We start from the raw sequence: 144,179 nt of genomic DNA on the forward strand, positions 1-144,179 counted from the left end.
TGGCACTAGCTAGCATGGCCATGGGTGTGTGGATGCTCGTGACAGATGACCTTTTACAAGACTCCTTGCCAAAAAGGTAAACATAATACTGTAAAGAATCAATTATTTGAGGTTCTCAAACAAAACTTCTTTCACAATTACATTGGTCCCAACTTTACTTAACATTGGACAAACGGTTAGCCCTAATAACATTTAAACATTATTTAGATACCAATCCATTTGGATGGTACTAAACCATATATCAATTATTAAAATTGAGGGCCCATTGGTATAGGTTTCAAATGTCATAGTCCACCAACTATACTTCCCTTTTAGATCTGGATTCAACATAGTATCTGTCCAAAAGCCTTAGAATTCATCTTAACCCATAGGCTAAAAAGAAAACAGATTCAGAAACCAAGTACTACATTCTTACTTTCTTAACAGTCTTAAATAAACCAATAGTGACAACTTTATTGAATCTCATGATCTTTAAGTAAGCCACTTGTCACTCTACACAAAATCCATTGGGATGACCTTTTACAAGACTCCTTAAACATGATACTGTAAAGAATTAATTATTTGAGGTTCTCAAACAAAACTTCTTTCACAATTACATTGGTCCCAGCTTTACTTAACATTGGACAAATGGTTAACCCTAAGAACATTTATACATTATCTAGATACCAATCCATTTGGATGGTACTAAACCATATATCAATTATTGAAATTGAGGACCCATTGGTATAGGTTTCAAATTCCTAACACTTAAGAATTTTGATGCATCCATTAATAGTGTATGTAGTGTCCCATATCAAGGTAGACCATTCATCAAGATAATGTATCTAGATCATCATAAGCATAGACCTAGGGCTCTTTTCTTAACTGCTAGATCATTGCAAGCCTTGCTGGCTCCTCTGAGCCCATGGTTGCATTTTATTAGTATTTGTTACAAGCTTTTATGGAAGCTCTATGACAGGAACTATCTAAAACTCACATTGAGCCTTACAAGCCTTTGGTGGGATCTAGATTAAAAAATCAAGGCCTTAACAAATCCATCTTTGTGAAATACTGAATCTATTGCTAGATTGTAGAATATCATTCATGGCTTTCTCTTTGCTCTACCTCTACAAAAGAACAATAGGGCTTCCCAGAACTGTACACAACCAAAATACCTTGGACTTGAGAGAAAGGTAAGGGTGGAAATTTTGTCAAGTACATCCTCATAGCCAATTCTCAATGTCCATCAAGCTTACTCACGTGCCAGGATAATGTATCTGGCTCTTGTTCCTTTAGCTGCTAGGCTTATAGGACCAATAAAATCTATGCCCCATTTCTCAAAAGGTTGATCGGTTAATATTCATATTAGGGGCATCATATCCGCTTTATGTGGGATTTTCACTCTTTGGCAAGGATCGCATTGCTTGATAAACTCAACTGCATCTTCAAAGAGATTTGGCCTCTAGAGGCCTGCCTGTAACACCTTACGTGCCATAAAGTAAGCACAGCGAGGTGACCACCTACTATCTTGGAATGTGCTTCTTCGAGCACGTCTACATATTGGTGTTTGCACACACACCTACGCATGATGCCATCCTTGCCCATGCGGTAGAGTTGGCCTGCAATTAGTTAGTACGGCGCTGCATCTTTAATGAGTTTGCAGGCTTTGTCCCTCTTGAGGGTTTTATCCATAGGTAACTCGTTTGCCAAGTTGTGGCCTATTTCAGATGCCCATTCTAGAATTATATCAATGAGAAAAAAGGGAGCATCTGGGAGGTCATCCTTGACTCCCCTTGGAGCTTCTCTGTTGGGAATCCTCGAGAGGTGGTCAACTAGGATGTGGGTCTTTCCTTTACGCACCGCAACTGTGAAGTCAAACACTAGAATGATTAGCATCCACCTTGTTATGCATTCTATCATTATATAGGGCTTGTTAACCAAGTATAGTAGTGTTTGATGGTCAACAAAAAATATGAACTTGTTGGCTAGCAAGTAATGCCTAAACTTCTTAACTACATAACCCATGGCTAGACCTTCCCTCTCTGTTGTAGTGTAATTAACCTTGGCATCGTATAATTGCCAATTGGCAAAGTACACGGGGTAGTCCAGTTGTATCCCTTGGTTGGGCTAACATGCATCTGATGGAAAAGTTTGAGGCATCTATGTGGATGTGGAATATTAGGTTCCAGCCCGAGGCCCGCAATACCGATGCTGTAGCTAGAGCTAGCTTGAGGGCTTTGAAGGATCTCCGACATTCCTTAGTCCACTCAAAGACTACTAACAACTTGTACAATGGCCGGGCTACATCTGCATAGAACATGATGAATCTTCGATAGGAACCCGTATGGCCTGTAAGCCATTGCACTCCCTTAGCATTCCTGGGGGGGCAACTCTAGAATGATATTGATCTTATTGTAATCTGTGGAGATGCCATTCTTGGACAATATGTGACCAAGAATCACACCGTGTTTGACCCAAAATTGACACTTGAGAAGATTTAGGGATATCTGGTACAACCTACACCTCTCAAGGACTAGCTTCAGGTATTTCAGATGATCATCCCATCTCAAATTCATGCACAATTCATCCAAGAAGACTTCTATGAAGTCCCATAGGTACTCCTTTAAGGCGGTGATCATCAGCCATTGAAATGTTGTAGATGCATTGGTGAGTCCAAATATCATCACTTTGGCTGCACACACACCCCACTTGGTTGCAAAGGTAGTTTTATGTTGATCTTTCGGGGCAATGGATACCTGATTGTACCCCAAAAACCCATCTAGGAAGCTGTAACCCTCCTTACCGGCTACTCTTTCTAGAACATCCTCCGTGAAAGGCAAGGGGTAGTGGTGGTGCCTTGTGGCAGCATTGACCTTTTTCAAGTCTACACATACTCGAATCTTTCCATTCTTCTTCAGGACTATCATAATGGGTGACACCCAATCTGTATGCTCTATCCCATAGATGAATCCCACATCTATGAGTTTTTGGATCTCCTCCCTCACACTAAGTGCATATTTGGGATTTGTAGGATAGAGACGATGTCGCACTGGCCTGATGTCATCAATCGTGGGTATAGTGTGCTACATGACTTCAGTGGGTACACACTTCATGTCTGTGTACTTCCAGGCCATGCAATCTTTGTATTCTCAAAGGAGGGCATTTAAGGCATGATCCTTGTAGTTGGGTGTGAGGTCATTTGCTATGTTTATCGATTGTGGCTCCGCCCCTTCTAGTGCCAGGTTCACTTCCTTTGGGCCGTCGTATCCTTGAAAGGACCCTTTTTCCTGGGTTCTCTTAGCCTGTTGCGGTATAAGATTTTGTGGTCCTCTATTGTGTAGGCCTTATAATGAGAAGGTACCTATTACAGGCCCTCCTTTTCTTCATCCTCCTTCTCCTCCTTTTGGGTGGCTTCCCCCTTGCCCCTGGTGGAAGCCTTCTGGCTTTTGGAACTTCAGAGCTTCAGACTTGAAGGGGGCTCTCCCATGGCACTCATGGAGCCAACTAGAGAGGTAATTCTACTTAGTCGAGATCCCTAATTGGAGGAAAAGTCATGGTGAGCAGTAGTGGCACCCACATATGTTAGCCAATGGAGGTCCGATTTGACCCTCACTGCCCCTTGCTCACCTCGCGAGATTTGCCTGATCTTGAGGTGCAATTTGTACTTGGTTGTATCCGCTGAACCCATCCAAGAAGCTATACACTTCAGATCCCACTACCCTTTCAGTCAATGGCAGGGGATAATGATCTCTGATTATTGATACATTGACGTTCTTGAGATTCACACATATTTTGAGCTTCCTGTTTTTCTTAGGAACAATCACAATTGGTGACACCCAATCAGTATGCTCGATCTCATAAATGAAACCGGCATCCAGTAATTTTTCTAGTTCTTCATAGACATGGGTGCCATATTTGGGATTTGTCTTGTAAGGCCCGCATACCTTTGGTTTGGATCCTTCCCTTATTGGTATGGTATGTACTGCAACTTCTAGGGAAATCCCTTTCATTTCTTTGTAGAACCAAGCCATGCAATCTCTATATTCCATCAGCAATGCTTTCAATTCTTTTTTTTCTTCTAGAGTGAGCTGTTCGGCCGATGTATACAAGCTTTTCTTCTTCTCTGTCCAAGGCAAGATTCAATTTCCTTGTCTTGGCTGGTCCTTCATAAACTGGGGTATCCTCAATATTCTCTGTTTCTTTGAGCTCTGACTCGGTGACTGGACTAGGCATTGATATTGTTGCTTCCCCTCTGGTGTAATCTTTGAAGTAATCGAGAACTTCCCTTAGGCCTTGATGGCACTTTGAGGTGCTTGCTTGGCTGCTAGCTCCATTGGAAGATATTTGGTCTAATTCCCCTGTGTTCCCTTGTTCTTCTTTTTTGTTACTAGTCACCATTTCACTCTTCATTCTCACATTGGGTTTGAACTTTCTAAGCTTTTTGCTTTGTGAGACCAGTGATGGATTTTCAATAGGAGTCGCATTCCCAAGGAGTGGTTCTTTGGTCATACAAACACCTTCAAGGCCTTTAGGATCCCATTTAAAATTTGGGGACTCCGGTGCTTTTATGGGCTTAGTTAAGTACAATTCTACCACTCTAGTTTGCATTCTTTCAAATTTGTTGAAGTGATCTATCTTGGCCTTTTGGCACTGTACACCTTCCTTCTTTTTCCTGGATCGGTTGCTATTGGATAGTGTTGGAATTCTATGGCCATGAGTGCCTGTAGGATTGCCAAGTCATTGTCAAATACTTGGCCCTCCAAGGTTGCATTATTAGCTTCTGTTTCCATATCCCAATCTATGTCAGCACCATAGCCTTTTATTATGGACTCTTCAGGGTCACTGTCCCACTCGACGCTTGTCATCAAGACTGTCATTTCCACTACTTCTAATTCATCAACCTAGATTGGTGCTTCTAGTTGTATCATTTGGGCATCCACATCTGGCAACATTAGATGTGTTGTTTTACAATTATCTATTGTAGCCAATGTTTGTATCCAATTATTGATGTCACTTTGTGTATCCCCTTCTATGGGCTTTAGTACATTGGTAGGTATAGGGGATGCATGACTGGTGGCTATAGTGGAAGAAGTGTCTTCAACATTTCTAGGAATAGTGGGTTCGATTTCCCCTGTTCCTAGATTTATCTTAACAACGGTTTCTCTAATTTGGATAGTGATTCTATCGGTGCCCCAATCATGGAGTACCAATGCTTCCTTAAGCCATGTTCTTCCCAATAATATCTGGTATGATGTGGCTCCCTTGGGAAGATCCAAGATAGTAAACTGGAGCGTGAACCTTACTCCAGGAATTTTTGTTGACACATTGTCAATGATACCCAATGGCTTCATTTTCGTGTGATCAGCAGCTAGGCGGATGTTAAATGTGGCCTTCAGCATTGGAGGTAGGTCCCATTCTTCATATAGCTCTCTTGCCAGAATGTTTACTCTAGCTCCACCGTCTACTATTGCCGAGTATTGACCAAAGGCTTTATGCTGCAGTGGCATGGTTACATTTTTTATGTCATCCCTAGCATCGAATTTTACTAAAACTACTATTTCCTCTTCTTCAGGTGGGGGGAAGTATTGTGAAGATTCGATCCATTCCTTGAAACTCTCCCACATTGTAGGGCAATTTCTTAGTAGGGTCCTAATTGGCATCGTACAAGGAGGCTTATCAAGCTTTCTAGTGCGGTGCCATCCAATTGGGGATGTTTTACATGTTGCTCTATTACCCATTGGCAATTGTTGGTATCAATCAATGTGTCAATGCTGGGTGCTAATGGTGCTCTGACCTCTGCTTTTGCCATCCTGTCTGCCTCAAATGTTTCTTGCTCTTGTTGTACCCATTGCTTCAAGGTGTGGTAACACACCTTTTCAGTTTCAACATGGGGTATACTTCCTTGGCTCCTTGGGTGGCACTTTCTATGGATGTGCTAGGCATGGTCTCACTGTGTTGTGGGATTGGCATGGCTTGTTTTGCCAGAGGGCTCTTTGATTTTTGAGTAGAAAGGAGTTTTTTTCGTGCCGCTTCTTTCTGTTGTCTGGTACTGAACAAGACTGGCTGTGATGCCACACTTTGTATTGCCACACTATGATTTTCCACACTTATCGTCCCCAGGGGTACATCAGGTTTTTTTTTTGTGGTTGGTTGAGGCTTTGTTCTTAGTGGGCAATGCATGCAAGCATGCCCAACTTCCCTGCACACAGGTTGGAATGTAATGGGGTTACCCTTGTGTGGGCATTCTGCTATGCAGTGGTTTTCTCCACAACCAAAACACCTGATGGGTGTTCGATATGTGGTGGGCCTTACTTGATTAGCAAACACCAGGATGAGTTCTTCAACACCATCCATGTAGTACATAGGGTATTCTATTTCATACTCATAGTGAGGTTCCAACTCTTTAGGTTGGAGTTGTTGCATCGGAACTACTGGAGCAAGACTGGGAGCCCATGGGTATTGCAAGGGATTGGGATTCCTCATTGGTTGAAGCACTTGTGTTCTCATTGGGAGTGGGTTGAGACGTGGCAATTGTGCATTAGGTGCCAGTGCCACACTTGTCTGTACACTGGGATTGGCAGCTGTTGGTATTGTTGGGGCCGAGGTTGTGCTACCCTCATATTGTAGAAAGAAGTATATACATCATGCCCTGCAACATTGCAAATGGGACATCATAACCATGGGGGCTGAGCCACTTCTTGTGGGTTTAGTCTATTCCTTAAGATTGGGCATTCATTGGTTGTATGGTTGGCCATACAGTGTGGGCACCAAACATTTTCTCTCCATGGGTTCTGTGGTGGCTAAGAGACATGCAACTTTTGCTCGATGGCTTGTATCATTTCATCTTTTACTATTAGGGCCATGGCTTCCACTTTGTCCTCAGTGGTGCAATCTTTGTTGGAAGTTCTTCCCTTCTTTGAAGATTTCTTGTCACGTTGACTTGATTTATAGCCATCATTGTCACTGTTAGAATCGGTCATATTGTCCTCAATGTCAATTGCAACTTCATGAGCATTGCTAAAATGTGCATAGCTACTGACTTTTTTCATGTCCTTGCGAATGGATTTTTTATGGCTAGAGATGAACCATGCTACTTGTCGTGTCTGGACGGGGATCACACTTTGCTATTATTCTTTTCATTCTTCCTAAGTATGTTCTGACCTTTTCTTTCTTGTGCATATCTATATTGCCTATTTGTAATGTGGGGTCATCTTGTAGCCTTTCTGTTTGGAATCTTCTTCTGAACTACTCAAATAGCAGTGCCCATGTGGCTCTTTCCTCTACAAGAAGGTCGAGGTACCATTCCAAAGCCTCATCGGTTAGGACCATCGGGAACTAGGAGGCTTTGGTTTCATTTGATTGATCGCCTCTAGCACAAACCTCCAGCACAACATGCTGCATCGAAGAGTTAAAGGAACCTGGTGGGATCCCCTCGTCCATTATATGCTGGCATTTCCAATTTACCAAAGTGTCATCTGCCATTGTTGTTGTGGTTGCGGTTGCATTGTTCTTCAAGGGGATCTATAGGGTGCAGATTATCATTACCTATTTCATCTTCAACTGTTAGGTCCTCCGTGCCACTTGTCGATGGTGAGAGGTTGAATTCTTGAAGAGTTTCGAGGGCCGAAGAAAGCTCACGAAAGTATGCAGGTGCTAGTCTTCATCCATATCTGAGGTGCATACACAATGCTTAATTGTATCCTTTAAGTGAGTGCCTTTGATGTTGAAATTCATAATTGATTTTGACCTTTGTAGCTCGATAATGGCAAAAAATATGCAATCAACGAGCCAAAATCAGTGCCTATGTAACCACGACTACTGAGATTGAAAACAATGGTAAAAAGACTTGAAAATTATTGTTTGAGATTGGATGTTGCGTTAGTGAATCTTGGTGTCAGACTAGGTGCAATTTGGTCTTCAAACGGCCAAGATACGGGCTCCCAAAGGAGGAGTCAAAATTGTTAGGGGGGTTAGAGATGCGTTAGTGTAGTAGGGACCGTCATGTTAAAAATGTGCCTAGGATTGCTCCACGTGAGTGGAAAAATGTGCTGGTGCAGCCAGAGTGTCAATCGGAGGTCACGGTGGAATCTTATGCGAAGTAGTGCAAAAAAGGGGCCCACATGGGGGCACAAATTGACAAGTGTTATGGATGTCTAAATGATGTGGGATTGGCTGGAAAAAGTTCCCATAGATCAATGGTTCCGTGTGTGAATTTGTGGTTTCAATCTGGGTGTCATGACTCAATTTTATAGCCTAGAATGTATTAGGCTAGGTTGATTGAAATGTATTAATTAGAAGGTAGGCTTAAATGGCTAAGGCCATATTGATAATGTATTGGATATGTTAATTGATTAATATAAATGGGGCACTCACACATGTAGGTCCTAGGATAGGAATGGGTAGGAATGCATGGGTATGCATTAAAAAATGGTAGGCATAAAGTGTCATAGACTAAGGGTAGAATAATGGGGTATGCCCAAGGGATGGATCCCAAGAGGCATGAGAGTTTGTGACCTCTCATATGCATGGAGTGTGTGCATGAGGAATTATGCATTCATATGTGGTATGGTGGGATTGCAAGAGCATCTAGCAGTTGTCAATAGAAAAAGTACACTCACGTGGGCACTCCTTCCACCCCATTTGGAGGGCCAATGCTTCTCAATTTATGCATCATTCTTCCACACATGTGCATCCTCCAACCAGTTCGTGACAAGTGGTATCAGAGCAAGGATCCTCTGATTGTGTGGGTCTGTCATGCGGAAGATGCCAAAGATACTAACATCAGCACAACATCAATGCACAAAGAAATTTACCAGGGGGCTCTCTAATTCTCCATTTTCTCTCCATGGACTTTGGTGATAAGAGAAGTGATTAATGAAAAAAAAGAAACAACAGAGATAAACGGCAACATTGACTAAGGATATGGCAGCCAAATTTGTCTCCTTCTCCCAAAAACTCGACGAGGGTCCATAGAATTTTGTTTGTGCTGGCCACCCCCGAAATCTATGCTGCCACCTCTACCACCATGGGGGTAAAGGAGGGAGGGCATGGTGCGCCACCCAACACAGGTGCCAGTAAGTCTACCCTCCCCTCTTAAATTAGGGGAGGCTAAGGCTTGTAAAAGGCCATCGTGCTCTACTGCGTGGTGCCACGATTCATGCCTCGAGCCACATCGGTGCCTTAGTAGGCCGCCACGCATAGGCAACTGTAGCCACGTGGCCCCTGCCACCGTCAATCCCTACTGCAAGCTCGCCAACCGCTGCCTCTATGCCTCTGTCGTGCCTGTAGCCTTGCAGACGTCAGTCTCGCCTGTGCCAGTTCTCTAGTAGCCATGTCAGCCTTGCTAGCAACTACCACGTGTTGCCTTGCCAGCCACCTCTGCCACCACCGTCATCATCATTAAGAACCCCCCCCTCGTATTTCAAAAATCACCCCCCCCTCTCCTTAGTTCCCTCTTGGTTTTTTGTTATTTTCCCCCCTTCTCTTGTATTTCAAAAAAAAAGACCCCTCCCTCCTCTAAGTACCCCTTTCTCTCTTTCCCCCCCTCTTAGTAGAGAAGGGAGAACACTAGTTAGGAAGTAACATGGAAGAAGCGTGTTCACTTCATAATTAAAAAGGGGAAGAAACACTACAAAATATTGGAAATAAAAAGAGACAAACATAAGACAAGATTAGGTTTTAGTTTCAAGGACAATGAGATGTCCCATGTAGGGATTAGATCATGATAGCTTGATAGGGAGACAAATTTGGATCAAATGATCAACAAGGATAATAATAGTAGAAATGAAAGATTAGTGGTAGCGGCGGTGGAAACATGATGATGAATCCTAGGAACAATGGACTTAACAAGTAATGTATCAATATGGAGGAGTAGACATTGAATGGGTTAGGAAGGTGGTAAATGAACTTGGAGTAGTTGGAGGAAATTGGAACGAAGTAGTAGATGCATGTAGGATAATAATATATTTGGAGGAAGACATAATGCATTTGCATGTAGGATAATGAAGTAGTAGATGCATTTGCATGTAGGATCATACAGTAGAAATAGGAAAAACTCAAGAATTGAGCATGTGCACAATTATTACCTTGGAAATGTACACAATGGTATCGTATAGAGATGTTGGGCAAACCGGATCCTTTGGAAGGCATCCATGGTGCCTGAGAGAACTAGATATGGTTAAGTTATTCTCTTAGGTTGGGCTGATGAGCCAAGATAGTACTTGAGCTCTTCCCAAGCAAGAGGGTGTTAGAAGACATATTAGGAAAATTAGTAGATGGTAGCTTCCTTTGCTAAGTATAGCAAGTGGGAACCTATACATGGCCATAGGTCTTGCGACCTTAATTTAGACTAGGGTAGTTGAGTAGTATCTAGGATATCGAAAATAGTGATTCATTTGGAATGATCACTAGAAGAGTCCATAGTCCTACCTAGGTGTTGTATATGTAAGCGCTTAGCAAGGTCTAGTGACCTTAGGTCTGGTGACCTTAGAGAGATCTCAAGTAATTGGTAAGTCATGATGCATGATTATGGGTGGATCCACAATTAGACCTGGTGGTCTAGAATGAGTACTTAAGCAAGATCTGGTGATCTTGATCTTGTAAGCTAGGCCTATCTTGTAAGTTTTGGGTCAGATCAACCTAAAACTAATGGTTCCAAACTGGTCACTTGGAACTTGGACCAATGCATGCATATGAGAGATAGATTAGGAAATCATATCTTATTGGAAAGGAAAAGTAGAACGGAAATGGATTCCTACTAACCCTAATGGATAAAGTCGAATTAGTCTTTGTAGGAATGTCTAAAGCAAAGGAGTACATGGACAACACAACATGAAAGATAAGTACTATGTCTTTCTTATTGATTTATTTGGGAATTTGATTTAAAGGAACATACTAATGTTGGACTTGTTTGGCAGGAGTACTAGACAAGAAGATGAAACATTGAAGATGTTGTATAGAAGTTTATGCAGGAACCTAATGAGTGTTAAAGTCCATGAAGGCAAAGAAGAGTACCTAGTAGATGAGCACATCTATGTCCCAAGCAAGAGGGCATGTCACGACTCAATTTTATAGCCTAGAATGTATTAGGCTAGGTTTATTGAAATGCATTAATTAGAAGGTAGGCTTAAATGGCTAAGGCCATATTGATAATGTATTGGATATGCTAATTGATTAATATAAATGGAGCACTCACACATGTAGGTTGTAGGATAGGAATGGGTAGGAATGCATGGGTATGTATTAATAAATGGTAGGCATAAAGTGTCATAGGCTAAGGGTAGAATAATGGGCTATGCCCAAGGGATGGATCCCAAGAGGCATGAGAGGTTGTGACCTCTCATATGCATGGAGTGTGTGCATGAGGCATTATGCATTCATATGTGGGGGATTGCAAGAGCATCTAGTAGTTGTCAATAGCAAAATTACACTCACGTGGGCACTCCTTCCACCCCATTTGGAGGGCCAATGCTTCTCAATTTATGCACCATTCTTCAAATAGGGCGACGAGTTGACATGTGCCAAGTCAGTGGGATAGAGCTAAAGCGACGAGTTGTGGGGATAGTGAGCTAAGGTGATGGGTCATCAGGATAGGAATTGTCTGGGAACACGCCATGTCACCACCTCCCTTCTGATGATTCTTGGTTGTTCTCCCAAGTTTTGTTCTAGGTTGGTGTTCATGGGGGGGTGGTTAAGGTCCTAAACTACCTACCACAAACAAAAAAATCACAAAACAATAACTTTTGGCACACAAACCAGTGGTTTCTACACGTTGGATTGTCAAGCACCCAAAACCACTTTGAAATTCCATTACAATCTTCATTTTCAAGTGTTTTTAGTTGTATTGGACACTACAACCAGCTTAGCAATCATTATAGCTATCTCCTCGTATAAACAAACATAAAAAAACAAGCTCAAATGTATGGCAATGGCTTTATGGACAGAAAATTGAAAAGTGAGTTTTTCTACTCTAAAATCACTCTTTCTTCACTAGTTTCCGCTTCTAATCCACTCATGATCTCCACTAATCAGGCCTAAGGACATGTGCAATGGGTTGTTGAGGGGAAGAAGCTAAACAAACGCAAAAGCAAACCTCGTATCTCCCCGGCAACGGTGCCAAAGATGTGTTGTCTATCGGAGACACATGTGTCATGGGGATGCTAGAAGTGTGCCAACAACGAAGCTTCTCACTCTCGTGCTACTCCTTGTGGGAGCATTGCGTAGTCAACTTAACTTTTGATACATGTCACCTTTTGAAGGGAGGGCCAATCCTATTCCTTATATCATCCTCTCTCTTTTGTTACACTTACTTGGGTCCATATGGTGCCAAGGCATATACTGATTCTCTCAACCTTCTCTCTATCTTCAAATGGCTCTTGTGTTATCCATATATGGGATCCAAATGGCTCTTGTGTTATCCTTGCCAATTGGGGTTATCTCGATGACCACTTCAAAACTGAGCCATTTGGGGCTCAAAACCCATAGGTTTTGGATGGGCCAGATCCGTTAGCATGCTCAATGGATGTTAACATTAGTGAGTTACACTAGTGGAAAGAATCTCTTTCGAGAAAGAGATCAAAAGCCTAAAGGTTATTCTATGAATTCCAGTTTTGTGTTCTGATCTTATGATGTCATGCTTAACTCCAACAAAGAGAAGTCTTTATTGTGGTTTGAGAAATATTTAGGAAATACTAGAAGAAAGCAATTATTTGTTTGATTTTTAGTATAAGGTAGTCTCTATCCATAATGTGTTTCAATAGTGAGAAGACTTTGCTTTCAGACTTCTTGAAATGTAAGTAGTCGGAACTATTGGTGAACAAATGGAAACTAAAGTAAACAAGAGAAGGGTTTTCTTTAAGACATTTTATATCTTTCTATATCAATGAGATAGATTAGTGGAAAGAAGTTCTTTTAAGACTTTTGATCTCTCCATATCGTCCTCTCCTGTCTGCACTCCTAGAGGCAATGCTGAACTAACTCAATTGATGTGTGGGATCAAGGACAAGTAGGGTCAGCCCTGAACTTGGATCTCCAGAGGTTCACTGCAATCCCTCCATGCATAGAAAGCCAAGAGAAGAGAGTGATCTTTCTATTCCTGAGGGATCTTTCTATTCTTGAGGGATTTCTAGAGCCTCCTCCAAAAAAATTTCTCCACCTCAGCAAAAATCCAAAACCTATCCCAATGAGGAGCTTTGGAGGGCCTCCAACCTCTACTGCTAGTCTGAAATCTCCTTAGCACTTCTGACTATGTAGTGAAAGAAGGGGATGCTCTTCTCTCGGTGCCCTTCATCAATGTATTCCCACTCCCTTGGGTCCCATTGCAAGCACCTAATGGGGGAACCACAATATAACCAGAGTCTCCAAGACCCAAGTGTCAGGAGAACAGGGTTAGGATCAAGATACCACTGTGATTCCTTGCCCCACTCCATGTAACTTGCAATCCTAACAGGCTAGAAGGAAACATCCAAAAGACTATCATATGAAGATCTAAGAAGTCTGCCTCCCAACTAAACATCGAAGACAAGGGTCTCCTCAAGTGCATCCCACAAGGGTCTCCTCAAGTGCATCTTGTAAAGGAATACCCATCCCCGTAAAGCTCCCGATCAAGTGGACTCTGTGATAGGCATGTCATCTATATCTATCCACTCTGTTGGTATGGTTTCATCCATCTACTGCATCCTGATGTACTCCCTCTGAGGTGGCCAACCAATAAGAGTCTCTAATCGTCTGGAAGCTTCCTAAAAGCCTTTCATGCACGTACTGTGGAAGCAGTTCCCCTCTCCCATCTAGACCACTGCATATAATGTGACACTCCTAGTGATCTGCCATGCTCATCTAATATATAGAGTCATTCCACATGAGTGGCTACCTGTCTATTTCTTTGTGAGAGGAGGGTGGAACTCTCCAAAGAGTGCCTCTGAAGCTCTCAAGTTGAGAGATACAACCTCTAGATCTGCACCAACATGAGCAGATGAATTAGGCAGTAGCCAATAATACTTGGTTCACAACCACTACTCTGGATGTAAGGTCGTCTGGCAGAACTCCAAAAAATGAGTTTCCTCTTGATGCTCTCCAACACGGGAGCAAATTGCTATGCTAGAGAGATGCCCACCCCAACCTGGCATCCTAGGTACCGGATGGAAACACCCCTTTGAATCCAAGTGAATCCTATGTCATTCCCCTAGTCTAGAGTGTCCTCATCACTAATCCAAAAGCCATTGGATTTGTTCCAATTAATATGAGCCCCTGCTACCGTGTAAAACAAATCCAAGGCTATCCTAAACGAGGTGAGTGTTTGTGGTGTGGCATCCAAAAACACAGCTGTGTCATCTGCCAACTCACTATCCTAGAGCTTATCCTCCTGCCTCAACGGAAGCCTCACCCTTATAATATCAGCTTGAGCTCTAAGGTGATAGCTCATAGCTTCGGCCACAAATAAAAAGAGAAAGGGAGCTAAAGGGCATCCCTGACAGACCGATCTAGTAATCTGATACCTTTCTCCCCTAACTCCACCAATAAGAACTTGGCTATGGGATGATCTGTAGAGAGCTGGCACCCCTCTAATCCATGCATCTGTGAATCCAAAGTGAACGAGGGTACCCTCTAAAAAGCCCCAGTCTACTTTGTCATTATCCTTCCCAAAGTCCAGGAGTAGAATGGCAAGCCTATGGCCATTATGCATGGCCCAGTCAGAAGCCTCCCAAAATGAGAAGATGTTATCGAAGATGTTGCTGCCATGCACAAATCCTGTCTGTGTCTCATGTATAAGATCTAGAAGAAAGGGCTGCAAACGTAGGCTGATTGCTTTTGCTAAAATTTTGTACAAAGTACCTAGCAAATTGATCGGTCTCCACTGAGACACTAAATTCATGCACCCCCTTTTAGGATAAGATGAAAGAGGCCCTCCGTAAGTGAGTCTAGCATCTCACCTGAGTCCCAAAAGCCCTGCGGGGCTAAGGTAATGTGGTCCCCAATCTGATCCCAATATGAAATAAAAAGAAGGGGGTAAGCCCATTTGAGCCAGGGCACTCACCCTTGTGAAGGGCAGATAGAGCAGTCCTGAACTCTATGTTAGTGAAGGGTGCATCATGTGAGACTATCACATCTCCAATCACCAATAGGTAAGTGCTGCCAAATAGCAACTCAAGCATCATCTCTGGCTTGTGTGTCTGGATCTGTTGTAAGAAGGGAGGCATAGAAATCTGTGGCTACCTGCAAGATGGCATCTGGATGTGTCTGTAAAACTCCATTTGAGTGAACAAGCTGTGAAATGCTCTCCTTACTATGTTTGGGGCTAAGAGTAGAGAATAATTGTTTGTAGACTCTACCTCCCATTTGAGTCCAAAATGACTCTCTGGCATGAAAGGCATACTTTGCTGCTGAAGCCCTTACTGCAGCAAGGCACTCCGGAAGCCAAGCATCTGTAGGCCTCTTCTACTCTTCCCTGTGAAGGGTAGCCAACTACTGGCAGAGACCTATAGCTTGCCTGAGGATCTCGGCTCTCCTGATACGAGCAATTGAATGATAAAAGTCACTAATATTTGAGAGGGCTAGAGCTACATCTGACGCGGAAAGCTGCCCACCGTGCATGTGAGATACCCGTCCCGCAATCCTGCCTCTATGAGGCCCTCCTCTGCGTAGAAGGCATCTAGAATCTTGATACTGGTAGAGTGACTCCTCACATGAGGATCTGAAACCAACAAAAAAATTGGAATATGATCTGAAGTGGACACCCCATGTGTAATGCATACTGTCCCACCTCTGTCTAGAGCCCAATCATCCATATAAAAACTGTCAATCCGTGCATGGATAGGCATCTGCAATCTTCTGTTCGACTAAGATGGATGGCGTGAATCAATTTGGGTTACGCTCAATGTCTTGGTCAGCATGGCCCTTAGTTTTAGTGAATTACATCCCACTATGGCTGAAAATAAAGAAGGGACACCTCATACTTTCCCTCCTTGAGCCAAGAAAGTAAAGCGTGAAGGATATGGATGTGTACATGGCACCATTGATAGAGGAGCTCCAAACCCTATGGAGAGGCATACATGTCTTTGATCTTTGTAGAGCTCCAAGTCATACCAATGACATTTTGACTAGGGGAATTTGATATGGACCATGCATGACTTTCCAGGATATGGGGAATGCTCATATACGTGATTGTAGATTTGGCATGGTATTAAGTGCATATGATTTTTGGCTAATGACCTTTTTATGCATGTAGGTCTTCAAAAAAATGGGTACCACGCTCGTTCTATTTGTGATGATCATTTTGAGGCACGACACTCCACTCCAGACATCTTTGATACCTCCCGTGTGACTATCTGTGTGTGAAGGGATCATTGGTCCTAAACTACCTCCTTTGAAGGCAAGTGATTGTCAAAAGGCTTGGATAGCAAATGGAGACCAAGTACGAAAAGCCATTCAAACTTTCATGCGCTTCGTTATTGCGGCGGTCGGTTATAGACTAATCATATTTTGGATCCCATGCATATCTTTAAGAATGTGAGGGCTTCCATTTAGAAAAATTTGGTTGGTGACAAAGATACATGGGGAGCTATAGACTAATCATATTGTGGTCAGTTATAGAATAATCATATTTTGGATCCCATGCATATCTTCAAGAATGTGGGGGCTTCCATTTAGACAAATTTGGTTGGTGAAAAAGACACATGAGAAGACTTAAGGGAAATGGAAAGGATATTTGAATCGTAGCCCCAAACACGTGGTCTTAGAGTTGTTCTCCCGAATGCACCATGGACCTTTTTCCAAGAGATATGAGCCAATGGTTAAGGATATCTCTTTCTAGACAGTGATGAGACACATGCATTGCTTGAAAGGGAAATAAGATTAATGGTCTCAAGTCCCATGATTACCACAAGTACTTACAGATATGCTACATATTTCAAATCAACATTAATGATTGAATGCTCTTAGGATTGTGGTACATTACTATAACTACGATAGTGCATTGCCATAACTCATGTATTGCTTGGATAGTTTATACTCCCGATTAGCGTGAAAGGATGCTTATTAGAAGATGTAGAAAAGCTATCCACAAGATTAGTGGCATTATGAGGCATGCTTACTATCACATTATCTCATGTTCTGTTTGGTTTTAAATAAGTAGCAAACTTTGAATCTTATATAGGCATGTGAAATAGATGGATGTCTTGGAAAGAGATTCCTTATTACTGAGCATCGAGGAGACTAGGATGGACTCCATTGAAATTGTGTCCTTGCTTGATAAACACTTTCCCTCAAGCATTATGACAACTCAGGTACACTTTCCTGTACACTTAATACAGGAGGTAAGAACTGTTTACAATCATTGGATGTTTTTCGTCCAATAGTTTATGAAAACGAACACTTTATGAAATCAAAAAGCAAGACCTGAGAGAAGCATGGCAAAGGGTTGGCTTGTGTGATCTCTCTTGGGATCAATGTGGTTCACCCAAGAATGCCATCCATATGACGATAATACATTGTAATTTTTAAAATAAAAAGAAAAATAATTAAAACAATGAGATGAATTATTTTGTAGTAATTGTGTTCGTGATTAACTAAAGCAAATCAAAAAGTAAGAAACGTACGTGTAGATCACATCCTTGTGTAAACTCTTGCTCTTGCTCAACTACATGCTCTCCATTATCTTCGGTTTCACAAGAGCTTATTGTAGCCAAGTTCAGTCCTCCGCATGATGAAATTTGAGTAAGGAAAGGATACATTATGGCCTTGGGTTGTGTCAGTCTAGTCTATCCAAGACTCTAAATCTTCTTCTCAGTTACTCTTTGTGTTTTGACCCCTTCATATATTTGAATCCACTTTTGAATGTCATTACTATTGAGGATACCAAACTTGTTGGTTTACTCTCCCATCTCTTCACCGATCTTTCTTTGAATCTCTTTACCTTGAGCAACCTTGGCAATGTTACGATCATGATCCTTACTAGACCAAGCACGTGGTGTATTAGGATCCATAGACGCAAGAAACTCAATGATTATATGCCAATGACTCTATGGAGTCATGGCTAGCTTAAAAAAGACAACTAAGCAAGCACCTCTGATACCAATCTCCTTTCCTCTCTGTTTGGTTATTGTGGAATCGTACGTAATAGCTTAGAAGTTGAATTTACATTTGAATTTTTTAATGTAAAATAGTTTAGAACTATCTACAATGGTCCCATGCTACAATCAAGAAAGATGGTATTTGTTGCCATAGACTCCACCAAACTTTAAACCAATGAAAATGATATACTTTTATTCTTGAACAATGTGAAAAAGGTTCAATTAGGGAGTCGAGTCTTAGGTAGCATAGACCTTGATGATATAGGTGAGTTGCGCATAGAACTACAGATGGACTTATCTAGCATGATGGACTTGGGTGAAGATGCAACCTTGGATATAAATGCTACTATTTGACTTTTTTGTCATCGAGAGGGCTTCTTATCCTTAACCCTTTCACTTTCATACTTACATTATGTCAATTTGTATATTAAGTTCATCATGAATATATAATCCCAAACTAGGTGTACATGTTCTTATATTTTTTAATCTTTAAAATGATGAAACTTACTGGTCTAAATGATTTTGGATCATATTGTAAACTACTCACTATAATTTTCATCGTGGAATGCCAGCATTAGTATAGGTGTCAAGTACATCTATCGTCGATATCTTAAATGTCAAAGTTAGTATGGGTATTAGTAGTACCTGGAACGTCTTTGACATACATAACGACACCCATACCGACATTTTGCACATGCAAATCCGACTGACAATATGCCAATTGTCATGCAAAAAACATTCTAAGCCCCACAAAAAGTCTGACAAATAAGCATCGAAAATAGACTCCTATGTAGTAGTGTGTCTTGTATTTTGTTGTACGATTGAAACTTTTTTTTTTTTTTTTTTGGACACCATTGAAACAAAATGTCATAGTTTTACATACAAAGATAAAAGATGTTTTGAGATTTCAAACTACCATAGATAATGCGAATTTATATTATATACAAGGATATGCTTGCAGCATATCCAACTCATAATATGCAAACCTCCCCATCCTTGATCTCTATAAAACATTTTGGAGATACCAATCCAACTACATACTGATATCTACTATCAATGTCTCTTATATCTCAATGCTGGTCCCAATCATTACCATACAATCAGTTAACGCTATCATCATTGTTGCTTTCATAGTCATTGTGGTCATATTTTTTGTTTTAACAATTTATTCAACACAAACAACTTGAGCTATATATGTCATTTTGGGGGTTCATCTCCCCTCCCCCCCCCAAAAAAAAAAAAACTAACTAGTATACTAGCAATTTACGAACAAGCTTGTGGAATATAGAGAGTCAAATCCAGGTAAATATATTGACTTCATGTAGCTAAAATATTCTAGGAACTGCATGAGTGTTGCATGATATTTTGTCTATTCTTTGAGTTGAAATGCTTGTGGTCTGTCACCCTAGGAATCCAGGTAAATTTGAAGTCAAATGAATATTAATTTGAGCTCGTAGACATTTAATGTATGTTTTCATGACAATGAACTATACACTTTCAAGTTTAAAGTGCTTAATTTTTGAATAGGTTGCACAACATAACATGTTGATATCAATATTGGCATCAATGTTTGGTAATTATTTACTTACAAAGATAAATCTGAGCACTGAAAAAGAGGCTACAGAAATAAACAGGGTAATTAATAAGATTATGAGCCTTACAGAAAGCAGAGTGTAAGAAGTAATAAAAAAAACCACTGATGTAGCCAGACTCTGCCAAATCTTCCACTGAGCAAATGCTGACTCCTGTATGCATGAGTTTAAAAAAGTCAGTGCTGAACAAGATAGCATGAATACAATGATTAGGACAAGGTGAACTGTATGTTCTGATGAAACCATTTTCTGAAAAAACAACACCCATATCATGTGGTGCTAAGGCATCTTGAGAGTCTTGTCTTTATGAAATATTGCTGAATTTCAATGTGATACCCTGCATCAATCTTGATATAGCATGCATTCCATAAAAACAACTTAAATTGAAAATTTGTTCACAGCATATTGTGGAATTTCGACAAAGACTTGCTAAAAATCATTCCCAAGCGATGCACAGTGCAAATTTTGTGAGGGAAACGAGGGGAGTGGAACGTTAGGAGACAGAGAGAGAGAGACACAAGAAGTGTGGGTGTGTAAAAAAGTGTTGAGCCACACCACAAACTCAAAGGTTTTATTAGGATTAGGGATTCACCCTATGACTGTCTTAAGACAGTCATAGGGGTCATAACTTTTAAAGGGTGGCAATGTGCCTTTACCCCAACAACCTCCCACCTAAAGGCCAATGTGCCTAAAGGGGAGAAAAGAATAAAAATTACAGCAATATACAGTTACCGTATACAAGACCATAAAATAAGAATGGTCTCATCCTAATCCCATGATGCGGCGACAATGTGCAAACCGCTCTGTAGGCAAGCTCTTAGTGAGCAAATCTGTAGGATTATCATCAATATGCACCTTCACAAGCTCAAGCCGCTTGTCTTCCAGTACCTCCCTCATGAAATGGTATTTCACATCTACGTGCTTGGTCTTCTGATGAAAGACCGGATTCTTTGCCAACATGATAGCACTCTGACTATCACAATGCAAAACTGGCATATCTCCTGTAATGCGCAAATCTCCCACCAGCCGAGTAAGCCATATTGCTTCCTTGCAAGCCTCAGTGGCTGCAACATATTCAGCTTCAGTGGTTGACAGTGCAATGCATTTCTGCAACCGAGACACCCATGATATAGCACCTCCTGCAAATGTGAAAATATAACCGGTAGTAGACTTCCGGTTATCTGCATTCCTTGCATAGTCTGAATCTGTAAAACCATGCACCAATGCATCCTGCCTACCATAGCATATGCACGAGTCTTTGGTACCCTTGAGATACCTCAAGACGCCTTTCACTGCTTCCCAGTGCCGCTTGCCTGGATTTGCCATATACCTGCTGATGACTCCCACCGCAAAAGCAATATCTGGACGAGTGGCAACCATGGCATACATCAAAGAACCAACTGCAGATGCATACAGAACCTTGGCCATCTCAGCCTTATCATCATCTGATCTGGGGCTGTCCTTACTACTGAGTTTTAAACGAGGAGGCAACGGGGTACTAATTGACTTCCCCCCCTCCATGTTAAATCTCTGCAGTACCTTGCCAATGTACTCTTCCTGTGACAGAAACAAAAGTCCCTTAGACCTGTCACGAGTAATCCGCATACCTAGTATGTGATTTGCATCACCCAAGTCTTTCATGTCAAAAGACTTATGTAGTTGCTTCTTCAAAGCAATGATCTCCTGCTGAGATTTGCTGGCAATCAGCATGTCATCCACATATAGAATGAGTAGCATCAAACTGCCATCCTTTGCCCGTTTGGTGTACAAGCAATGATCGGTCTCACACCTATGATACCCTTGGGACTGCATGAAGGCATCAAACTTCTTGTACCATTCCCTTGGCGCCTGCTTGAGTCCATACAAGCTCCTCTTGAGCTTACACACAAGCTGCTCTTTCCCTTTAACAGCATATCCCTCTGGCTGACTCATGTAGATCTCATCATGGAGATCTCCGTGAAGAAAAGCAGTCTTCACATCCATCTGACATAAATCCATGTCCTCATGAGCAACAAGAGCTAACACTGCTCTCAAAGTAGTCATCTTGACTACAGGGGAAAAGATCTCATCAAAGTCAATGCCCTTCTCCTGCTTAAATCCCTTGGCAACCAATCTGGCCTTATACCTCGGCAAAGCATTTGAATCCACTTTGACTTTGTAAACCCACTTGCATGGCAAAACCTTTCTGCCTGCAGGTAGCTGCACCAAGTCCCATGTATCATTTTGAAGTAGGGAGTCCATTTCTGATTGCATGGCTTTCTCCCACTTCCTTTTCTCTGTTCTTCCCATAGCTTCCCTGAAGCTGGAAGGCTCACCACAATCTGTCAGCATGATAAAATCAGCCACATTATTGGCTCCTGGAACAAACTTGTCAGGAGGCCGTTGTACACGGGTGCTCCTCCTAACAAAATGCTCCGTATGAGGCTGCTGTCTAGCCTGTTCATCATGCATGATGGGTGGCTGTACCACCATATTTGTCTGTCCTACAGCGCCATTTGCTGGCATATCCAGTGGTGCATCATTGGCAAAATTATCTGGCTGATTTTCAGCCTGTATACCCTCTTGAACAGGGTTATTTACAGCAGCCTGCTGCTGCATATTAATGGGCATTCTTTGCTGTCCGACATCATCATATACAACCCTCTTGTATTCCACAGGTTGCACGGGTTCTCTGTGTACACAATCCTCTTTAAAGATGACGTCATTGCTGCGTATAATCTTCCGTTTGACGGGATCCCATAACCTGTACCCCATTTCACCTTCGTCACCGTAACCCATGAAGATGCATCTGAAAGACTTTGGCTCCAGTTTGGTGCGCAGTTCTTTGCGTACATGAGCAAAGCACTCGCAGCCAAACACACGTAAGTGCTTATATGAAGGTGGCTTGCTAGACCACACCTCCTCTGGCACTTTCAATTCCAAAGCCTTGTTCGGCGACCTGTTAATTAGGTAAACTGCTGTTTGCACGGCTTCTGCCCAAAAGCCATGGGGCAATGCAGCATAAGACAACATACATCGAACTTTCTCCTGAATAGTTCGATTCATCCGCTCACTCACACCATTTTGAGATGCATTATGAGGGGCTGTGAGTTCCTGTTTAATGCCCTTAGCTTCGCATAACTGTACAAAAGCATGTGACACATACTCACCCCCATTATCGGATCTGAGGCATTTCAGCCTATGTCCTGTCCGATTCTCAACCTGAGCGACAAACTTCTTGAAAGCATCTAAGGCATCGCTCTTATGCTTCAAGAAATAGACCCACACTTTGCGTGTGGCATCATCAATAAAAGTAATAAAATACTTTGCACCCCCTAGTGATAGCTGTGGCATCTCACACAAATCAGTGTGCACTAGATCAAGCGGTGCTCTATTCTGGGGAGTTCTCCTCTTATGAGGAGTCATAGAATGCTTGCCAAATATGCAATGATCACAAGTAGGCAAATCTGAAAATGAAAGAGACGGCAGATAACCCAAACGTGACAGTTCTTGCATTCCTTTAACGGACATGTGTCCCAACCGGCTATGCCACAATGAAACCTTCGGCAGCTCGGTTATGGCAACAACATGATTACCTACACTGGAAACATAAAGAGGATACAAGGTATCACTCTTATAACCCTCAGCCACTACAACCTGGCCATCAGTAATCACCCATTTGGAATCCCCAAATGTGGTGTGGTAACCACTGTCATCCAATAAGCCAGTGCTAATCAGATTTTTCTTGATTTGCGGCACATGGCGAACACCATTAAGCATAAATATGCGTCCATCAGGGAATACTATCTGTATACTGCCAATCCCTGCAATCTGACATGCATAGTTGTTCCCAAGGTGAACAACTCCATGAGTACCTGTGTAGGAAGTAAACCACTCCCTATGAGGCGTAACATGAAAAGAAGCACCTGAATCCAAGAGCCAGGTGTGCATGTCATGGCCATCAACAACCAATGTATGTGCAATTACAGCAGAAGAACATAATACATCATGTCTGTCACTGTCACTGTCCTCTGCTGCAACATTCACTGCATCCAAGTCATTTGCCTTGGCCTTGCCTTTGCCTTTGCTTCCACTGCCTGCATCCTTTGTCTCAGCCTTCTTGGCTTTCTGATCCCGTATAAACTTGAAGCACTTAGACTTCACATGTCCCTTCTTGCCACAGTAAAAGCATTCAATATCCTTTTTGCCACGAGACTGACTGCGGGATTTGGACTTGCTAGCAGATCTCCCCTTCTGCTGAGTCCTACCTCTTTCCTGTACCTGCAAAGCATTGGAAGACTTGCTGCCCATATTATTCTTCCTGCTCATCTCCTCCATAAGGAGAGAGCTCTCCACATCAGCATACATAAGAGTGACATTTGAATTTGACAGAGTGGTCTTGAAAGTGTCCCAACTCTCAGGGAGGGTACACAACAAGAAGGTAGCCTTGAACTCCTCATCAAGGTTCAATCCCTGTGCAATAAGCTGTGTAAAGATGGCATTGAACTCACTCAAGTGTGAGGTCATAGCTGTACCTTCCTTCATCCGAAGGTCAACAAGCTTCTTCAACCAATAAACCTTACTGGCTGAGCTCTTTTGGGCATACAGCTCTTCTAGCCTCTGCCATAGGCCATAAGAGGTCTTTTCTGCCTGAACATTGAACACAAGAGAATCACTGAGAGTAAGCATGATAGCTGCCCTTGCGGACAAATCAAGCTCCTCCCACTCATCATCTGCCATCCCAGATGGCTTGACACCCTTCACCCTTATGGGCTTAGAAATCTTCTTTAGCAGAAGTACATTCAAACACTGTTCTGCCCATAATGCATAATTGTGTGCCCCTTCCAATTTCTTTATGTTCAGTATTGAGGATTCACTTCCCCCTGATGCCATATCAGACAAGGAAAGTGCCTGACTCCCTGTAAGTCAAAAAAATGACTAAATAAAATTCTGATTTCTCAGAAAACCTGCTCTATCAAGAGCCAGGAGCACTCACAATAGTGCTGTTTTTTACTGTCAAAAAATCTGCAGCAAAACAGAAAATTTTCCCTCCAGTCACTGTACCTTCTGACACACTGTACCGTGCTCAAATAGGCATAAAACAGTAACTACAGAATGCTGCAGCTGTTCCACAAGTGCTTTACAAGTGCATCATCATCTGACGAAACACAAAACACTGATGTCCTGATCACTTCTCCCACCTCAGATGAGGTATTGCACTGATTTTATATGCATAAACCACTTGTCATACACTGTTTTGTCCACTGAAAAAGGCTCCAAACACCTCAGCCTGTCACAAAACCTGCAACAAAGTATGGGACAAATCCCAAACAATCACCCTTCTGCCAAGGGGATAAAAGGCATCTGAAGTTCTCAAACAGTAACTCAAGTGCTCACAAGCAAAATCTGGGCAAAAGCCCCTTGATTTGACACCTGTACCAAGTGAAAAACACCTCAACACTGAGGTAGCATACAAAATACAGCGCTCTCCTGGCACTTTCACCTGACAAAGTAATGCATAAATTGCCTGTGTGCACAGTGGCAACACAGATCCCAACGTACAAACACCGAAAAGAAGATCTTTTGAGCACTGTCAACGATGGACAGTTAGGGACCGAGTAAACTCGATGCGCCCTGGCCAAGCGTGGCTCAACTGAGATTTTCTAAGTGCTGTACACAAAATGTGACCTGCAAAGAAATGTCACTGATATACTGCGGAAAACAAGACCAATGTGGGCACCCTGGCTCCACACTGCCTCAAGGCATACACTGCATACACTTCCAGGCAAAAGCCCTATGAAATTGTCACCCGAAAACTGAGATTTGCACTCAGCAAAAGCATAAAAGCCCTCTGCAAAAACAAGGCATCTGACCTTCCCGAAAAAATAACTGTGCAACCACCACACACTGTGGCACTAGTCACCTCAAGCACGAGGGACACGAGTGTACTTGATGTACCTCAAACACACAATTTTAGAACTGTAAAAAAAATTCCGGGAATGCATCAAGAAAAAACCTCGTTGTACTTCTGTACCTGCGTGTACTTGCAAGTACCACGCAAAAGAGCAGAGTGCTCTCTCTTTTCCTTCTTCCCCAAAAAAAAATCTGTGTGCCTGCTGTACCTGCAAGTACCTGCTGTGCCTGCACAGTGTACTTGCTGTACCCTGTACTGGCGAGGGCACGGATCCCCAAAATTTTTTTTCGAAATTTCTAGCTGAGGGTACAGCCGGTACGGCTGTACCTTGTACTTGCACGCGTCCTCGCCCGCTGATGGAGGTCGGCTGCCTGTGTGCAGCCGGCTGCTGCTGGTCACACAGCCCAGCAGCTAACAGCTGCACGGCCGGCTGTACCTGTCGCGGCGTCCGTACAGCCGGTACGGCTGGCTGTCGCGGCGTCCGTACAGCCGGTACGGCTGGCTGCCTGGCTGGCTGCGGCCGCCTTGTAGCTGGTAGCAGCTAGCAGCAGCTAGCTGCTGCTGCAGCTATAGCTGCTCGCGCAAATGCTGCGCGCAGCTGCTCCTGCGCGCGCTGGCTGCGGCCTGCTCGCGCGCTGCTACCCTGCTCGCTGCTGCCACGCCCTGCTCGCTGCTGAGGGCACGAGGCCCGAGGGGAGAGGGAGGGGTAGACCGGAGTGAGAGGGAGAGGAAGGCTCTGATACCACTTGTGAGGGAAACGAGGGGAGTGGAACGTTAGGAGACACTTTCCCACAAGCATGAAGAAAGATACTCCATGAGCGAGTCTTTGGGCTTCAAACAGATACCTAGAGGGCAGACCGCGAGGTACTTTGGATGCCCAGTGGGAATAGACATCTCAGTTGAGAAACACATTGCCCTTGTTCTAGAGAGTGTTGCAAGATCCTCTACTGGAGCTTCATCAAACTTTCCTTGGCAAGAAGAGCTTTGGCGGTTAACCAGGTTGTCTAGTAGGAAAATCATAAATGGTATTCAAAGTTCTGAAGTTCAAAATATATCACCTTTCAAACCACAAAAAACAAACGTATTGACAAGCTCTGCTTGAGTGTGCAACAAAATGTAGTGCACTATAATCTGCTTGTCAAAGAGACTTACAGCATTAGTTGGATAAAGTATGCCCAGTAAAGCACTGATCTGTGTATTGAAAGCTGCATCCCCTAACCCCCAAATCATAGCCAAACCAAAAAGGTTCAAATAGCCTGGCACATTGCTTTCATAGCTGTTGCAACAAAAGCACAACCAATGTCAGGCCAATTGCTGCAGAGACGTACCATTTTTCAGAACACAATGGTACAGATACTTATATGGTGGAGACCTTTAAAATTAGAGAAGGCTTCAGTACCTTTGTTTAGAAATCAATTGCACAAGTGCAAGTAATTGTGCAGCTGCTCCAACAAAAATTATTATTGAAATTGATAAAATTCCACTTGAAAACCGACCAGCTAACAGTGAAAACTGTATGATAACAGGAAAGATATAATTAGCATCATGTTACGAGCAACGCCATACTTGAAAAGAAACACTCATTATTCAATCATAAGAAATGCTCATTATTGAAAGATATAGTTAGCCATCATGTTACAAGCAACGTCATAATTGACAAGAACACTCATTACTAAATCATTACATAAGTTCTATAGGCAAATGCCCAATTTTCTCTCTATTATGAAATAATCAGAGTGGTTAACTCAATCATGAATGGTAACAAAATCAAGGAAGAGATCCCCATTAATTTTGTCAATACAAAAAAGCCAATGTAAGCCTTTTTGCAAGTCCAAAATCAGGCACATAATGCAAATGAAGAATGTGATTTCCATCCCAATCAAGAAACAACAAGTACTACAGAAAACAGCAGACTAGGCTACATCATTTGTCACCTGAATAGCTTGTTAGGGGGTGATGACAAGATTTCTATGGAGTGTTCAACATTTTGAATACTCCCGAAGCACCCCATGTAGAAATTCATGAGAAGTCGGCATGGGGTGCTTCGGGAAGTGCAAGATGGTTTACAGTGAAGCAGATCGGTTTGTTAAGGCCTTACGTGGGCTGAGCAGGTCTTGGGCAAACAAATTTTGCTTGTACTTTAGGTCTTAAATTTGGACAAACAGCACAGCTTGAAATCCATGCATATGTGACGTCCAAACCATGCATCATCCAAGATTCTTCAAATTACTATTCTAACATTATGCTACACATAGTGGTCAATTGGCACCCTATGTATTATTATTTTTTAAACCTTCATAATCTTCTACAAGCAGATCATTGTTACCGTAAGTCAGATATCTATACTTAGCAGCTTGCAAGACCATAAATGGGTTTTTTGCCTTGATCCTTTCCTCATGACTAGAATTAAAAACTTGAACTTCCCTTCATAGCCTTAAGTAAAAGTTCCCTCGATATCAAGTCACAACTTTGACCATGATGAACGGGGAACAGGAAGCTCCAAACGCATTTTGTTCACATTAATTTAACACTGATGATGGAGAAGCTTCAGAGCAAGCTCTATAAGCTCCTTTAACTCAAGCCCCTTCTCCCTCGCATGACCTGCAATCTTTTAGTTTAGGTCACCCAAGACTAGGTTACTTCATGTACTTTCAATATGAACCGTAAGGATATCATCTAAACAACATGCATAAAAAAACCATGAATCCCAAACACAATTCCATGAAAAGGTCTCAGACATTGACATACCCTCGTAGGATTTGGGCCTTGCCTAGCTGGAGACTACAAAGATTGGCACTAGAGTCATCTAGTATGCCTAGAGTAATATAGACACCATAAGTCATCTAGATGACTAGCGGATAGATGGCCTAGTATGCACATATATCGAAATGGTTTGCTAGTCAAGTTATCCAAATGGATTGACTTCCCCCTTTTCAATATAGTTTGGATGTCCCGTCCCCCTTGAGAGATCAATTGTGTCATACAATTGGATCTACTCCAGCTCTATATGTCCCGGACTTGGGAGGGGAAGTAGGAATTCCCCATCAAGATCCAATTCTATCACGATCACTTCCTAAGAGTATCAGGGGATGGAGTGATTCTCAGACCCCAGTGCCTGGAGGCTCACTTGCATTGAAGATTTCCATTGGGCAGCACGGGTCTCGTCCCAACACCTGAGGATCGAGATAGGGAGAGCCACAGACACCTAGAGAGCAAAAGATTTGCATGCTATGCACGTTGGAGGAGGTGGAGATAGAGGAGCACTTCTTATGTACATGCCCACTCTACTAAGGGAATCAAGGACGATACCACTGCCTTTTTTAGAAGGGTTTTGGTTTCTCGGCTGATCCACTTTCATGATTAGGTTTGCATTGGTCTCTACTAGATCAAGGTGCAATGACACAAACAGGCCATGCTGAGACAAATCAAACAGTACAAAGTGACGGTTGACACAGCCCGAACACAACGGCATGTCCCAGACGTCTATTTGTTTGTGTCAAGCCCAAGACATAGTGGAGTGGAGGAGGGAGGAGCAAATGATATGAGGGCAAAATGGATTAGTGGAAAGAGATGATATGGAGTTGTGTGGAGAGAGAGACACTGAGACCACACACAAGACAGAGGTTGACCAGAGCACGTACGATGGAGGTCCATCCTATATTGGCTCTACTCAGAGGGGGTTGTCAAAGCCTAGGCATCACTCTTGATATGGCCCACCGAATACAGATCATAGAGGCCACGTCCCTCCACTGCAACAGAGACGAACCAACAAGGACGGATACGAGATATCCTCATATCACCAAGATCATAGTTTATAGTTGACATCTCCTACTCTCTCGGGATTTTGGATATTTGTGTTTTTTGTTTTTAGTATTTTTAGTTTTGAGTCATAGTTCTTGAGTTTTTTAATATAGCACTTAGCAAGGGCGGTAGGGGACTCTCGCCTCAGCCCATAGTGTCTTGTATGAGTTAGTTTTTCTAAATTTATCTTGTCTCACAGACCTGTGATGTCTCCCAAAGATGTTAATCTCTCTCTCTCTCTCTCTCTCTCTCTCTTTCTCTTACACACACACAAAACACACACACAAAATTTAGCTCATGAGTAAGAGAAGCTTGGAACGAGGGCAAATGAACTGTCTATAGAGATGGCAAATCACTTATCAGAGACTTCAAGCCTAATCCCAAAGACACAGTCGTAATAACAATCTTTATTTATTTATTTACTTCGTCTGTGCCAAGTAGCAGAAATTAGGATGCCATGTAATACTCTTGGAGGGGCTTCATGCCCTCCTACAGAGATGCTATATGCACTCCCATGTGAAGCTCTTATGTAATTGCTACTTTTTTGGTCCCATAGATCAATTTCCTCTTCTATGGACATTAATATACCTCTCTCTCTCTCTCTCTCTCTCTCTCTCTCTGTGTGACAAAGAGACACTACAACAAATCAGATAGCAACAAATCAGATAGCAGTAGGAGGGGACAATGCCACAAGCTACTAAGGTAGACCGAGCACAGAGAAAGGTCACAGATTACTATGCAATTGAGTCAACTCCAGGACATAGTGGGGTGAAGGAGGAGGAGCTAGCTGATATGAGGATAGATGGATCAGTAGAGAGAGCCGACATGACGTTCTAGTGAAATCCCACTTCGTAAAAGATAGCAAAGACACTTTCATTTTCTCTCCCTCTCTCAACAGATACACTAGGGCCCAGAACAATCGTCGGGTTGGACCCCCCCGAAGGTTTTTATTCATCAGAGAGAAAATACAGTACATGAGTTCAGCATGGAAGCAGTTCATACCAAATCCAAACGTGAATGAATCGTTACATGAGCTCTTAGGCTCTCTTTCTTGGCAACAAGCCACTTGTCAAACTCTACATTACTTTCCTAATTACATGCCACTAAGGGCAACTCTGGAGTCTTCGAAGCACTTGGTCACGCGAACCACCTCCTAGACTCTTGTTAGGCTCCATTGTGCTTAGGAAAATAACTCTTCCTAGTACCTGCAACAATTAATTAAAGCGCACCACCATGGTACCCATTAATTGTTAGCGCTTTGCATGCAAATAACACACTGTGGACTAATTCTAGTCACGGTGGGTGTCCCCACTGAACACATGTGCACACATAACAAATATAAAAATATATATATTTATTCTCTGGTTGACCGAAGTCAACGCTCTTGATCATAATTAAGGAGCTTTGACCAAGGGTCGAGACACCTTAATTATAGTCAAGTCTCTCCAACAGAAGTTGGCACAACTCTCCAATCAAAGTTGGCACATCTTGGTTAACCGTAGTTAACCTTCTTGGTATAAACCAAGTCTCCCCAACCGAAGTCAGGCTTACTTGGCCAGAGTCAAGTATCTTTGACCGTAGTCAATTCTTTGACCATTAAAAGAACTCTTTGACCATAATTAACACATATGAAAACTCTTTAATTATGATCAGATAAATGGTCAACTATACTTTGACTTAGGATATTTACATTGTGGTGACATCCCCTCGGCTTCTATTCAGTTGACCTCAACTGAAAAGCTTCCTTGTAAACATCCAAAAGTTGTGGATGATCGGACAACATGTCTTCATCCATCCACTTAGCATCCAATGCCGTATAATTCTTGAATTTTACAAGATACCTGTAAAACTCCTTGCCTTGAGGGCCTTTGCGTACAGTATGGTACACAATCTGCTTTGGCTGAAGGACCTCCTCCAGCTCATCCACTTCTGGTGGATCCTCTGATATTGCTTCTGTAGGCTCTGGCCCCTGAAATTTCTTTAGAAGGCTCACATGGAATGCATTGTGAATCCTCCAATGCTCTGGCAATGCTAACCTGTATGCAACCTCATTTATTCTTTCTGTAACCCTGAAAGGGCCATAGTACCTCGGAGATAACTTTGCATACACTTTCTGTTTGCCTTTGAACTTACGGAGCCTAGCTTTCTCGAACTTTAAAAGTACCCAATCCCCTTCCTTGAGATCTAACTATCTCCTATGCTTATCTACAGCTCTTTTATGTTTCTCTTGAGACCTTTCAATTGCTGTCCGGACCTGGCTGTAAGCTGTCTGGAGGTCTCTCACAAACTGATCAGCGTGTGAGAGACCTCCAGATCAACTTGTAAGGTGGGAGAATCACCTTTCCAAAGATGACCTCAAAGAGGGCTTTCCCTGTAGAGCTGTGTACTGTGAAGCTCGACTTCTACCGCCGACACTGCCTCCAGATCTCACAGGAGGGCTTCATCACACCTCTGGGTTACACACAGCTTCATCTACCACATGCGCTCCGGATCTCCCTCGGTCAGTTTAGGGTCTTGTCACACCGATTACGGATCGAGAGCGGACGCGCAAAGGGTATCCCACGAGAGGACCGCCTTTGCCCACTTTGCAACTTGCAGGAGATCGAGTCGGAGGAGCACTTTGCTTTCAGATGTCCTATCTATTATGCCATTCGAGGCCGGTACCACTGCCTCTTCCGCGACGGATTCGGCTCCCTCCCACACATGCTGCAGTTCCCGGATCAGCGATGCCTAGCCGCTTTCTTACATGAGATGACTCGCCACCGAGATACCTCTCTCCGAGCACGGCGACACGAACAGCGCACACAGCGTGAGGACACCCAGCGGCCTATCACTGACTTCTTCTAGTCACAAGATACCTCTTCTCAGTCTAGCCGACGACGCGGACGTGAGCGAGAGCCAGAGCCAAAGCCACGACAGCTGCGCCATCGAATAGACTCACACATCCAGGTCCATGACATCTCGTCTCTGCTCTCTGCCTGCCCCACCGGGGTTACCGTTGCCCTCATCCACAGGGCCACCCGCCGCCCTCGACGACCGAGCTCGACTAGGCCGCGTGACGTCAGAGGCCAATCATCTATCGCAGGGTTTTTTCCAACCTCCCATTTGACGGCCCCTCTATGATTGGTCTCTGACAATCACCACCTGCACATGTATACTGTATCTCCCCCCTCTGCCCCATTTTTGGTGCCCCCCCCTTCTTTTTTGTATCATCTGGAGGTAGACACATATTTTTTGTATCAGGACTAGACACACAGTCATAACCTCTTTTTTGTTGAAACGGTTGGCTGGCCCGCCGTTTTGAGACCACCACCATTATGCTCATTGTATCAGTTATCTTTAGTCTCATAGACCTTCACGGTCTCCCGAAGACTTTAATAAACTTTCTTTCTTTCTTTCTTTCTACCAACGGTAGGTACTTTTCCCAGTCTGAACCTCGGTCACCCACGTAGCATTTCAGCATATCCAATGCTGTAGAATTTGCTACTTCACTTTGACCATCTGTCTGGGGATGAAAAGAAGAAGAAAAATTCAGATTCATCCCCATATTATCAAATAAATCTCTCCAGAAAAGACTGGTCATTATGGGATCTCGATCACTGACAATGGACTTTGGCATACCATGATGCTTAAAGATCTGTGCCATGAAAAGCTTAGCCATATGATCTGCCTTTATGGTTTTGCGAACCGGAATGAAATGAGCTTGCTTGCTGAATCTATCAATGATAATCCAAATCCCATCATTCCCTGACTTTGATCTTGGCAAATCAAAAATGAAGTCCATTGTAATACTTTCCCACGGTGCTTGAGGCACGGGAAGAGGCATAAGTAGGCCAAGTGCCTTCCGTCTATCATACTTCACTTTCTGACACGTAAGGCATTCAGTAACAAACTGATGTATATCTTTCCGCATCCCTGGCCAAAAGAAATACCTCTCTAGTGCTAGAGTTGTTGCTGTAATTCCTCTATGTCCAGCATAGGGAGGTGCATGGCATTTCTCCAAAATCTTTTTCCTCATCTCCTGGGTGATGCATAGGCAGTCATCTTTCATTAAATAGCCATCTTTCAGGGAATAGTGACTGGTGGACTGCCCCTCTTGCATTTGCTGTAAAATCTCGCCAAAATCTGCATCATTAGCATATTGCTCCCTCATGCCTTCCAGGTCCTGATGATAAGCAATAGTCACATTGTTGACCTGGGGTCTTTGGGACACGGCATCTACCACTCTGTTCCGAATTCCTAGGGTATGGACAATCTGAAAATGATACATTGACAGCATATTTGCCCATTTCATATGCTTCTCGAAAAGTTTTGTCTGAGTTAGAAAATATCTCAGACTTTGGTGATCTATTTTAACAGTAAAATCTGCACCCAAAAGATAGTGCTTCCATGTGTTTACAACATGAACTACAGCCAATAATTCTTTTTCATAGATTCCCAGATATCTTTCAGCATCACGCAATCTTCAGCTCTCGTATGCTAGTACATGTCCATTCTGATGTAATGCAGCCCCAACACACTCTCCACAAGCATCGCAATCAACATCAAAAGGTTGATAAAGATCCGGGACTACAAGAATAGGTTCTGTAGTTAACTTCTCATTGAGTGTATTGAATGCTTTCTTCTATGATATTCCCCATGTAAAGGCTGCATTTTTCTTAGTAAGGTCATGTAATGGAGCTGCGATATCAGCAAAATGCCTGATGAATCTCCTATAGTAGAGGCAAAGTCCTAAAAAACTACGGACTTCATGCACAGTTTTCAACTCAGGCCATTCTTGGATGGCTCGGATCTTTGCAAGATCCATCTGTATCCCATTCTTGGATATTATATGCCCCAGATAATGGATCTCTTCCAAAAAGAATTCACTTTTCTTGCTATTGGCAAAAAGCTGATGATTTCGAAGTTCTTGAAATACCAAAGCAAGATGTTCTCTGTGCTCTTCTTCTGTCTTTGAAAAGACTAGGATATCATCAAAGAAAGTACCCATGAAATGCATGTACTTTCGAAAGATGCGATCCATCATTCTATAGAATGTGGCTCGAGCATTTGTCAACCCAAAAGGCATCACTAAGTATTCATACAATCCGAATGTAGTGCGAAAAGCTGTCTTATGCACATCTTGTGGTTGTATTCTGACTTGATGATAGCCACTCTTCAAGTCTATCCTGCTGAAAACTGTTGCTCCTCTGAGCTGGTCAAGCACATTGTCTATGCATGGTATCGGAAATCTATTTTTGATGGTCATCTTATTCAATGCACATTCGAAAAGAACCATCTTTCGTCTGTACTAGAAGTACTGGTGAGCAAAAAGAAGATGAACTGGGCTGAATCAACCCTTTGGACAGCAAATCTTGTACCTGAGCCATAATCTCCTCTCTCTCAGTCGCATTGACTCTATAAGGTGGTCTATTTGGTGGCTCACTACAATGCATTAACTCTATCTGATGATCTTCTGGTCCCTCTGGGGTTAACTCCCCTAGCAAAGCATCGGAAAAGCAATCTTTAATGTTTACAAGAAACTGAAATTTATCTTTGTCTGCATCATTCATTTCAGCATGCATATCATTCTCTTTTTCTTTTACAAAAACCATGTAGGCGAAAATTGCAGACTTTATTGCTTTACCAGATGTAACATCAGATACAATGGGGATAGTTTCCCCTTTATTCCTGGCAACTAAACGCTGGTTTTTCCCCCTATGGATAGAACTCAGCACCCTCTCAGGGTATTCTATTGTTACTTCCTTTTGATGGAGCCACAGTGTACCAAGTACAACATCATGCTGCTTGAGAGGAGAGATTAAGAAGTCCTCCTGATCTACATAGATCTGCACATGGACATGAAGCTTTCCAATCAAAGGAGTAACTTGCACTGGATTTCCTTGGAACATTTGATCAGCATCAAGAGCTTTGCCTAACTCTTCAGTTTTTACCCCTAATCTCAGGGCTAAATCTTCAGATATAAAATTGTCAGTAGACCCTCGATCAAATAGGATTAATGCTTGCTGATCTCTTATCTTTCCCCATGATAGTAAAATCTCTTTTTCCTTTGGGTCTGAGGCACTACCCAAAACATCTGGGACTGCTCCCACCATTGGCCTCGGTGATACTTGTGGCTTTTTCTGCTCCTTAGAACCCAAAGGCTTCTCAGGGCACTGGGCAGCCATATGCCCCTCTTTCCCACATCTAAAGCACTTCCCATCTCTGCGGAATTCAGCTATCTGTTCAGGAGTGAATGGGGATTTGCCTTTATATGACTTTGAAAACTGAGTACCCCTCGGCTTTTGAGGCTAAAACCCTTTCTTTTCAACGTTGGAATACTCTTTCTTTTCTGATTTTGAAAAATCAATTTTCTTCCTTTCAGCACCTCCTGCATGCAAGGATAGTACTGTGGATGGATCTTGTAATGGCACAAGACTAGCTACTGAAGTTGAATGCATAAGGTCTTGAATGTTCTTAGCCCCCAAAGCATTCACTACTGCCAGAATTCTTGGACTGAGACCTGCTCTGTACTTTGTCATTTGGGTTCTTTTGGAGATCGTTTTGAAAGGTGCAACTTGCAAATAAGCATCCCAAAACTTTTAGTTCTACACATCCACTGTATCTCCTGCATCCATATGCAAACTGTCCCAATCTTGAAGAACATGATCTCTAAACTGTTTAGGCATAAACTGCTCGTAGAAGGCTTTCTTGAAGTCCTTCCACCTCTTTGGGGCTGACCCATCTGTGGTCTGTGCACTCCACCATGCACTAGTTGTCGCTGTCTGGAGGTAATTTTTCTCTTTGAAAAGCAAAGGCAGTGTGCATCAGTTGCATACACAGTGTGTGTGAGAAACTTGTAGATCTCAGACGAGTTGTAAGAAAATGGCCCAATCACCTATCCAGTGGGATTCACAAGATAGGGATACACATCCAAGACAGAGAAGTGTGCAGCAAAATCAGCAAGAATTTGAGCAGATGGTATGCACCCGTATGCAAGAGATGGAAAATCTCAAAAGGGATCCAAGAGCTCGGCATTTGTTTCAAGCAGAAAATATGCCTAATGCAGCTTATGATGTGCCAATGCCAGAGGCACACTCTCGTGTACAGGCCGAGAGAGAGGGATTTCATAGGGGACGGTCTCATAGCAGGAAGAGATCGAGGCACCATCACCGATCTCCAAGTCCTTCACCGTCTACCTCGAGCTCAACTTTTGTATCTTCTTCTTTATCAGTTAAACCATCCAGGAAAAGAAGGAAACACAAGAAGTCTAGGAACAGCAATGGAGGTAAATCTGTCAAGTTTATGACCTATAATGGACAATATGGTCATACAGACAAAGCATTGCAGATCATCAAGCAGTTTGATGCTGCATTCGATACAGAAAAGTTTTCAGAATCCTCCAAGTTAAGAATGGTTAGTCTTGCATTCACAATCTATGCCAGTACCGGGCTGTCAACTCAAGGCATATACCCACAAAGTTGCCAAGGCATCAACAACTATATTGCCCCTTTTCGGGCTGCTACAAAAAGCACTGAGTATGCATCTGATTCCCTTTTTCTGAGCACAAGGCATGCATTCCTTTACTTGTGCAAATCTCTGAATTTCTCTGATTTCTGCTTTTTCTGACAGTAAATACTCTCTCAGATAGGTGAAAACTGCTAGCAGAAACAGTCTCTGCAACTGTCTTTTTTTTTTGGGGGGCAGTAACCAGATGGGTAACTACTGGTTACTCTAACCAGACTGACTGGTTCTGGTTTGGTTAGTCTGCAACTAGACTAACTGGACTGGTCACAGTCTGGTTGGGTCAACTAACTGGACCTCTAACCAGTCCACTGACCAAGGTTAGGTTGGCTTAACCTCATTAGGTTGGCTTAACCTCAAGTCTGCCACATCAGCCACCTGTCTTTTTGCCACATCAGCATATGACACGTTACTGCCACGTGTCAGTGCCACATCAGCATCCGAGCTGGCTGCCACGTGTGCTGCCACATCAGCTCCCCTTAAGGCCTGGATGCCATGTCAGCATCTGAACTGTACACTGCCACCTCAGCATCCACTCAGGCCTGCAATTGTCTGCCACATCAGCAAGCTCTAGCTATATGCCACATCATCCCGCATGTGTGGACCCCTAGCCATGTCACACGTCTGCAAGAGCCACGTCAGCCTAAGGTTCAGACCTTGGCTTGCTGGGCAGCGTCGTGCGTCGTGTCTTCTAGAGACCTCCGTCACAGGACCTTCTGTTAGCACTCAGCGTCGCCAGCCCAACCACCGTCAAGCAATGGAACTGCGCCATGATCTGCTTGCGTGTCATGTCAAAACACGTGAAGGGGTCGGTTATCCTTTCTAGCCCTCCGCCCAAGGCGCCAAGCAATTATCTGCTCAAGCATCTCTGTCGCACATGGACTCCAATTGATTCGCCTTCATCAAACACATCGTCACGCAACACAAATATTTAGTGATTGCACTAAACAGACGCTCGAGGTGGAGCACGCAGGCTCGAGTCTAGAGATAGCTAGCAGATAGGAGAAGTACCTTGTGGTAAGATCAGAGGACTACACCATTAGTGGGACTCTGAATCTATCTCTTTTGTATTGTGTCCATAGTTTCGGACGGAAATATATTATTTTGGTGGTTTCTCTATCTGGCTGGTTCATTGTCTATTGATGAGCCTGCACATCTATTTTATGCACATAGATTAAGAAGTTTGTGATTCCACATCCCACACCACACTGTGTGAGCTGAGCATTACTATCAGTCTTCCACTGTGAGTACCCTCTGTTGGGTAATTTCTAACAAGGGGTTAGCTTCAGTAAAACGGGGGGGGGAAGAGGAATATTTGCAGGCAGCAAGACAAGATGCAGACCCTGGCAGCCGCTAAGTCATCCTCCATGCCAAAGGGCCCAGCCAACATTGACACCCCACAAAACCAGATCGATTGTACACACAGATCGTAAGCAGCAGTGACAGCCCTCATGTTGTTTAGCCCCTTCTTGCAATCATAGAAGTCAATGTAAGCCTACTTGATATGCAAGACACATATTTTCACTACAGCAAGAGCCTGCAGGGTTCAAAATATGCCTGCAAAAAGTGGAGAAAAACATGGAAGAGACATAATATAGGTAGAAAAGAAGGGGTCTACAAAGTGATCCAAGAATGCATTTCCTACCCAACCCCTGAAGGGTATGGAAATGAAGATAAAAAGAAAATCAAGGAAGATGCAAAGAGAAGAAAGAAAGCTTTCCGTGTTAGGATGGCGGGCATCCCAAAGGATGACTGGTACCGTGAAGTATGCTTCCACACATGCCTTACAAATCTAAAGGAAGCCATACCACAGGTAACATGGAACTCTACTCAGACAGCAATCTTTTATGAGGTTGGTAGGCATGCAATTCTTACTTTTAAATCAGGAAAAATGGAAAAAATAAGTTTCACAAACAAGCCAAGGAATTGGGAGGTACAAAGATCTGGATATCAGATGATCTTATTCAAGCTCTACTGATGCAGAAGCCAATGAGCTGCAGAAACAAAAGAAGGGAGATGGGCTATCTAGAGGGATGAAGAGCAATCATCACAGAGTTTAAAGTTAAACCTATTTTGCCTAAAGACAATTTGTCTAAACTGATGTATGTTTCTAGAATATGTTAGAAAACAGTGGTGGAGGTTGCTTGCTACAGCAAAAATTCCCTGCAGCGGAAGATTAAGGAAAACAGTTGCCCAGAAACCACACAGTGCTTATTCAAATCTCACTCGTTTCCTTTATGTGTACGCAAGACTCAAGTGAATGTATAACGATAGACACAGACTTAGATCCTCGAACAGTGCAATAGTAGAGTGGAACAGTAGATCATGTATTATAGGTTGCTTCAAATAAATGGACAGAACTCACCATCTAGCAGCCGAGGTGCTGCCTAGATGTGGACCCCTGACCCACTCAAACCTTCCTCCTAGCACCTTCAGTTTCTGTCAGCCGGCGTGCTCTCCTAGAGCTTCAATGGGTTGTGTAGTGATGCGCTTCTCGATGGTCCTTGCTCCTATAAGAGATTACAAAGATATGGTGTCGTAGGCATAAAGTCAACCTTATGGTTGACCAGTAGTACTTGGGTACTATATATACCAAATACTTGTATTGTTTCATTTGAACATTTCTATTGGAGCTTTCTTGTGTGTGCACTCTTGCTCACTTGTGTTCACAACCTGTCTCCACTTTGTTCTTACATTTGGTATCAGAGCGCTTCCGTCTCTAGAACCCATTCTCGCGCTTGCTTCCAGACACCCACAAGCTTGGTGCTCCAGTGCGCATTCTTGGTTTTCACATTCAGGTCTCCACCTTTCGTTTGAGGTAGCTCCAACAGTCCAACGGCTGTTTTTTGACCTTTTGAGGTCCGATTTTGACGTTTTTCGAAATTTCGGAGCTGCCGCATACAAACAAATCTGTCCCGCACCATTTCAGGCGGGGAAAAAAAAATTGTTTTTTTTCCGTTCGTACGGATCTGTCCGTACAATTACGCGACAATACTGCGAGTCCATACGACTTGTCGGAACCTGATTTCGAGCCCGTACGACTTGTTAGAAGGTGATTCGAGCAGTTTTCGACTGCTTTTGGGCATTTTTTCTCAGATCTGGACCTTTTTCAGCTCCAGCCTCTCCCGGGTGTGTTTTAGTAGCTCCAGGCTCTTCTCTACACGTGTATTGTGTTCAGAAGTACTCTCGACAGCTTCATTCAGCTCCAAACAACTCCTTTGTCATCTCCAGCTTGCCCACATAGTCAGTGGACTGTTTTGCAGGTGTTTCGGGCCAAGGTGCACTTTCAGTAAGGGTTTTGAGCTGTATATTTCGCTTCGGGACTGTTTTTGCAGCCCATACTCTTGCACTCTCAGGTGCATTTGTAGATACTCTGCATTGTTGGGCGCATTTGCAGTTACTTTACAATTGTGGATGCTTTTGAGCTCTGTTGGATGCATTGAGCACTCGTGGGTGCGCTCTTTCAGATTTGGGTTGTGCATTTTCAGTTTGGGATTGCACTTCAAATTGCAGCAGAGTGTAGTGATTGGTTTATGCCATTTTTGCAGTGATTGCATTGTGCAATCAATGGCATTTTAGAGCAGCCAGTCGTACTTTGCATTTGCAGCCAGTATTAGTTTGGGACTTGCAGGCACATTTGCAGCCAGTTGCACTTTTGGGACTTGCAGTTCTTTTTGCCGGTACATTTGCAGCTTGTGGGTATCCCATTTTGCATCATGTCGACTCTTTCACACAGTTTTGGCAATTTGTCCGACTATGCCTTGTGGTCATTCATGCTTAAGAACATCTTGGTTGGTAAGGGCTTGTGGGATATTGTTAGTGGGGATGAGGTGAGGCCAGCAGGCTCATCTACATCCAGCACAGCTTCTTCGGGTCAAACTACAGGCAGACAGCAGACTGCTACAGTCCCTCCTGCTAGTCCCATAGCATCGACGGAGGAGCAAAAGAAGTTTGACCACGGTAGTGCCCAAGCGATGTTTTTTATTGCCACAAATGTGAAGAGGCATATTATGACGACTATCAAGTCGTGCAAGGATTCAAAGGCAGCATGTATCATGTTAAGAATGAGGCAAGAGCCATTGCCTTGACAAAATCAGCTCAATGATCTCGAGATGCAGGAAGGCCAGGCCATCACTGATCATATTGCCACGATCACTGATCTACGTGATCAACTCGCAAGTATTGATGAGGAAATAGAAGACAAGAAGCTCATCTCTATTACTCTCAATAGCTTAACGCCCTCATATGGCACATTCGACACTTCATTGACCATTGTTCTCAGGGCAGCCCCACTCTCGTTCGATGAGTTAGTTGGGCTTTTGTTGCAAGAAGAGGAGAGATGCTCAAATTTTGCCAAAGCCTCTCGTCAGAGTGAGCAAGTGCTTGCCATGGGTGGAAAAGGCAAATTTCAGAAAAAGTTTGAGCCAAAACACAGCCATATGACTCAGCCCAAGGAGGGGAATGCAAGCAGTTCAAGCAAAAATCAGAAAAAGGGCAAATGCAATTATTGCAAGAAGTCAGGGCATTACATCGTAGAGTGTCAGAAAAGGATTGCCAATGAAAAGAAGAGGCAAAGGGACAGCTCTAGCAGTAATTTTGTTGCCCCCATTGAAACTCGTGCTTCAAATGCACATGGTGAAGCTCATCTTGCCCAAGGTGATAGAGATTTTGTGTTTGCTGCATTTAATGAGAAGACGGATGCCAATGAGCTTGCCCAAGGTGATAGAGATTTTGTGTTTGCTGCATTTAATGAGAAGACGGATGCCAGGGGGGATTTGAATGCTGAAAATCAATCAGGGGATGCTTCCCTTGTTGCAAGTGATACATAGTATATCGATAGTGGTGCTACTAAGCACATGACTCCTTGCCAGGAGTGGTTTGAGAGCATCACACCTGTTCATGGCAGACAGGTTACGTGTGCCAATGATGCTTCTCAAGACATCATCGGAGTTGAGCACATTCCTATTCAACTTGATAATGGGAAAGTTAAGTATATCCGAGATGTTTGGTATGTTCCAGATTTGAGGCAAAATCTGATTTCAGTTTCAAACATTGCCCATGATCAACATATGTTGGTCGAATTTCAGGATAACCAATGCAGGATCAAGGATCCAAAGAAAGGGTATGAGGTTGTAGCAACAGGCACATATGACAGAGGCTTATACAAGCTTGATGCTCAGCCTTATGATCAAAAGATATTGGTTGTAGCAAACACTTCCCAAGCTGATTTATGGCATGCCAGGTTTGGACATGTCCATCACAGGGCATTGTCCTACTTGTACAACAATAATATGACTCAGGGAATGCCAAAATTACAGCATCCAGCAAATGAAGTGTGTGAGGGGTGTGCACTCGGCAAATTGCATCGCTTGCCATTCAGTAAACAAGGCAAGAATTGGGTCAAGGCAACCAGAGTGTTGCAGATAGTGCATAGAGATGTATGTGGCCCCATGACTATTCCCACGCATAGAGGAGCAAGGTACTTTGTGACCTTTATAGATGACTTCTCCAAGTTCACACGGCTTTTTCTCATGAAGGAAAAATCTGAGGTGTTCTATTGGTTTCAGGAATTCAAAGCTATGGCTGAGAATCAAACCAATTCTAGAATTGGAACACTCAACTCAGATAGAGGGGGAGAGTACATGTCACATGCATTCCAGGGAGAGTACATGTCACATGCATTCCAGGGATTTTTGAAGCAGCATGGGATTAAACATCACTTTACATGCCCTTACACACCACAACAGAATCCACTCCCTGAGAGGAAGAATTGTACTCTCATGGAAATGACGAGATGCATGCTGAAATTCAAGAGAGTCGGCTTTTTGGGGAGAAGCAATTGTGACAGCCACTTATATTCAGAACAAATGCCCTACCAAAGCTTTGGTTGATGTGACTCCATTTGAGGCTTTGTATGGCTTTAAGCCAAAGGTTAGTCATTTCAGAATTTTTGGCTCAATGGCATATGCTTTGGTTCCAGATGCACATCAGACAAAGCTTGATGACAAGAGTGTCAAATGCATTTTCGTGGGGTATAGCACTGAAAGCAAGGGATTTAGGCTTTATAATCCCACTACCAGGAAGGTAATAATCAGCAGAGATGTTCTCTTTGCTGAGAATGAGTGCATGCAGCCCACTAGTACAGACTTGCCACCATACGATGACACCTCTTTGGACATCATCCAGTTTGAGGATGATGAGACGGAGTCTCCTGATGCTTCCCCTTCTACTTCTCATAGTTCAGATGGCTTGCCACATGTTGAGGATGGCTCTCCCTCAAATGTTTCAGATTTGCAGCCAATTAATGAGAATAGATAGCCTCATGTTTGAAGGCATTAGCAACGTCGTGAGGCCACTAAAGATATTGATGCAGCTCCGAGTGGTACAGCAGAGAAATCTATTCCACGTTGGGCAAGGTTGACCATTCAAGATGCTAAGGATCAGCCTACTTTGGGGAAAACCAGGGCCAGCACTCAGTAAAATCAGAAAAAGGTCAATTTTGCTTTGATGACCTCAGTGATGGAAACTGAAAATGAGCCTCAGAGCTTCAAGGATGCTCAGCATAATCCGGCATGGCAGAAAGCTCGGCATAATCCGGCATGGCAGAAAGCTATGGAAGCTAATATTAAATCCATTGAGAAGAATGCCACATGGGACTTGGTTGATGCGCCCATTGGGAAAAATGTGGTTGGCACGAAATGGATTTATAAGGTGAAATACCATTCAGATGGCACAGTTGAGAAATACAAAGCCCATTTGGTTGCCAAGGGGTATGCACAAGAGGAGGGGATAGATTATGAGGAGACATTTGCTCCAATGGCCAAGATGACCACCATTCATTCCGTCATCTCTCTTGCTGCGTTTTACGGTTGGTTAGTGTACCAGATGGATGTCAAGACCGCTTTCCTCAATGGAGATCTTAAAGAGGAAGTCTATGTACATCAGCCCCAAGGTTTTGAGGTGAAGGGACAAGAGCATAAGGTATGCAAGCTCAGGAAGGCTCTATATGGGCTGAAGCAAGCACCTCGTGCGTGGTATCAGAAGATACATCAGTTTTTGCTGTCCTAGGGCTTCGTAAACACTCATAAAAAGCCAAATCTGTATGTTCTGCAGCAAAAATCAGAATTGGTCATGTTGGTACTATATGTGGATGACATCATACTCACTGGCAATGATTTGCAGCAAATTACAGCAGTGCAGTCCGCATTATGTCACAACTTTGACATGACAGATTTGGGCCTATTGCATTATTGTCTTGGCATTGAGTTTTGGCACACCCATGATGGGATTTCTATGTCACAGACAAAGTATTCGAAGGGGTTGTTGCAGAAATTTAAAATGGAGAACTGTAAGCCTGTGGCTACTCCATTAGAAAAGGGACTTAGGCTGAGTAAGCATGATACTGCTGAAAAGTTTAATGGCACTTTGTACAGGCAGTTGGTTGGCAGTTTGATATATCTATGCTCCACACAGCCTGATATTGCCTACGCCACAGGGCTTTTGAGCCAGTTCATGCATTGTCCCACGATCACACATTGGAATACAGCAAAGAGGGTTCTCAGATATGTCCATGGCACTCTCTCTCTTGGCTTGCATTATGCTTCAGATTGTGATCTAAAGCTGAGTGGTTTCACCGACTCAAATTGGTCAGGGGACATTGACGACAAATGGTCCACTACTGGCTATTGCTTCTCATTGGGTTCAACCTGTATCTCATGGCTCAGTAAGAAGCAAGAGCGAGTCTCTCTTTCCTCCAGTGAAGCAGAGTACAAAGCTGCAAATTCAGCCACTACGGAGTTAATGTGGTTAAGGAAGCTTTTGCATGACTTGCATCATGCACAAGATGGCGAAGCAAACTCTATCTTCTGTGACAGCCAGAGTTGCATTGCCATAGCCAACAATCCTGTCTTTCATGCTCGCATGAAACACATTGAAAATCATTATCATTGTGTATGGGATTGTATTTATGATGGCTTCATTGATCTCATCTATTGTCCATCTGAGGACAATGTGGCGGATATCTTCACCAAAGCCCTGTCAACAAATCTTTTGTTACGACATCGACATGGCTTGGGGATCAAAGACATTCTCACAATGTCAAGGGGGGATGTGAAGTGATTCACAATGACATTGTTTTCATGTACTCCCATAGGTTGCATATCCATCTAGATGAATTTGTGCAACCATGGTACTTTAGGTACTGCAGGGTACACTTGAGATGTTTCCAAGGTACTTTCAGCCATATCTTTGAGGGGGGATTTGTAAGAGATTACAAAGATATGGTGTTGTAGGCATAAAGTCAACCCACTTGGGTACTATATATACCAAGTACTTGTATTGTTTCATTTGAACATTTCTATTGGAGCTTTCTTGTGTGTGCACTCTTGCTCACTTGTGTTCACAACCTGTCTCCACTTTGTTCCTACAGCTTCTTCTCTTCCTGATGAAGACCTGTAGGCTGAATGCTCCACAAATATTTTAGATCCTGTAAATCTTCTGTGCAGGGTACTGCTCTTCACCCTGTAGGTGATCTGCAGGCTGTACTGCCTGGGTTGTGGTGATTCCTGGCCTCTCTGTTGTATGCACTATAGATAAATAGGGCCCAGGGCTAGGGCCCCTTTATAGGGCTGGAGACCCCCAGAAACAGCCAACCTGTTTCTGCTCATATGGCCTGCCTGACTGCCATGTGGCAGCTGTACATTGCTGAACCCTTTTCTGGCACTGCCCTAGCCTACTGTAGCAGCCCGACCTGATGCTGGCTTCTGTGCAGACATCTGCGGCTGTCTGCAGGTGCAACAAAGGCTTTGTCGTTGGAGCTGTCATACTCCTCTCTCTAGCTTCTTCCCGCAAGAGTAGAGGCACTAGCTCCTCGAAAGTAAACAGTGCCAACTTACAATCATGGTTGTTACAAACCCTTTATAACTCCTGGGGAGCATGCTAATCAAAATCCTGGCTATCCAAGCCGAATCCATCTCTTGACCAAATGCTGACAATTGATCCCTCACCACTTTCATTTTAGTGACGTGATCTTCTACCATATCCCCCTCATCCGCATGTTGTAGAATTCCGTCTCTAGGTCGAGGATTCTAGCTACGTTTATCATCTCGTACATGTCCTTTAGCGTGGTCCATGCGAAAAACGCTACGCTAGTTGAATGTTAGGGAAGATTGAGTCTGCAATCGTGCTAATGATTATGGTCAAGGCCTCTGCATCATTGGCAGCGTTTTTGATATCCTGATACCTTAGCTCCATTCCCGTCGCAATCTCCCAACCATCGAGTGACTCCAAATCTTCATCTTCCAAAGAGGGTATTTTGTTCCATCAAGCTTACCCATTTTCCCAAAGCTTGGGATGGGCAATGTAAACTAGCCATAAACAAGGATGTAAAGGGATAGTACACCTACTTAAATCTTGATCACCCTCCTCGCAAAGGTACCTATTCTTTAGACATAGGAGGCGATTTCTACAACCTTGAACTGAGATCTCCTTCCAAAGGTTCTCTTTCGAGCTTCCAACACTTGTGATTCTTCCTCGAGGCTTTGATACCATGTGAGAAAACATGTGGAGGTTGCTTGCTATAGCCAGCATTCCCCGTAGCCGAAGGTTAAGTAAAATATTACACAGAAACCACACAGTGCTAATTCAAATCTCACTCCTTTTCTTAATATTACACAAGTGAATTTGGCAAGATAGACACAAACTTAGATTCTTGAATAGTGCAACAATAGAGTAGAACAATGTATTATAGTTTGCTCCACATAAATGGAAAAACCGAAAGGGTGTGCTCAATGTGCAACTGTCACGAGGGCGTGAATTCTAGTGCATGCATGTAGCCTGTTTGAAGGCAAGGCACAAGGATGTTGGTGTGCAAAGGTACCTTGGGGGTGCACGAGGCGTGGACCCATGGCATTAAATGTCTTTCATATAGTTGAAAGGGGTCAAAAGGGCATAAATGGGCCCTATAGGCCCAATGTTGGGCCTTGGTACCCTTTAGGGAGCTGCTGCATGCAAGGGACGTGCCCGTTTCGGAGACTTCTCAGAGGCAATGCGGCTTCGAAGCTGGAGGCGGGATCTACATATACTATGACGATCTTCAAGCCTCTTCTTTTTGTCGGAGTCCTCGCGACTCATTCCCTGTGTCACACAGCTGTGTTAGGGTCGTTAGTCGAGTCAGTAAAAGATTGTAGAAGGCAACAAGCCCCGTCGGGATGCGCCTGTAGTAATAGGTATTTGAGATCAATACAATTACGAAATTTTCAACTCTCTCTTCTACATTTTGTTGTTTTCAATATTCCGAATTATCTAAAGCACTCTAAGTTCACGTATGTAACAATTATTGCAATCATATCTCGTCTCTGTGTTACAAACTCAAATATCCATCAGTGGTATCAGAGCAGGTTGATAGAGAAAACTTGTGAGCTCTAATTGTACATGCATGCAAGTTTGTTCTGAATGTCGAGAAGGTCTTCCTCTTCTAGAATCAAAGTACTTGAGTTTCCACCATCGTGTAGGAAGCCACAAAGTAGAGGTCGACATAGGAGGAATTCTATTGATGTTTTGGCCGAAGCCTGCTTTAGAGCAATAATTGAGTATTGAGGTCTTTGCATGTCAAAGAGATGGATCCTGTCAAGAAAGAGAAGGTCAAAAATTCTCTCGTCAAGTTTACAGGTCAGAATTTTTCATCATGGCAGCTAGCAACACGACTATGTTTGATGCAGAAAGGCTTATGGAGTCTGGTCGACGGATCTGAGAAAAAGCTAGAGGCAAAGCGAGAACTTATTGCTTGGAATCAGAAGAGTAACAAAGCCATTGGGTTCATTGGTAGAGCGCTTGGACCAGACTATTTCCATCATATAGATGTAAAGAAGACAGCAACCGAGAATTGGAGAATCCTGGAGACACTATTCGGCATGCGCATGAAACATTCAAAGGCTATACGGAAGCAAGAATTGTTTGATTTGAAGATGGACGATAATGAGAATCTAGGGTCATTCCTAAATCGAGTGCAATCTCTTCTCAGACATTTACATGACCTAGGATCTGGTGTGGAAGCTAAGGACAAGAAGGCTATTCTAATGATATCATTACCATTGAAGTTCAGTGAGACAACGACTTGATGACAGCGCGGATTACCTCGATTGTGTAGCTCTACTGCTAAGCGAAGAAAAGAGAGATGATCTACTGCAGCCTTTCAGTGACACAGCATATACAATGAAAGAGAAAAAAAAACAAACCAAGAAGAAGGTCTATGGACATTGTGGCAAGATAGGACATGATGAGGAAGGTTGGCGGAAGCAAAAGGAGCAAAAAGCTTGCGACTCTAAAACAAAGGCACTTTCAACTTCATCCCCCGAGAACCATGCAGATTTTGTGTCATTTTCTGATCAAGATTGGGCATTTTGATACGTATTCAGTTCACTTGTTTTGCACTAGTTATTGAGTTCAACTCTTAGGTGTTTATAGTGTTCTTGTGTCTGACTAAAAATGCTCTTAAGGTTTTGATTACCGGTTCTGAGCATTTACTGTCCAGTTGAAAGATGTTTGAAGATTTGTGTCGGTTCGTTTCCGGGGTTATGTTAGAGTTTGATCTTCACGGGAGGAGACTTCAACATTGGTGATGACTTGGCTGCATCTTGTTGGACCTACAACGTTGTGTTGAGGTGGCCATGATGTGGTGGCCACGTGTGTTCATCACATGTGGATTCTTCCCTTGGTGATTGGTCCATGAAAGAGGTCTTCATTGCCATTGGATAATCAACATGGAGTGGCTGGCTGCTGCATGCAAGGGACATGCCCATTGCGGAGACTTCTCAGAGGTGGCGCAGTATCGAAGCTGGAGGCGGGATCTACATATACTATGACGATCTTTGAGCCTCTTCCTTTTGTCGGAGTCCTCGCGACTCATTCCCTGTGTCACACAGCTGTGTTAGGGTCGTTAGTCGAGTCAGTAAAAGATTGTAGAAGACAAGAAGCCCCGTCGGGATGTGTCTGTAGTAATAGGTCTTTTGAGATCAATACAATTACGAAATTTTCAACTATCTCTTCTACATTCTATTGTTTTCAATATTCTGAATTATCTAAAGCACTCTGAGTTCACGTTTGTAACAATTATTGCAATCATATCTCGTCTCTGTGTTACAAACTCAAATATCCATCACAGCTTGCAGGGTGTGCATTAGCTCATGAATGAGCTCCGGGCTGGTGAAGAGATCACACAGGCCTTATTGTGATTGCTATTTGCTATGAGTTGTGTTGGAGAGGCCTAATTGGCAGGGTGATCCACGGTGGATGCTTGCAGTTCAAGTTTCTACTTTTGGGGTTGTGGGCAGATCATGTATGCCCTCACCGGGTTTTCCAGTGAATCAGTGGACACGTGTGGCAGTCTGGGGAGTCGTGTGACCCCGAATGGGCAGCTAGCAACAGCTCCCAAGTTTTATGCAAGTGTTTGTACCGCAATGGATGCCTATTGTCATTGGGGTGTGAGAGCAAGACCCAGCAGGGCTAATGTTTGGGATATTGATGCTTACTGAGAGTGGGAAGAGCACTGAATGCAAGTGAGATTGAACTTGTTGTGTGATCTATTTGCTGGACTCTCCAATTAATAAAGAAATACCGAAAGGGGCACCAAGGGTTTGGGGTGAATCCGTGTCCTCCTTATTGAGCAAGAGCACTTTAGATCCCCAATCTGTGTTTGAGTTACTTGCTGAATATTCTTGTGTGAAGCCTTTGGCTGGTTAGTTGCCTTTACCGCACTCTTGTTGACCTTGAGGCTGGTTTCAGCAACCATCTGGCAGCTAAGGTGCCGCCTAGATGTGGACCCCTGACCATCAAAACTGTCATCTACCTCGGCCTGGCACCTTCAATCTCTGTGAACCTGCATGCTTTACTAGAGCTTCAGTGGGCTGTAAAGTGGTGTGCTTCTGAATACTCCTTGCTGCTTCTCTTCCTCAGAAAGACCTGCAGGCTGAGTGCTCCACCAATATTTTAGATCCTGTAAAACTTCTGTGCAGTGTACCGCTCTTCACCCTCTGGGTGATCTGCAGGATGTACTGCCTGAATCTTGGTGATTTCTGGCCTCGCTGCTGCCCTGTTAGACAGTCAGAAGTGTAGGCAGAATAAATACAGCTCAGGGCTAGGGCCCCTTTTATAGCCCCCAGAAACAGCTGACCCAGTCAGCAGACCGGCCCAACGAGTTTACTGACCTGTTTCTGCTCGATATGGCCAACCTGACTGCCACATGTCAATGCCCCGACCTGATGCTGTCTTCTGCGCAGACTGCTGCTGCTGTCTGTAGACCTGTCTACAGTTGCCTATAAGGCCTGCTTTCATGCAGCCTTTGCCACTGGCCATGGGCCTTATACCTGCTTCATCTGTGGGCCCTTCTGCCCACCATCTAAAACTTGTACTGCCCTCCAACAGCAGCCTATGCTTGCTGCCCAACATGGCAGCCTGCATGCTGCTCATGTGGCAGCCCTGCTCTCTTTCTTAAGCAAATCAGCAAAGGGGAAGCTAAGATGTTGGAATGGAAAGATGTGGTTAAAAAGGGCACAACAGCCCCAAAGAAAGAATTTATCTCTGAAGCACTTGAGGAGATAAAGAGAAGGACCAGCAAGCCTAGTAAGGGGCCTACCAATGGGAGACACTCCAATGGCAGATGCCAAGATATTGTTCACTAAAATGAGGGTTAATCTCACTTGTGAGACAGCCTGGACAGTGGGCAAACCTGAGGCACCTACAAAGCCATTAGCACGAGAGAGACTCTGAAGTTCCGGACAACCATGGACAGGAAGACCCTCATGAGCACGAGAGAGACTCAGGAACCAGAATCTATATGGATGACGACCTCACTCTCCTACAACAGAAGCACCGAAGGGAAGGCATGGTACAAGTAATGGCAGCAAGAGAAGCAGGGAAATGGGCTGCATATAGGGATGGTAAGGTGATCATCCAAGAGAAAGGACACAAGGAGGACAAGGAAGAGAAGGAAAAGGGAGAATTATGACGGTGTCGAGCCCATGGGATGAATGTACACACTGAATTGAAGATAGCAGTGTGGAATTGTAATGGCACACTATGGTTGGATCCAAGAGACACACGGTGATAGAGACATGATCTTTTACACCAAGACACACGAGAGCCCAGAGAGAGGGCTGCCCAGAGTAACAGGATACACATGGGAATCAGCTCATAGGAGGGAGGCCTTGAGACCACTCATATCTAGAGGAGCATGCATGACACATGTGGATACGATTTCAGCTAGATGCCTGATCTATCTTTATTGCGGCATGCAACTTCCCTCTAAACACGTCATCCTTTGCACGAGAGGTCACTACGGATAGACACAGCCCATATGAGATGATCCATGATGACGTCACAGAGTTCTCCAAACAGGCAGACACCCTCCTACTGGACGACTTCAATGCACGGACAAGAAATAGACAGGCAGACACCCTCCTACTAGGCAACTTCAATGCACGGACAGGAAATAGATAGGTGGGCTTGCTTGGCTTCACAGATGACAGAGATCCCCATATAGTCCCAGAGCTAGATGCAGCTGAGCTCGGGATACTAAGGCACTCTATAGATGCCCCATAGGTGACAGGATATGGACGACATCTACTTGAGCTAGGGGCAGTCCACGACTTGATCATCTATAATGGTCTTCAAAGATGGTCATCATTTGGAAGACTCACTTGCTTCCCGCATGGCGGCGGGTCTAATACAGTGCACTACCTACTAGACCACTAGACTTTGCCTCACGGATACACGACTTCGTCATAGCGCCCCCCCCCTCCCCCCTCTGAGCTGACCACTCGTACCTGGCCTTCCATATCTCTGCCACCATGCCAGCCATGGGGAGAGCTCCCCCTGCGCCTACAAGTATCCAAGTCCACTTTGACCGGGCCCTCGCCCCAATGTACGTGAGCTTTCGGCCCTACTTGGGGATGATATAGACCTCACCCGCACTTTGGACACTCGTGTCTCAATGGTAAAAGACGCTGCCACCAAATCCTTTCCCATGACCCGATCCATGTGGGTCTTAGTTGGGAAGATGCCTCAAAACCCTTGGTTCGACGACGAGTGCAGAGAGGCGAGAGCCCACCTCACACGGGAGCGAGCCTTGGGTCATCTGACGTCATTTGAGGCATAGAGGATCTTTCGACGATTGACACACGGGAAGAGGCGGGCCTTTCTCACACACAAGAAGGATGAGATTGTCTAGTCTTTTCGAGGAGGAGACCCGACCACTCGATGGAGGTTCCTATCGGAGAGGAAGCCACCTATTCCCATCACTGACCCAAATGTGTGGCACACGTATGCATGTTCCCTCTATGATGCCCACATGCACACACCGTCGGACATGTCCTCTATGCCACCACGTGTCACTTGTTCACCACACGGAATGTACGGGCTGCACTATGTTGATTACACAATCAGAGAGCACAGGATCATGATGGCCTACAAATTGAGCACTTTGCACATGGACAGAAGGTGTTAGCTCTGTCCTAGTGTTAGAAATCACGGTACAACGGAAGCAAAAGAGATGAATACTTGCTGGAAAACAACTCAACAAAAGTGCAGCAACAAAGAAACAAAGGAGATGGCAAAACTGAACAAGTTCTTCCTTCTAGAATGAAGGACAAAAGGCTGCAAGAGGAGCAGCTACAAAGGGCAGCAGTTGCCGCAATCTTCTTCCACCAACGGTGGGCTAGACAAGTCGCCTTCTCCCTACTAAGTGCGTGCTGCTGGATCAGCTTCAGTGCTGAGAGGCTGAAGGCTTGAGTGCCATATGATAGTGAGGGGGAAGGGGGCTTTATATAATAGAGGGGAGAGGCCACAAAGGGGTGGTGGATTGACCACTGACCATTGACCTTGGCCACCGACCACCGACCTTCGTGAAAACATCAGCAAGGTTGTCAACGGTGGGGACGTACATCAGCTCAACAATGCCATCGATGATGAGCTCTCAAACAAAATGGTAGTGAACCTCGATGTGCTTGGTTCTGGCGCGTGAAACACCTGATTCTTCGCAATCGCCATGCAACTCTAGTTGTCACACAAGATCACGGTCGCCTCGTCTGTGTCTGGTCTAGATCCTCCAAGATCCATCTAAGCCATAAAGATTCGCATGCTGCGGTGCATGCAGCCCTGTACTCCACCTCCGTCGATGAGAGGGCAACGGAAGGTTGCTTCTTGCTAAGCCATGAGATAGCTCCTAAAGAAAGCACAAAACAATAGCCTGTGGGGGATCTCCAAGTGTCGAAGTCCCCGGCTCAGTCGGAATCACAGAAACCCCCAAGGTCCAAGCCTGAGGTATAGGTAATGCCATAGGTACTAGTACCCTGTAGGTACCATGGTACTCTTAATCCTACTCTCAAGTGTGCCTCCCTGGGTTTGGCAGAGAACTTGCATAAGACTCCAACGGAGAAAGAGATGTCGAGCTGAGTGTTGGTTAGGTACAGAAGACTCCCTACCAACCGCCGGTAACGTCCAGCATCCACCAATGTTGATGAATCATGGATGCTGAATTTCAGGCAATCTCCATCAGTGTAGCTGCAGGCTTGCAGTTCTCCATCTGGAACCTCCTAAGCAGCTCATGACAATATTTCGCCTGACAAATGAAAATACTGTCACTGCTTTGCCGTACCTCAATACCAAGGAAGTAGTGGAGCAGCCCCAAGTCTGACATCTCGAACTTTGTCATAAGCAGCTTCTTGACTTGGGCTATTCTGTCCTTGTGATTCCCTGTGAGCACGAGATCATCCACATACAAAATGATAACCAGCATCATCCCTCCCTCAATGAAGAAGTAGAGGTTGGGATCAGAAGGACTCCTCTCGAGCCCAATCCTGTCAAAGAACTCATCTATCCGCTAATACCATGCTCTGGGGGCCTGTTTCAGCCCGTATAGTGCCTTCCTCAATCTGCAGACCTGTGATGTGGACCCTGGAACATGAAACCCTGGGGGTTGCTCAACATAAACCTCCTCCTCCATGGTCCCATTAAGGAACATAGATTTGCCATCCACTTGAAAGATGGACCAACTGTGATGTGCAGCCAAAGCTATGACTGTCTGGATCGATGTCATCTGAGCAGTTGGGGCATAGGTCTCATCAAGGCCAAGACCCTCTGACTAAGCATATCCCTTCACCACCAATTTCACCACCAATCTAGCTTTGTATTTGTCCAAGCTCCCATTGGACTTGAACTTCTGCCTATAGACCCAATTGGTTCCGATGACCTTTCTCTTGCGAGGTCGATCCACCAAGTCCCATGTGTGGTTCTTCTGGATGGCGTCCATCTTTGTCTGCATGGCCACCTGCCACTCTGGGATGTCCTTGGCCTCCTCAAAGGACGTGGGTTCTGTGACCTGAGTCACCCAACGCACAATGAGCAGATGAAGCCGACGCATGCTGCTGGGACCTCTGAAGGCCAGAACTGCTCTCAGGTATATCTGTCACTCGGGACTCCTGTAAAGTCCTGAGATACCACTTTGGGAGTTTCCTCGCTGGCTAAGGATCCTCTTAAGTGGGTATTGGAGCTGGTTGCTCCTCCTCCTCGTCTTTGGCTTCTGGGGCCTCCTCGGGGACCTCCTCAATGACAACTTTCGATGGGGGAGGGGGAAGGGCTCTGAATTCCTGATCATCATCAATAGTCTCTGGCAGTGTCTCCTCAAACACCACATCTCGGCTGACAATGATTTGCTTCTTCTTGGGGTCAAAGAGTCTGTATGCCTTAGACTCTTCACTGTAGCCAACAAAGATGCACTGCTGGCTTTGGGATCAAGCTTCTTCCGTTCATCCTTGTGTACATGAACATTGGCGTTAGAACCAAAAATCCGTTAGTGAGAGATTGTTGGTTTCTTACCATAGTATGCCTCGTATGGAGTCGTGTGTTGCATAGCCTTTGTCTTCGTCCGGTTGAGAATATGAATTGCGGGAGACCTAGTTCTACCGCGATCACTTCTAGAGAGTATCAAAGGAGGGATTCATCATCAGACCCCAGTATCTCGAGGACAGAGGAGTCTCATATGCATTGAGGATCGCCATTGGACAGATGCAGGTTTCATCCCATCAGTTGAGGATTGAGACACGGAGAGCAGCACGTATACCCAGAGAGCAGCGGATCTAAATGCTATGCACACTGGGAGTGATTGAGACAGAGGAGCATTTTCTCTGCGCCTACCTAGCCTACTATGAGATCAAGGGAAGATACCACTACCTCTATCACGATGGGAGCGGCTTCGGCCCACTATCACGGTTGATCCACTTCCATGACGAGGTCTGCATTGGGCTCTATCTGCTTGATATGTGCCACTACAGTTTAGCATAGCACTTAGCAAGGGCCTTAGCAAGCCCTTTGCTCCAGCCCACAGTGGCTTGTATGAGTTACACTTGGATTGTACTCTCTCTCTCTCTCTCTCTCTCTCTCTCTCTGTCTCTCTCTCTGGCTTGACCTCTCCACTAGCTTCCAGATGATCATCATAGTGCTGCCAACCCCCATCTTCTCTATCGCTCAAAGATTTCTCTTGTGTATTGATATCTTTATCATTATGGAATTTTGTGTATTCGTCATGAGTATTGATGCCCACTTAGAACCTTCACCCTTTCAGCTCATTGTATCAAGTTATTTTAGTCTCATAGACCCTTGAGACTTTCGAAGACTTTCAATAATCTCTCTCTCTCTCTCTCTCTCTCTCTCTCTCTCTGTGCGCGCGCGTGTGTGCGTGCGCTCTCTCTCTCTTGCTCCCCACTTCTGCTCACTTCTCCCGGTCTCTAATTCACCCTTCATCTCCTTCAGCCCATCATTTGTTTGCTTTTGTTGCCAGTCTGCTCCAGCCTCTTTCCACTCCTCTCACTCAGCTTTCCACACCAGCCCGCTACCTAGCTCTTTAGAGGCAAGCTGCCTCACTCAAGCTGCTCCAGATTGTTCGTATCATGAGCAGAGAAACATGAGCTGCTCCATTAGGTCCTCATCACCACTCGTCTCCATAGGCAAGAAGAATCGGCACTTTACAGTGGGATAAGTAAAACAAAGAATCACGTCGACAAAGGCTCCACACCAATACAAAGTTTTGTAGCTAAACATGTCAACATTTTCATACTCCTAGCATTTGAAGTCCTTTCTTAATAAAAGACTTCAATTTCTCTGCTTGGGAATTGATGTAGCAACTATATGATACTGTTAATTTCAGTCAACAAACACACTGTACCAATCTGAAGCATTCTGAATGTAAGCTTCGACTCAAACATTTTGCAATAAATAGTAAATAGGATCAAGCAATGGACAGCATATGCTTCACTCATTGATATTCATTAACTGACATAATGCCATCTTCTTGTAAATAATTTCACTCTACCCCTGAAACTACCCATAACACTATTGACTCTAGATAAACATGATAACCTAACCATCCATAACCATAACTTGAGTAGACTAAGGAAAGCCTGCTTACGCCAGCATCTGCAGCACCAAATGCTGCCATCACGCCACCAATTAGCGAAACGCCAAGAGCTGGTGTGACAATATATTCAGTGAAGTCCCCCCTGCACTGATCTCATGTCAAAAGCTGTGAAATTCCCCATTCTCCATATGATGGAAAATCGTAACCTTGAAATTCAGGAAAAAGTTTTTTGTTTATGATAAATCTCAATTGCCAGCATAAGCTTTCACCCGTCCTCATGCACATACCATATGAAAGCCTGCTGGAGACCAGTGTACACAAGTAGAGGCAAAAGTAGAAGCATTTTTTTATCCAGCACAAGGCCAAAAGTAGCATTCACAAAGCCCGCCAGACCTGGTGCTTTGGTTGGGACGTGACTGACTTTGGAGGGATCTGTTTGCAAACTCAAGAAGCAGGCAATGCCAGTGCCAAGTGACATGCATCCTAAAAATACTAGAAACAGGGGCCAAGTTGATGATAAAGTTTCTCCGGAAGTAGCGTTACCACCCTGATACCAAAGTTTTGGGATAAACAACATGAATGAAAGCAGGGTGCACCAAAGTTTTTGGAAAAACAAACAATGTGAATAAAAGCTTACAGCTGTAATGCCTGAATGCTTATTTATGGTTGAAAATAGAGAATTTGAAGGATACAACGGCAGCTTCACGCATCAGCCTTCATGCATATGTGAAACATGTGTGACATAAATTTTCAAATAGCAAATGTCAACTAGAGAATAGAAAGTGTTTACAAACAAAACCATGTCCAGGGCTACCACACCTTCCCAATTTGTAATATGACCAGGGAAATCAAGTTTCCAACAACCTGCAGCATTAGAAAACACTAGAAATATTACATATACCTTTGCAAAACAAGAATGTTCTAAATTAGAAGTTTCAGATTTAGTGAGCGTCATTGATAAGAGAAGAACCCACAACCACATTTTACAAACTAGGAGTATAATCTTAATTCTGCAGTAGAACCACAAAGCTTCTGCTGACATTCTATTTTGTGCTAGGCAGTGGTTCTCAACCCTTTCAAGGCATATGTTTTACTTAATGATACAAAAGGTCCCTACTTTTTGGAGCAGATAAACCATTCCACTTCTGGACCTTGCAGACCAGGTACAAAACAAAGAAACCTTCTGTATGATGTTCGGTGAAAATCTTAACTGCTGTGGCTCTTTGTCTAAACCACCATGCAATTGACAGCTAGTGAAGCATTTTGACAGGTGAAAATTTCATGCAAAAGTCCAATATGTTCTTATGTGAATCCTATAATTTTCAGCTGTATCTGATCATAACTGTAACAATAGGGTGGGGATGGATTTAGAGAATGAGATAGATAGCAGAGAAGACAGGAAAGTACGGAGAAAGGAAGAGGATGAGAAGGGGGAGAGGTAGAGAGCAGGGACATAGAGAAGGGTCGCCACCAGGGAGTGTTTGAGGAGTCAGTTCAGCCCAGGAGAGACATTACGAGTGTAATTCTATTGACTAAGTGTGCTTATCTAGTACCACTTTTTCAATGGACCAAGAAACCCACCCCTACCCAAAGAAAATGTTGCCCTTAAAAATTACAAGTGCGCAGATATGAAACAAATCAACATCAGCCTGGTAATACGTGCGTCCCCGTGTCATACTCTCTTGCTGCCAGGAGTTGTAGTATCTTGGCAAGCCCCTCCAATCGATGAGGAGCTCTGTGTGATACTTGTTTTCAAGGACCCTGTCCCTAAAATCCATTATCTCCTTTGCGATGTACAAGATCTCTCCATTATCTGCTTTGGGATGTACAAGATCTCTCCATCTCCACCAATATGTCAAAGCTCTAATACAACTATTAGTCCAGACCCACGTTTGGTTTTAGCAAGAGAGCATAAATTGTACTTCACACCCTAGACCGGGTGGCAGCTCCTACTGGTATCCTCTTTCAAGGAAGTACCCCTATGGTCAACAAGTGTGCACCTCTCGCTCTCCAAATTTCAAAATCTTGTTCTCATCGGCATACTCTTTTATCTCCCATGACCACCCTATAAACTCTCTTTGGCTAGTGGTAAAAAGACGTCTATTTGCTCTATCATCCTTTGATTGGCAATTTTGGTATCGACATATACAGCTAAGGGAAACTGAACTTTACAGCCACACATTCAAATCCAAAAACTATGTGTATCAAAAATACAAGTGTCATCGATGCATTTCTACACTCCTTGGACTCATGCCAACAGTGACCTGTAAATTAGGCAGTTTCCTCAATTGCATTCTCTTGTGGAAGCCCATCGTGCTTAAATATAGCAACCTGAGATTTTAGAAACCCATATTTTGTGGACATGCAAAATCAGTCCCAAGAACATGCACAAGCTACAAGTAAAAAAATGAGCAAAAACAACTCTTTCAATGTGGAGAGAAAGGTCCCATCAGGACATAATGAGGTTAAAGATAAGCAACATAGAAAGCTGAGCATAGCTAGTAAAAGTAGCAGCTGAACTCGTCTTACAATGTAGTAACATTTACAAACCATTGGCCAAAAGGGCCCTCCATTTTTCCTTTTGCGCTTGTGTCACTGCACCCCTGCACTTGGGTGCAATGTGACACACTGGCTACTTCAACAAAGTGCAAATAGTTCTTATTTTAGGATATTTTGTCGTGTCCAAGGACACTCAGGCACGAGCTACATAGGTCAGTCTCTCAGCCTTAGGTCAAATCAGACAGTTAGTCCTTGTTCACTAGTACCCACAGCCCAAAAGGCTGCACATCAAGGGCTGAGCCAACAAGGGAGAATGGGCTGGGGAAGGGCTGCCTTTATAGGCTTCCCTGTACCCCCCCTATGCTGCCTTTTATGGGGCAAAGGGCCCACCCAGCCAGCCCAAACCAGCCAACTAGAAGTCGGCCAGTTTGGGGCTGGTTGGCTCAGCTCACAGCCACCTATATAAAGGGGGGGCTGCAGCCCTCTTTCCTCACTCAGTCCTTGACTTTAGCCACTCCTGCAGCTCCCTACCAGCCCCTTGTGCAGCCCCTGAACACCTCCAGATCTGGCCCTAATCAGACTCAGTCCCGTGGCCCTCGGTTCAGCCTTTCTTGAAGGTGTCTACGCAGCACAACAATTGGGTATTTCGGACCAGCAAACGGAATAAGGTTTGGGTACTGTTTCATCAGTTCTTTGAAGTTCTCTTTTGCAGTTTGCACAGCTCACTTCTCAGCTCTATCTCTCAATCATATCTCAGCTCTCTCTCAGCTTCTATTGCTCTCAGCTTTCAGTCTCACAGACACAGTAATCCTGCATTCCGGTGGACAGCACAAGCCTCTTCCTTGCCTTGCAAAAGTGTCCTACATCGTTAGTGTGGACAGTGTCAAGGTCTCGGTATTGGTTGGAGTTTCCTCTTAGGTTGTTGGGTCTGCAATACGTGTGCACAGTGTACTCTTTAGAAGTGTGTTTCCGTGCTCTCTCGAGAATGTTATTTGTATCTTTCAGTTCTCCAAGTATTAAAGCAAATTCTCCCCTGATTGGGGGAGGGGGCCCTCAATGGGTACAGGGACTGAATCGGTTGTCGTCTCTATTCTCTCTCTACCCTCATCTCCTTTCTCTCTCTATGGTGCATAACTCTAATTCCTCGCTAAAGGTTTATGCTGTGATTACACGATCAGATAAGCGTTGCATGTTACATTGGTATCAGAGCTTCGGTCTGTATCCAGCTTGACTACCGCAAGTGTATGGTTGTGTTGAGATCCAGAAAGGACACACAATCAAGCGCCATGGAAGGTTCGGGGAAAGATGTCAAATTTGAAGACTATGAAGAAGAGAAAGACAACCAAGAAGAAACACTTCCACCTAGTACTCAAGAGATGATGGAGAATCTTCTGGCCCATAATCGAATCCTCCTACGCAAGTTGAAGCAACTTGAAGAAAGCAGAAGACAGCTCGACTAGACAAGATGTCTTAAAGAAAGAGAGGCAGAAAAAACTCTTGAAGACCGAGGAACCACAGATTTTGAAAAACTGCTCTTATTGATGCGTGATGAATGCAAAAATGAAGAGGCACTGCAACGCGCAGAGCTCGCCCAGGCAGAGAGGCAACTAAAACTAGACCGACACGCGATGCTTCTCCAGCACAAACAAATGTTACAACTATGCATGCCAGTGTGAGCGTGGTAGCAGTCACCGCCACAAGTTCGTCATCGACAAAAGTCACCCCGCTCACCCGATCCACACCAAATTTTGTTAAGTATGATGGTAAGTGTGACCACTCTGCTATCCTTCAGTTTATTCATCAATTCGTCGCTCACTTTCCGTTAGTGCAAATTCAAGATGAGCAAGACAAAGTCCACCTAGTAGTCCCTTTGTTGGGCGACATTTGTTACTGATCTCAAAGCTCATTTTCTACTGCCGCAATATATGCTTAACCTGGAGGATGAGTTTTCTCATCTCTCCCAAAATGGGTTGCCTAAGTTCTCTTACAGTAACAAGGTCATCACACTGCCGCAACAATCAGGCGTGTCTGAAATCAGTAAGTTGAACCAATTCATTAGGGGATTGGACACTAACATTTGTTTTCCTGTCCAGAACTTCGACCCGCCCGATTACGAGCGGGCGCCAACTCTCGCCCAGAATCAAGAAATGATGCTAAACGGGGAAAAGCACAAGCAGGTCCAGAAGGATTCCAAAGCCCCGCAGCAATCAACCAACCCAGCAGATAAAGATCAGAAGAAGGATAACTAGTACTAAAAGAAAGACGGCCAGCATCTTCTGGTCAGAAGGAGTCCAAGCCCAAGATGACTCCAAATGAGAAGGCTAAAACGGGCATTACGGGAGGCTATCTGGGTTCAACAAAAGGAAATTTTAAAATCTTTCTTTTGCATATTTTTAACAAATAGAAGGGTACCATTTATAGGGGATATTCACACATTAAGCATGTTAGCCCTTGGGTCAAGCGAACATGAGGGTCGAATTGCAGTCACCCCACCACATTGCTGGGCACAACAAGAAGGATTGTCGTAAGTGACTTGCCGAAAAGGCTGCGAAAGCACCCCTTCTACCGTCGTCACTGCATTGACTCCAACCCCGCCACTAGCCTCAACTACAAATGCAGTCTTGCCCTGCTTTGAACGCCGTTCCCTCGGTGGTCTTTCAAGGTAAGAAGGTGAAACCGGCCTTCAACAAACTAAAGGGCAGTAATCTTCATCTACTCAAACACAAACCTCATATAGCCACAATGCAAGCTTCAACCACTTAACAATACTCAAAAATAAACTTCAACAATAACAAAGGGGAGGCTAGAATGCCCCTGCTCAGTGAAAACAGTACTCGATGCACCCACTGGCCCCAAATACCTTGGCGCCCCTTACGGTATTTATTTAATGCTTTTTAATGGAAATGCTTTACACCAGGGGTTCACCCCTGCATTGTTCCTCTCTGCAAATCCTCTATCTGTCTTCAAGGCATCAAATCCAGGTGCAACACTAGAATACCGACCGGCAAAGGCATCCACTTTTGATCTAACCCAACTGAGAGGCATTCAGGCATCCAAACCACTGGCAAACTGAGCTAAAGGCAGCCTCAAGGCTATCACATGCATCCACACTATCCTTAGGCCTACCACAGGAACACCCTTGCCTCTGGGTGCTTGCTAGAACCTATAGGAGTCCTGAAAGGACTGCAAACAACACGCATGCACTACAAAAAGCTGCAAATCAAGAAAGAACAAGAAAAACAGAACCTAGAACTAATTCCTGCTATCTATGGCAGAGGGGTGAGCTCCTTCATCGCACCTATCCTCTGTCCAGGCTCCCCGCAGGGTGCAGGTGACTTCCAGCAATCAAGATAAGAGAGTAATGAAGATAGAGAGCGGAGGGTGAGCTGGAAAGAGCTGAAGAGGATCTCAAGTCTGCAGATCTGCCCCAAAGCCTCAGCACCGAAATCTGGCCTTCAATCCTCGCTTCAACCAGCCTCAGCAACCTCCTAGGGAACTGTGTCCCTGTCCGTACAAGGCTGTTCAGTCTGTACGGCTGTACGGCCTGTTTTCAACACCAGAATCTGCCTCGAGGGATGTGCCACAGCTGTACAGCTGTCTTGGGAAATGCGCTAGCAGCCGAGGCTGCTTCTAGAGCTTGCAGAAGCTGGGGGGAGAGTCAGAGCAGCAAAAAGCAACGAAAATAGCCACAGGGAGCTTCTGCTAGACATCCAAAACCTCCAGAAGAGTGAGGGGAGAGAGATGGAAGTGGGGGAAGGGCATGCATACACATGCATGACAAATGGCACTTCTTTCTTGTCATTTGCCCCTTCATTAAAGTCCTAACCCCCATACCAAGGACAACGTTGGTTGTCCTTGGGCCCAATCTTTAGACCCCTCTTTAAAGCCTTTGCCTTGCCCCTAGGACCTAGTGGTGCACCTAGACTTTACCCCTAGGAACTTCTAGGAAGTGTGCACTTCCTCTAGCCAGTCCCTCACAACCAAACCATTACTACACTTAACCATGGTTAACACCTAGTTAAGTGTGGGTTCAGTTACAAGATACTTTACATCACTTTTCACATCCCCGTGACAAAAGGAGGGCTACCTCTCAAACCAAAAGAAGGCTCTTGTTTGAGCATATGGCACAGCTAAAGGGCATCAGCTCATTGTCATGTTTGATATGAGAAGTTCAAAAGATGCCATCTCTCCTCAGCTTGCAAAGATAGTGGGGTGCACTTTGGTGCCTCACGAGCTTGCAGTGGATGGTTCACACCTAGGTTGCACACACACATCACGCATAAGGCCATACGATTTACTTTTTCAGTTCAGAAGGCTGTTTTTACCTCGGACTTTATACTGACATCTTTAATGGGATGCGACATGATCCTTGGAATTCAGAGGTTCTGTGAGAGCATGTACCGACTCCGGGTTGGCGGCAAGATACCTTCATGATTGTGGAAAGTTTGCCTGAGCCAACTGTAATCCGCGGTGATCGGAGCATACCAAGGATTCCTTAATATCTCATATCCAAGCAAGCCATGCCGTCTGCAAGGGTGCAGTGTGTGCACTTGTTTATGTCCATTGCCAGATCAATTTAGTTCAAGCCGCTCCTCTGATGGGGCAAGCAATGGTTGATGTACTCCAAGAGTTCCACGACATTATGCTCCGGGATGATCTGCCACCCCAGCTACCTCCATCCAGACCGGAAGACCATCGCATCGATATTGATTCCGGAATCCACACCTCGGAGTAAGTTTCCTTACCAACATTCCAAGTCTATGGAGGGGGAGTTAGAGCAACAGTTGTCTCAGTTACTGCGCGCAGGGTTTATAAGACTGTCATCTTCGCCATTCGCTGCGCCTATTTTTTGTGTGGAGAAGAAGGATAAGTCAGCACAATTATGTGTTAACTACAAAGCACTCAACAAACTTACAGTAACAAATTTCCTATGCCCCGCATCAAGTATATCTTGGAAAGACTCAACCGTGCAAAGTATTTCTCAATAATCGATCTCAAGAGTGGCTACCATGAAGTCCAGATTTTTAAAGTTCATATTCCAAAATAAGCTTTCCGAAAAGAGCAAGCTCATTACGAGTTCGTAGTCATGCGATTTGGTCTGAAGAATGCACCACCCACTTTCAACAAGATGATGTCTCGGGTATTTGCGAATTATATTGGAAAGTGCATGTTCATTTTTCTAGATGATATCCTTATCTTTTCCGCTATGATAGAGCAGCATATTCAAGATGTGTGAAGTGCCCTACAGTTATTGCGCGATAATCAACTATGTCTCAATGCAAAAAAAAGTGAGTTTGGGCTAATGGAAATCCAGTATCTGGGCTACATCATTAGTGCTCAAGGTATTCGATTAGATTCAGAGAAGATTCAAGCTATAACCAGTTGGACTGTCCCAACAACAGCTCAAGAGATCAGGTCCTTTGTGGGCTTATGTCAAGCCTATAGCTCGCATATGGATGGGTTCTTGACATACACAGCCCCTCTTATAGATTTACCAAAGGGGGGTAAAGACACGCAGACAAAAGATTCAAGTTATTGGCACAGCTTTTGAAAGTCTTCCATGATTTGCAACGGTTGGCTACAACAGCCCCGTCATGAAGATCGCATCTTGGGATGATCCATTTCTGATAATCATAGATGCAAGCAATGTAGCCATCGGGGCAGTTTTACAACAAGAGGATAGGCCAGTGGCATGCTATAGCAGCAAGCTTAACGATGCCAAAAAAATTTATTCAGTTTATGATAGACTTACTCGTCGTCATTCACGCATTAAAGCATTGGAAGCCTTTCTTCTACAGATGGACTTTCACAATCAAAACAGATTACCAAGCCCTTAAGTGGCTTTAGACAATGCCTAGCTCACAATGGAGTTATTGGCAACAACGGTGGAGCCAAATATTCCAGCAGTTTGGGGGAATGATTGAGTACGTTGCCGGAAAAAATAACCCTGTAGCCGATGCTCTAAGTTGGAAAGATTCAATCCAGACCATTAAGAAGGCCACTGTGCTCGAAATTCAAGGAAAATATCTTGATAGTATGAAGGCACAATACGCGGATTCAATAGAGTTTGACACATAGTTCCAGTTAGCCACGACTCTTGCTCCAAGCCATTACTCATTAGAGGACAGTTGACTTTTCTATAAGAAAAGGTTGTGTGTGCTTAAAGACAAACGACAGTTACTTCTTCATGATGCCCACGATGCCCTTACACGTGGTCATAAAGGTATCAATGGCACTTTGGAAGAAGTTAGAGCGCTATTTCTATTGGCCAAAGATGCAGAAGGATGTGTATGGCTATGTTCAGAACTGTCAGATATGCCAAAAGGTCAAGGCTTCCCACAACAAGGCGGCTAGCTTATATTATGCCATTGCCAATACCAGACGGCCCTTTCCAGGACATAAGCATGGACTTCATGGGACCACTTCCAGCATCCGCAGGTACGCGTAATACTCAGTGCCTTACTATTATTTATCGTTTTAGTAAATTTTGTATGCTTATTTCCTGCAAGCAGACGGCCAGCGCTGAAGACGTAGCTCGTTTGTTCATACAGTATTGGTATCCCATTAGAGGGTTTCCAACGACCATCACATCCGACAAAAGATCCAAATTCATGTCCAATTTTTTACGAGCCCTGTTTGATAATTTTGGTACCAAGCTACAGATGTCTAACGCGTTCCATCCGCAATCGAATGGAGGGACGAAAAAGTACGATGGTATGGCGTTTGATATCATATTGTCATGATGCTCATGGAAAGTGGAAGCAGTTTCTTCCGCTTGTCCAGACCATTGTGAACGATTCCTATTCTTCGAGCATTGGTCGCACACCTTATGAAGCGGGGTTTGGAAGGCGGTTTACATCTCTCCCCACTAGGGTGGTGTCTCCATCTCTTGAAGCCAACAAAACCATAGAATCTATGGCAGAGATTGCGGAGTCGGTTAAGACCCACATCGCCGAAGCTCAAGCGTCGTACATGTGCTAGGCCAATAAGTCCATACGAGATGTCCAGTATAAAGAGGGTCAATGTGTGCATTTAAGAATCATCAAGCAAAGATTGAAGCAGGTGGGCAAGTGATGCCCTAAGCTGTCTTTCAGGAGCTTTGGACCATTTCCCATTATCCAAAAAATCAATGATGTCTCCATGAAGTGACTACCGGACAATGCATAATGTTTTCCATGTAGCCTGGTTGAAGCCGTTTGGACTTCCTCTTACCGAGATTTCCATCGAGCAACAACCTGAAATCCTTGATGAAGCCAAAGCTTTGCAGCCAGAGCAGATCCTTCTTCACAAATGGAAGCATGGGTTAGGACGCAGGATCCGAGAATTTTACACCAAGTTCCGTGATCAAGGTACCCATGAAGCAGTGTGGTTGGACGAAGATGTTTTCCAAGAGTTCCCACAAATTTTGGCAGACTACTTGGAAGCAATGAACCTACCGCCAAGTTGAGGAGGAGGATGTCACATGCACACCTGCACTTGGGTGCAATATGGCACACTCGCTACGTCGACAAAGTGCAAATAGTTCCTATGTTATGATATTTTATCGTATGCCGTGACCCTATTGTGAGCCCTTGTCCAGGGACGGTCAAGCACGAGCTACGTAGGTCAATCTCTCAGCCTTAGGTCAAACCAAACAGTTAGTCCTTGTTCACTAGTATCCACTGAAGAACAGTAGGTTAGTGTTTCCGTCTTAGGGTTCCAGGTAGGTCTAGGTCTCAGCCTAGGATAGGAGCCCAGAATAGCCCCCTCAGGGCTGAGCCAATGAGCTCCCATCAAGGGAGAATAGGCTGGGGAAGGGCTGCCTTTATAGGCTGCCCTGTTCCCCCCCAAGGCTGCCTTTTATGGGGCAAAGGCCCCACCCAGCCAGCTCAAACCAGCCGACTAGAAGTCGGCCAGTTTGGGGCTGGTTGGCTCAGCCCACAGCCGCCTATATAAAGGGGGGGCTGCAACACCTCCAGATCTGGCCCTGAACAGCCTCAGTCCCTTGGCCCTCAGTTCAGCCTTCCTAGAAAGTGTCTACGCAGCACAACAATTGGAAATTTGGACCAGCAAATGGAGTAAGGTTTGGGTACTGTTTCATCAGTTCTTTGAAGTTTTTTGCAGTTTGCATGGCTCACTTCTCAGCTCTATCTCTCAGTCATATCTCAGTCACTCTCAACTTCTATTACTCTCAGCTTTCACTCTCTCACTCACGCAGTAACCCAGCATTCCGGTGGACAGCACAAGCCGCTTCCTTGCCTTGCAGAAGTGCCCTACATTGTAAGTGTGGACAGCATCAAGGTCTCGGTATTGGTTGGAGTTGCCTCTCAAGTCGTTGGGTCTGCAATACGTGTGCACAATGTACTCTTCAGAAGCGCGTTTCAGTGCTGCACAAGCCACTTCCTTGCCTTGCAGAAGTGCCCTACATTGTAAGTGTGGACAGCATCAAGGTCTCGGTATTGGTTGGAGTTGCCTCTCAAGTCATTGGGTCTGCAATACATGTGCACAGTGTACTCTTCAGAAGCACGTTTCAGTGCTCTCTCAAAGAATTTTATTTGTATCTTTCAGCTCTGCAAGTATTAAAGCAAATTCTCCCCAAATTCGGGGAGGGGGTTCAGTAGATACAGGGACCCAATTGGTTGTTGTCTCTATTCTCTCTCTACCTTCATCTCCTTTCTCTCTCTATGGTGCATAACTCTCATTCCTCGCTAAAGGTTTAAAGAAGGTCTTGCTGTGATTACACGATCAGATAACCGTTGCATTTTACAGCTTGGCACAATGTTGCTGAAATAGTGCGTCCAATGGAGGTCATAGCTGAGCATGTTCCCTTTGCGTGTATATAAGTTGGATACATCTGGGGTAGCTGCTGCAACACATGCTCTGAGTATAGGGCTGTGCATAGAATGGCCGGATTTTGATGGCTGGACTGCGTCTATTTATAGACCTAGTAATGAACTGGGGCTGGAGCAGATTTCGGTTTGATTGCTCCTAGATTGCATCCAGCTAGAGAAAAGAAGTCTCTTGCTACCCCCTACACAGCAAGATAAACAACATCTTGAGATCTCACAATAAAAACTTCGAATGCCAACTCACTCCATGTGCTTATACATATAGAGAACAATTCAGATAGAGAGAGAGTACACAGAAGTGTAAAGCCAAACAATCTCATATATAGATCACAGATCCAACTAATCTTGTCAAATCTAAACCATCACCTTCAGCAAGCATTCGTTGAGGTAGGCACCAAACTCCGATGCTGTTTGCTGTTCTTGCTGAGGTAGAACTCTCCTAGATGCCTCCTACAGACTTCAATGGCCACTCTAGGTGAGCCTCTTGCTGCTGTTGCTCTACACCACAATCTGGCTCTTCTACTGTGGGTAGATCTGCCTCTTTGTGTGCTCCTGGACTAAGCAAATCTCCTGCAGAACTGACTTATCGACATGCCCACATATGGGCCTTTACATAGGGCTCTAGCCCCAACTAACCCTAATTCAGTTGACATCTCCTGCTACCAGCTGACCTGGTTCTGGCCCTTTTGTTCAATATGTACCTGTTGTACCCAACCATATGTGTCGACACTGCTGCACAATTCCCCAGCTCTTTGGCCCTTGTGGCTACTGTCTTGCCCTAGCTCAATAGCCCTAGCAATAGACACTTGTCTGGGCTATATACATGTTGGAATTATCGCCATAATTCATGGCAGTGACTAATGTATGACCAATAGGTGGGTTAGGGGCACTTTTCCCTCATTAAAGCTTTTTCCCCCTAGCCACAAGTAGGACCCCTAACTATAGTTAGTACTTAGGATAAGGTTTTGTCACTAAGTCTTGTATCTTGTTTCTTATCTCTTTCAGTACACGTGTGTGTATGCTCTCTCTTGCTCTGTGCTCTTGCTCTCCTTTTCTCCTTCATGTGGTATCAGAGCCCGTGTGCTTTCTTGCAAGCCAGCCCACCATACAGCGTGCTTCTCTTCCCTCTGTCAGCCCGCCATCATCTTCGTCTACTCCAGCTCCTGTCCATACGCTGTATGGTCGACCAAGCTGCTCCATCCGTACGCCGACTGTACAAGCTCCTGCACCCATTGTACCTCCTGCGCTCTCGTCATATAGCCCGTCCAAACAGCGTTCGTACACCCATCTGTACAGTGTCTGTACGCTGTACGGCACCCATACCATTCTGCTCACGCCAGCCTGTTACTCATTTCGGCCATACAATACGAACCTGCTACCGTACAGTACGGATCTGCTGTCTCGACCGTACTGCATACATTGTATGGCGCCCACATTTGGCAGAGTTGGTGAAGAATTTATGCTTTTGGGCTGATGCATTTTAAGCCATTGATTGGCTAAGTCAATTAACATTTTGGGGCTGCCTCAATATCCTAGGAAGGGGATATTTCCTATCACGTTTGCTGCATTTTGTTTTCTTTGGCAGTTGTGGCTCAAAACAATCCCAATGAAGTGTTTGGCGTCCTCAGACACGAGGATAAGTTGGATGGTACCAATTACTCTTTATGGAGTTTTATGGTACGCAATCTTTTAGTTGGCAAATATTTGTGGATTATGTCACTAGCGATGAGACACGGCCAGAGAATGTGGTTGAACCTGCCACTCCTCCACAACGTGGAGGAAGGAGTAGAGGACAAGCTCAGGGTGCAGGACAAGTGTTAGGTGCAGTGGCTGCTGCAGTTGTGCCTCCCACATAGGAACAGAAAAGGTGGGATTCACGTGATGCACAAGCACTTTCAGTAATCTCTCTTTCTGTCAAAAGGTTTATTATTCTGAACATTCGGTCATGCAAGACCTCAAAGGCAACTTGGGATATTTTGGAGTACGTTTGCAGCCCGCAATGATGCCAGGGTCTCTTTCCTAATGAGAGAGTTGACTCATACTCATATGGATGAGGGTGACTCTATGTCTGAGCACCTCACCAAACTTCAAGATTTGCGAGAGCAACTGTTGAATATTGATGAGATCATTCCAGATTCAGAGATGGTTACTACCACTTTGAATTCTCTTCCTGAGTCTTATCTTCATTTTCACACCTCATTGAACTTGTCTTTGATAGGGCTTTTGTTGCAGGAAGAACAAACCAGGAAGAACATGGCTTCACGGGCTGGTGAGCATGTCATGCTTTGGAAGGGGCAGCATAAGCAGCATGCAAATCAGCCTACACATCAGCATAAAGCTGATTTTGGACAACCTTCTCACAAAGCTAAGAGTGATGCAGAAAAGCCCAGAAAAAAGGGCGTTTGTCATTATTGCAAGAAGCCAGGTCACTACATAGGAGAATGCAAGAAAAGAATTACCAAGGAAAAGAAAAAGGATTCAAGCATGGCTGTCACAGATTCAGCTCCTCATGCACATGATGGTGGTGATGCACTTAGTGGAAGAAGACTGTACCTTTTTTACTTGCATTTCTGATTTTCAGGTGGCTGCTCCGAATACTACAGCCACATCTAAGGATGACTCTTATGCCAGTTATGATCCTTCTAAGGATGCATGCACTTTCAATGTTAATGAGACATTGAATAATTGGTATTTTGATAGTGGTGCCACCAAACATATCACTTCCAGAAAGTGTTTGTTTGATTCTCTGCATCCATCACCCGCTGGAAAAAGAATGTCTTGTGCAAATGATTCTTCTTATTCAATTCGTGGTATTTGTGAGATTGTACTTACAGCCACAGATGGCACAAATTTCAGAATTCATGATGTGCTTTATGTTCCTGGAACCAAGAAGAATTTGCTTTCAGTGTCCTCTCTCAATAAAAGAGGATTTCAGGTTGTCTTTGAAGATGACAAGTGTGCAGTTCGAGATAGAGAAGATGATTATGCCTTGAGACTATCTAGCACGCTGTTTCGTGGTCTTTTTCAGCTTGATGTTTTTGAGAAAAGACCAAATAATGCACTTGCAGTTTTCACTCCCACTGTTGCTATGCAGAATGCGGAGTTATGGCATGCCAAATATGGGCATATGAGTTATGGCAGCTTGATGACACTTCAAAAACATGCTATTGTTGATGCTTTGCCTCCCTTGGAGTCACCTCCCCTTCATGCCTGTGAAGGGTGCATACTTGGGAAGATGCATAGGTTTCCCTTCAAAAAGGATGGTGCATACTTGGGAAGATGCACAGCTTTCCCTTCAAAAAGGATGACGTAGTAAGAGCTGTTCAGAAATTATAACTCATTCATAGTGATTTCTGCGGTCCCATGAGGATTCTTGCATTGGATGGTTATCTCTATTATGTCGCATTTATTGATGACTACTCAAACTACACTTGGGTCTATGGTTTAAAGGAAAAATCAGATGTGTTTAAGCATTTTCGACACTTTGTGGCAAAGGATGAGAATGAAATCCAAAACTGTTCTGAATTGGCTGCTCCAAACTCTCAAGGAGAGTAGGCTTGATGCTCCTTTGCCTGACAGAACTCGTAGTGCAGCAAGGCATGAAGGGGGGGCTCTTTCTCTTGAATCAGCTTATGCAGGTACTCTTCTTGATGAGGAAGAGCCTCATACTTTTGAAGAAGTCAAGAACAATGTGCATTGGATGCATGCCATGCAAGATGAGTTGCAGTCTGAGAAAAATTAGACCTGGAATCTTGTGGATTTGCCACCAAGAAAGAATGCCAAGATGGGTTTTCAAAGTAAAAAGAAAGTCAAATGGATCCATTCACAGGTACAAGGCACAGCTGGTTGCAAAAGGCTATGCTCAGAAGAAGGGCATCGATTATGAGGAGACATTTGCTCCTACTTCCAAGATGGCCACTATCAGATCAGTTATTGCTATGGCTGCACATTTTGATTGGAATGTTCATCAGTTCGACATAAAAACAGCCTTTCTCAATGGAGACTTGTTGGAAGAGGTTTATGTCAAGCAACCTCCTGACTTTGAAATTTCGGGTAATGCACATAAAGTTTGCAAGCTGAATAAAGCTTTGTACGGGCTGAAACAAGCCCCACATGCATGGTACTCCAAAATTGATGCCTTTCTGACCAGCAAGGGGCTTCATAACAGTCCAACTGAAAGTACCCTCTACATCAAGAAGGATGGGGGGGATATTTTGGTCATCGTTCTTTATGTAGATGACATGCTGCTCACAGGGTCACATGAAGAAAAAATTACAGATTTTAAAGCTAAATTGAAAGCTACATTTGACATGTCAGATTTGGGCATAGCCTTCAAGCTGAGCTGCAAGCAACTCGACCTAGCTAATACAGCACCTGCAGAGCTCGACTCAAACTCGTATGCAGCAAGGCAACCACAACGTTGGCCACTTTCTACATCAGTGCCTCAAAGCCCAACAAGATGACTATGCAATAGCTACTTGTACTATGGCTCCCAAGCTAAAGCCTTCAGCACCAGCTCCAGCAGTAGGACAGGCGACCAACCACGCCAAGCCAGGCAATGTCCTTGAGCCATTTTGACGAGTGCTTCGGGGCTGCATCTTCAACGACTGGCTCCTAGCAACGGGCTCCTACATCACAAACCTACAACTACTTGGGGATCCAGTTTATACAAGAGAGACGTGGCATTATAGTGCCTCAATCCAAGTATGTGCAAAAGCTCTTGGACCGGTTCAACATGCAAGATTGCAAGCCTACAGCGACTCCCATGGAGCCAGGACTGAAGCTTACTATGTATGATGCAGGTGAATCAGTAGATGCCACACTCTCCATCCAGGCTGTAGGATGCCTCATTTATTTGTGCAATACATGGCCCGATATTCAGTTTGGAATAAAACAGGTGAGCAGAGCCCAAAGACAGCAAATTGGCAGGCTGTAAAATGCATGCAAGGCACAAAGTCTTATGGCTTGATGTTTCCCAAGGGGGGTGACTTGCAGATGCATGCTAATAGTGACTCAGATTGGGCTGGAGATTATGACACTAGGCAGTCCACAAGTGGCAATTGTTTCTTTTTGGGACATACTTGCATTTCTTGGCTAAGTAAGAAACAATCTATTGTGGCTACCTCCTCATGTGAAGCTGAGTACAGGGCAGCTTTCACAGCAACAGTTGAATGTGTGTGGCTACGCCGCTTATTTGCTGATCTTCATCTATCATTGGAGGGTCCTTCTCCAATTCTCACTAATAGTCAGAGTGCTATAGCAGTTGCAAAGAATCATGTGTTTCATGCTCGCACGAAGCATATTGAGGTTCATTATCATTATGTCAGAGCGAAGTTGCATGCAGGGGAGATCAGTATGATCTATGTCTCCACACATGACAATGTTGCAAACATCTTCACCAAAGCACTTCCACGTGAGAAGTTTGAGGCATTTTGCAATGCCCTGAACTTATCTCCTTTTGGTGATTGATCCTTTCCTTGTACATCATCACATTGGCACTGCAAGGGGGTGTTAAAATTATCGCCATAATTCATGGCAGTGACCAATGTATGACCAATAAGTGGGTTAGGGGCACTTTCCCCTCATTGACAAAACCTTAGTCTTGTATCTTGTTTCTTCTCTCTTTCAGTGCACTTGTGTGGTTTGCTCTCTCTTGCTCTGTGCTCTTGCTCTCCTTTTCTCCTTCAATACAGCCCCACAACCAGCCCAGACTCTGAGTCCATTGTCAGCCAAATCTGCTGACCAGGGAGGCCTCATTGGATGCCCTCAACTAAACTCTAGAAGGATGATTTGTTGATGCCCATGTGACAGCCCGTCTACTGCCCACCCCCTCTTCCCATGTCCATGCTTACCTATATTGGTACAAGTATCAAGCCCCGTTGAACTCATAAGGGGCCAAATAGGTGGGGCATTGACCCTATTTATCCAACACATCCCACTGAAGCCTCAGCATAAGGCACGTAGGAATAGCACGAGTTCAGCCTCTTAGCCCTCTACAATCTCTCATTTTCCCGCCTCTCCTTGGATGTAGGTTTTGCCCAGCCTTTGCTGGGACTTGTAGTAGTGCATTCATTCCCATGTTTGGTGGAAATATTCAGTGAGAGAAGTTGCTTGTTCTATCCCTGTCCATTTTCAGGCTTGAGGTTTTGTACTTGTGCACTTATATATGAGAGATTGGAGAGAGATTTCAAGTTCCTTTGTATCAATTCCACTGTGGAGGTTTGCTAAAGCAAGCAGTCTTCGTTTCTGACATAATATTGTTGGATATCAAAGCCTATGTGTGAGAGCCCTAGAGTGAGTGTCCCTCACTACAGTCTTATGTGAAGAGTCCTTGTGCAAGTGGACCACTTGTCCAAGTAGACTGAGTCTTAGATTAGATTAGATTCATGTGTGAGGTGGTGGTCTAGTGACCTCACCTGTGATGTCAAAGAGAAGGCTACTCAAGTCTACAAAAAGAGACTTGTACCTGCATCCATACCTATCAATGAGATCTTGTGTATTGCCTCAGATTTTGCGCCTCCTTGATATCTTAGCTTCAAATCTCTCTCCAGCATGATTTTCATCATGGCATCAGAGCTAGTTCCAGAACTTCAGCCCAGGTAGACACTCATGCCCTCAGCCCGCCATTCTCCTCTCCTGCATGTACTATTCTGAAACTGCCAACACTTTGCTCACCCTGTTCTTGGGTTGCATGTCGCCACTTCTACCTATGCCTCATGATTCCTGCAGCTGTGCTTTGATTTCTGCAGCAACACCCTCCTGAAGAGATCCGTCTACAAGGAGAGGCTCGCCCTTTTTTTTTTTTTTTAATCACACTTCCTCGATGCTGCTCAGCCCTTTTCGTGACTTCTCCCAGACCTGCCTGCTATATCCTGTGCCTGCCTTTTTTCTCTAAATTGGAAATGCATATCCAGCAATGATTGTGCCAATCTGATGAAACAAAAGGAGCATACAATAACAGCGTGCAGGAAGCTCATACACCGTGGCGCATACACGACTGTTCGGAGCTTAACAAACGCGAAGACTTCAATTGCGCCACATTTTTCTCAGTCCGGCTATTGCTAATAGACTTTGTCGCTCAGTTCGTTATGTCATCGCCATTCTCTGAGGCTGCCTGATGTGTTGCTGAGAACTTTCCGGCCTGCACGTACTGCTGGGCACAACATCCTTCTGAGCTGATGCTGGCCGCTTGTTTCTGCAACAGCACGCTGCCTCTCTTGTTCTCTTCTATCCCCTCATTTGCAAATATGTCATTGACTCTGCTGGCTGTGCATCATTTTCTCTATCAGCTACAGCATCTGATGGTCTTATTAAGGGGCTGGAGCTGCATTTTTATCAGAGAGCTCCACAGAGCTTATAGACTTAAAATGCGAACTCCCCAAAGCTTATAGACTGGGATTTGTTGCCGGTTATTGGATACGTCCCCCCCTACGACTTTTCTTCAGATTGATCTTTGGACAAAGTTTTTGGTTCTGATTTTCGATACATTTCCTTGGTGCACCATCCCCTCCTTCCCTTCCTCTTCTTCACACCTTGCGTCTACATTCGTTTCGCCTCAAACAATTCCATCCAGAAACGCTTCCATTTCTTTGGAGCTCCAACAATTCAGGAAACGCTTCCATTTGTTCAAAGCTCCAACAATTCAATCCATTTCTGGCATTTTCTGCTGCAACCGATTCGATCCTTTCCTGCTGTGAGTCAGGTCTGTAAGCATGGTGTGACAATTGGTGCAGAGGATACAGTTGCAATCAATCGCATGCAACAACAGAGACTTGCCATGATTGATAAGGTTTGTGCTGGCACAGTGAATGGATTGCATAATCTATGGTGGATCAACTTTTACAAGAGGAGCGACAGCAAATCGTAGTTGTAGCAGCTAAGGAGTGAAGATCAGGCTGTCATTGAAGACTATGGCTAAGGTGGAGTTGTTGCTTTTAGGTCTTACATGTGGCAGTATTTGTGACACTTAATTCTTGGCTAAGTCCCAAGGTCTCTGTTGACAGGTCAACCACAGCGTTGACTGGTGATTTTTAAAGGTCTTCTACTCTTGTTGGCAACCTGCTTGGAGCTGTTCTATTTCACACATTAACAGCATCTTATATAGTTTTAAGCACAGGAAATTCAAGCATATTTGCAAATCTTCTATGAGCGAGATTTCATCTATTGAAGGTGCCCTATCGGATGCTGAGGAAGACACGTTAAGTCCTCGGACTTATTTTTTATCTCCACCAATGGAGCCTCCCTGTCTTGCTTCTTAGATTGAAAATTTCTCTGGTACAAACTTTACCCATTGGCAGACCAAGGTACACCTCGTCCTTATGCAGTACAGTGTGTGGAAAGTCGTCAACGGAACCAATCCCAAGCCTGAAGGAAATTCAGCTGCACTGATTGCATGGAATGACAAAAATGATCGGGCTCTTGCCATTATTGGTCTCGCTTTTGCAGACAATTACATTCATCACCTTGATCTTGATAGTGCAGCTAAAGCGGTATGGGACAATCTGAATGGTCTCTTTGGAGAAGATCTTACTAATTTGAAACTTTTTTTCAAGCAACAATTTTATAAGTTATCTATGAAGGATTCCTCCTTGAAGGACCATCTAAATGCTTAGGTATCCTCGTACAGCAACTCACTGCTTTGAAAACTCCTCCTGATGATGATGATAAGGCGGCTATACTTAATAGTCTTGAAGACTATCCCAGCTATGCAAATATTCTTGATGTCCTTCGAGTTGCTCGCGCGATGAATCATGAAGCAATGGTTGCTATATTGATGGACAACAATCGTCGTTGCAACATAGACATCACTCCAAAACTAGGAGCAATGTACACAGTAAACACATTGCTAGCAAAACGGCCAAGTGTACCTATTATAAGAAACATGGCCATACGGCCAATGGATGCTTTAGACGACTCGAAAGCTTGAAGAAGGAAAAAGTGAATCTCACGGAGGTAGAGTCTGACCCAACTAGACATCACTCCAAAACTAGGAGCAATGTACACAATAAACACGTTGCTAGCAAAACGGCCAAGTGTACCTATTATAAGAAACATGGCCATACGGCCAATCGATGCTTCAGACGACTCGAAAAGCTTAAAGAGGGAAAAAGTGAATCTCGTGGAGGTAGAGTCCGACCCAAAAGCAAACAACCCACCAAATCTCATGGAGGTAGAGTCCAACCCAAAAGCAAACAACCCACCAAGCAAATGCTCTCATTGTCACCGTAGATCTTTCCAGTGGGGAAGATAGCCTTGACTTTTGGGCTTCCTAGTTTTACCTTGTTGTGTCAATACTGGGTCCTCTACCCTCGCATTAGCATACAATGAATGTTTTATGTATATGTCAATAACGGTACTCTACCTTGGGTTGTCCACAGGGGTGTGTTATGGTGGTCTTCACACTCACTTGTGTCTTTAGGATGGATCAATGTATAGGTGTGAAGGCCAAGCCTCTTATCAGGCCTGACATGAGAGGTCAAACGTTGACTCAATGAGGAGTAGTAGAGGGCTCATACCTTCAACCTTGTGAAGGTCTCTTCCTAGTCCTTCTCAAGCTAGCTTCGAAGGGGGGTGTTGGATATCGAAGCCTATGTGTGAGAGTCCTAGTATGAGTGCCCCTCACTAGAGTCTTGTGTGAAGAGTTCCTTGTGCAAGTGGACCACTTGTCCAAGTAGACTAAGTCTTAGATTAGATTAGATTCATGTGTGAGGTGGTGGTCTAGCGACATCACCTATGATGTCAAAGAGAAGGCTACTCAAGCCTACAAAAAGAGACTTGTATTTGCATCAATACCTATCAATGAGATCTTGTGTATTGCCTCAGATTTTGTGCCTCCTTGATATCTTAGCTTCGACTCTCTCCCCACCATGATTTTCATCAGGTATGATACTCGTAATCTTCTCCAATCCTTGAATGAGGAGCCCCTTTAAGTGGAAGTTTATACCACATGCGCATATTTTAAGCTTGCTGCAATGTGTTTTATTCAAGCTTACTTTGCCATGGCTCCTCATATACCTATATATCTAGATGAATCCAAGAACATGCCCAAACTCATCCTCTAAAAACACAACATAGCGCAGTTTCAATCTCATGATAGTCACTCATAAGGTTGAAAACCATAAACTCCATCACGCATAGCAGGGACTAGCTACTATGACATACCCATTGACGTGGGTGTAGACCATAGTATAAACATATGCTCTCACACATACAAATCCACACACCCACACATACTTGAGATACAAAGTCTTCGTACTGAGAATCTGTCGGCACTCAAGAGGTGAAGGGCAAACTCAGCCATGACGAAGGCTAGCACTAAAGGAGAAGGCTAATAAAAAAGGCACTTAGTTCATCTAGCTCTTGTCATGGCTTCTCATATACCTATCCCCAACTTTGGAGAGAGGGGTCAATTGGATGGGACCAACAATTCGATTTGAAAGGTCAAGATTTGGTGGACGCTGACAATCGTAGCATGGCACAAGCCCAAGGCAATCTAATTGCCACAAGCAAGGTGACAAGTTACAACACCTACAGATACAGTCACAACTAAGGAGTGCCAAGATAAAAATGCTAAGGCTCTTGAGAGTCAGGAACATCTTGTACAAATAAATCATCTATAAAACGCCTAGCTTGGCTAATCTTATGTAAAAGGTATTGATAGAAACAATAAACTCAAATTCATAAGTGAAAAGATAAAAGTTTGCTAAAAAGACAGCACAATTAGTGCCCATAGGGATTCCTATAATTTGTTGAAACACAGAATCACCTACTGTGATGTAAAGCTTATCTAAAAGAAAAATCTATCCAAGAGCAAACATCTTCACCACTTACAACCTTTGTGTATCTTTTCTTTTTAGAATCAATGTCAGGATCTTTATTATTTAGCCAGAAAAAGTCAAAACATAATGTTGTTTTCTCAACTTTTAGCACTTTGCATCTATCTTTGTCAAATCTCAGCATAAAGACTTCAGCCATTAGCTTTTTAATTCTAAACTTCAGATCTTCCAGCTCGATCTTTGTATAAAGCGTAGTAAAATCATAGGTTTGAAGGAGAATAGAAGACTCTTTTTTTGAATGCTTCGAGAGGAATTAAAAATATTTTACAATAGGAATCACTCCTATAGAGTCATTTAAAATCCAGCTTGATTGTGAGGGGACATTTACCTCCTTTAATAATTCCCTCCAAAGTTCATGAACACTAGGCAACATGGCTTTGAAGCAGTAACTTAGCCATTTAGAGACATCTGTCAAAGTAGTCTTACAAGTAGCTGCAATAAATCTTGGCTTTTTTGGAGTTTTGTGAAACTTCCAAGCAGCACAAAGAAAAGGGATACTTGGATTGCAAACAAACCCTTGAGACTCGCAAAAACTCTAGTGTTTTAAGATCAGATCTGTTTGAGAAACTAAGGCCAGGGCGTAAGTTTTGGCATACGAGTTCATTACTCTCAAAAGACATTCTAAGTAAAAAAATTTGCAAGTTATTGGAACATTTGTCCATATAAGATATGACAAATTTTCTATGGAATTTTCGAAGAAGAGTTTCATCTTCCTTAGAAAGATGGTTACTTTGCTTTGAGCAATTAACAAGGGACTTCTTGTAGTTTCAAAGCAACTTTCTTCAAAATCTTCCCTTTCCATTCTAATAAGATATTTCGAACTCCTAAACTGTCTTCTATTTGCAAAGCGATTCCATTATCAATAGCTTTTAAAAGGCAATAATCTTTTGAAGAGTACAATCGAAGTGCCTTTCATGAAAAGGTTTCTTAAGTTACTAGAAAGCAAAATTGAAGTATCAGCTGTGACTACATGTCCTAAATGAGTTGTTCATCATGAGGATGAGAAGGGAAAACCAGTGCATGACCGCATCAAAAAGGTCAATATCATCGAGGACAAACTCGCAACAATTGGTCACAAGATTGACACAAATCAGTTGGCCATGCTCATACTAAACATAAGTCCCAGGAGCTTCAAGGGTTTCATTACAATCACTATAACTGCAAAATGCTCCAACCCACCCACGTTTGAGAACATGGGGCTTCCTATTGCTACATGAAGAAGCCAGAAAGAAGATATATGAAGGAGACACTAATAAGGCCCTTCTTGCTGACCTTAGCAAGAATAAGCCCGACAGACAAAGATTCGAATAGCGAGAAGTTAAAGACAATGGAGACAAGAAGAAAAATGTTTTTTTACTATCACAACCCTGCTCACATTGCACAAGATTTGAAAAACAAGAAAGTAGGACAAACGATGAGGGAGGATGACAAGCCCAAAGAGGAATCAAAGTCAAAAGCTCCCAATTTTGCTAGTACTAAAGGACCCTTTCTTGTCAATGACCATCACTCTTGGACATGTAGTGGAGCACAAAAGGAGAGGATTGTTCGTCCAAGCACATATCTAACAACAAGGCTTGGCTCAACACGATCTACCCAACACATCTAGAGTCATTTTGTGATAGTAAGTGATGGAAGGAAGTGCCTAGTCAAAGGCAATGGGAATGCTCCATTAACTCGAGAATGGTGAGAAGACTAGATCTTTGCAAGAATTTGCTCTAAATGTGTTAGAACCAACCTAGACACCTAGCTAGTTTCTCCATGCGGCAGGAATACGAATAGATATGGCATATGCAATGGAATAATCTTGAGGGCAGAGACGGGAATGCTTTATCCAACCTCAAACTTCATCCATCCACAAGAGAGGACTCACAAGCACCAATTCTGGTGAGAAGACAACAATAGAACAGTCCAAAATATCTCAAAGTATATTGCACAAAACTAAGCAAAACACGTCTTACAGAGATCCTAAAACCTGCAGCAATCCGCTGGACCTGGATGCTCAATGCTCCTACTGGTGCCCTTGCACTCCCTCCTCAGTGACCTTCCGTGACCATCTGTAGTGAGAGTTCCTTAGACAGCACCCTCCTGCACATGTGCTCTCCTACTGGCTGTAGGTATGCACCAAGTGAGGCTCCACGATAAAGTAATGAACTGCCCATGGATGAGGCCTTTGATAGGGCTGAGAAGTCCTCTGACAGGCCGAGCCAGTCAGCAGACCGGCCGACCTAGTAGGTCTGACCTTACCTGCCAGAGACTGGGCCGACCCAGTCTACTGATTTTTGCCCAAATATATCAGTAGCATTCTGCCAACTGTATTATGAAGCGTACATCCCTTGTGAGCCTTGCAAGCCTTCGATCCAAATCAAGATGGAGCAAGAAGGAGAGAAGCACTTCCTCAACACTAAAAGCCAGGGGTAGCAAAACATGGCTTGCGTACCAACCGATATGTATGTGTCCTCCCACGATCAAGCAATATGAGCTTGGAGCTTCTATCTCCAGTTCTCTGTCTCTCACACACAAAACAAGCGAAAAACTAAATGGACAAAGAGATATACTACAAGAGAAGAAGAATCATGCGACGGGTGCACAACAAAAAGAGAGATGACTATTCTCTGTGTGTCGTGTTCCAAAATCCTACGCCTCCTGCATTTATATAGAGGGAACCACTTGTTTTTACAATCAGCTTTTCACACTCTAGCCTAAGATTATCACACCCTAAAGTGGGCACTCTAGAAGATCTAGGCCCCAAGATCTACCCAAAGTTAGGGCCTTCCAGAAAGATCTAGCCACCCAAAATAAGGCGACCAAGAGGCCACTTATTCCTAGCTTATCCATTCGCCCATTTCTACCTAGTATAGCTGCGCACGCAATACCACTCTTTGGCACTAATGGGCGTACATGCACTAATAATCCCCGTACCAAGGACGATGTGTCTAACAGCAAAAATTCACACACACTACTCTTTTGTATCCTAGCCTCCTGCCTCTATGCCCGCCTCGCAAATTGCACAGCACAACTTGCAGCCACTTCTCTGATAAACCAGGCAAATAAATACTGAATGTCATGATACTGAGAAGCATGACCCCATGGATGGAAACTCTACACCATGCTTTCCTTGCTTGCAAATTTACCACCCTTCAGCCAATTCTCTGATAAACCAGCCAAATAGATACTGAATGCCATGATACTAGGAAGCATGACCCCGTGGATGGAAACTCTACACCCATGCACTTCTTGCTTGCAAATTTGTCACTCTTATATCCTCTTTCCCCACCCTTCATCCTTGAGATTTCAGTCTAGGATGGCAAATTTTTTATCCCTATCTAGCACCATCAATCAACCTGTTGCTTTGTAGAATGCCTCCTGCATCCCTTGAGTGTTCTGTATCATGGCCCATGTGTGTAAAGTATATGCTATTGGTGTCATTGCCAAGGTTTTGGCATCATCAAATGTACCATGTTACGGCCAAGCTGGTGGTACCAACAAGGCAAACAGCAAGAGATTTCAATTTCTAGTCGTTTTTCACAAGCCCAGCCCAGAGGCAACTACATATACCTAGATGAATCCAGGAACGTTCCCAAACTCATCGTCTAAAAACACAACATAGTGCAGTTTCAATCTCATGATAGTCACTCATAAGGTTGAAAACCATGAACTCCATCACGCATAGCAGGGACTAGCTACTATAACATCCCCACTGACTTCATCAGCGCCCAACAGTGGGTGTAAACCATAGTATAAAAATATGCTCTCACACATACAAATCCACACACCCACACATACTTGAGCATCCATTTATACAAAGTCTTCGTACTGAGTTTCTGTTGGCACTCTGGAGGTGAAGGGTAGACTCAGCCATGACGAAGGCTAGCACTAAAGAAGAAGGCTAATCAAAAAGTAGTCCGAAATCTCTTCATTCAAGCTACAACTGCTTGTGAAGTCTAAACAATTTCATTTTAGTCTCTCCCAAACGAGCATCTTGTCTACTACCCTAATACATTCAAAAGACCTTCACACGATGTTTTGTTTGCCTTCAAGGACACAAGCATATTCTAAATGTCGTGATCAATCTGCAACAATATGTACAAAGATACTAGTATCCACTGTGGTATATATTATGAAGATTCCTATACTAACTTTGAAATTGCATCAAGCCCGGTCAGGGTTAATCCCTGCTTCAAGTGAATTTGTAGTAAATCATCTTCAAGCTTAAAACGTACGAGCAGTAAATCGTGAGATATAAATACATGCAAAGTTCCTATTCACTCTAGCATACAAAGATTACACAAATTTTAAGATCCAACACCTGATGAGAGGCAAAGATGCCCCAAAACTCTCCGTTAAATTTGCCGATTGCACTTTCCTCTTCCAGTCTTAATTCCGAAGCATGGCTTTTGGCCGCATTTGTTATGTATGTGCCCTGCATGTGATGAAACATTGTTGAGAATTTTCAAGTCCAAACTCCAAACTACGAAGACATTATCTTATAGTGCTTCGAGGCTGCCGATCACCTCTGCCACCCATAATAATGCGGCAGTAAATCCGAGAAAGAATGAAGCCGGTATCATAGTATACCTACATATGCAAGATCAGAAAGCCATGGAAAACTATGTTACTGTCGTGAATGCACAAGTCGATTATGATGGGCCCTGTCTAGTTGCACCGTACGATGAGTCGAAGCTAGAGTGACAATTGGTAAAAGAAGGTGCGATAAAGATCGAGTGAGAGCAAGTGCTCACCAACTTGGGAAAATATTTGCAAACATGAATACCCAATAGCCAGACAGCCCCAACAGGATCCCATACTTCGAGCCCAGCCATTTAACTGGGAATGGAGCTCCAACAGAACAAATCGTCAGAGACAGATACAAGACGCCTAGAGATACTGTACCTAGGCCTTCGTTCTGCCAAAATCCAATCAAAATGTGACGCTTAAGGGTCGCCCTCTTGGAAGATTGCTGCAACGAAGCTCATCAAATTTACTGCGATTCCGAAGGCTTACTGAATTGAGAGTGCTCTCGAGATTCTGAGTAGCGCCATAGGCAAGAAATACGAACAAGAAGCTCGAACTCAGGAGGTGTAAATCCTTGAGGTGTCTACTGCGCAGAGGAGCAGAGGATCCACGGTACTGGGCATCGTCTAAAAGGCCAATCTTCAAATCTTGGCCATCGGCGGAATGGAGAGTGTCTAACGATTGCTCCATGGGGGTGTTGAAGAGAGCAAGAAGGGCAAAGAATCCACCCTTGTGGGCATTCTACAGAGATTGTCAATGGCGAGGCTGGCGTGACGACGACCGTGCGTGCGCATTTTTGAGCTTGACTGCTAATCAAGGCCAAACCTTTCGTCCATGGCAACGCCAGAGTAGCTACAACACTATTATGCTTTAACGGCAAGAGGCCATAGTTTTCTTCTAGACAAGCGTGCTTTTTTGGATGTTTTTCCCTTGGTTTGTGGGCTCCTCGCTCAATAGAATTGCAAGATCGCCTCAGCCACCATCGGTCATTAGGTTGTTAATTTATGTCACCACCGTGTGATTGGTGTAGCAGTTGGAGGGGTGTAGCAGTTGGAGGAGATGGAATCTGCCAATCATGTTAACACTTGGAGGAGTTGGCCATAGAGTGCGCCTTCATAGTTCGGATATAAATCTTTTGTGCAATTGTCCGAGCGCGCTAACTGACCAGTTCTAACTCGTGTAATAGTGACTCGTGTCTCTTCCCACTTCAATGTCTTCAGTGAAGTTGCTTGGGGACAGATCTTTCTGTTTTGCACTCTTATTGATATCTGTTGCAACTCCTATTTGTTTTGGACCATAGAAATTACTTAACCTATGTTTATCCATGGATTAATTGATTTATTTGGGTTAATTAATTTATTTTAAGCTAAGAGTGCACATTCTTTAAGAGGGTAGGATCGGAACCAGAATGTTGTCTTTCCCACATGTGAGCCCTACCACTAAGCTATAGAGTGGAAGAGTATATCTAGTGCTAATGAAAATAGTATAAGTGGTCCCTCCCCCTTTAGTAGTGCCTTCTTCTTTAAAACCCCCTTCCCCTTTAGCACGTGCCTTCTTCTTTAATGTTCCCTTCTTACGAGTAACTTTAATGTTCCCGTCTTTAATGTTCGCTCTCTCTCTCTCTCTCTTTATCATATTCTTTATCTATGTCTGAAAGGAAGTAATAACAAAGCCATTGGAGTGTCTCTCTCTGTACCTCTTTATATATAAAACACGATGATTAAAATTAAAATGTAGTGCCTTTACTGAGAAAGTACTTTTACACCATCTCTCTCTCTCTCTCTCTCTCTCTCTCTCTCTCTCTCTCTCTCTGTGTGCCTATGTGTGTGTGTGCGCATGTGCATGCACATGTCTCCCTCTCCATCGTATACGTATAAGAACATAATTATTAAAGTTAAAAGTACTTGGAAAAATACTTTTATACCAATGCATCTCTCTCTCTCTCTCTCTCTCTCTCTCTCTCTCTCTCTCTCTCTCTCTCTCTCTCTCTCCATATGGACGTATAATAACACAACGATAGAAATTTTATTGTTGAAACCGTTAAACAAAACATGAAAATTGAAAGTGCATGCATATCCTAAAGTCCATAAAGCTCCAATAGTCAAATAAATATGCAGGTGCACATAGAGGTTCACTAATGAAATAGACCTCGTGCAAGACGTCCTGGATGTGCTGGAATACGCAAATGTCAATGACGCACGTACCTCGGTGTGCCAATGACACTTACGCAACTAGAGAAGAATTAATTTAAGAATTTAGAAAATTGAATGGAAAGGCACGTAAGTGCATGTTTACAAATGAGACCTGTGTTGCTCCATGAGAGTACCTACCATCACGTGGTGTGGTGAGTAGTTGTCTGAAGAAAGTATACGTGTAGTCACTGTTTCTACCTCGAGCAAAAGCCAGCATCAGTTGATGCACTCTGTATCCTCTAAAGGATACGGTGATCCTAAGATTTCCAAACCGACCACCAACTCTGCGATTCTTGAGTTTAAAGAAGCCAAGCAATTTATACCGAATGTGGAGCCTCATGAACCATATGCCAATTGGGAGGAAAAGAAAAGTATCTTTACACACTCATAGTCGCAAAAAAAAACATTTATATATCTTCTTTTAAGAACAGAACGAAATGTTAGGGACCACCTACCCATAGAAGTTGTTCATCTCAAGTATGTCAACCAATAGCTATGCAGATGCACGGCACCCCCATTCGAGGGATCTGATACAGCAAATAAAGTCAATAAACGTAATGCTATTCACTTAAGAATATAGAATACTCGAACATGGCTTCGAAGCAATCATGCAGCTGGCACTATCGTAGTAGAGTCAGTGGACGAATGAGAAGCCCATGGCCATCGCATGCAAGAGCATGTCCGTGGGTTTAAAAAAACTCTTCATCCATACATGAGCTATATATGAAACTAATGTACAAGTTATAAGAAAACAATGAAACATATGCATTTACTTTTTAATGAACAACGGCTCAATGTAGGAAGGCAACAACCATACATACTTGTTGTTGTTGCTTGACTTATAGGACTTCCTAGTATATGCTACCCTTGATTCCTCGACACTAGCCTTGTCAGCATTGTCTTGAACAAATACTTTGACAGCATCTGATGATCGTACACGCAAGAAAGCCACATATAATTGTCTGTGATTGAATACCGGTGTTGCTAAGTATAAGCCAAGAACGGTCATTGTTTGACCTTGGGCCTTATTAATTGTCATGCCAAATGCTAATCGAATGGGGAATCGCCTCCTTCTCATATCAAACGGTAGTTGCAAATTGCTTGGAATAAAGGTTATCCTCGGAATGAACACCCTGTCACCGATATGCGTACCGGTGATGATCTCGGCCTCCAACACCTTTGTGTGGAACTCTTTGCGTATCAATCGAGTGCCATTGCATAGTCCCTTCCGTGGATCCAGGTTGTGCAGCAAAATGATTGGAGCATTTATCTTCAAAACCAATCGGTGAGGTGGATAACCACCGCCAACGTCAAGGCCGTTGAGGTACTCTGTTGCATACAAAAATGAATCTGCACTTAAATACTCATTTCTCTTCCCTGGTATTGCATTTGGTGCTACATTATTGATTGCATCAACTTCAAGGTTCCGAGGTACAAGAATCGCACACTCTCCAAAGTACAATGCAAAGTCACAACTTGTGAAAGTCCAGTATACACCCACTCAATTAGGTTGTCCATGGAGTTGTTTTGGAAAAGCATTTTCGTTGGAATTACAACAACACTTTCTCTTGTGCCCCTAGTTGTCCCATTTCCAATGTCCAGAATCCACTGCATGAACTCACGTTATGACATATCGTCAACACGTTGAAGCACCCACATGTTTTGTGTGAGCTTCAAGATCTTGGTGTGTCTCCATATTTTTGATTGACACAAAGCAGCGTTTACGATGTCCTCTCGTCCAGCCTTTGGAACCACTGGCAAAATCTGTCAGAAATCCCCTCCCAGGAGCACTACTTTGCCACCAAATAGTTGATCGCTTGACATGATGTCTTCCTGATGTCTTGTAAGTCCTATCCAGTGCTTCAAACGGCATGTTGATGAGTCATGGGAGCCTCGTCCCATATTAGTAGCCTTGCGAACCTCAAAACATTAGCAAGGATACTTTTGACACTGATATTGCACGTGCTAGTACCATGTAGATTCAATGGTATCTTGAAGCATGAGTGTGATGTACGTCCATTTGAGAGCAACAATGCTGCAATACCAGAAGATGTGCATGCCAACGCAATGTGTCCCTCCCCATGTAACCGAGAAAGCAAAAAATTATAAAGAAATATCTTTCCAGACCCTCTCGGACCATCTAGAAAGAACACGTCACCCGTGTTTGCACAAACTGGTGGTAAAATCCGATCATAAGCAATGAGTTGGCAATGATTCAGACTTGCTTCCATCGTGCAGGCGATTTCTGCCTACTGTTGAACATCAAACATCCTCTCCTCTTGCAACAACACATCATCAACAAAATCAGTTGCTCTATCCACAATAGGCAAACCACCAAAATCTACCAACGTTCGATCATGTTGCTAAAGAATATGATCTAAATGTGAAAGGGACTGCCCTATCGCCATTGTGCAACAATGAACTCGATTCTCCACACTTACTGCATGAAAAAAATCATTTGAAAGTATCGAGCATAATTTTCCCCATTAAAGCCGAGGAGATGCTGGCTCACATAAGAGTAAAATTGTCACAAAGAGCTGTCTCAATTGTGTTATTGCAAAGAGCTGTCTCAATTGTGCACTGTTCTGAACAAACACATCCTCTTGCATGCATATGAACCACTTCCAATAAGCCTCTAACAATGCATGCTGCCTTGAAAGATGGATAAAGTTACCCACCGAATGTGTGCAGGTCATCAAAAGACCTACAGCCCTTGCAAATGTTAAGCAGCATGCGCATGAAGTTTTCTCGCCTGCACAAACGGTGAAATATTGTACATGCGGCCAATGGTATTTCCCAACTTTCTTCGAGTCCACGTCTTACTATTTTTGTTCCAAACCCACGCGCTTGGAAAGTCTCCATAAAGCATATTGTTTGCATCAAGCTGCAATGCATTGCATTTGAACCACTTTGTATGACTGGTTTGTCTATTTTGCTCCCTTTGCACTATATCTTGTAAATTGTCATCATCTCGAAATATCACACTATTCATCACCGGGAGATGAACCTGCTACCACTGCACATCAGGCTTTTCAACGTGCATAGAGTATTCATAAATCCTCCAACACGCTTCTAAAGTCGACACGTAACGTGCATCCAAGTATTGTGTGATCTCATCGATAATACCATCTTGCGAATTGTGCAGCTGCCCTTCCCCTTCTACATGATTTACAATCTGCATCCTTGCCGTGGCTCTGTCATGACCCTTGTACACATATTTATATAGATACTTAACTGTAGTGGAGAAAACCTCAACATTTATGTGTGCCTTGTATTTCATGGAAAGAAAAGGATTAAATGCACAATCCATCGGTTGTCTACCACACCATGTTTCACCCGTATCTTTGTTTCACCTGTATCTTTCTACCATCATCCTAGCACATGCAGATAGGATAACCATCATTTCCCACCACAGTACATTGAGAGAAGGCACGTGGGTAATGATGACAACATTTACCATCAATCATGCAAATGGCAGAGGGATTCAATGCCCCACATGGACCATGAACATTACACTAACTAATGGCATCATGCACAGGAAACAATGCTACATCAGGTAGCTACGTACAAGTCACATGGCATTAACTCGAAAGTCACAAGGAAGCATGACAAGGACAAGGAAGACTCTAAGCAACCAAAGCAGGAGAAACATGAAGAGCCCCAATAGAAGGGATAGGGAGTGGGACCACAAATCGAGTAGAAGATGTCAAACAAAGCAGTCACTATAGCCTCAACCATCTCAATTGCTTTACCTGCTCCTCTTGAAGTCCTTCAGCTCTGCTCCCCACCGACACTTTTTCCCACAACCTTTTCTTATTCAAGGATGATCACACAAATAGATCTGCCACAGAGACGTAGTGGCATTGCCTAAAAGAGGACATGATTGTGGTGGCCCATGTCTTGGATTACTTGGCCAACCACTGGGGATCCCTCCCTAGGTTATAGATCACAAACTCTTCCTTCAGACACAGTACCGAGAGCACATGGTTAATTTCTTTGAGGAGAACACGCTGAACCGTTAGCAATCACAAACCGCTCTCAGCACAGAACGGGATAGCCTGTAAGAGCAATTGGATAGCTGACTAGAAGAACATCTATGATGAATTGGTGTAGTTACACATCTAGCTTCAACACACTCACGCTAAGCTACAGAGGGAACACGATAACTTACAGTGTGAAGTGGAGAACTTGTGTGCTACTAACTCTAGACTAATGGTAGTCGAAGCTTCTCGGCTATGGACTACATGATAGTGTAAGAAAATAATACAACGTCTGTGCTCAACAGATAACAGGATCTTGTACGCAAGAGAGAAAACAAGATAGTATGGAGAATCAAAAATTTGATTATTATAAAATTGATACAATAGATGGCGCTGCCTCCCAGCCGTGCGCTCTTGTGAAAGAAGCTTCGATGGCATGCTGGAAATAGTAGAAGACGGAGGCTGAATGCTAAAGAATCAAGGTTGCTGTAGCCAGTGATGAAATGGGCTTCACGGGCTTGCTCTTATATAGCCACCAGTCGTAGTCAGTAAGGCTCAATTGGGTGACCGACCCAGTCCGCCCAAAACGGTCGACTGGGGGTCGGTCCCAAAATAGGCCACCGACCATACGATAGAACCGATATACAAAACAGAGCAACTAACCTACAGTCTCCGTTCGGCCCACAGCCATCTGAGATCATCTGAGGCTCCAAACGGGCCTTGCAACCCGAGAGTGGGCTGCCCCGAGAAATGCTCCGTCTACCCTCAGTGCGGTCAATCAAGGGATGCCTTCCTGCACTTGCATGTAGCCTAGTTGGTGGTGTGCCAACTATATCTCAAGCTATCCAGCCATCAGGCCACACATGGCCCCCATCTGGTGTCCAAACCAGGACCTACCGGATAACCGAGCTACTCAAATGCTTCTCCTCATATGGGGGGCTTACAAGTAGAGTTAATTGGTTCCTGCGTAGTTACACGAGAGTGGAGCATTGATATCTAACACCCCCCCTCAATGTCCACCCGCAAGTGAACTTACTTTTTCGGCCCAATGCCAAGTCAATGAAGATGCCTCTCCAGCAGGTCTCTTCCAAGAGCCTTCGTGAAGATGTTTGCAACATTCTCTGTAGTCGAACAATACACCAAGTCGACCTCTCCATCCATGATCAGCTCGCGTACAAAGTGATATTGAATCTCAATGTGTTTTGTGCGAGCGTGGAACACCGGGTTCTTTGCAATCGCCATGCAACTCTGATTGTCACATGATAACTGTGTAGGCTTGTTCTGCACTACACCCATGTCCCCTAAAATCCTCCTCAACCACACTGCCTCGCAAGAAGCAAAGCATGCAAATTTGTACTCGGCCTCGGTAGAAGAAAGAGCAACTGTGGGTTGCTTCTTGCTGACCCATGACACAACTCCAGATCCAAGTGAAAAACAGTACCGTGTCACTGATCTCCTGCTGTCCACGTCTCCTTCCCAATCCAACTCACAGAATCCCGTCAAGATGTTGCCCTTGGTATAGGTGATGCCATAATCAAGTGTGCCTTTGATGTATTTCAGCACCCACATCCCTGCCCTCCAATGGTTCTCCCGAGGCTAATTGGAAAACCTGCTTAGTACACCAGTTGCAAAGCTGATGTCCGGCTGTGTGTTGCACAGGTAGATCAAGCTGCCCACAAGCCTTCTGTACTTTGCTTCGTCCACCAGTGGTGATGAATCCTTGTTTGAGAGCTTCGCGTCAACCTCCATAGGGGTACCAACTGCTTTGCACTTAGCCATGCCAAATGCTTTCAGTATCTCTCCAGCATATTTCAGTTGTGAAATGAAGATCTATTTCGGCTCTTGCCAAACTTCAATCCCCAAACAGAAATGCATCAGTCCGAGGTCTGTCATTTCAAACTCTCTTCCTAGCAAATGCTTCGTCTGCAAGATCTTCTCTTCATGGTTCCTTGTTATGACAAGGTCGTCCACATAAAGGACCACGATCATACACCTGCCTCCTTCTCTGAAGATATACAAATTTGCATGAGATGGGCTCCTCCTGAACCCATTTTGCAGAAAGTAGGCATCAATTCACTGGTACCATGCTCGTGGGGCCTGTTTCAGCCCGTAAAGTGCCTTCTTTAGTTTGCAAACTTTACCTTCTGAACCGGGGATCTCAAAACCTGGTGGTTGTTCCACGTATACCTCCTCCTTGAGATCTCCATTCAGAAAGGCGGATTTTACATCCATCTGAGACACAGGCCAACTTCCCTGGGCAGCTAAAGCCAAAACACTATGAATTGTAGTTAGTCGAGCTGTGGGAGCAAAAGTATCTTGATAATCAAAACCATGTACCTGTGCCAATCCTTTTGCCACAAGCCGAGCCTTGTACTTATCCAACGTGCCATCGGACTTGTACTTGATCTTGTACACCCACTTAGTTCCGATTACCTTGCGCTTTGGTGGTCGATCCATAAGGTCCCAAGTGTTGTTCTTCATTATGGAGCCATACTCTGACTGCATAGCCTCCATCCACCTATCATCGCCTTGTGCCTTTACTTCTAGATGATTAACAACTCATGTGACTTTCTAGTCAATCTGCCATCTCTTAGTGCCAAGATTTTCAAAGAAAGTCCTCCAAAAGGTACTACAAAACTTGGAATCTCAATCTGATACTATAATTTTTGGTAATCCATGATGTGGGAAAACATATTTCAAATACATGTGTGCAGCTTGTGGTGTAGACAATGTCTTTTTACAAGGCAAGAAATATGCTTGCTTGCTAAAGCGATCCACGATCGTCCAGATCATGCTATTTTGATTAAAAGTCAAAGGAAATCTAGTAATAAAATCCATGGATATTTGTTTCCAAGATTGTGAAGGAATAGGTAAAGGCATTAATAGTCCTTTGAAACTTTTAATCTTCTGACAAATCAAACACTCAGCAACATACTTAGAAATATCTTTCTTCATCAAAGGCCAATGAAATTCTTTAACAATACTTTGATAAGTTGCAGTCACCCCTTGATGTCCCACATAAGGAGGTTGATGCATTTCCTCCATAGCTTGTTATCTATAAGGTTTGGTGATGCAAAGTCTTTTCTCATAAAAGAGATATCCATCATTAACTGAATAGTTAGATACAGGAGTCCAATTGTTTTGTTCAAGCTTAGTCCATATAACAGAGAAGTCAGGGTCATCTCGATAAGAATTTTTCATTGCCTTGAATGGTTGTATTTCAATCACTCAAATGTTGTTGATTTGTAGTCTTCAACTTAATGTATCTACAACCATATTTTCTTTATCGGGCTAATATTGAATCATTGGCTGAAAACTTTGAATAAAAGAAGCCCATTTGATATGTCTGTCTGAAATCAATGGTTGCATCAAAATATGTTTAATGCTTTGTTGATTAATCTTGGTCAAGAATTCTGAGCCCATTAAATAATGCTTCCAAATTCTTAGGGCATGTACACTGCTATCAATTCTTTGTCATAGTTACTATAATTGAATTCTAATGGCTTAAGCTTTCTACTTTCAAATGCTATAGGATGATTGTCTTGCATAAGCACAACTCCAATCCCAGTTCCGCTTGCATCAGTTAATGACAACAAAGAAGGGTCGTGAGAAGTCTGGTAACTGAAGTATTGGGGATTTAACTAAAGCTTCTTTTAAAGCTTGAAATGATTTATCATGTCTTGAAGTCCAAATGAACTTTGTAGTTTTCTTTAGGAGATAGGTTAGTGGATTGGCTAAGAGAGCAAAGTTCCTAACGAATTTCCTATAGTAACTACATAAGCCTAAAAATAATCTTAGCTCATGTATATCTTTAGGCTTTGGCCATGTTTCAATACATTCCACTTTCTTTGGGTCTACTTGAATACCTTGACTTGAAATAATATGACCCAAATATTCAATGTGATCTTGAAAGAATAGACTCTTCTCAGGATTGATGTACAATTGATTTTCTTTTAAAAGATAAAAAATCAATTTCAAATATTCCTTGTGATCTTTAGTATTCTTGCTAAAAATCAATATGTCATCAAAGAACACCACTACACAGAGTGTTGATGCTTTAGAAAGATTTGGTTCATCATTCTACTAAATGTAGCTGGAGCATTGGTCAAACCAAATGGCATAACCAAAAACTCATTAAAAAATGAGATGTTTGCATTCTAAAAGCCGTTTTGTAAACATCTTCCGTCATTCTAACTTGATGATAACCAAATTTAAAATCAATCTTGCTAAAAACTTTAGCTCCTCTCAACTTTTCAAGTAAATCATCTACTCTTGGAATTGGATACCGATTCTTGACAGTGAGTTTATTAACTGCTCTATAGTCCACTAACATTCTAAATGTGCCATTTTTCTTTTTCACCAAAAGGACTGGAGCACCATAAGGGGAGCTACTTGGTCTAATCAACTTCCTTTCCAGCAATTCTTCTATTTGTCTTTGAATCTCTTTGCGTTCTAAGATGTTTATTCGAAATGGAGCTCTACAAGGAGGTGAATTTCCAGGTAAAATTTCTATGCGATGATCTTCAGGTCTAGACTACCTGGGGGTAATTCATCCAAGAAACAATTCGAAAATTGCGAGATAAAATCTTTGAAATCATCATTTGATTTAATTTGTGTAGCCATAATCGAATTAACCAAAACCAAAAATGCTTTTTCACCTTTCCTAAAAGCCCTTTTAGCTTGTGTGTGATTCAACAAAGGATTCATTTCATTCTTTATTTGTCCCTTTAAACAAATTCTTCTATCATTATGTGTGATCCACATTTGGTCAGTGTTATAGTCAACATCAGGATTAAATTGATGTCGCCACGGCATTCCTGAAATTATATCTTTTCCACTTAGAGGAGCCACTAAGAAATTTCTATTTTCTTTGTATGGATCAATCGTGAGTTCTAAATCTTTCACTTCATTCAAACAATTATATCTAGTTCCAGTAAAAGCAGCTTTAACCTTATAATGTGTTGATGAAACTTTAAGATTCATTGCTTTTACTAATCGCTCATAAATGAAATCGTGTGTACTTCCATCATCATGTAGAATAACAATTTCTTTCCCATTTATTTTTTCTTTCATTTTTAAAGAAGCATAAGGAGAAAACTTACTTGATTTACATGAGTCAGAAGTGTTACCCTCTTGCTTGACTTTGTCGATTACGTTAATCTTTGCGGTTGTTGCCTTCTTCACTTCTGGATAATTATTTGCATAATGTCCCTCTTTGTGATAGTTGAAACAAGTTCCCTTCTTCAAGTTGGTCTTCTTTTCTTCTTTTGATTTGTCGCAATCCTTCGAAGATGTGGTCGATGGCGTAAAATGAGAATACGGTTTGAACTTAAACTTCTTGTCCCTGTTTCTCCATCCTTGGGTATCCCATTCTATCTTCCATAATTTGTAGCAAGTGATAAAGCCAAACTCAAGCAATGAGGATTAAACACGTTGATCTCAGTTTTTATTTTAGCCCTAAGACTAGATACAAATTTCCTCTTTTGTTCTTTCTCAGAAATCCTATCTATGGTTTGAAGTTGAATGAGACATTGCCAGAATCTCTCAATATACAATAATCTCTTTTTTTAATTAATGCAAACTATCCCATTGTTGACAGACTTTTGACTTGAATTGTGCCAGAAGAAAGTCTTTCTTCAATCTTTTCTTCAATTCCTTCCAAGTAGTTGGTCGTCTTTTACTGTTTTTGACCACATTCCACCATAGTGCTGCATTGTTAATAAGATGATTAACAACACATTTAATTTTTTCCTTTTCAAGAAAACTTTCACCCTGGAACTAATCATCATGCTAACTAATCCATGCTAAAACAAAATTTGCATGTTTCTTCCCATCATATTTTTGAAAAGTAAAAGATTTCCCACTAATTTTATTTTCCTTCTTTTCTCTCAATGCAGATTTAATTGCTCTATGAATCACTCCCTCAGAATTAGATCTTGAAGTACTCTCATCTCTCACATGTCTCTTCCTTTTCTTGTTCTTAGTTCTTTCTCTAATTTCTCTCGATGATCTCTCTCTTGCAAAAGTTGAAGGTGAAGTGCATTAATTTTCTCTTGAACCATTGGAGATGGTGGGAGATGTTGTGCCATTTTGTGAAAGCAAACAAACTCTCTTACACACTCAATAAAACAAAATTTACTCAATCGTTATACTTATCTCTTGTGCTCTCACCACCCAAGTTGAGAGTGTCCACCAGTGTTGCAATTCGTCTTCGCTAAGATATGCAATACCAACTTTACAATGCTATCTATATGTGAGAGAACCTTCTTGACGCTTAGTGACAAGAGCTTTATGGCTTCTGGATGTTGTCGAATATGAGCCTCCAGAAATCCGCTTCAAAGAAAGTTGTTTGTTTGCTTGAGTTATGAGGGAAATAGTGAAAAAATAAGAGGGGTAGAAGAGGAGTAGAGAACTTTGATAAGTTGTTGAGGGCTTTGATAACTTATTAGATAATCTCTCATTCTCTTATCATTGAAAAATTGCACTTATCATCTTCTTTCACGTTTGATAAGCGCATTCAGACCCGCTTCTGGGAAAGTGCCAGAAGACGTTTGGTCAAGCAAGCCACCATCTTATGGGCATCTTTGTGTATTTGGCTGTGAAGCTTATGTTCATATCCCTAAGGAAAAACGTAGCAAGCTTGATCCAAAGTCAAGGAAGTGCATTTTTCTTGGATATGGTGATTCAGGCGAGATGGGATACCGAATGTGGGATCCAGAGGCCAGGAAGAGAGTACATAGCCATGATATTATCTTTAATGAGGACAAGATGCATGAGAAGCCAGAAAAGACTGTTGAGATACGCAGAGTGGTGTTTCAAGAGGATGGACAACCACCATATGAGAGGCATGCACAACCTGTTCCACATGATGCAAGGCATGGACAACCCATAGATCATGAGGTGGGAGAGCCACATCTAGGTGGACAACCTCAGGTTATGCAAGAAAATCAATTGGGACAACAAGATGCTCATGGTGAGCAAGTGTTGAGATGTTCCACTAGAGTCTCATGACCTCCACAGAGATATGCTCCATCTCTAGATTATGTCATGTTGACAGATTGTGGTGAGCCTTCATGCTTTGAGGATTCTATGTCTAGGAATGACAAGCATAAGTGGGAGAAGGGTATGTAGTCAGAGATGGATTCTTTGATGAAGAATGCTACTTGGGATTTGGTTTATTTGCCCAAAGGAAAGCATGCATTGCCATGCAAATAGGTTTACAAGCTGAAGATGTCTCCAATAGATGCTTTGCCTAAGTATAAGGCAAGGTTGGTAGCCAAGGGTTTTAAGTAGGAGAAGGGTATTGACTTTGATGAGATCTTTTCCCCAGTGGTGAAGATGACTACCCTTCATATAGTGCTTGCATTGGTTGCCAGAGAGGACATCGAGCTTGTCCAAATGGATGTAAAAATAGCTTTTCTACATGGAGATCTTCATGAGAACATCTATATGCAGTAGCCAGAGGGGTTTGTTGTGCAGGGCAAAGAATGGATGGTATGCAAGCTTCATAAAAGTCTTTATGGGCTGAAGCAAGTTCCTAGGGAGTGGTACCATAAGTTTGATGCATTTATGTGATCCCAAGGGTACCATGGAGTGAGACAGATCATTGCCTCTACACAAAGAAGGCATCAGATGGCAGCCTTCTTATTTTGATTTTATATGTTGATGACATGCTTATTGCTGGGAAATCTACTTTGGATGTGGATGCCTTGAAGAAAAGGTTGCATGAGACCTTTGACATGAAGGATTTGGGTGATGCCAGTCACATACTTGGCATGAGGATTGTTTGGGATAGGAATAAGAAACTCCTTTATTTGTCACAGAAAGAGTACATTAGCAAGGTACTTGAGCATTTCAATATGGAGAGGGGGAAGTCCATAAGTACTCCATTGCCTCCATATGTGAAACTCAGCCAAGCGGATAGCCCTAAGTCAAATGAGGAGCGGGCTGAAATGGCAAAGATACCTTATGCATCCATAGTAGGAAGCTTGATGTATGCCATGGTTGCTACATGTCTAGATATTGCTTTTGTAATGGGAGCTATTAGCAGTATATGGCAAATCCCTGCAAGAAGCATTGGGAGGCAGTGAAAGGTATCATGAGATACTTGAATGGTACAAAGAACATGTGCATTTTCTTTGGGAGGAAGGACACATCTGTTGTTGGATATGCAAATGCTGATTTTGCAGGGAATGTAGACACCAGGAGGTCTACTACAGGATATGTTTTCTCATTCACTGGAGGTGCAGTTTCATGGGTCTCTCATTTGCAACCATGTACGGCTTTGTCTACCACTAAGGCAGAGTATGTTGTAACCACTAAGGCATGCAAGGAAGCTGTATGGCTTACGTCTAGTGGGAGACTTGAGCATTGCAAGAGAGGTTCCAGTTTTGCATTGTGACAGTCAGAGTGCCATCCAGTTGGCACGGAATCCTATTTTCCATGCGAAGATAAAGCATGTTGATGTGAAGTATCACTTCATCAGAGAGGTGATTGAGGACAAGCGCATCCAGCTTGTCAAGCTTCACACAGATGAGAACCCTGCAGATCTTCTTACAAAGAGTCTTTCCTCAGAGCGGTTTGCACATTGCAGAGTATTGATGGGTGCTAGATGACATTAGGATGCCCATCTTCTCCCTTAAAGGTGCATTGGCCTTTAAGTGGGAGGTTGTTGGGGTAAAGGCCAATGGACCAGTATATACCCCTTTGTACCATACATACATAATAAGAGCTTACCTTGATCTAGGTGAGTTAGCACCCACAATTTTTGGTGTTCTCCTTTTCTTTGTTGCTCTCCGATATGACCTCTCCATCAGGCATTTCCATTACATTAACACTAGCCCATGTGAGGAGCACACAATGTTGCTGAAAAGGCATGCCCAACTGGAACTAATAAACCCCGAACACATCGACATATTCTTTGACAACATCATTACAAAATATTCATGGTGGAGAAGTCAACTTCAAGACACATGCCTTGCAAGCTTTGCAAGAGGACACGACACCCCAGCTACACAAAAAACCTCTAGGAGACACAGGCTCATTATACGCTTTAACAATTACAACAAGAACAAGGACCTAGAGAATCACTACAGGGAGTTGTGCTTGCTCTATCTTCCATTTTAGAACCAAGAATACCAACTCAATGGCACGACATGTACCATTTAAATGCAAATGTGATTCATAAAAACCAAGAGAAGTTTGTCAAGCCCTTCAGTCGCACAGGAGCATCATCCAGTACCTCAAGCAAATGAATATACTCAACCAGCATAAGCACAGAACACAACAAAGAAGACATGTTTAACCTTGGAAACGAGATGAACCTTCGGAAAATGGCAACCACAAAAAGGCCAACTCAACACCATAGCGCAACATTTATGCCAGAAGACACATTCAACACTACTATATGAGCCATGAACAAACAACAACGAGCAATCCTTGATGACATCATGATAAAGAAAACATTGCATCCGGATTGTACATTTCACCTTTTCCTATCGAGGGACGTAAGAACAGGCAAAACATTCACACTACTAGTTTAGGTCCAAGCCCTCACCCGATTCTACTTTCATAAACAAACATCTAATGTAGACCTACCAAGGGTTTTGCTCTTGGCATACACAGGGAGGGCTGCACATGCAATCCATGGGATGACCATGCATGCAGCATTGCACCTTCCTCTGCTAGCATCCTCCTACATCGCCTTATCTGCGGAGACACTACAAACATTGTTCGAGCAATACAAAAATGTAGATTGCTTGTAATTGATGAGATATCATTGGTCGGCATAAACACATTCGTGGCCACAGACATGCGCATGCATAAAATCAAACATAACCATGACATGCCTTTCGGGGGCGTGGATGTCTTGCTATGTGGCGACCTACACCGGGCAAGCCCAACTAAGGACTCATGGGTCTTTCTAGAAAGAAGTACATGCATGACATTGCTTGGTTCATTCTGGAGAACACACATGCTATACTATGAGCTACACACACCCATTCGGCAAACAAATCAAGAGTTCTTGCAACTCCTCAACAAGATAAGGACTAGGACATAGACAGAGAACAATCTACAAAAACTAAACAACATGTGAGTTTCAGAAAGGGAAAAACCACTTGAACACAATCACACGTACGTAGTTCCCAGTCCCAACGAGCAACTGCTCGGATAATACATCGATCATAAGGGCTCACAATGGACACTTTGGCATTTGACCTAACAGGAATCAAAACACATGGACTCGTCTACACGGCCCTCTCTAGGGTTCACAACCCAACACATCTATACCTACTTGCACGGCTAGATAACAAACATATCAGAGTGGACCCAACAGTGCAACAAGAGATTTAACGACTCCACAAAGACCACACTTGGAGCTTCGGTGGGAAGACTTCGACAAGCAAACTTCTGATGCTGGGAAATTGCAGTCACTCAACATAAGATTGACCATCTCGCATGTGGATGATATCTTGCACTGCAAAAAAATGATGGATGCAACGATACTTTGCATGTAGAAAACAAGGCAAAACGAAGCACACCCATTGCGACTACCACAATTTCTAGCAACAGCAACAGATGATGGTGGGCTTGGACTTGCAACATACTACATGCCCATAGTTAAACTAGAAACAATTGAAAAAATCATAACAAAAGGTTGTGAGTGCCTGCTAACAGTGTTTCACACCAAAGAGGACCAACCTCTCGCCATCTTAAACATCTACAAGTCCCCAAAAACAACAACTACAAGCCTGCTCTAGACACTCCAGAATATGCTGCAACACATCCTGATAGAAACATGCACATACATAGTAGGAGACTCCAACTTACACTATGAAACAAAAAAAGGTACCACGAGCCGACTACAAGATTTCATGGATCACCCCACAACATGCGTCAACTACTCAAAGTTTCAACAACAATCTATGGCTCCACAATCAACCACATCTGGACTAAATATGCCAAGCATGTCATCATCTTTCATATACTAGTCTGGCCATTCCTTGATACTGACAAGCTTCGCTAGCAAGGACGAACAATAAACATAGCGACAAACCTGCAAACCATCACAACAACACCAAGAAACAAAAACCATTGTATGGTAGGCCCCCTGGAAAAATCCACCTTGTTTTTGTTGAGTTGGGTGCTTTCAAGTTTTTCAAGTTATGTGGCCTAAGATGCTTTACCCATACTATTGCAATTATCAATGCCTGTCTACTACATTAGCCTTATGTAACCTACAATGGAAATTCAAGCCTGCACTGTTTGAAATGTATGAATGAAAGTGTGGAGTTGACCAGCTTTTCTGAGACCTCTGTAGTTTCGTTCTTCTTCTTTTGGTGTAGGTTTTTCAATCCTCTCCAAAAGCTGTTTAGAAGCCTCCATTTACGTACTACCATACTTGAGAATTCGAAGACTTTGACTACTATAGGTGTTAGTTCAGTAGAATCCATTCACACTAGTTAGCCATTTGCAATTTTATTGAATAAAGACATTGGTCAAATATTGTAGGTAATTTAGAAAGCAAGAACAATCTAGGGAACTCTAATACATCAGGAACAATATGAGATAATAGGATGCAATTTGATGAATTTGGAACAATCTGAGAGAATCCCTCCATTCCAAATCTAGAGAACATCAAGAGTGATCTGAGAACATCCACAATAAGAGTGCATGTATGCATGGGAGCACTGGCTCTGGTTTGTGAGCTGCGTGGGTCTCTAGACACATGGAAGATGTATTAGGGCATGTAGTTCCAATCAACTTGATTAGGGTATGAAGTTTTTTTAAAAGAGGCTAGTAAAACTAGTTCTTTTTTGTTAAAAAGGCTAGTAAAATTGGTTCTTTTTTGTTAAAAAAAAAGGAAATGTAAGTATTGGAAGGTAATTGGAAGCTATTTTTCTTTGAATATTGGCAACCGCACTGGGAATTGGTACGCGATGTAGATGGGGTCATGATCAGCAGACCAGTACACTTGTGTTGTTCCGAAGAAGCTGCTCGTCAAAGGTGCATTTGTCAAAATGTGGTCAATTTGAGACCCATAAATTATTGTGGAGGTTTTGTTTAGTAATAGCAAGTGATTTTCTTCCATGAGATTTTGTAACTGCAGTTGATTTTGAGAAGGTTGTCGCATATTAATGTTCAAATCTCCTAACATGAAAGTTGGATTTGGTGTAAGTTGTAACACACGTGCGATTTGTTCCAGGAAACTATGGAGGCTGCATACTTCTGTACGGTATATTGCCACTATAAGCATCGCTTGCCTTGGGTTCGATCAAAAGTGAACCATGATCATTTCGAGGCCGGGTATTATAAATGCTTCATGTGAAACCAAAGAAAGCCTGTGTTTGTACAAAAGTGATGTACCCATTCCTACAAATGTTGTAATAGTAGCGACGAATGTTGCTTTGTTGATATAGTGTTCTGGGTCTACGGTTCTAGTTTCATTAAGGCAAAGCAAATCGAAGGCTTGAATGTTGTAGTCTACATTAATATCCTTAGAATGCAACTATAAAGAGTGAGTATTTAAGGTTTGTATAATGGTATGTGTTCAGCTCCAGTTTTTGAGACAAGGGACGTCGAACTGCCAAGCTACAGTTGTATGGAGTCTTTCCATTTCAGCGGTGGCCACAGCTACATCCACATGGGGGTTTGAGGAGGTGAAGGTTTTCTTTAGAACGTACTCTTGAGAGTGCAGTATATGCGATGCCATGTTGTGGACGGCTTGTAGGATTGAAACACAATGTTTTCAGTGTTGAGCCCTATGCACGGTGGATGGTTCTTGTTGAAGCTGCTTGAATTGGGAATTGCATTCGTGAAATAACGTAGTTGATATTGCTCCCTATTTGTATTTCCTTTGTGATTGGCGATATTGCAGCACAGGATTGGTCAATATGATCTTCGTACAAGTGCCGAGTTTGCTGACATGTGCATGCTCCGGTGGTGGGGCTAGAGAATTGCACCCACATAACTATGTTTGAGTTGGACGTTGTTATAGCCTTGAAGTCACCATCGGCCCCATTCACAAGACCATCGGCTTTGTTGTAGTTCCCTACACAGCTTAACAACGATATTTGGCTTTAGCTTTATTTCTTTGTGCAAGCCGGCAGTCTTGCTGGGGTCATTTGGTAAGGAAAGAGTGCCGGGGCAATTGCCATGTCTATCATCCACTGCTTGGAAAGTGTAAATGTTACTGGCAGTATGGTAGAACACCATTTTGTTATGCGCATGCACCAGTTTGTTTGTGTAGAATAGATGAGGTATCGTCAAGTCTAGTGGTGGCTTATGGTAACATACCAAATTGTCTTGTTGACTTTGAGTGTTTGTCCGAATTTGTTCAAGATGTTAGTGAACATGAAATAATTTTGGTGCATGACAATGTTGAGTTGGTAACACTTGATCCGTTCTTTCCAAAAAATTTGCTTTAAAGAGTTTCGATGTTGGAATACCCACTTGTCACGAACAGGAGGTGGCTAGTATAGGTCTCCTATTATTATGACATCCAAGCCCCTGAATGGGATGTTGTGAATGTGCTTGATGGTGCATAACCGCTTATCCACAAAGTTAAGTATGCATTTCCCAATGAGTGATACCTCATCTAGGATAACAGTTTGAAGGTCGAAGTATTGTTTTGTGAGCCTGTCTAGCTTGTTAGCTACCAATTCATGCAAGTTTTTACAGTTTATCAGTATATTCGACATAGAATGGGGAGTAGCACCGTTCATTTGGCAAGCGGCCTTCCTATGTAAGCCATTTTTAGTATTTTTGTAGTCAATGGGTTGGAGGTAGAACCTTTATTATATAGACACAATAGCTCTTGGTAAAGAGTGTGTATGAGTGTTGTCTTGCCTGTTCCAGCTCCTCCAGTCAAGAATATGTAAATTGGCTGATCTGGTCTATTTTTCTTTTTCCACATTATGTTGCAGTTATGTACAATACTCAAACACACATATATATATGGATGACATAGAAGATTAGGGTGTTCTATACCCACCAAAACTTGTGTGGCTCTCTCTTCTGGCTCTCCCTCTCTCTCTCACCTTCTTGCATTCCACTTCTGTTGTTGAGATCTCTCAACTGGTATCAGAGCACGGGTGTTCTAGTTGAGCCTAGATGTGAGTCTAAAGCCTGAAGTCTACTACTGTAGCTCTGTGGGAGGAAGAAGAAGCTCCGTTGGGTGACTTTACCTACATCTGGTGTGCACAAGCCTTGTAGAAACCTTTGGAAAGTTCTCTGGGTGGTTTTGGACCAAAAAAGACATTTTTTGATGGTGACTGAGAGTCCAAGATGACCTGCAGAGACAACCGCCTGCTTTTGGTGTCCATTGAACTTTGGGAGTTGGAAAACACCTTTATTCTTGAATTTGGCATCATTTTGTTGAATTTCTGACTCACTGTCTCTACTTCAACGTTTTTCTACCAATGTATTGGAATTCGAGTTTGAAGTAACCATTCTTAGATCTGTCAGTTTCGGTGGACTCAAGAGGTCCTAAAACTTCTGTGTTGCTCATCATTTGCATTCTAGTGGTGTTTACAAACATATCTATTTGCAAAAACGTTTTTTGGTCTGTGTGTTGGACCCGGTGATTGGTTTCCAAAACTGTTTGTTCCATTGTGTTCTGAAGGCCCAAAAACCCCTACCTGTCAGCTCTTACACGTTTCTGTAGAGATTTGGAGAAGTTTTGTCTCTCTGAGGTGCCGAATCGTTTGTTTCTCTGTCAAAATTCCATTCAAAGGTCCAAACCATTGAGTTTTGGATGACAGGTCAATGCAAGGGTTGACTCCTCATTTCCCATTCATTGGTTGGAATTTTGGAGTTCTGATAGAAGAGAGAAATTTGCAGATTGTCTTGTTGAGTCTTATTATGCAACGATGCCCATGTTTTGAGGCATCCCAAGTTCTATTTTCACTAGAGGTCAATGCCGTGGGATCGTGATTTCTTGGATATACCTTATGTACATAACTCTAGTTGCAGTCTTAACCATGTGCACTCATTCGTGGTTTGCATTAGGTTGTAGTGGATGCTTTAAAGGCCATTTGGATGCATTGCAATCCTTGTTGGATGCACTAATAGGCCCACAATTGCCTTGTGGGATGCTTTATTAATGGACATTTAGCACACAGATGCAATTTTATGCTGAGGGAAAGCTTTGACACATTGCAGTTGATGCACTCATAGTGCTATGCTCTCTTGGATGAGACATTATTGATGCATATGCCCATGGTGTTTATGCTTGAGGCATTTGGGTCTTATTGGCATTGGGCTTGCCATTCTTTTATCATTGCAGGTTGACATTTTCTTTTAGGCCAGATTTTCTCATATGGATGCATAGTATATGCACATGAGTTAGATGCATTTTGATGCTTTGAGCCTTGAGTTTTGGTAACACTATCCTTCATTAAGGCATACATATTTGGGTGCACCTGGTATTTGGTGTGATTTCTCTCTTGTAGGTCACTGATAATAGTGACAATGACATTCTCTTCATGACTAGTTTTCCTGCAGAGTTGCTTATTACCACTTCAGATGATGCATATTCCTAGGATTGGATTTTGGATTCTGGTGCTTCATTCAATGTTACTCTCCATAGAGAATGGTTCTCCACTTATGACAATGGAAAGATAGGTTGTGTGCATCTTGGAAATAACTATGCATGTGACATAGTGGAAGCAGGTGACATAAAAATTTCTTTTGCAAATGGGTCTGCATTTGTTTAAAAAATGTGAGACATGTGCCTAAGCTGACCAAGAGTCTCATTTCAGTGGGTCAACTAGATGATGCTGGTTTTCAGACCACTTTTGGCTTTCAGAATTGGAAAATTCAAAAGGGCTCTATGGTTTTGGCCCGGGATGCCAAGTGTGGGACTTTGTATCCCTTACATGTATCAGGGGTGTCTAATCATGTTGTTGCAATAATCGAGTAGCCAAGTACTTCTTTGTGGCATTGCAAGTTGGGGCACATGAGCCAAAATGGAATGAGACTCTTATGCCGTTTGGCCGAAGTCATAGAGCCTCAAGGTTTTCTCATACATAGGGAAACCTCACAAATGAACCTTCCAAAAACACTAACTCATCAAACTTCATGAAATGGACCTCAAATCTGTCTCTTTTCTCACAAGTCTCAAAGCTCTCTCTCATACAAATATAAAACAAATCTATCTAAATCTCTCTCTTCGGAAGAGAAGAACAACTCTCTCTCAATGAATGAAAATGGACGGAAATTTTCTCTCTCAAGTGACGGAAATTTTCTTTCAAAGAATAGATGAAGATCTCTAATTGGAAGTGGACTCTCATGGAGAACACTCAAGAGAACTCTCAATCTCACAATCTCTCTCACACTCTCAAGAATCGCAATGCCTCAGCGAAAGGCAAGGGAGCTTTGATACCATGACAAAATATGAAGAGGGGAGAGGAGAAGAGTGGAGATGAGGAGAGAGGGCACAGCTAGAGAGTACACCACAAATGACTAACTGTACACTAGATTTAGTTGAAAATGTAGAATATATACAAACCCATTTAGGGTTAGGGTTAGGGGATCTAACCCTTTCCTTTATAGCACTCTATAAGGTTAACACTATGCACATATGATCACATGATGGTACTATGCACACATGATCACATGATGTTGAGTGTGAACTCTCAACTTAAACAACGTCAATTGCCTCGGCCCATGCTAAGAGCCCCAACCCCAAAAAATATGGTAAGTAAGCCTATCTCTTTTCTCACATCAATTTGTTGGGTTCAAAACAGTGTATGAGCTCATAAAAGATTTTCTTAGGCTGAATGAACTCAAAGGCTTTTGAGCAAAAAACAACATGAAAAAACCTCTTTGTAATAATTCTTTCAATACATAGAGAGTGCAGACCATTGACCTATGTAGATAAGTTGCGTACCCATACATCATCCAAAGGCAATCTGTTTAGCGGTGTCATTGATGTCATTGTACCTTTGGGAACCACACATGGGATGTTTTGCGGAGCCAGAGGAGGCAAAGCCATGAGAGGATTGGTATTTGATTTATTTTGGGTAGAAGAGGAGAGTTGGGAGCTAGATGGGAAAGGTTATGGTCTTCCACAAGTAATTGTTCATGAAATAGAAAATAGGCAATAAGGCTTGTTCGTGCTTCATGCGAGAGAGAAACAATCCAAGCAATGAAAGCATAGAATTGGGCATTGGGGGATTCTAGCCTAAATAGGTTTTGGAGATTATGGATCATGAACCAGAGCACTTGATTGAGCCACATAATGGAAGAGGAGTAGCCAGATCCTTCTCTAGTGGAGCCACGGCATTTGATGTAAGGGCGATGAATATTCCATAAAGTTTTGAGATATTTTTTACCTGATTTATCGGTAGGAATGGTCTTGGTACGAAAGTACACATTGTGGCTAGCACATTTGGTTTGATCAAAGGAGTTTAGAGAGAAAAGAGAGAGGATGCAGTTTAGATCAGTAGAGAGAAATTGCTTCCCCTGCCAAATAGCAATTTTGCATTGGTCTACTGCTTCAAAAGATAAGCTACAAAGAGTGGTAAGGGACTCCACGGTAAAAGGTACCCTATGATTGAGAGTTTTGAAACCCCAGAGGTTATGGTAGAAACCAATTGAATCAAGCTCGAGTTGTCGAGGAGGAAGAAGAGGAATGAAAGAGGAGAATTCTGAGAGAGGATTACTCGAGGAGGAATCAATAGCAATAAATGCTTGGGTGAGATTAGCGAGGGCTTCTTTGCCAACTGCATCTAGGCCATCAACATCCACTAGAGGGTTGTGGGGAACACATGCAATTTGTTCTAGCAAAGGAATCACAGGGAGGTTGTTGACTAGAAGAAGCTTGTTGACGATGGCGGGGAGAGGTTTGTGATAAGATTCAATATCTTGATCACATTTTTACAGGTATGCATATGCATGACTATGCCCACACATGGTGGCGATACATGAGGGATTCGCCTGAGAGACCAACCACTTGGAGGGGTTTCAAATAATTGATGGTCACTACGTTTGTATCTCCACTTGTATTGGATCAATACTTGGCTGAATTTTATGCCTTGTCACACACTGGGATGGTCCAAGAGTACTTGCAGTGCTTTTGGAGGCTTTCCCTATTTGTGCAGGATGTATCTGAAAAGGGAAAGCTACTACGTTTCATCCATGGGTTAAGTTCTTCTCTCACTGTAGATGTGAAGGCACATAACCCTCAAACAATTGAGAGGGTAGCTTAGCTTGCAAAAGTATTCGAGCCTAAATATGTTGGCAAGCACAGAAATGCCATGGGCAGCTCACATGTTACGGGGTATGATGCTGAGTCAAAGCCTATGTTTGCTGAGTGGACTAGCCAGCACAGGAAAGAGATGCTTAGCAAAATAGGTGCTATACTAGAGCTATAAGGGGAGCTTCCCAATGTCAAGTGCGGCAAAGGTAGAGATGGAGAAGAAGGTCATAGATGAAGCAGCAAGTACATCGGGAGGGTACGCCATATTTGCTAAGGGAAGGGACAAGTGAAAACAAGTGGACACTATGCAAGGTAACAAGGTGGATGACGGTCGTAAAGGCCAATCAACTCATCAAGATAATGTGCATGGGCGGTGAGTGAGTAGTTATTATAAAGATAGGCGGTGCATAGGTAGTTAGAAAAATAGGCACTGAGTAGGTGGGGGAGGGCAGTTTTGGTTGAGTTAGGAAACCAAGTAGTGGTTTGGTAGGATTGTAGTAGTGTCAAGGTAACACTCGAGGGAATGTAAAACCATACCAAAAGTCCAATGCTCCCAAAAAATTGCGCTATAATACCCAAAATAAATTAATGCAAATTAATGTCCATCAAATTGTTAAGATATTAAGAAACTGAAGGAAAAAATCATACTATTACATGAATGGTAAAAATTTGTATATAATTTATAAAAAATGGAAAAAAAGGGGAGGGGGGAGAGAAATGTCCTAAATAAAAAGGAGATGTCGACAGCAAGGAGATGTAATAAGAAAACATAAGGGAGCTTAATAAAATATAGACAGTAAGTGTAGGGGAAATTTTAGCGAGGGACAATATTAATAAAAGTAGGGGAATCAGTTGAATGTCACCAATCGTAAAAAGGTTAATTTTAATCGTCCTAAAAAGGGTTTAGAAATTAAGGGGGAGATTATTTTTAAAACATAAACAAAGGTAGAGAGGTGTGTAAGTAGAAGTAGGGGGGAAAAAGTGTCACTAGAGGGGGAGGGGGGTTTTGTCATTTGGTATAGTTGGAAAACAATTTTTTTAAAAATGTGTGTGTGTGTGTGTGTGTGTGTTTCCTATCAAACAACTATCCTACTACACTACTGGACAAGTTTCCAATGCCAAAATAAATCAATTGCAAACATCCGCTCTTGCCCTTTCCAAACACTTAATGAGAGTAATCCATTGTTAACCAATTTCTTAATACTGCCTTGCCTAAGTAAGAATAATTCATATCATATCGTTCCTTCTGACAAAGTTACAGAGTGAGTCAATTTTTATACTCACATTCGTGTCAAAACATTGCAAAAGTACAACAATATTGATGGCTAGGCACCAATAGAATGTCCAATCTTATTTACTAGTACTTGGGGATAATCCGCTGTAGACTATGCTTCGAAGTTGCCAACACCATCTTCATGCCTTAGAATTTTCAATGCAAATTTGATGGAGAGGTATGCCGACTCACCTACATCCATCCACAAACATAGCAGGTTAGAACATGTACACTATGAATTATGGGACTATAGGCTTCAATGCCGGCACACAGTTGTTATCCGTGTCACTCGATCTAGATTAGCATAATCAAATCTTGGCATTTTACTATTCAATAGTAATCAGAGGTGGGCAATTAAAGATATGAAGAAATGTATATAAAATGTTAGTGAAATCCAAGTAATAAGTGGGAATCTCAAATAAGCTCTTAATCCTACATTCAAATATTTTTTAGTTAAACTCAAAAGGCTTGTCAATTAAATGCAACAAATATGGAGCATAGGCATGCGAATTCCTCTTAAAAGAGACTCTTACTAGACACTGCATATGTATAGACTTAGTAAAGGTTGCTCAAATGGATGACGAATGCTATGAATAGTCATCCAAACTAGCTCGAGTACATCAGAGGATGTATAAGTTCCATCAGTGTAGTATCCAGGGTTGAAGGCATGGCTATGTCCCTAGTGTGAATGACCAGTCAGAGCAGCCAGAGTGTTCAACTGTGTAGCATCAAAATAAATATCATGATGCAGCTTTTATCGAACACCAGGGGGAGAAGAGTATCATAGACTCTCTAAAATAATGTCTTGATGTTGCTTAATATTAAGATGCTCTCAGGTTTCTCTCAGATGAAGCTTACGTAAGACAAGGCAATATACCTCCACAGTTTCAAAATGTAAGAAAAAATATGTAATACAAAGGATCGTAACACCATCTTCCTCGGCTCTAAGAACAATGGTTAATTAGAGGAGCAATAGATCGCAACAAAAGAAGACTAGGGTGTGTTCGACCACCCTTACCAAAGTCATGGATATAAGAGAAAAATAAAAAATTCAATGGGATCAAGCCACCTTGGTAGACTAGCTTTAGAGGCCCAACGTTCTCTTCGGTTGGTCGGATAGAAACTTCATTTCAAAGCTGTGGGTTTTGGGATATAGAGCAGCTCCATCTAAAGTCAAAATGTAGAGCCAGACCATGAAACAATCGCATGGTGTTCCTTAGGCAAGTACGGATGAATATATATGTACAAATCTCGTAGTTAATCAAAGATTATCAATAGGACATAAGGAAATGAGCGCCTTATCAGCAAAACTGGATTAGACATGAATTGGATTAGTGACGAACTAGAATAGCAGAACTGGATCATCAAAACTAGACCAGTGACAATCTATGTGCATGGAGTCTCCAAACAAACTCACAGGCCTGTTAACTTCGGAGACCGTGAGCAAGGCTCTAAGCATATGAAAGCCTCCTCCAAAAGCTAAGGTATACGACATCTGCACCCAGAAGTGACTCTTCATTTCATGAATAAGGGAGGTGCTCAACCACACTGCATAATTCCAAAAGGAACCTCGAGTCTGAACATGCACGCCACTGTCCATCGTAAAAATTCCAAGGTGCGCCATAGAGACTCCCTCCATTAGAAAAGAATATCAATCTACATGTGGGTTGCAAAGAGATTGTCTCAATTGAGCCAAGAGGCACCCTTCTAAGATTGTGCATCTACAAGCGAATTCACAGGTCTATGATCTTCCGAGACTGGTGCGCTCTATAAAGTAATATGTCCAATATGTATATTCTGAGACTCAGAGGGACACAAACACATTTCCATTCTGCTTTTAGTAAAGCATCAAAACCTCTGCTGGTCACCGAAAAAAGGGGGGAAATAATGATGGCTATTTTGGATGCTTTTCCCTTAGAACAACCTAATTCGGATGTTTTTCCTATGATGCATGACATAATGATCCAAGGGAAAATGAGACATGCTATAAAGGAAATGTCACATCAATGGTTCTCAAGAGTGTGGGAAATAGCACCTTGAGGTCTAGAGCATGGAGTGCTATTTCCCATGGTCCCACCCTATTTCCCACCTACTTCCCATGGTGCAATTGCATAGCATAACAGAAATAGCTATTTCTTATGTATTTCCCTTCCATGACATAAGGCCCTAAGAGTTAAAGAGACGTTTTCCCTCCTATGCTTGAGGGAAGAGAGTACCCTATCCATAACATTTAACTGGCCACTCATTGGCCATCTTCCCCATTACTATATTACCGGCCTGAAATCATAGTGCTCCAATGGTATTCATTAGCTTCATGATCCACTATCCCATTAACCGCATTTTCTATTCTTACTAGGGGCCATTATCCCTTACTAGTGGGCAAGGTGGCCCTTGCACTCCACATGTGCCATACATATAAAGGATCATTCTCTCATGAGCTCCTTTTTAAAACATATGGTGGTCCTTTAGATATGTGGCCACCAATTAGGTAAGCATAGGAGTATCAAGTCTAGGGACATGTTTTAGTGATCTAATGCATAAATGTAAATCCATACCTCTCCTAAAAGGGTATAAAAGAATTTGTATTAAGACTTACAAGTTGTCAATTGATGGCCAAACAAGTCACACATATAAAATGCCTAAACCCACATGGTCTTTTTAGTCCATAGATCTCGCTTTCTTTATATAAACCGAGATATAAACCATAGCATAGTATATGGTCGGATGCATCACGTTCCCAAGTAATCATCAATCTCCTCACCTAAGGCAATATATCACCAAGGTCCTTTATATTGGTTACCAACAAATAGAGGCAGATCCCCCATAGTCAAGGGTCCCCAAGAGGGAGTGTGTGTGTGTGTGTGTGTGTGTGTGAGTGCACATGCATACGCATGCGTGCGTGCATGTGCGTGTGCATGCACGCATGTGTGTAGGATTTTTCTTCGAGCACCAACTATCTTGGAAATTTTCCAACATAGGCAAGGCTTTTTCTGTGACTTTCTCTTTGTCTAGGTTGGTGGATCTCACCATTCTTCAATGGGCCAAGCCCAAAGATCAAATGAGTGAGAAGACACATGGATCCAAATTGAGGGCTCTTGAGCTAAAAATTTGTTGAGAGTTTTGGTGTCATGAGCTCAAAATAGAGGCAAGGTATGGGGAAACGTATGAAGGCAAGAGCTAGTTGCCACATAATAAGGATACTTTATCCCGCATGTGAGCAAGCAATGTAACTATGATCCACTCCTATAAAAGGGAGGTCATTTTCATGCAATAATATATGCAAGCTATAAGTTCTTATTTGAATTGACAATTAGTAGATTTAGAGGAGATACCATACCTAAAATCCTTGAAACCTTGCAAGTTATTTCTCATATCAATCTATCTTAAGTCTCTCTATCAGTACAAGTCTCAATTTTGTAACCTAATTGAACTTAAGTTTGTGTTTCATTAGTTTAGCTCTTCATCACTATGAGTGCACTTAGGATGCATCCATCATCATAGATTTAGTTTTAGGCACTTGATGATCCTGAGGTACTTGTGTTTTAACATGGTACTATTAGAGCTTTCCTTGCAACCTCTAGAACCTCCTATGAGAGCGTGAAGGTACAAGACATTGTGAGTGTGAGAGAGACTTGAGAAGGTATTTTTTAGATTGTGAGAGTGAGAGTTGCTCACTTTAAGTGTTTTTGCAGGGGGGAGAGAGAGAGAGAGAGAGAGAGAGAGAGAGAGAGAGAGAGAGAGATTTTCGTAGCATTTATGCACGATATTTCTTTATTTCTTTCACTATTTTTGTGAGAGCGCATTATCCTATTCTGCACTATAGCCTCAACAAGTAGCAAAGCTCTTGGCCTATGCTATGCACTATAGTATAAATCTAATCAACATCATGCATATGACTACTACAATGCAAAGGCAAGAGGCAACCAGAAAGTAATAAGTAATAGTGTAGCATTAAGATACAGCAAAAGCTAACCTATGTGACTACTGCGACTTAGTCCAAAGTGCAAACACAACAAAACAATAGCATAGCAAGAACTACTAACTAGCCCAATGAAGAAATCAATTGATATTGCAACCATGAGTAGACCCCATGACACAATTAGCTAAGCCAAATGCTAAAACGACTCCTAGCTACATATAGACAACACTTCAACAGTCTAACAAGACAATGGCTAGTGATGGCAAGAGTAGAGCAAAAGCAATGTGCCCACATGTGCCCAATCATCACTTTGATTCCTTTTGTTAATCAAATTTTGTGAAGCATAACCTTTCGATCTAGGAAGAATTTGCATGGTTAAAAAAGGAAACACGGCCAATTTTTTGAGTTCGATGCACTCATCACATCAAAAGAACTTATGCAATTAAACACCATCAACATTTCATCATTTCAATTGGTGGGACCTTTGCAAAAAATGGCATTAACCACCTCAATTATTGAGAGTTTCATTGGGGAGGGTAAAGAAGAGTTACCTGATTCACCGTGTGAAATTTGGAAAGAAATATAGGAACAAGAATTATCACTTGTTGGACTACACTTGGGTACTAATCTAACCCATCACAAACTCCAATTAACATGCTAAAGATGCATGGAATGAGTTGAACATTGTGTTTGGAGCTAAAGCAAAGAATCAAGAAATTCATCTCAAGATTGATTTCTAGGGACTGCAAATGAACTTGATCCTTGGCTCAATTTGTGAACAAGATAAAAAGGATCGCACTAACCCAATTGGAAGGCATAGATGCAAAGGTAGTAGGAGAAACGGATGCACTTGCAATCCTCCTAAAAAGTGTGCCTAAGGAATATAATGAATTAAAAATATCTTTGAAGAATCTTCTATATCCAAACTTGAGGAATGTGTGTCGTCTCTACTTGAGAAAGAAAAGGGATTGGAGGCAACTACATCAAGTAGCAACAACTATGAAGAACAAGCATTCTTTAACAAAGCTAGTAAGACTTGTTACCATTGTCAAAAAATAGGTCACATTAGAGTGAATATGATTGAAGAACAAGTAGAAGTGTAATCATTGTGTGAAGCTAGGACACAAGGAAGAAGATTACAAATTGAAGAATTAGAAGCCAATTATGTGGAGTAAAAGATGAGAATAGCAATGACATAATGTTCTAAGAGCCACAGAGATAAGCCTTGCCATCTTGGCCCATGATTGTAAGAGGTTACTATATGTGTAGACCTCGTTTACTTTAATCAAACCTGACCATATGAGCATAGCTATTCAAGCACCTAGGGGAGGTATTAACACATCGTAATATCACAAGTTATCACCTTAAGTAGCAATGTATGCACTAAGGGAAGGTGATGGACTTTTATTTTTGTAACTCACATCTTAACGTTAACCTTGCAGTAGCCAATACGACATGGCACCAAGGGAAGGTGTTCAGTTTTGCGTTGTCATGGGCATGAAATAGAGGCAAGGTATGAGTAAAGGTATGAAGGCAAGAGCATGATGCCACATGTCAAGGAGGGTTAAGTCCACATGTGAGCAAGCAATGCAAGTTTTATCCACTCTTATAAAAGAGAGTTCATTGTCATGAAATAATATATACAAGCTCTTAAGTCTCTCTATGAGTACAAGTCTCAATTCCATAACCTAATTGAACTTGATTCTATGCTTCATTAGTCTATCAAATTGTTCATCATTATGAGTGCACTTAAGATGCATTCACCATAGATTAGTTTTAGGCAGTCCATAGATCCTGAGTACCCATGTTTTAACAAAATTTCCTCCCAAGGCTTTTTGTTGACATGTGCAAAGTAAGGAGGTCTTTTGGTATGTTTAATGTTAAGTCAAGGCAGAAAAATAAGATAATGGAGGATGATGGACATGGGTCCTTTAGATAGACCTCAACTCTTTGGTTGGAGACTAGCATCCAAGAAGGCTAAAGCTACCGACCTATGCAAGAGGGTCTAAGCTCATGAATACTTCGATTGCAAAGTCAATTTGTGCCCATGTGCTGATTTCTTAGAGGTTCTTCTCCATCACCTTTGTTGCCATAATGCAACATTTTTATTTTCAAAAATCCAAAATTTTCTTTGTATATCATCATTTATTTATCGAGAGCAATTTCCATGGGCATGCTAAGAATGGTGTAAATTGCACCATAGACTAAGGTCTATTGTTGCCACCACCTTCTATACTTTGATTTCCATTTGTTAGCTCCCTCCCTTTACTGTCTCTCTTGCATTCCAAAAGTATCTGCTACCCTAGATGCGGGTTGATCTAAGACTATATAACTTCTATATAATTGGGATCCGTTGACTATGTAAGAAAACAATACAATGTCTGTGCTCAACAGATAACAGGATCTCGTATGCAAGAGAGAAAAGTTGATAGTATGGAGAATAAAAAATTTGATTACTATAAAACTAATACAATAGATGGCGCTGCCTCCCAGCCGTGCGCCCCTGTGTGAGAAGCTTCGATGGCGTGCTGGAAACAGTAGAGGACGGAGGCTGGATGCTAAGGAATCAGGGTTGCTGTAGCCAGTGATGATGATGGGCTTCACGGGCTTGCTCTTATATAGCCACCAGTCATAACCGGTTAGACCCAATTAGGAGACCGACCTAGTCGGCCCAAAACGGTCGACTAGAGGTCGGTCTTGAAATAGGCCACCGACCACACCTTAGAACTGTGGCACAGAATAGAGCAACTAAACTACATTGTCTGTTCGGCCCATCCGGGATCATCTGGGGCTCCAAACGGGCCCCGTAGCCCAAGAGTGGGCTGCCTCGGGAAATGCTCCGTCTACCCTCAGTGCGGTCAGTCATGGGATGCCTTCCTACACTTGCATGTAGTCTAGTTGGCAGTGTGCCAACTCTATCTCAAGCTATCCAACCATCAGGCCACACATGGCCCCCATCTGGTGTCCAAACCAGGACCTACCAGATAACCGAGCTACTCAAATGCCTTCTCCTCATATGGGGGCTTACAAGTAGAGTTAGCTGGTTCCCGCGTAGCTACACGAGAGGAGCATTGATATCTAACACCCCCCCTCAATGTCCATCTACAAGTGAACTTACATTTTCGGCCCAATGCCAAGTCGATGAAGATGCCTCTCCAGCAAGTCTCTTCCAAGAGCCTTCGTAAAGATGTCCGCAGCATTCTCTGTAGTCGGACAGTACACCAAGTCGACCTCTCCATCCATGATGAGCTCGTGTACAAAGTGATATTGAATCTCAATGTGTTTTGTGCGAGCATGGAACACAGGGTTCTTTGCAATTGCCATGCAACTCTGATTGTCACATGATAACTGCGTAGGCTTGTTCTATACTACACTCATGTCCCCTAAAATCCTCCTTAACCACACTGCCTGACAAGAAGTAAAACATGCTGATTTGTACTCAAGCTCGGTAGAAGAAAGAGCAACTATGGGTTGCTTCTTACTGACCCATGACATAGCTTCAGATCCTAGTGAGAAACAGTAACCTATCACTGATCTCCTGCTGTCCACGTCTCCTGCCCAATCCGAGTCACAAAATCGGGTCAAGGTGTTGCCCTTGGTATAGGTGATGCCATAATCAAGTGTGCCTTTGATATATTTCAGCACCTGCATCCCTGCCCTCCAATGGTTCTCCCGGGGCTTATTGTAAAACCTGCTTAGTACACCAGTCGCAAAGCTGATGTCTGAGCACGTGTTGCACAAGTAAATCAAACTGCCAACAAGCCTTCTATACTTCGCTTCGTCCACCAGTGGTGATGAATCCTCGTTTGAGAGCTTCACGTCAACCTCCATAGGGGTGCCAACTGTCTTACACTCAACCATGCCAAATGCCTTCAGTATCTCTCCAGCATAATTCAGCTCTGAGATGAAGATCTGTTTTGACTCTTGCCAAACTTCAATCCCCCAAACAGAAATGCATCAGTCCAAGATCTGTCATTTCAAACTCTCTTCCTAGCAACTGCTTTGTCTGCGAGATCTTTTCTTCATGGTTCCCTGTTATGACAAGGTCGTCCACATAAAGGACCACGATCATACACCCCCCTCCTTCTACCCCCCTCCTTCTCTGTAGATATACAAATTTGCATCAGATGGGCTCCTCCTGAACCCGTTTTGCAGAAAGTAGGCATTAGTCCGCTGGTACCATGCTCGTGGGACCTATTTCAGGTAAAGTACCTTCTTCAATTTACAGACTTTATCTTCTGAACCGGGGATCACAAAACCTGGTGGTTGTTCCACATATACCTCCTCCTTGAGATCTCCATTTAGAAAGACGGATTTTACATCCATTTGAAACACGGGCCAACTTTCTTGTGCTGCTAAAGCCAAAACACTGCGAATTGTGGTTAATCGAGTTATGGGAGCAAAAGTATCCTAATAATCAAAACCATGTACCTGTGCGAATCCTTTTGCCACGAGCCGAGCCTTGTACTTATCCAACATGCCGTCGGACTTGTACTTGGTCTTGTACACCCACTTGGTGTCGATTACCTTGCGTTTTGGTGGTCAATCCATAAGGTCCCAAGTGTTGTTCTTCATTATGGAGCCATACTCCGACTGCATAGTCTCCATCCACCTATCATCACCCTTTGCCTCTTTAAGACACTTGGGTTCTTCAGCACGGATCACCTCTGTCATCAAAGCGTAGTTGACCAAGTGTTCCTACGCCCTTCTTTGCTCCTCTAATCTCTTGGACCGGCGGTGTTCGGATGATTCCTCCTCAATGGCTGGAGGTTCTTTGCCATCCAAAAGCTGCTTTACCCACTTCGGGAATGGCCGTTGCCATTGTGGTTCTAAAGGCTCTTTTTCCTCTTCTTTATCTTGAATCCTCCCAAGTACCGTTGGGGGAGTTCGTTCTACTGTTGGTGGTTATACTAGATGGATATCTTGGTCCTGGTTGTTTGGGAAGGAAGCATCCTCCTCTAATTGATGCGGCTATTCTGAGAAGACCACATCGCGACTTACTATTACCTTCTTGGTAACAAGATTATAGAGACGGTAACCCTTCGCCTCTTCACTGTAGCCCAAGAAAATACACTTCCGGCTCTTCGGTTCCCATTTGGTCATGTTAGCATCAGGGACATGCACGAAACAGTCACATCCAAAAACTCTGAAATGTGCAGCTGAAGGTTTCTTACCAGAAAAGGCCTGCAGTGGAGTCATCCAGTGGAGTCATCCTGTTCACAGCCTTCGTGTAGCTACGATTCAGAATGTAAACTCCCGTGTTACATGCTTCAGCCCAGAAAGTTGGCAAATCTTTCCCTTTCATCATACTCCTGCCCATTTCGCAGATGACGTGCATCTTCTTGCGCTCTGCTACTCCATTTTGCTGTGATGTATATGGCGGGAGTTTCTGCCTCTTGATCCCGTGACTTTTGCAGTAACTTTCGAATTCAGTTGATGTGAACTCACCACCTCTGTCTGATCTCAACTTCTTTACCTTCCTCCCCATTTCTTTCTCAACCATTACATGCCATTCTTTGAACTTACTAAAAGCCTCATCTTCAGTCTTCAAGAAGTATATCCATATCCTTCTATTGTAGTCATCGATCAGCGTCACGAAGTAGTAGGAACCACCCAAAGCTTCCATCTCCATCTTTTCGCAGAGGTTCGTGTGAACGAGCTCTAGAGGAGCCTTTACCCCACTGGCCTCTTTAGGAAAGGGCTGCCGATGCTGCTTGCCCATCATGCAAGCTTCACATACATCGGGCAAATCTGTAATTTTTGGTAGATCTGCAATCATTCCACTTTTATGCATCTCCTTTAAAGAACTAAGGTTTAGATGACCAAACCTCTCATGCCACAGCTTAGTGTTGCTTACATTAGCTCGAGCACTGAAAGCTGAGAGTTTGTAGATGTTGTTGCGCCGTATACCTTTACCACTGACCTTCCCTTGAAGATCCAAAATATGTGCGCCATTCTTATCGAAGTGAACTTTGAGGTCCCGATCCGTGATCGCAGAAACGGACAACAAGTTCCTCTTGATATCTGGCACATAAAGAACATCAGACAACTATTTTACAACTCCATCTGACTTGAGAGCAATCATACCTTTTTCTTTTGCTAGACATTTTGCATCATTGCCGATTGCTACCAGGATGTCATTCCCTACCGGATGTAGAGAGGTATACCAATCCTTACGACTGGTTATGTGGTGCGATGCACCACTATCAATAATCCAAGGTTCATCTGCAGGTACATGAATTGCCTCCGTGCAAATCTCCTCAATTGCTACGAACATCTCTATTGGTACTGCCTGTGTGCTGTTGCTGGACTCTTTCTTTACTCCGTTCTTCTTATCTGCAATCTTCTTCCGGCACTCATTCTGCTTGTGCCCTGCCTTGTTGCAATAGAAGCACTTGATCTTCTTCTTTCTCTTTTTATCATCAGAAGAAGATGGGTTACCAAAGTCCTTACCCTTACCTTTCTTTGATCCAACTGAGAAAGCCGAATATTCTCTAGTCCTCGTCTTTTGACGCATCTCCTCCTTCAGAAGCATCGCCTTGAAATCGTCAAAGTTGAGGGACGAATTTCTATTCTGCGTATTCAGCACCGTAACAAGACCGTCGTACTTTAGTGAGAAAATCCGTATGCACCTTCGTGCTAGATTCTCGCTGGTGATGGTGATGCCAATCGCAATGATCTGATCGCGCAGATTCTTCACCCTGGTAATGAACTTCTCTGCCGTTTCAAACTCAGATAGTTTCTCGTTCGCGAGTTGAGTCTCTAGATTTTGAATCCGCGTCTGATTCGTGGTCTCTTACTGATTTTTCAAGACCGTCCATGCCTCCTCCACTGTGGTGACATGTTGAATTAACGCCATGACACAATCACTTACACTGCAGATAATAGAACACAACGCATCTGCATTTCTTCTTGTCCACGCGAGAATCTCATCCACAGTTGGTACTATCTGTTGTCTTGCTTTGGTTGGATCCGATCTCACAACCGCGGCTTCACGTCCACCCCAGTAGTAGTATCCCAAAGCTCGTATGCGCTTAGGATGGTCTTCATCTTGAACTTCCAGGGTGGATAGTTAGTGCCATCCAACTTTTCGCTTTTGCCGAATGGTGGGATTCGCAGTCTTGCGGACTGGGCCATCTCTCACAATCTGCTCGCAAACAAAAACACACTACCAAATCTTCTTGCTAAAGCCCAAGCTTTCACCAAACGGTGGGATTCGCAGTCTTGCGGACTGGGCCATCTCTCACAATCTGCTCGCAAACAGAAACACACTACCAAATCTTCTCTCTAGAGTCCAAGCTCTGATACCATGTAAGAAAACAATACGTCTGTGCTCAACAGATAACAAGATCTCGTATGCAAGAGAGAAAAGTTGATAGTATGGAGAATCAAAAATTTGATTACTGTAAAACTGATACAATAGATGACACTGCCTCCCAACCGTGCGCTCCTATGTGAGAAGCTTCGATGGCGTGCTAAAAGCAGTAGAGGACGGAGGTTGGATGCTAAGGAATTAGGGTTACTGTAGCCAATGATGATGATGGGCTTCATGGGCTTGCTCTTATATAGCCACCAATCGTAGTCGGTTAGACCCAATTGGAAGACCGACCTAGTCGACCCAAAACGACCGACTCGGTCCCGAAATAGACCACCGACCACACGTTAGAACCGTGGCGTGCTAAAAGCAGTAGAGGACGGATGCTGGATGCTAAGGAATTAGGGTTACTGTAGCCAATGATGATGATGGGCTTCACGGGCTTGCTCTTATATAGCCACCAATCATAGTCGGTTAGACCCAATTGGAAGACCGACCTAGTCGGCCCAAAACGACCGACTCGGTCCCGAAATAGACCACCGACCACACGTTAGAACCGTGGCGCAGAATAAAGCAACTTAGCTACAGTGTCCGTTCGGTCCAGAGCCATCCCAGATTATCTGGGGCTCCAAACGGGTCCCGCAACCTGAGAGTGGGCTGCCTCGAGAAATGCTCCGTCTACCCTCAGTGCGGTCAGTCATGGGATGCCTTCCCGCACTTGCATATAGCCTAGTTGACAGTGTGCCAACTCTATCTGAAGCCGTCCAACCATCAGGCCACACATGGTCCCCATATGATATCCAAACCAGGACCTACCGGATAACCGAGCTACTCAAATGCCTTCTCCTCATATATGGGACTTACAAGTAGAGTTAGTTGGTTCCCCCGTAGTTACACGAGAGTGGAGCATTGATATCTAACAGACTATTCCCGAGAAATCGTAATATCTATACTAAGTATATAACATCTATGCCATGATCTCTCTCTTTATCTATCTTTCTCTCTCTCCCTTCCCCCCTTTTTCTAAAGTACTCTATTCCATTATTCTTCAAGATTCTTTACTATCAAAACATCCAAAACTAGTCATCTAAAAGAATATTTTGTTGAAGCCCTAAAAAATAAGGCGAATCTTAAAGCTTAACCAAGACTTTGGATTTTGGAATTTTTCAAAAATCATATGAACACCGGGATTTTCAAATAAAACACATATAGTATGCCCATTATACAATTCAATCTAATAGCTTAACCAAAGACTTTGGATTTTGGAAATTTCCAAAAATCATACGAAGAGGGGGATAATAGAAGACATATATTAAGCCCCTTAAAATCAAAGGCAACGTGGAATCCCAACCGGGATACCCTAACAAACCGGTTTGTGTGAGCACTGCATGGTGTGATTAACTATCTAAATGAGAGGTTAGTAACACAGCTCAAAGAGAATGGTACCAAACTGTCCATTCTAATTTGGATATGTGCCACAAATTCTCAAAGAAATTTTCAGACGAGAAGAGAAGAACTAGTTATGATACAACATACTGTTTTTGTATGAATTGTTCACACAGAGGAAGTGTTTTCATCCTCCTCCTGGTTTTCCTTCTCGTCTTGCAGAGCAACAACAGCATTGCCCGCTCGTTCTTTGCTATCACGCAAATTGTTAGCAACAGCACCCGCCATACCCTTCGCTGATTGCTCCTCAACATCCTCAGTTTTTGAGTCTTTCACCGCTAGCAATATTAGCGTTACGAACAATGGAAAACTGATAGTCATCAGTCCCCAATTGATTATGAACTCCTTCATCAGCGAGATCTTCACTGTATCCAAGTGCCACGCCACCGCTGCTCCTGCGCTCTGCACGCCTTTGTAGAAGCCGCTGTACCTGCTCAATGTCTGTGCATCACTTGTGAGTGCTCCGATTGTCCAATAGCAGAGCGTCTGGAACATGGCGTCCAGCAATCCGTAGCAGAAGTAGAGCACGAATGGGCCTGCGTACGCCGGGTCCTTGAAATCCAGCCTCGGCAGCTCCTTGGTCCTTGAATATCGAAGCTGGCTCGCAAGCCCTCCCGCCCAGATGGCTGTCGACAGAACTATCATCAGAGTCGTCCCTATGAGAGCTCGAACGCGCCGGCGCTTGTGACTGTGATCAAGAATGAAGCCGATTGCGATTGATCCGATCATCTGTGCCGCCCAGTAGAATACGTTGTTCAGAGCGCGCGAACGCACGTTGAAGAGCGCCCCGTTCACGTTGTTGAACTGGTAGCTGTAGAAGAAATTGCTGGCCCAGCACGCAGGCGCCAACATCAACATTTTCCAGTTCCCAGCGAGTTTCAAGACTTCCCAGGACTCAGAACGGAAGTCGGCATATCGAGTCATGATCACCTTGCTCCCATCGTCCCTGATTACTCTGTCTGGCTTGGCCAGTGTGAGAGTAAGCACGGTCCCGAAGGACATGACCACCATAAAAGCTATGTAAGTTTGATCGTTCACGGACCCAAAATTGCTATGGTAGTTCAAGGCGAAGGGGATGAAGCCACCTGCAACCCCTCCCAAATTGAAGATGCTCCAGAAGAGAGAGATATACATGCCCTTTCGGTCATCGGTGGGATAGGAAGTCATCATAGCCCCTTGTCCTGCCCACAGAAGCCCTGCTCCCATACCGAGCAGAGCGCCGGCGACTATGACGAAGAGCTGATTTGAGTGGTGGTTGTAGTAAAGGAAAGAGCCCACGTACAGAACATAGAAGCTGCAGCCGAAGAACAACGTCTTGTGCGGGCCGAGAACGTTGTAGATGCCACCACCAAGGAAGCCAAAGAGGGCAAAAGTGGTGTAGAGGGCAGTGTTACCATTGTTGGCAGCATGGGGATCCTCTTGACCTCCAGCGCCCATGCCGTTGACGGCATTAAACATGCCGGGGCAACAGAAGCAGATGAAGCCGATGAGGGAGATTTGGAAGAAGGGAGTGCAGTAGTATTTGGAGAGGGCAGGGAAGCGGGGGGGGGGGGAGGAGGAGGCGCTATGGGGGGGAGGAGGAGGAGGAGCAGGAGAAGAAGAGAGGAGACCCATGGCTGGATCTGAGGATGGGGGGGAGGTGGAGAAGAGGCATGCAGGAAATGGAAGCAGAAAGTTTTGTTTGTGAATGGTGAAGCAAGCTTCAAGGAGCTCTAAAGTAGAGCTTCCATGGCTGGATCTGAGGATGGGGGGGAGCTGGATCTGAGGATGGGGGAGAGCTGGAGAAGAGATATGGAAATGGAAGCAGAAAGCTTTGTTTGTGAATGGTAAAGCAACCTTCAAGGAGCTCTAAAGTAGAGCTTCCATGGAGGGTAGACAGTAAGGGAAGTCAACACAAAAAGGGTCCAAAGTAGCTCCTGTTGGGCCTGCTTTCCTCTCTGTCTCTCTCTGTCTTGCTCGAGCTTCTGATGATGCTTGATGCTTCTCTGCCTTATTAATTGTGTGAAACTCTACCCTTCGCCTGCTCCTGCCCTCTTGCCTTCTCTGTCTCCTGCTTGGCTTTTCCCTACCCTCCCATTGGATCAGAGGAGGATCAATCTCCGCCGTCTGCCTTATCGGACCACCTTCATTGGCGCATAGCTCGTCGGCCGCCCATTTGGAAGCTGATTAACACTGCAATTGGCTCGTTCTCGGTAGCGGTACCATGATGAAATGGCGATGTGGTTATGACATGGTCACTACAATTAGCTAGCTCCCTCACGTGACATGTGATGACGTGACATGGCGGATGATCTCATGATGACATGGCAACGTCGGAGCGGCAGGGCATTGAAACACACTTCTTGGTCGGAAAGTGCTCCCAAATCATGCTCATGACCATCGGCCACTCGCCAAATTCAATATCAATTTCCTCCCAAGAAAGTGGTCTCCCTACTCATTCCCTTATATGTCCAAAAATGATATTCCGACGTCCACACTGCCAATAATGTTTCAATCAAAGAGAGACAAGCAACTTGCATCACGTGGACGACTGTTTGTGAACAATCTTTCAATCAAAGGGACACTATAACTGAGAGTGACCTTGGGTGATACTACCTGAGTACCAAGCACAAGTTGGATAAATTCACAAGAACTTTGATTTATGAGGATAGTATTAAAAAATGTAAAAGCGATAGCTTTCCTTCTTAGAAAATAAAAGTGTAAATTGCATGCATAATCAAATGAGAACCACAAAGTGGGAGAAAATCTTCCTTCTTAGAAAATAAAAGTGTAAATTGCATGCATAATCAAATGAGAAGCACAAAGTGGGAGAAAACCTTTATGCCATCTCCAATATATATCTCTCACCTTTTACCAAGATGTTTCCCATGGGGGTCCCAAAAAAAGCAACGTGCCAGTACACATTGAAACTCTATTCCCTCAAACCACGTATCAAGAAGACCTTCTTGCATGCTAGGTTCATCTTTTTGACTAGGCTTTTCACGTTATTTGTTCACATTTTTGCTTTTGCTCATATCGGTGCTAAAAGACCTCAATATTATTCCACATCTATTAATTACACACAAAGGGAAATCAGAAAATGCTCATTCAAAGTGTTGAATTCTAAAGTTCTAGGATTAAGCACTTCTTCCTAGGTCTTGTGAAAAAGCACTACCCTTTAACACATCATATTAACATCATATGTACAATCGTATTACTTTTAAATCTAAGCTTTGTCACGTGAGAAGGTATTATGAAATGTGCACCAAATCAAGGTAGTAAGTCTTATCACAATCATTAAGCAAAGTGAATTTTACCCCTAGCGGGTGTTATCACAATAATTATGCATGCAAATAGAATTATACCCCTATCACAATAATTATGCATGGGAAGGGAATCATACCCATAGAGGGTGTTATTATTTAAAATTTTGAGAGGGGAAATCTAAATGCTTAATCCATAAGGGATTGGAATCCATGACATATCCATTGCATTATATTCACTACAAAGCTAGAAAGGTTTTATTGCCATCCGTGCCAAAATAATATATTATCTTATAATAGCTCAAATTGCATCAAGTAGACAAGTGTTTGTGAACAATCTTTCAATCAAAGAGAGACAAGCAACCTACATAGCTTAGACCCAGAGTGTCCTTGGGGTGGATACTAATTGAGAACCAAGCACAATTTGGATAAATTGACAAGTTGTTTGATTTATGGGGATAGTATTAAAAAATGTGAAAGTGAAAGCTTCTACTCTTAGACAAGAAAAAGAATGAATGACTTTCATCATTCATAAGGTCTGAAATGTAAAATCATAAAGGGGGAATTGGCTGAAACATAGAGAACCACCTATTGTTAGACAAGACCCGAGTCATCCTAGTGAGACGTGCAAAGTTGCCATGGATAACCATAATGAACTCACCTAGAATTATTTTTCCATGAAGAAGACTCCACAAAATAATACCAAAAAATAATTTTAGCTTTCAAGTCGAACCATCACTAAGTCCTTCCCTAGAAAGGGCAAGCCAAAAATAAAAGTGCAAATAACATGCATAATAAAATATGAAGCACAAAGCGGGAAAACAACCTTTATGCCATCTCCAAGATATATCTCACACTTTTACCAAGATTTTCTCATAAAGAAGCAACGTGCCAAAAAGACGTGAGACATTGTAACTTTATTCTCTCAAACCACATATCAAGAAGCCCTTCTTTCATGCTCGGTTCACGTTTTTAACTAGTCTTTTGTAATTATTTGTTCCATCTCTCAACATTCCATGCTACATCTTTTCTTTTCTTCAAATTTCATATTGGTGCTAGAAGAACTCAATATTATTCCACATCTATTAATTACGAACAAAGGGAAGTCACAAAATGCTCATTCAACGTGTGAATTCTAAATTTCAGGGATTAGCAAATTTGGCACTTCTTCCTAGGTCTTGTGAAAAAGTGCTACACTCTAACATCATTTTGAATCTAAACTTTGTCAAGTGGGAAGGTGTTATGGATTGTGCAGCAAATCAAGTTAGTAAGTCTTATAACAATAATTAAGCAAAGAGAAATGTAGCCCTAGAGATGTTATTATTTAAAATTTTGAGAGGAGAAATGTAAAATGCTTAATTCATAAGGAATTGGGATCCATGCAATATCCATTACATTAGGCTGAGTACAAAGCTAGAAAGGTTTTATTGCCATCGGTGCCAAAATAATATATTATATTAAGCTAGCTCGAGTTCACACATGAAATTGGCTTGTTATACAAAGTTATATACCTGTTAATGAATCATCAAAAGATTTTGTATCCTTTCTTTTGAGATACTCCTATCGCCAAAAAGGATTTGATGCATGAAAGGTATAATCATTGAAGAATGTTCATGATAATTGTTCCACTCTTTTTTCATATCATCATCTACAGTCTCCAAAATATTCAACTACTTTAAAGCACAAAGGTAACTAGCACACGTTTTCTTAGTATATAGCATATGTTTTGGTTTGTAATGCACACGTTTTCTTAGTATATATACTAGCATCTAGGGGGGGACATACTAGCATCTCTTTTGGTTTGTAATGCACATCCATGATTTCAAATGTCTTTGGTGCTATTCAATATTACTAAATTTAAGAGTTGTATGTACATTTAAACACAAATGTGGATGCGATTTTTTAGCATCTCTAGATGCTCTCAAAGTGGACTATCGAGACTATCATGCAATCCTTCTTGGTGTGATCATAAGATGCTCAGTACACAAAACATGTAATCATAAAATGTGTTGCTTATAAAGATTTGTCTATCCAATCATAAAATGTAATCATAAACATGTAATCATAAAATGTGTTGCTTATAAAGATTTGTCTATTCAATCCACATGTTTTGATGTATAGTATGTATTAAACATCTACATATACTTTTTTTACATGAATCCTAATAAACCTTTTGAAGATTGTGCCTTTGAGTCATAAATTTGTACACATGCATGTTGTATGTATGAGTACTATTGCTCATAAAAGTAGTCTTATGCTTACTATTGACATTCACCAATCATACATTATGCCTTTGAGTTATAGATTTTATACACATGCTTCCTACTAGAAACAGTAGGGGTTTGTGCTTGGTATTGACATTCACCAACCAAAAACAAAGCCAAATTAAAAATTGAGATTAAATTGAAGATCCTCAAACATACTTTCATGTTGCCTATATATGTAACCTCAAACCCTAGTTCGAAAACTTGAAATCCTCGATCTCTGTCAAGATCATAAGGATATATGCTCTACAAGAATAGTCCCTTATGTTAAGGATATAATCCTATTATCTTTACAAGTCAGATAAAGAGATTCCATTCACTTATGTTTAGTCCACATATTAATGATAGAATCATATTATCTTTACAAGGTGGATAAGCATTCTATTCACTCATAGGTATTACAACTTTAGTGAGGAATAGAGGAGACTTACGAATGCAAAATATTAATAAACGGGTGCTAACGGTATACTTACTATGTCACAACTTGGTTTGTGTGCAAGCTACAATATGATTCCTTCACATTGTTCTCTTTGATTTTTCTCATTGAGATTATGCCTTTTGCTATAGTGATAGAAACAAAATTGAGACTATTAGTCGTTTATGTGTTTCTGAGTTTCAATACAATCACTCAGAGCTCGTCACACATTTGCCTCCTTTATGCATTTGCACTTGGCTCTCCCCCTCTTGCCTTTGTGTCTGCCTCATTCATCACCTCTCCCGCTTGTTGCTTCTTAGCCCAAGCGACCCCTTCTTTCTATCTTGAATGAATCAAGCAGCCTCCCTTTTTACCTTTGAATTGCCCTCCCTCTCTTTGCCTCTCTTTCTCTCTCTAATTGCAATGTTCTCCCATTTTTTCTACATGTGTTTCATGCACACATGGGACTTCATATGTATTTGCTTGTTGATGATCCACGTGCAGTCCATATGTGGTACATGCAACATTGTTGTGTTTGTGTGCAATTATGTTCTAGGATTTTGTTGTGTGTTTTGTGTTTAGAGTGGGTTTTGTTATGTGTTGTATAGTTTGGTTGGAGTTGGTCTAGTTTGGGCAAGCGAGGTTTGGTGGTTCAGTTAGGTCAAGTTTGTGTGTGGTTGGGTTAGTGTTATCGGGTGGTTTGCTTTATCATTGTGAGTTTTCTTTAGTAGCCAATTGCAATTGGTTTGATAACAGTTGGCACTATGTACCTTGCGTCTGAATTTCAAAAGGAAGAAGAACCATTACATGGCACATAAATGTGATAACCATAGTCTCATCTTTCTCAATATGTTTTGTTCACTGTGCTTTCATACTATGTGACGAATCGTTTTGATTGAACATGAATTTTCTTTAGGACTTTATCTTCTTATTGTGGCAAACCATCCTTGATATTAATTCATGTGGAGTTGCATTTTATCTAGTTCTAGGGCCAAATAGGACCCAATATTGAGGGAGGCTTGAAGGATGGGCAAATTCAATTGTGGTGACTCCCCATAAGGCCACCATACTCTATGAGACATTGCAAAAGAGGCCTTAGGATAAATACACCAATTTTTTTGTATTGCTCATAAAGGAGGGGATATCAATTTTAGGAAACGATACATCATCGACCTTAATGCTCTTGCTATTTTGATTTTGCTAAACCATCAAGGCTGACAAAACATTCTCCTCAATCTATTGATGCTCAATCTTTGATGCTTATGCTTTTTCATGTTCATTATTTACACATTAATACAATTTACATCTCAAATGTTTACTAGTCCACGTGAAGCATTTACTCAATGTGTCTTCAACTTGGTTGTTTATGCATCATCTATCTAGCTATTAGTGTTCTTGTTTGTTCCTTGCTCTTACCTATGTCTAATAAGCCATGGATGGTGACTAGTAAGCCATGGATTGTGAAAAATAGGGGATAGATAGCCACCTACAACCTCTCTCTCTCTCTCTCTCTCTCTCTCTCTCTCTCTCTCTCTCTCGACGTCGGATGAGTCAGAATTGGCTCCTTGGGATTGTTCCTACGACGTTAAAAAACTATCTATCTATCTATCTATCTCGGGTTGGTAAGATTAGTGGAGAGCACAGATGGGGGAGGAATAGCATTCCCCATCCCCCCTTTTATTTACTCCCCATAGGGGCCACAGTTTCGACGTCCCCCCTAGTTTACTTGGCTTAATAAATTTTCTATACTATTCTCTTACCCCTCCCTCCTTCCTTTTCCTCCACTTCATACATTTTAGAACCTTTTTTAATTGGGGGGACCAATTGTAACTTGCATCTACTTTTCCTCCTTTCTCCTAGTATATATACATACCCCTCCTCCAAAGAAGAAAACCTCCGCCCCTTTTGTATTTATGTATATACTTTAGAAAAAGGAAAATGCCCTTAGTTGAATGGACATGAATGGTCACTTTTTTTAGTGAGGCCCTTGAGACAACTACAAATAAAACACATATGTTGGAAAAATAAATTTAATTAGAATAAAAGCTAGGTTAATAATTCTTGCCCAAAAAAAAAAACTACTTTAACCTTTAGAACCAATATAAAGAGACACCTGTAAGGAATTTTTCTATGGTATGCTTATACAAATACTAGTTGTTTATGGATGCTAAGCATGGGCTTCAAATATTGCAAGAGAATAGAACTAGTACAAAAGAGATCCATCATATAGAAATCAGGCATGAAAGTACTACCATTTCCCATGATTCTAGCTAAGATGGGTATAATGCCCTCTTTGGAATGAGGATTGGATTCTGTGTGTCTATGGTTACTCATATAGTATGCTCATTTGTAGATGAACGTGAGTGAATGGTGGATGAAACTTGTAATGTAGTACATATTGCATCTGCTACTAAAGGTAACACAATTCTTGCAAAAATGAGTGTTCTATTCATTTTACCAGCTCTATGCAAGGTAGTTACAAAATGAACTCGACACAACCAAACCTTCCTTAGATTCACACCCTTAACTTATCACTAGCTAAGCACCCAACATCTATCCTCCACAATCCATGGCAATGCTCACAACTCACACAAAGTAACAATGCTGACACTTAATAATGTACAAGCTTACACTCAACTCTAAGACTTGAAACGACAAATATAACACTCAAACTAATAAAGCTTTTGGAACTAGAACCCTTCTTTCATGGACCATTACTCCTTCTACTTTCACCCTTGATGATAAATGTTCACTCCATGCTAGGTACCTTGCCTCTACTATTGCTCTTCCACTACCATGTAGATTCTCCTGAGACTTGGGCTTGTGACTTGTGCCAAAATGTATGGCACAATTCCTTCAAGTGTCTTTTATTTAGTGCAATGCCTTATTCGCAATTGTCCCTTTATTGCAAATTGGTCTAGATGACTCATACAATTGTGAATGGTTGCCTTGTTCTTCATTCTCTTCATTTAGTAGTTTCTTCTCATATAGCGCTTACCTTGTTCTACATTCGCTTCATTCAACATTCTGCTTTGCTAGACCCCTTCATTTGAGGGGTTCAACATTGGACCCATTTGCTTAAAGGAATGTGTGCAACCATGGAGATATGAGGAATTGACAGGCATTAGGCACTTAAGTTGGGCACAAGGAATTCCACCAGTATGACTACATCAACACTGAATACCAATTCGAATGGAGTGTGCTTTGTAGTGACCTTCAATGCTATGCAAGCACAGTTTAGAGTTTATGATCCCAATCATTTCTATGTTTGCTCATGGTCTTCTAAAGAATGGTTTTCATCACTTTATGCATGGCCTTTGCTTGACAAAGCTTGACCATTCATCATTCATAGATAGTAGGTGTTGACTTCTTATGCTAAATGAAGAATTCCTTCATCATGATTTCTATCACTTTGTTGATGAAAGGAACTCCTTCATGAGAGATAGTATCACTATTTACATAGGTTTTTGCTACTCCCTCCTACTAGTTTCCTCCCCTGCCCACTATCTACTATTTGCCACCACCACCCCTTCTACTTCTTGTGCACTTGATCGCTTCTCCACCCTACCATTTTTAGCTGCCTACTATTTGTCGAACTTCACATCCCTGTTGGCTACTCTACCATAGTTGCTCATGAGGATCTCTTTCTGCCTTGCTCGTGGTGGGTGCTACTTGAGCATTCGATGGGTTTGTTTTGACCCCTCTCTTGTTGTGACCATCATTGTATTTGGCCTATCTTTTCTATAATTTATGTGCTTGGGGACTTCTTAGGGAGGTTACACTTTGGAAAACCCCCCTTTTTCTTCTTTTGCATTCCTTATCTTCTTTTCTCACCCCCCTCATCACCTCTTCCTTCTTTTGTGTTACGAGAAGTATTTCTCAAAACTCTTGTTGGAAATGATGTAAGGTATTTATAGGATCGCACCAAACATGGCGGGGTTCTATTTAATACTTTGGTTTAGTCAAGGATGCCTAGCTAAACGTGTGCCATTAATAAGTATCATGGGTGATGCCATTAAGAAATACTCACATTAATGGATAGTCATTTGTAAAGACCATTACGCAGCATGATTGGCTAATCATTTGATGTATATCATTTTGCTAAGTATTTGACTAATGGTAAATTGGTTTATTGAGTACAGGAAATGACATGGACAGCTGGGAGTAAACAAGCTCAAAGGAATAAAGGCTAAATGCCATGGTTTTAAGCTAGTGCTATGGAATGTATTAAATGGCCAAGATTCATTACATTTTTTATAAGGAAGAGTGCTTAAAAGCCTTCCCAATTTTGGCATGTAATTTTGGATAAGATCGTGATGAGTAAAGGAGTGATAAAGAGAAAAGTATGGTAAAAGGATGCTCAAGAGAAAAGTATGGAAAAGGGATGTTCAAGAGATGAATACGTAACTTTGTATCAATGACTCATGCTCTTATTTCAATATTATAAATACTCTTGGTGTGGGATCACGAGCCACACACCTTGAGGGGGGAGATTGTACCCAATGATTGCCTCTTGTCTTTTCATGAGTTTTCGTGCATATTTAATTTTTTATAATATTGTATGTGTTAGTATTGTAATTCATGTTTCAATGGTATCAGAGCACTTGCTACGCTCCACGAGGACCTAAAATTGGGAAGTACTTCTCCAAAGACGTGTTGGGAAGAGAGAGCTCAAGTAGTCGTTGTCTTAGATTTCAAGAAGGAGTTCAAAGGTTAGTTGGGAGTGTGGTAAATGTGAGCTTTAATTTTTGGGCCCCCTTATCTTCTTGACTGAATTCGCTCTTTTGAGAAGAAGAAGAAGGCCTCTTCTCTGTTTGCGATCGCCACCAACGGGCCATCTCTTTCTCTCTCATACATCTATCTCCAACTCTTATCTCTTTACTACAAGGCATTTCCCCTCCAAGCCTCTCAAATCGGTGGAAAACAGTTCGGCAAAAAAGACAAAACTACAAGTAACTCTTTCTGCGATGGACGTCCGCTCGCGTGAAAGAGAAGATCAAGCCACGAAATTTTGGTGACGTAATCACTTGTGGGAGTTGGCTCTGGGGTTTTCAGGGCCTCTGAATCCAATTCCTCGGTCCGTTTGGGCTATCTATTGATAAGATATACTGCTATCTTGATAGACTCAACCCAAAAGCCATGAGGTAGACTGGCATTAGAAAGCATGCTTATATTCCTTTCTTGAATAGTTCTATTCATCTTCTTAGCAACCCCATTCTAAGAAGGATTCTCAGGAGTAGTCAACTCCCGCTTGATGCCACTTAGCTCACAAAATTTTTTAAATGCATGAGAGGTATACTCTCCTCCATTATTAGTGCGCAAGCATTTGAGCTTCTTGCCCGACTGATTTTCAACAAATGCTAAGAACTTTTGAAATGCATCAAAGACATCACTCTTCTTCCAGAGAGGATAGACCCACACTTTTTGTGTAGCATCATCAATGAAAGTAGCAAAGTAAGAAGCACACCTAATGAGAGTGTAGGCATAGGTCTGCACACATCACTGTGAACCAACTCCAATGGTTCAAGCCTTTTCTTGCCCAAAGATTTTTTATGTGGAGACCGTGTTTGCTTCCCATACATGCAATGCTCACACATGCTAAAATCTAAAAAATTAAACACGGGAACATAGTGCAAACTAGAAAGTATCTTCATTCCTGTCATGCTCATGTGTCCCAACCGACGATGCCACAAAGAGACGGATGGCTGCTTGGTCATATTGATTACATTATCTCTTATGCCTGACACATGCATTGAGTATAACATTCCATGCTTGGAACCTCTAGCAATCACAAGTGACCCTTTGCTAAATTTCCATGTATTGTTGCCAAAAAACACATGATAGCCATCATCATCAAGCTGTCCCATACTTATCAAGCTCTTTTTCAGATTTGGAACATGCCTAACATTCTTGAGTACAAATGTAGAACCATTAGGAAAAGACAAGTGGATATCTCCCACTCCAACAATGTCACATGGATAATCATTTCCAAGTCTCATGGTTCCTTTCCTTCTTGCATCATAAATGGTAAACCAGTCCCTATGTGGAGTGACATAAAAAGATGCTCCTGAGACTAGTATCCAATTCTGTGATAATGCATCATCACTAGTTACAAGAAAAGTATGCTCAAACATAGAGGCATAAAGAATGTCACCCTCATCACTATTGTTACTTATGGCATTCACTTCCTCTATATTGACCATGGATTTCTTTTCCTTCTTGGGCTACACATTAGCTTTGCTTTTGCCTTTATCGTTCTTCCATTTGTAGTAATCCTTTTTGAAATGGCCTTTCTTCCCATAATAGAAGCATTCCAAATCCTTTTTGGCATGGGATTTTCCTCTAGATTTGCTTCTATACTTGCTTGTATTTCTGTCATGGTATTTCCCCTAAGAATATGACCTCCCCTCTCACATTGAGAGCACTTGAACTTTTAGTTCGAGCATTGTTCTTTCTATTTACCTCCTCAGTGAGAAGGCTACTCTCAACATCATTGCTTGTCAGGCCTCCTGCATGGGCTGAATTGCTTATAGCAGTCCTAAAAGTGTCCCAACTTTCAGGAAGGATGACCAATAAGAACACTGCCTTAACTGAGTCATCAAAGGCAATTTTATGAGCTGAAAGTTGACTGAAAATTGTGTTAAACTCATTTAAATGGCTAGACATTGAAGTCCCTTCTTCCATGCGAAGATCTATGAGTTTCTTCAGCCAATACACTTGATAAGCGGCACTCTGCTTCTCATAAAGATCATGCAACTTTGTCCACACACCATAGGCACCACCTGTAGTCTTTTTCACATTGAAATACACCGATTTTGAAAGTGTGAGCATGATCGTGGAGCATGCAAGCTCATCCAATTCCTTTCACTCTTCATCATCTTCCCAATCCTTTGGCTTTATGCCTTTGCGTTTTATAGGCTTTACTTGCTTCTTCTGCACCAGAACATTGTAGATTTGCTCCTTCCAATAGGAGAAGTTTGTGCCATCCAACTTCTTAATGTTAAACATGCATTCTTTGATGCCGAAGCCATCACAATGGATGACAAAACAACCAGGACACACTGCACCAATGTACCAAACTCAAGCCCCAAAAATATCAACTGCAATGACAACAGCCACACTGTCACTGTCACAAATACATGTTCTGCTGTAAGTGACCTTAGGGCATCCCAAAACTAGCCAATAGCTTTTGCACGGTAGCTCTAATGCAAAAAGTGTAAATAGAACAAATGTAGCTTGTAGAAAACTCTACAACTTCTCAGTTTATAGCAAGTCCAAAATCCTTACAGATTTCCTTATATCTATTGTTGGAAACCACGACCTGTAAACTTTTACTACTGTAATAACAATCTGCAACAGTTTTGGCCTGTTTTGAACTGTCAATATCTTCCCAACCGTAACTCGGTTGCCTTTGCTGTAAACACCAAAGTTGTAGACAACCAATAGATCTACAAATTCTAGTTTACTGTAAGTCAAAATTCATTATGAATCTTTTGCTGAAAGTAGGCCCCTACTCACTTTTTCTAGTTGCTGTCATAAACCGTCAAAATTGTAAATCATGGGCATACCAGGCATCATAACTTTTTGAAACGCTTTTGGAAACAAGATTGTAGATTGTCAAAAAAACTAAAACTTCTTAGTTCAACTCAGAAGACAATTCCTCATGGATTCTCTGATATTCACTTTTGAAAACAACCACCTGCTCACTTTTTACTACTGTCACAAGACTGCAAACTGCCAATCACCAACTTTTCCTGACGCATTTGAGGCATAAACTCCAACGAAATAGCCCAACAATTCTGAGAATCATTGTCCAAAAAATTTCCTTTAGTGGGAAGCGTATTGCAGTCATAAAAAATAATCCCTTCCTGGGATACAAGATAACACTGCTCACTTATGCTCACTTTCTCAGCTAAACAAAGGCTCAAAATGCATCAATTGTAAGCAATCACTTTCAGCCAACCTTTGGCTTGATATGCATCAACTTGAAGGCATAAACCCAACTAAAATCTGAATGTGCCAGCTGCCTTTGATCACCACCACAAGCAAAAGACGTTTTTGCTTTCGAGCCCCAAAAAAGCAACTTCCAGTGGCTAGAATTGTAGAGCAGCAGGTCGTTTTTGACCGTAGATGGATAATATTCCTTCTGCCTTGCTCAAACAAGGCAATAGACTACTGGAACAGTCGAGGCAACCTGACGTATAAGGCTAAAACAATAAAAACGAGCTAGTATATGTCAAAATTTACAGCTCCCAGGTGCAGCCCATGGGTAGTAGGAGACTCCATGCAACAAGTTCGGGCTCTTGGCACATCAACATTGCAATGCTACAGTCTCCTTGTTGGCTTCGGTCAACCAAGCTCTAATACCAATAGGAGGTCTTATTGGAGAGCAACAAAGAAAAGGAGGACACTGAAAATTGTGGGTGCTAACTCACCCAGATCAAGGTAAGCTCTTATTATGTATGTATGGTACAAAGGGGTATATACTGGGCCATTGGCCTTTACCCCAACATTACCTTGTTGCGCTTGTAAGGTAAGGGACAGGCAAAGGTAGGATGCTTGTTGCACATTAATGTGTTGTGTGTTCAATATAGCATTCCCAACCTTGCAGATTCTCTCATTTGTTGAGGGGTTATTTTGTGTGCTTGCTTTTAGTGCATCTCAAACAGGGTTGCTTGTTTCCTTATCATTTTTTGTGAGGTACGATGTGCAGTACGATGCTACCTTGTGGGGGTTCAAGATGAATTGGATGTCTGTGTTATAGTCCATGGAACAGCATGCCACTGTTGGTGCTAGAGAAAATCCTGAGACAACTTATCGATTTCAGTGAAGCATCGTTGAGGAAATGGCAACACAATAGAAACATAAACTATTAAAGGAATGATTATATGTTTGAGGACAGTGGCATGCCCAATTAATGAAAACTGTTTCTCACCCCACTTATGAAACTTGTGATAAATCTTTTGCATAACACAATCCATTCACTGCTACATGGAAATTCCAGCACCAACAAGCACCCCGAATTGCTAGAGTATTGACCTGAACGGAATGATTTTAAAACCATAATCCTTAAGCCAACCACGCAATCCCCGCAATCCAAATAAAGTAGTGTTGTTTTAGAATGATTGATCCAAGAGTCAGATAGGACAGCAAACTCTCAAAATATATTAAGAAAGTGGTCAATATAACAGTGAAGAATCATTGTCGGTGAAAAACTGAGCGACCATCTGGGATCCATCTGATAATGGAAGACCATAAAGGGATCTATTGCAAAGATGGAAATCAATTTGTTTGAGAAGCGGTTCACTAACTAGTGCAAATAAAAGTGGAGCTAAAGGGCATCCTTGATGTACTAACCGTGCAAAGGGAGCTTATTATAATAATGGCCATTAAGAGAAATAATAGCCCCATAATCACATAGGCTAACATGTGAAGCATGGAATAAGTCCTGATAGATTGAGTCGAGACGTTTGTTGAAACTCTACCTCAAGTGCTATTGCTTGTTTCCGACACTTAGCGCCTTGATCAAACCAGTAAAGGGTCTACTTCAACCAAGATACCTCTAGGTATGGTCATACATAACTAATAGATGACTTACGCCTTACCATGGTGATCATTAGCATGATATTGGAATGTGTCAGTAGCAAATCTCTTGCTCACATTGAGAATATCTCGAAGAGTTAAGAAATCATCCTGAGTTAAACAACATTCAGAATTTTCGTCCTTCTTTCTCTTAACCAAGAGAATGTGCTCTTTAAAAACTTGTTGTAGTGTAAGTCCCCTAGCCAACATAATGAAAATTCATTCTTTGATTTCAGGAGATAGCCACGAAGCAAATTCAACAGATGCTTTTGATCATCCTGAGTGATGTACTCCATGACAAATCTCATCATTCTTATCAATATGGTTCATTTTGATGTAGCTAATGCATGCTACATCAGGCCAAAAATATAACCTCTTAATGATGAAGTGACACATACAACCATGTTGAGAAGTACCGGAAACTCTCTCTTGGGCCTGCTTCCCTTTCCTGTCTTAGGACACTGACTCTTATCAATTGGAGGAGCTGATGGTTTAGCGAGCATCGCTTGGACCATAAGAGCACTAGAACATATTATCATAATCATGGAAGGCAATGCCAAGTATGTTCAAATGATGAATCCTTAAATAAAATGTCTCATAAGTTTTCAATGCCTAGAAACATACTTTGTACGCGAAATCCAACTATGCTGGTTTGGCCTCTCCATAGAGCTAGTGGACTTGCTCTGACTGGTGGATGTCTTCTTAAAGATTGTTGGATATTCTTCCCTTCTGCATTCACCTTCCAAGAAGTCCGCAACTCTATCCCAAGGGATATACACTCGCCTTATGATAGTGTACATAGATCTCTTCTCTATCACGTGATCCCAAGGCAAAGCAAGGTTGTCAAAAGGGCCTAAAGGTGGAGACACCATTCATATCTTATGCATTGTTTTGCATTCATCTCTTTGGCAATGATTTGTTGCAAGCAATGGCATGGATGCCATCTGCAATACTAGATGATATTTAGAGTAAGGAGATGTTTAGATGTTTATCATCAAAGAATGATATATACTTTATATCCAAGGAGTGTTACTTATTTCTAGTTTGCACCTTGATACAATTGCTGGAGTAGATAGGTTTGCACAAGTATGCTCAATCACCATATGTTTGGAATTGTCATTAATTGGAATGTAGATTTGGTTGTAGATTAATTATGCCAGATGAAAAATGTGTAATGTTAAGCTTTCTAATCGGTATTATATATCATAAGGTTTAGTTCATCATGCAATGTGACACCTCTATCATTTAAGTTTCTAATGCTATCCTCTATCATAGATTAGAAGACCGAACTGGAGATCATCGGCCCTGTCTCACATCCCTTGCTCATACACTCTTGCCACCTATTGACAAACATTCAAAAAGGAAATCTAGTTCCTCAACTGTTACACTAGCTTAACAATTGAAAACTGATGGACCAAAACCAATGGACCGATGGATCATTACTACAATACATCATGAGGGAAGGGCCCATTCTTGGTTTTTATAGCTCTCAGAGAGGAAGCGCCCATTCCTAGTTTTTATAGCTCTCAAAGAGGAAGCACACAACCTCATCAACCACACTAGGTGTGGCTATATGATATTATATGAAATAACTCTTTAGATATATTTAATACTAAGAAATTTCACTCAAATATCAAATCTTAGCTCTATCTTATGTTGATGACTTTATTCTTACTGCTTTAATGTGGAGATTATACCAACAAGTGGTATAGTTTTTCTAGAGCAAACGATTGTAGGATTGTTGCATAGATCGCATCGCTCTTCAAGACAAGTCTCGGTATAGAAGAGGTACTCCGCTATGGCTATCTTTGAACATCAAACATCATTTCCACCTAGAATGCTCCAATTACCCCTTGCCCGCCATCCATAGCCCCAAACTTCTATCCTTGAAAACAAAATAGGAAAAATCAAAATTCATTTCAAACAAAATTAATATTTCAATAATTTGTTAACGATATAGGACTACATTGTGGGGGTTAAAAGGCCATTTACCTTATAATTCTTTTGGACAAAGCCATAGCATCTGCAACTACAAATAAAAAGCGTATGCTCCCTTTAATGGATAGAGGAATATAATGTAGCTAGTGCGATAACTATGGATAGATTCACCATCCTTTCAACTTGAAAGAAGATAAAATTGATATCTATCTATTGTGACATGCGTGTGCGTGTGCATGTGTGTGTGTGTGTGTGCACGCGTGGATAGAACCCAGAACGGCTCTCATTATAAGCTTACAAAGGCAAGAAAGAAATGTTATCGTATTACACAATGTCATGCCTTTCTCTTGATCTCTCCTTTTTTTAAAAAAATGAGCCCAATAGAATAGACCAAGGTAACAACGGTAAACAACCACATATCAAATTTAACCAGGGATACATTGCAACGTGCTTCTTTTACTAACTGGATATAGCTAATAGGAACAATCTCTTGTGACGACCCTCTTATTTGTTGAGTGTGTGCAATAGAATGGAACAAGGTAGCTATGGTAAAACATCATACATAAAAAATTAAAGAATGGCTACGTTGCAATCAACTTTCGCAATGGGCAACATACAACCACTAGGATCGATGCCTCGAGAGAAAAACAAGCGACAAGCAACATCCAGAGACATTTGCCTACTAGGATCCTCCTTAACCATGCCTGTTGAGACGTGCTTAATTAGCCTAATATTGGTTGTCTAGTGACTGTGGCGTGGTGAAACATTAAACTGCGGCACTTTGTCATGTACATAGTAACTACATTTAGAAAGCCCTGATAGTATCCAACCTAGTGAAAATATATGCATCGCAGTTGTCCAAGCTTGTATGGTTTTACTGTCAGAATACTTCAAGCGCCAACCACTGTTTACCACTAGTAAAGGTTTTTCGGTCCACTTGCGTTCTTTTGTTCTACTCAGATTCTGTTTCTTTTGGTTGCCTAGGCAATAGGTTTCCTTTAAATATTTTCCCACATGTCACATGGCCCCAATCGCAAATGCCAACCTGCACTTGTCCCTTGGTTGTATAATCTAGTAAAATATTCCCACTATGTAAATCAGTGTGAATCCAACTCTGCTCATGCAAAGCTTGCAACCCTAGGCAAAGAGCATAGGCAAGCTCTAAAACGAAGGTTGCAGTTTGTTGAAGCCTATAGAGTGCAGTTGTTTACAATTGAGCCCTTACACACCATGTAAAATCTATATTTTAGTTGCATAGATGCTTCTTTCAGAGACTTTGTGAACTTAATTTCTACAATGCCCTTCAAATATTTGGCTACAAAATGCTTGTCTAGATCTAGACCTGCGACTCCTTGTATCCTAGCCAAAAAAATATCACCCTCAATCTCGGAATCAATCCTTTTATTGGTAAGCACCTCATACGTGTCTTGCGGCAACCAAATGACACGAGAACATTGTATTGACAAAAGTTGCGCTCAACTTGGCACCTACACCCATCGACACGTCCGGCTCTATACGTGCTTCTATAGGGTCATTTTTCTGCCTAGCCAATGCAATCACCTTAGTTTGAATCTTTGTGCCTTTCGCTTTACCCATGTCTCCTCCCAAAGTTCCTGCTTTTCGCTTGAAAGTGTAATGCTACTAGAAAATTTGGTGCGGTGCTTAATGTTCCCTATAATTTTCATGATTCGTCTACCTATCTCCGATGACCATACATCATGCGCTATATTTTCTAGTTGAGCATGGATGGGCAACACATCCTCTTGGTCACTAATTTTTTCCACGATGACCTTCTTGAAGGCATCTAATAATTTGTCATTGAGACCGATCTTCTGAATTACACTTACATCCATTTTTGAAATGGCTAGGATCACCTCCCGCTCTATATAGCTATATAAAATTTCCCATTCTCTTGTTTCACTCCCATTCCCCATACCTACATCATGAACTGAATACCTTAAAGATATGTTGAACAACACTTTGAAACAAAGAGATGATTACATAAATCAAATTATAGAACTTACAAGAACAATATCCTTAAATCACAACATGGATCATAAAGAAAGATAATGGGAGAAGGAGAAGGAAATATAGTTTTGCCATACAAAATCAAAGATAGAAGATGTAGCATCAAAAAAGCATAGAAAACACCATTTAAAGCTGAAAGGGCATTGTACTTTGCTTTAAAATTGACATATGAAAGTCGTACATTAGTGTTAGAATCCTATTACTTTTGCATATTTTCCTTTGTGGTAAAACCTAAGTTTTTCCTTAGGTAGACATGGCACAAGCGCGTTTTGAGCATTGGCATAATTGGGCTCCCCCCATCCCACGCACTGATCAAATGGCATATAGCCACCGTTATATCTATATGCTTCTTTATCATTGGCTTGTCCTAGGTCATGTTCCCACACTCAAACAATATCCTCTCATCACGATCATCATACAGTAGATGAGGATAGTCCTCAACCAGATAGCTTGACGTGTGGAGCCTTTCAAATCGTTCTAGGTTAGGCTTTATTTAGGGGACTCTCTGGATGCATGGCCCTATCCATATGGAAACCTAGGACTGTCACACACTTAGTGCCATTGAAAAACCTCAAGTTCTCCGTTGGTACAATATTGTAGAAAAGGTTTTGACAATGCACAAAGTAAGGAGCGGACCAGCCCAAATACGAATAACGCACATCAACCCATATAATGATTCCCAATTTGCAAATAGTAGCTATCGCATTTATGTATGGCAACGTCTCCATGCCCCAGGGGACTTCATCACCGTAGAATGACAGTATCTCCTCTCTAGGTAGATATACCGTAAGTAGGGCAAGTCTTTGATGATATAAAGAGCCATTACACATGGATCTATGAATGAGACTTTGTTGAGAGTTCACGCTCAACATCATGTGATCATGTGTACATAGCACCATCATGTGATCATATGTGCACAACACTAACCTAATAGAGTGCTATAAAGGAAAGGGTTAGATGCCCTAACCCTAACCCTAAATGGGTTTGTATATATTCTACTTTTTCAACTAAATCTAGTGTATAATTAGTCATTTGTGGTGTGCTCTCTAGCTGTGCCCTCTCTCCTCATCTCCACTCTTCTCCTCTCCCCTCTTTATATTCTGTCATGGTATCAGAGCATCCTTGCCTTCCGTTGAGGCAGTGTGATCCGTATGCAAGAGTATGAGAGAGTGTGATTGATTGAGAGATCGAGAGTTCTTTCACTTCTGATGAGTGATAGAATTTCCGTCCATTTGAAAAGTTTCTGTCCATATTTCTGTTCATTGCTTGAGTGCTTATGATAGTTTCTTGTGAGGGAGAGAGAGATTTATGTTCATCACAATTCATTTTCTAAAAAAGAGAGATTCCCTTAAGTGTTTTTTTGAGAGACTTGATTCTCTGTATTAGTCTCCTTAGGGAGAGAGAGAGAGAGAGAGAGAGAGATAGGGAGAGAAACAGACTACTAAGAGCCCTAGTTCTCCAATTGAGAGACTAGACTAGTCCTAGTCTAGGTAGAAAGAGCCACCACCTTCTATCAAACAACAAGAGAGTGACCTGCAAGCTTGAAGGCGGACCATAGACATAGTTGCCTCCCACAATCCGTGTATGAGTTGGAAACCACCCCAGAGATCGGCAAATGAGGCTCCTACTCCTCAAGCAACCTCTCCTACAGTGGCTTCTTTCTCTCCAAGGATCTCAAGCACACGCTCCATCTACAACAACAAACAAAAGCTTTGTGACGCTCTAAAAGCTTCGTGGTGACTCCACTGACCAGCAACGACCTGCATAAGTCATTCTTTCCAAGGCTACCTACGAGCTCCATCGACCATCCAATGCTCAATGGCCAGCCTCTCCACAGCCGACTTGTAGTCGCCACCAAGGATCTCCGCAAAGGTTGATGAAGAAGAGCAAGAATTGCCAGAAACACCCCAAGTAGAGTAACATCAACTCAGATGGTCTACTAGGGAAAGTAGACCTCTAGCTAGATTGACATATGCTGAGAAAGGCAAAGCAATTCCGGTTGAAACGACCAACTATGCTCTTATGACTACCATCATGGCTACATAAGAGCCAGTGTATTTCGAAGATGCAATAGACAAGCCAGAATGGCAAACTACTATGAATGAAGAAATGGATGCTTTGTATAAGAATAATACTTGGGAATTATGCGGCCTTCCACTAGGAAAGAAGGCCATAGCAAACAAATGGATATACAATGTGAAGTACAATGCAGATGGAATTATTTAAAGATACAAAGCCAGACTAGTTGCAAAAGGAATTGCACAGCAATATGGTCAGGATTATGATGAGACTTATGCTCCAGTAGCAAAGATGGATTCCATATGGTTCTTGATATCACTAGCGACACTTAGCAGATGGAATGTGTATCAGCTCAATGTTAAGAATGCATATCTCAATGGTTACGTAGACGAGGAAGTCTACATGTAACAAGCAGCACGTTATGTTGAACTAGGAAAGGAGAATAAGGTTTTCCATCTCAAGAAAAGTTTCTACGGCTTAAAGCAAGCACCCAGAAGTTGGTACAGCAGAATCAACAAGTATTTTGCTGATCTAGAATACATGAAATCCAATGCAGATCATACTCTCTACTACAAAGTTCAAGGGGAAGACATTCCTATTGCACTTTTGTGCGTAGATGATTTGATTGTGACCAAAATCAAGGATAGCTTCATCAAAAAACTAAAACAAGACTTACCTGCAGAGTTTGACATGAAAGATCTTGGACTTATGCACTATTGTCTTGGAATTGAGTTATGGAGAGATTCAGATAGCACATTCATGAGTCAGCTCAAGTATGTTGACAGTCTTCTGAAGAAGTTTCATATGACAGATTGCAAGATTGCAGCCACTCCCATGGAACAGAGTTTGAAACTTATAAAAGATTCAAAAAGCCTACAGTCAATGACAGATACTACAGGCAGCTCATCGGATCTCTTATATATCTGACTATCACACAACCATATATTTGTTATGCAGTAAGCTCACTTGCACAGTTTATGGCAAATCCAAAACAATCTCATTGGAACGCAGCCAAAAGAGTCTTGAGATACATCAGAGGTACAAGACAGTTTGGAATAGAATACAGAGGAAGTCATCCACGGTCGTATGGATACTGTGACAGTGGCTATGCTGGAGATCATGAGACCAGGAGATCAACACAGGGATATGCATTTTTCCTTGGTCAAGGTGCTATATCATGGTTGTCAAACAAACAGCCAACTGTTTCTTTGTCTTCTACTGAAGCAGAATATAGGGCACTCACTAAAGGTGCATGTGAGGCTATATGGCTCAGAAGACTATTGTCAAAAATAGATTACTTTGATGAGTCAAAGCCAACAACAATATATTGTGATAATCAATCGGCCCAAGCATTGGCCAAGAATCCAGTATATCACTCCAGGACAAAGCACATTAATGTCAAAGAGCACTTCATCATAGAAAGAGTATTATATGGTGACATCACATTGCAGC

At 42.6% G+C, this 144,179-nt stretch overlaps 2 protein-coding genes across 2 annotated transcripts; both read right to left on the minus strand.

Annotated features, from left to right (window-relative positions):
- Nucleotides 1-19,466: 19,466 nt before the first annotated feature.
- On the minus strand, nucleotides 19,467-83,830 carry LOC147893449 (Major facilitator superfamily protein). Its single transcript, XM_087386462.1, has 10 exons — nucleotides 83,402-83,830; nucleotides 83,140-83,303; nucleotides 82,912-82,975; nucleotides 82,707-82,820; nucleotides 57,058-57,102; nucleotides 56,526-56,785; nucleotides 56,290-56,380; nucleotides 26,929-27,041; nucleotides 26,682-26,805; nucleotides 19,467-19,789 (listed from the first exon to the last, which is right to left on the minus strand). The coding sequence occupies exons 1-10, from the start codon at nucleotides 83,600-83,602 to the stop codon at nucleotides 19,622-19,624; spliced, it is 1,344 nt and encodes a 447-aa protein (XP_087242588.1). The 5' UTR covers nucleotides 83,603-83,830; the 3' UTR covers nucleotides 19,467-19,621.
- Nucleotides 83,831-121,160: 37,330 nt separating this feature from the next.
- Nucleotides 121,161-123,197, minus strand: LOC147893450 (UNC93-like protein 1). Its single transcript, XM_087386626.1, has one exon. It carries the CDS (start codon nucleotides 122,851-122,853, stop codon nucleotides 121,348-121,350), a length of 1,506 nt encoding a protein of 501 aa, XP_087242752.1. The 5' UTR covers nucleotides 122,854-123,197; the 3' UTR covers nucleotides 121,161-121,347.
- Nucleotides 123,198-144,179: the final 20,982 nt, after the last annotated feature.

Source organism: Dipteris shenzhenensis, chromosome 15 (assembly GCF_047967505.1).
Source record: "Dipteris shenzhenensis isolate YYH24624 ecotype China chromosome 15, Dip_SZ_1.0, whole genome shotgun sequence".
Classification (NCBI taxonomy): Eukaryota; Viridiplantae; Streptophyta; class Polypodiopsida; order Gleicheniales; family Dipteridaceae; genus Dipteris; species Dipteris shenzhenensis.

Coding starts and splice junctions, on each gene's coding strand:
- LOC147893449 (XM_087386462.1), bottom strand. CDS start 83,602: ATGGAGCAATCGTTAGACACTCTCCATTCCGCCGATGGCCAAGATTTG. Junction 82,976..83,139: donor GCAAATATTTTCCCAAGTTG/GTGAGCACTTGC, acceptor TTGCATATGTAG/GTATACTATGATACCGGCTT. Junction 56,786..57,057: donor TCATATTACAAATTGGGAAG/GTGTGGTAGCCC, acceptor CTTTGGTATCAG/GGTGGTAACGCTACTTCCGG.
- LOC147893450 (XM_087386626.1), bottom strand. CDS start 122,853: ATGGGTCTCCTCTCTTCTTCTCCTGCTCCTCCTCCTCCTCCCCCCCAT.